The sequence below is a fragment of the Diadema antillarum genome, unplaced genomic scaffold (assembly GCF_040938485.1).
Source record: "Diadema antillarum isolate AM-2024a unplaced genomic scaffold, OU_Dant_1.0 seq00000597_RagTag, whole genome shotgun sequence".
NCBI lineage: Eukaryota > Metazoa > Echinodermata > Echinoidea > Diadematoida > Diadematidae > Diadema > Diadema antillarum.
Window position 1 is genome coordinate 2,019,572 of NW_027271528.1, and position 136,229 is coordinate 2,155,800.

Consider the following 136,229-nt stretch of genomic DNA (forward strand, 5'->3'; position numbering starts at 1 on the left):
TACGGGCAGCCAATAAACGCATACATACACACACACACACACACACACACACACACACACACAAGTTTCTCCTGATGGGTGGCTTGCGTGAATTGTGGTGGCGAAGATGAAGGATATATTAAAATATATTTGCGTATCTCATTGATGTGGCTAGCTAGTACAGTATATTGTAGTAGGATGTTCAAAAATGAAAGCTACTGACAATGTATCGCAGACTTCTTCACACTTTGCGCCATGACCATGGGTCCATGGCAATTTTCTGCGATGCAACTATGTCAATGTATAAAATGTAAAAGCGCGATAATCCTGCAGTGGACAGCAGACATGCGATATTGCGCAGTGTTCAATGTGTCAAAATCGGAGGGTGAGGAGGGCTTTTTAATATTTTACTTAGTGACGTTATCACTTGTAAGACGGCGTTCCATACAATGTAACAAGAGCAGCTACCCAGTTGCTCAGTGATCCTAGCTCTAGCTAGTGAGAGTGGGCTAGTGGTGGTTCATGGCATGCGGGGAATGAGGTACCGATAATATACGACCATAAAGTGCATAATTGCCCAGTACATGTTGGGGTCGCTGGTGCATGCGGTGAGATCTAGCCCAATTTCTGTCTACAGACTAACTAGAGTTGTCAGCTACAATTCAATTCCAAGCACAGACAGACAGACAGACAAACAAAGCAAACCAAAAAAAGGCAGGCATACCGGTATGATGGGGGGTTGTGTTTCCGGACACGTAACGTCTTAAATAAGTTCACGCGCGAAAACTTAAAATTTCCCTATTTTACATAGAATATGCACCCTTTTTTACCTCACAAAGACTTGATATAGACTCCTCATATACTTTACTAGACAACATACTCTGAAAATGGCGTGAGAATTCCTGGGTGCATCATTTTCATTACAGACGCACTTACAATAATACGCGTCCAGTCCCACAACCTGTCGAATGTCCGCACCCACCGGCCCACAACACTGCACTTGGACCCTTATGTGCTTGGTCATCAAATTTACTCCATACAGAAACATGCACACGTAATTACACTATGCACACACACACACACACACCTGCACACCACACTGAACTGCACATATACACACGCACAGAAGAGCTGTAAACTACATAGCGTAACGTAGTTATGAGTAATTAGGTCTACAATACACAATTTGATTAACATTCATAACAAATCAATGGACGCTTGTGAGATGGTGAATCCATCATGAGTCTTAGTATGTGGGACCGCACAACAAAGTCCGACGCCAACCCACGCTGAACACCTGTGTTTACATTTTGAAATACGAGGGCCTCAAGGCTCAACCGTCATAAAAATGTCAAACTATTAATATGGATATGAAAAATACATTCATACCTCTACGACTGTTCGAATTTTTCGTCGGGCGTTTCGGGGCAGAAAGTCATTCTAGCTGTTCGTTATCGGCGAAATCGCTGTTTGTTTTGGATCATGGAAGTATAAGAGATAACGATGGATCGAAGGGCTATCGATACCATGCAAAGAGCGCGATCGATCGATACCTAGCGATCGCGATCGATTCGCGCGAGCTACAAAATGATAACTGTCTCATACTGCACATATCGGGTTACACTTTGTCATCTTGTGTAGATGGCGCTTTTAATAACCGTGTTAATCTAGCAGTATCATTCTGTTTGGTGAGGGACAACATATATTTAATAGACACGAAAGAAAAAAGAAGAGGAACATGCCATTGATAGAATATTTAAACATTCTTGATTACTTAAATAAAACAGCTAAATGCGATAAACTTCATTGTATAACAGCATAATGACAATCATAATGATCCTCTTTTTTCATTCTATGATTTCGTTATGTTTGATTGTTCTTTTGATTCATTATGCTTTGTCGATTTCTCCTTCTTCTTTTTTTTTGGGGGGGGGGGGGGGAGGGGGAGGTCTAGGGTACCTTTTCACTTTTAATTGGGTTTGACCTCGCGTTGCCCCAACTTTATTAGTATCGCTTTGTTTCACCTTGTTTTTGGATATCTCAGCCTTTTTCGGTTTTATATGTCCAAAATATTTTAGTAGGGCCTACAATTTTACTACCGAAACTTTGCAATATTATTTGAAGCTGAAAACCAAAGTTTTGCATCTCTTTCAGGGGCGGATCCAGGAATTCCGTAAAGAAGGGGCGCGTTTACAAAATTAAAGGGGGGAGGGGGGGCGCACACACCCCTCCCCATTTTTTTCTTTTTATTTCTTTTGTTTCAACAAAAAATAAAGGGGGGGGGGGGAGGGGCGTGCGCCGGTTGCGGTCCTCCCTGGATCCGCCACTGTCTTTTGTATCCTTGACATATAGTTTCATTGTTTCTGTATATTGATTTGAAAAAAAAAAAGATAGAAAGTGGAAACTGGTAAACTCAACTCAACTCAATTAACTCAGATAAATGAATCCCAAATAATTCAGTTTGAATAGTGCCCTGCTGTGGAAGAATAGATTACATGTAGGCCAGTGAGGGACATGTATTTTTGCAAAGTCGTGTGTTTTTTATTCATAGTTTGCATGTTTCTGCCTTTGTTTTCTTTTGTGTGTGTGTGTTTTTTTTTTTTTTGTGGTGTATGTGCGTTGTGTTTTATGATCGAACAGAGAGCACAGACCTCCGCCAAGCACGTGCCAAGCATGCAGCTCATTTCCACCACTGATCTTGTTCTTCCATAGAGATACATGTATCAGTGATTTCCACCCATACGTACTTATAGCATTGTGTGCTGAAAGTCGCCCGATTTCCCAATATAGAAGCCTTTGTTACGTCATAAACCTTCAGCTGCACGGCGCGCCTCGCTCTAGCAGAAACTAGAGCACGCACTTTAGTGCGCGCATGCAAACCTCTACGCGCAGCCTGACTCCCAAGTTCATTGACCCTACCTGCCAAAATAATAATAATAATAATGATAATAATAATAATAATAATAATAATAGTGGCTACTTGTATAGCACACAGGTCCACTTTTCAGTGCTCATGGCGCTTCAAAAATGAAAAGATATCACATATTTACATGCATATACTCAAACATTTCAACAAAGAAAAAAATGGTAAACAAAAACAAATATATACCAAATAAAGAATACAACATATACCAATTAGAAATACAATATTGATCCAACATTAATGACAAACAGCAATTACAGTCCTCAGTATGAAAGCAACGGATAAGTTTTAAGTTTTGATTTGAATGACTCTGTAGATGACAGTTCCCTTAACTGAAGAGGTAACTGATTCCATAATTTTGGTCCCATAACGGAAAAAGCACGATCACCATACCCATGATTTACTCTGGATGTTTGGAGTAAGAATGTATCTGATGATGAACGTGGCCTTCGTGTCGGATTGTATTTTTGAACAGAATTACTTATGTATACAGGGGAAAAAGAGTGAACTGAATGATGTACTAATAATAGAATCTTGAAAGTAATCCTTTTTCTACAGGTAACCAATGTAAGGAACGGAGAACTGGTGACATGGAATCAAACTTATTAGTAAAAGTTAACAATCGGGCAGCAGAATTTTGCAACCGTTGAAGTTTTGTGACATCTTTGTTGGGAAGATTTCACAACAATGAATTCAAATAATCCAACCGAGAAGAAATCAAAGCACGAATAAGTACCTCAGCTGCAGATTTAGACAAATATTTCCTTAATATGAAACTTAAATTACGCAACTGATATCGAACATTTAGTTGTATATCATCCGCATAACAATGATAACTAATACAATGCTTGCGAAATACTTCACTAATTGGTTGCATATACCGAGAAAAAACAAACAAACAGCGGGCCTCCAACAGAACCTTGAGGTACACCAAACTTTGTCATAGTTTTACAAGAGGTAGAATCACCAATTCTGAAATAATGAGATCGATCACATAAGTAGGATATAAATCAATCTAGAACAGTTCCTTTGATGCCCAAATATCTCAATCTTTGAATCAGAATAGCATGATCGACTGCGTCAAAAGCTGAGCTCATATCAAGCATGATAAGAGCAGTGATGTTACCACTATCTAATTCACTGAACACAATATCTGTTAAGTTGACTAACAGTGTTTCTACACTATGACCAGGCTTGTATGATACGCAGATTGAAATGAATCAAACAATTCATTATCTTGCAGATATGTTGTCAGTTGTGAGAAAACAACCTTCTCAGGCAATTTACTCAAATAAGGTAAATTTGAAATTGGGCGATTATTTTTTAGATACTCCTGATCTAAGCCTGCTTTTTTCAAAGTTGGATGAATAACTGCTTTTTTACACACCTGTGGAACTACACCTAATCTCAGGCTAGCATTTTATGATTCTTGTGATAACGGGTGCTAAAACTCTGCCACATGACTTCTTAAACAAATCTGTTGGGATTGGATCAAGTTCACATGATTTGTTTGGTGAGTTCTTTATAAGCTTTTCTATCTCATTAACAGCGACAGACTGAAACTCACTCAATTATATATTTAAAAAGTCCTTCATAAATTCCCCAAAAATTCTCGGATCACTTCCAAAATTTAATCATCTGTTACTTGTATACCATTCTAAACCTTTCCTGCAAGTTTCATCCAAATCCGTTAACTACTTTAGTGAGTTATTTTGCACACGGACAAACTAACTAACTATAAAGCACTCTGAGAGCGCAGACCTCCGCCAAGCAGCTACTTTCCACCGATGATCTTGCTCTTCCCAAAGAGATTTTTCTTCTCTCCACCACCGGGGAAAAGTTCTTTGGGCTCTTCCATGATAGAGATCAGTGATTTCCACCCATAGATATAATATACATGCTGAAAAATTGCCCGATTTCCCAATATAGAAGCTTTTGTTACGTCATAAACCCTTAGCTGCGCCTCGCCCTAGCAGAAACTTTAGAGCACGCACTTTCTGTTTGTGATTGATAACCTCAAAAATGCGCAGCTTGAACTCCCAAGTTCATTGACCCTACCTGTCAAAATATCAAAAAATCCTTCATAAATTCAAAAAAAAATCGAATCACTCCCAAAATTTAATCAATTTAATCATTCGTTACTTGTGTAATTCTCAACCTTTCCTGTAAGTTTCATTCAAATCCGTTTACTACTTTTTGAGTTATTTTGCACACGGACACACAAACAAACGATATAACGAAAACATAACCTCCTCCCTTGGCGGAGGTATAACTGAGCCTCTTTTTCTTTATTTTCTTTGGATTCAAGTTGAATAAGTTTTCTCAAGGAAAAGATGAAGATGTGAAAACTGCATTGGATGCCTATTCCCCCCCCCCCCCCCCCCCCCCCCCCCAAGGGATACCCAGGGCCCCATTTCATAAAAGATGTTAGGATGGCATCTCTCGCTGGAATGGCAACTTCCAATGGCAACAGCCAATCAGGAAGCTGGATTTTTGTCATGTATGACAATTGTCATTCCAGCAAGAGTTGAACTACATTTGCTAATTACACATTAGGCCCTATTTTATTAATCATAGTGTTAACGGGCATACCTGGGGCCGTATTCTGAGGGCATTAGCGTTTGGTTAGCACTTAATTAGCGAATTCTTCGCGATCTTTTGTCGTGCGGTCACACTAGCAGCCAAACTTGGATCAAGAAGTTTCTGGTTATTGGTACGCGCGCGCAAGAAAGAAGAAAGAACACGCCGTCCGATGGCTAGTGATTGTGACGTAACAATGCGCATCTGTACATGACAATGGCGCTTCGGAGACACCGCCCGCAAGCAGGGGCCTGTCTTATAAAGACTTGTGATAGTTAGTTTATGAAGGTGAACTTGTCCTTTAAATCAATCACAAGTTTCTTGTGACCTGCAATGCAAGTTGCGATTGATTTGGGGACTTGCGATTGATTTGAAGGCTTTATAAGACGAGGCCCAGATCGAGAAGTTTGGCGGGGGTGAGGGAAATATACCTAGTTCGCTGGAGTGGGAAGTATCGCGAGAAGTTTTGCGAGAAGTTTCGCGGGAATTAAGTTATACAGGCTAAACTTCGAGATCTTATAGATCGCGAACTTATCTTCTCGATCTTTTGCCAGTCTGACCGCGCCTATAGTGGGGCAAAATATAATACTGAGTAACAAAAAAAAAAAAAAATGGTCGAGATGCTCATACTCATCAGCATCCGGCAGAGAGTATGAAATTTGAATTTGAAGTCATAACGGTGGCCGACCCAGTGGTCAGATCTCTTGGATCCGGCAATTTTTGAAATCAGCGCCCCAACAAAATTATAAAACAAAATTATAAAACAAAACCCCGTTTGCCATGGATTACAAAATCATCATTGAGGTCAATAAATAGGAAAAATCGGTTGTTTTATAAGTATAAAACAAATCAGACTTTTGAATCTAAACAAAAATATATTGTTTTATAGAAATATACTGACATCACTACTGCGCAGGGCAAAGAAAGATTACTATCTTTTTCAATTCAATTCTGTGTGCAATAATGTAAAGGGAACATGGAAAGTTATTCGGAATGTTTTGAATGTAAACCCCAAAACTTCGGGTATTCCAAAGCTTGTAGTGAATGAAGAAGAAATTGAAGACAAAAAGGTATATGCGAAGCTTTTAATGAATATTTTTCTAATATAGGTGTTAATTTATCACATGCCATTCCAGACATGCAGGACACATACAAAGATTTTCTGGATAATCCAAACCCCAAAACATTGTTCTTAATTCCTGTAGTAGAAACAGATGTGCTTGATATTGTAAGTAGCCTAAAGAGGAAAAAGAGTCCTGGGTATGATGGAATTAGCAATGATTTGTTAAAAGAAATTATACAATATATAGTAAGACCCCTTACTCACATTTATAATTTGTCCATCGTTTATGGTATTGTGCCCGATAAAATGAAAATCGCAAAAGTTGTTCCTATTTTTAAAAAAGGAAATCGTACAGAAATAGGTAACTATCGACCTATATCTTTACTTACAGTTTTTTCTTAAATTCTTGAAAAACTTGTATACTCTAGACTTATTGCATTTCTTAAATCATGTAATATTTTTTCTACTTCTCAATTTGGTTTTCGTGAAAGGCACACAACATCTCATGCTATCTTGTGTTTAGTAGAGAAAATAGCATCTGCCCTAGATAATCATCTTCATACTATTGGTATATATTTAGACTATTCCAAAGCGTTTGACACTGTCAATCATGATATCTTGTTGCATAAGCTCTAAGAGGATCAGCACCTGAATGGTTTAAAAGTTATCTTAGAAACAGACAACAGTTTGTACAACTAAATGGTATTGGTTCTAGAATGCAGTCTGTCACCTGTGGAGTACCCCAAGGGTCTCTCTATATGAGGACCGCTGTTATTTATTCTCTATGTAAATGACTTTCCAAAATCATCAAATGTCTTTTCTTTCTTGTTATTTGCAGATGACACTAGTATTTTTTTGCTCTAACAAAGATCTGCGTGTCCTGTTGGAGACAGTAAATATGGAATTACATGGATTAACTAATTGGATTCATGCCAATAAGTTATCCTTGAATCTGCTTAAAACAAAATACATATTATTCAGTAATAGAGACACCTTAATGCCTGGTCCTGTAATTTTTGATAATGTTCAGATTGAAAGAGTTATATCAACCAAATTTCTTGGCATCCATGATATTGATGACAAGTTGAATTGGAAAATGCATACAACTCACCTTTGTAATCTTCTCTCTAGAAATGTAGGTACGATGAACAAACTAAAGTCTTTTCTTCCAAATAGCATTTTGGCCATGCTATATTCATCTTTGATTTTGCCTTACTTAAACTATAGTGTATTAGCTTGGGGTGCTACAACCAAAACTCGCTTAGAAAAAATTTTGCTTCTTCAAAAAGAGAGCTGTTAGGATTATGTCAGCAGCAAATGCACATGCTCATACTGATAGGCTGTTTTGTGGGAATAATGTTTTAAAAATACAAGATTAATACAAGATATTTATCTATTGTATTTGGCATCCCTCATGTATCAGATCAATAATGGTAATGTGCCCCACGCAATAGCGTCCATGTTTGTTAAGAATGATAGAATACACAATTATTGTACAAGACAGGCTGCTTTATATCATTTCACATCAGTCAGAACCCAACTCAGAAATAATACTGTCGCATTGGCAGGCCCAAAATACTGGAACTCTCTGCAATCCTCTTTTAGACAGGCCATTAGCCTATATCTGGATTTAAACGTAAGATGAAATCTTATCTTCTTGACAGATACAATGAATCCTGATGTGTTTTTTTTTTTTGTATTACTGTACTTCAGATGAAATAACTTGCATAGTTATAAATATACATTTTTGTGCATAATGTGAGTCTGTTTTATGAATAGCAATTGGGACCCTTTTCAAATTGTTGTTTACTGAGGTCCTACTGTACAAAAGATTTGTGTGACATACAACTTGTGTCAAATATTTTGACCTTCTGTGTATTGAAATTTGAACCTGTATATTTTTTTTATTTTTTACACTCTGAAATTTGTCAGAGGGAATACATACATGTGTTTCCACTGCTGATAAAGTTCCATAAATTGTAATCTTTAAATAGGGCTGAGTGTTAAATTCACATCTTTATGAATAATTAGATATATGTAGGCTTTTTGATATAATCTGCTTTATTGGTTTTACATTTTTTTTCATTAATTAATGCTGAGCTACATCTTAGCACTGGATATCTTGTAAGTCATTGCCTTTATTTCACCCTCTTTACTCTTGTCCCTGTAACTGTGTGTCCAAGTCCAAGTTATTTTTTTCTTCCCATTATTCAATCCCGTATTCTGTTTTAAATACATTTTTTTCTTTTAACATCCGTTAGTGTACTTTCTCCCCCCCCCCCACAATTATCATTTCATTTTCGCATATTGTATGTATATATTGTACACAGTTTTCAGGCTGAATTTTCCAGTCTTGTGTATCTGGTGTTTTTTTTTTTTTTTTGTATCTGTAAATAGGAGTTTCTGCAATTTACAAGCTTTGCTTCTCAGCAGGACTCCTATCTTTTCCACCTCATGTACTAGTATATGTTAACTCTTTTTAGCTATCTGTCATGTTTGTGTAATCATTGATTTCTTGTCTTCACCCAATACCGAGGTACTACAATTTCTGTACTTTGTTTTCTTGGTGGAATTGAACAAATAAATTGAATTGAATTTAAATTGAAAATATCCATGTTTATCCAAAATGTCATACTCGCCGCCGGATGATGCATGTGATTCACGGTGAGCATCTTTTTCACTTTTATCTGCCCCACTGTAGGCCCTGTAGGTGGAAATCACAGCTGATCTCAACAGATCGAAGAACAAGAACAGTGGTGGAAATAGCTGCTTGACGTGCCCTCTCAGAGTGCTTCTCTAGTTTTATAATTATTATCATAGAAAAGATGAAACAGTGCAACAGTCAGTCAAACACGCGTTTGTTTCAAGATGACACATACATATTGTACTAGGAGTGTAGAACTTGATGTGAGCAGTACGTGAGCGAGCGCGAGCGCAACTCTCTGTACTGCGAGCTGCAGCGATGCATGCTGCTGCTGCACACAAGGCACAACGCAGCGCGCATGCAATACCTGTCACGTACGTCGGCCGTACGTACGCATGATGACGATATGGCGATCGCGGATAACAAAATAACGCATTCACATACTATTACACAGTAGTCTACACGCACGTACGTACGTACGCAGGGAATGTTTCTACGTAAAAGACTATGGCTGCCCGCCCGCCACTGAAACTGGGGGAACTGTACCAGCATGTCTTTATGGAATAAACCTCAAATATTAACGATGTATGAAGATGAGCTTTACTGAATGACATGACAGAAGATTTAAAACAAACCACTCTCAACTGTAAGGGGATAGAACACACGAAAGATAAGATTATTCAGCACATCTAAGAGGAAACAAATAGTGAACCGCAAAGGTTGTCCGTCTAAACTCGTTGAATGAAATTTCATAGCTGCCTATGACGTCATCGATTTTACAAGATGGCGGTAGAAAGGATAAGCCATGGCTAGTAGACATCCGACAGAACGGTAAGAAATTACACCCTCGTATCGAACTTGCACAGTGTTGAATTTGATAAATATCAATTCCTCGAAAACTGAAGAATTCGGTGGTGTGTCGTATGATGTGATTCATCCTTTCGCTTCGAAATAATAAGGAATTATAATGGAGTCCTGGTCTTTCGTTTTGCGTTCGTAGTGCGTGATTTTTTCCCCCCTTGATGCCAGGATAATAAAGATGCAAGGGAGTGAGCTGAGTGAGAGGGCTACCTTACCCACATTAGTTAGACTTTGGTATGTTTGGATTATGTATAACGATGATGTTTTCCCATGGATATAGTCTTGATGTGCTGACGATGCTGTATTGAAAAACCTAGAGTCAATACCATCAGTAGTCTCCAGTTGCTTTGACCAGATTGCTATGTTGAAGCACATGGCTGTGCGCATGGAAACTTGCCTATTTTACACAGAATATGCACCCTTCTTTACCTCAAAGACTTGATACTGTATGAGACTCCTCATATTACTAGACAACATACTCTGAAAATGGCGTGAGAATTCCTGGGTGCGTCATTTTCATTACAGACGCACTTGCAATACGCGTCCGGTCCCACAACGCTTGGTCATACAGTGTAACTTGCACTTGTAAGAGTAAAAACTAATTAAGCCAAGTCAAGTGGTCTTCTTTTTTTTTTTTTTTTTTTTTGGGGGGGGGGGGGGATGTATTTAAATATTTAAAGTTTTGACTTAATTTTACCCATCATTAATACGATCAATCTGAATTGGCTTCGCAGCTAACACTCAACACCCCTAGCTGGGTAGTATTCCAAGCAATGAACAGGCAAGTTCCTGAAATGTTAGGCAATTGCGCACTTTACGGCCATATCGGTACCTCATTCGCTGTATGCCAAGGTGATATCCCATGAACCACCACAAAATGAGCAGCTGGCGAGCTTCTCTTGCTGTATGGAATGCCGTTTGACAAATTATACAAGGTCACTAAAAGCCCGCCTCACTGCACTTCTGCGGAGCGGACACATCAAATACTGTGCGATCACGATTTCGTGTGCCTTCTTTTGCTCTCCGCTGCAGGATTATCTAGATCTTTTTTGTATATGGTAACCCTACTACATATCGACCACCCTTTTTAAAACCGACCGCGTAGTATTGGTGCACAGAACGCTTAGTACTTGGTATGCACTTCACTGCGCGCAGAGCACATAAAAATGGATTGACTTTGACCATTGATGAGGATGTGTGGGAAAACGCGAAAATCCACTGTTCATAAATGGTTTAAATCAAGGACAAAATTTCGAATGAACATTTTAACCGAATCGTGATGTAATGTCTATGGAAGTTTCTAAAAAGCTTCGTACAACACGGTGTTCAATACAACTCGGTTTGCGTGCATTGTCAATGCAAAAACAGCGGTCGATCTCAATAAAGGAGCGGCATCGTGGGGAGCTGAAACGAGGCCATGCAAGTTCGACGGCGATATTTTTGTACTGAAACTTCGAATTGAAAAGGGAACAATGGCATTTGATAGTGTTGGATTTTCTCAATCATTCATGTAGGTCAAGTTTTTACGTGAATTTCAGTGTTGAATATTCTTACCAAGCAAATAGAAATTAGGCGGTCGATGAGTAGTAGGCCCAACCATATAATGTTGCATCGCAGAAAATTGCCATGATCATGGCGCAGTGTGTGAGAAAGTTGGCATTAGTCTGCGATACAATAGAATCCATTTTTGAACTATTTTTATGCCTCCTTCATCCACCCCGATCTGACCCCATCACAAATTGCGCAAACCAACCACGCGGGTGGGGCTTGTGTGTGTGTGTGTGTGTGTGTGTGTGTCCATGTAGTGGCTGCCCGTAAAATAAATGCACACTTCGCACAGTGTCTGGTCAGGCTCATTAAATGGTAACTGTGCAGACGAAATAAACACCAACAGACTGACGAATCGGGAATAAGTTTTTTTGGTTTTTTAAAAATTATTATTTCACAGAATAATTTCGCCAAGGCCAGGAATCCCCTACTTAAGATATAACACAGAATTCATTCATTGGAAATCGTGATTGAAGCACGGAAGTTTACCACTCTTTACGTTCTGTTGTGTGCCAATGCACAGCACCCTGTTTGTTTAGGGTATGCTCGCGCTCGATCACGCCACGCCGGGCAATTAAGGGCGTTACAGCAACCATGTGGCGTACTGTAAATGCTTTCATCACACACACACACTGCATCCCAACGCGAAATCTCACACACATGCACACAGTACAGTGCCGGAAGACGCACTGTTGAACCCGCAGTGCCCGATAGGTACTTGAATTCACATGCACTGCTCGATTAGGGTAAAATTTCGCACCGATGATATAGGGCCATAGAGTGTACAATTGCCAGATAGGAGCTTGAATGTAGAACTCCAATAAATTTTACAATTTGTACAGTTTGATTTAGAACTAAATAGAAGCGTGCAAAGCTGCGAGCTAGATTTCTAGATCTATTCTTTTTTTTTCCAAGAGGATGCAGAGGAGCAAATAAGTTCTCTATCATATGCTCAACATCAAGGAACAAGGCAGAGTGAGCTTCCAAAAAAAATCAGACTGCCTGCCATAATGTAGCTATGTAGCTGCTGCTTGTATTACTAGTTATACTACATCACAAGCTAGCAAATTCTGTTGTCACAACACATGCAAATCACATCATTTCACACACTCGCATTGTCATTCACCTCAGGAAAGTCCCTTAGTCACCTTCAAAAATTCAACAGAAATCAAAAATGCAAAATCAGTGCCATGTTTCCAAAGCATGCGGGACTTGAGTCCAGTGTTAAGAATCGGGGTTTCCTAAAAATTGAGAAATATGCCGTTCTGTCAGAAGTTTTTTTTTGGTTTGTTTATTGCAAGCTCCGAGTATGATGGTATTGGCAAAAACGCAAAAGGGTCATTCTTCGCTAAGGGTATATTTTTGGCCTTACAAATTATTGAGAGAAAGAGTGTCTCAGAAATGGAAAATCTTTCATAAAATGGGAAAATCACAATGAATGTTGACTTCATTTAATACGGGTGCAATCTTTATGGGGTGTTTCCTCATTTAAAATACCTTTCAATTTTTAGTGTTGCAGTGATGAATAAATGCAAAATGTGACGTGACGGAGATGATGTGACGGAGATGATATTTTGTAATCTAATTTGGCACAAACAAATTTAAGGATACCGGTAGATATTTAATGCAACTGAACCCCCCAAAAATAGCAATGGTTAAAGGACTTCCAATATGATTAACACCATACATTTTTTATATCACTTTATTGTTATTTTGTACTAAAGAAAAAACTCCCTCAACGTCATCTCCGTCACTTTTTGTGACGGAGATGACGGGTCCAACAATTAATGGCCTCGTATCATCTTCCTAATCCACTCACCCACGGTAAGAACCGTGTGTACTGGTAGAGGGTATGATCTTCTCTCCCGTTATGCTACCAAAATTATAAATTGATTTGATTTGATGTGTAATCTTAAGCGTTCGGAAATGATGCTGAATAAAGGTACGACCTGGCTTTTGTCACAAATTTCCAAAAAATTATAACTTTATTGATTAAAATAGGGGAAAAACCAGGTGAGTTCTCCAACTTCAGCATGTATAATGTAACTGTCATGTAGCACTAAAATCGATACTTAGGGTACCCGTTATATTTCTTCGATGGCGCCCTAAATGTTTGTGACGGAGATGACGCAAAATGGCGGGACACACAATTTTGAATTATTTCATTTTTTTTAATTGTTTGATATTGGTATATCTTATGCTAATGATTAAATAGTATGCTCTGAAATGAAATAGATAAGCATTTAAAAACGTTTCAACATGCTCCCATCTTGAAATGCGACATACATGTAAGGATATTTATTTGTAGTATCACCTGGACATGGGGGTTTTCAGTGGTACAGATGCGGGAAAATTAAAATAATAGGTTTGGATGAACAATTCATCCCTTTTTTGTATGTTATCCTAATTATATGAATGTAAGTCATTGTAAACAGAACAGAAAGTAATGAAATGACCTTTTATTTTCGTACATATTACCTTTAATCTAGCAGGACACAGAAATATGTATACACTTAGCGAAGAATGACCCAAAACATCTGTACATGTCGATGCACAGGCTAAAAATGTGCAGGGGTTAAATGCAAATACCGACTTGCCATAATTCGACCACCAACGGGCGCTGCAATGTCCTGGATGAACAGTCTCAAAAAAGTTATGCTGCGCTGCTTTTCAGCAGCCTTGTACACGTATTGACGTTGAACATGCGTTGCGCCCTGTCACATTCTAGCCCCATTCTAGCCCCATGGTAGCGGGGGGGGGGGGGGGGGGGGGGGGGGTTGCATTCTGGCCCAGTATCTGTAGTCTGGGAGACACGCCCACCCACACGGCGTGCATAAATTATGTGGCTTATCTGCATAATTTGTGCACGCTACGCGGAAGGCGCGTTTTGCTGTGCAGACGCGCCTTCCTTCTCTTCACTCTTGTGCTGTGCAAAGTTTTACAATTGAATCGTATACGCGTACATGTCTCGTCCATGCCTTGTACCATTGTATTGCTGACCTCTGAATTGTATTAGTGTTGCACTCCACGGGAGCTTTGGCTTACATTAAACTTATGACAGTGAAGTTGTGTGTATGGGCGTGTCTCCTTTTGACGTAAGTTTCTCAAAACATAGCAATATACAATGTATTTTTGGATTTTTCAAATTCTGTGATCATGATGTGCATGTAACGAAATCAACCTTGCCAACCAAATCCAACCCCAAAACACTCAGACTTTGTGTGCAAAAGATACCACCCAGAAACACTGAACGTCAGTTCATTGATATACCATGGGATGTGTTTAACCATAACATCCTCTGTAACTTTTTTTTTTTTTTTACTCCTTTTTTCTGTAAGGTTGAGTGTACAGTTGTATGCATTCCGGGAAAATAGTATTGTCCACTTGTGTATGGATTAACATGTAAAATGGCAGCTAAATTTAACATCTACAGTGTAATATTATTGATACAGGAGTTTTGATCAAAGAACTTGCAAAGTATCCAGGCTACAGTTCATTCATTTCAGTGCTTTATATCTGTAAAATGTTATCTTTAGATCACCTTTAGATTCTAGTTGTGTTATACATGTATGTAAATGTGTTCACATGTGTTTACAAATGTACAGAGGTGTGTTGGTTTTAAGAGCTACAAAGAGCCTATAAGCTGCTTCCTAGTCACCCTGTAATGATTTCATTCGAATAAACGGTTTATTATTTTCTTCAAATATTTTACTTACAAGAAGTTTGTAACCAACTCTCATGTATTGTATTGAATACACTACGCATGATTATCACATGCTATGTGTAGGTGAAATACTGTACATGTACAGGTGTAGGGTAAGATGTTTTATCTTCAATCATTTAGAAAGCAAGGTCAAGAGTTACAAGAATTTTCTTTGTTTGCTTCTAATATACTACATGTGTATGGAGATGGATGGAGAGAATAAAGTGTATGCAGAAGTGTACATTGCATGAGTTGTCAGTTTTAGACCTGCTTTGAATACTGTACAGTAGATACAGGGTCAATTTCATGGTACATGTACACTGTGCAAACAAAATGTACAAATGTAATGCAGATGTACATGACACATACAGCATAGGTATTCTCATCGTGGAGCATTTGTGTGTGTGTATGTGTTTGTGTGTGTGTGTGTGTGTGTGTGAGAGAGAGAGAGAGAGAGAGAGAGAGAGAGAGAGAGTTATGTGTGTCCATATGTACACTTGAATTACCACAACAATGTAACAAGTTTAAATAAACATTACTATTTGTATCACTTCAGGTACTAGCATTGCCTGCCCTCAAAGTCAGATGGTAATGGTATGATTTATTATGTATGCGAGGCGCGTGAGCTGCCTGGTCTTAATGCATGTTCTACATGCCCTAAGTGTCATCGGGCTTTACTCACCCACATGTACTCGTGTTCCTGGAAATTCCATTTGACATTATCCAATGTCTGGCATGACCATGGCAAATTTAGTTATTCCCTGGTTGACATGCATAATGTATGCCCTCAGCGTGACATTCACTCAAAATCTATGACTTGTTGTTGGTTGCGCATAATTGTTCAACAGGCCGAACATGTCGTCATCATTCTACAGGACCTGTCTAGTAGTAACAAAGACAAGAAGAGACCAAAGGATTGTTGCATGGCAGTGTAAAGTGTGCAGTATATCAGCATCGCATATTGGAGAAGTACAAGATGAAATCCTTCAGATTTTGTTGTTGTTGTTGTTTTTCTTGTTAGGCAATGCCATTTTGAATTTTATCCAGAGGCTATGTCCAGTGTTAATATGAACACTATATCATTCCTCCCCACCCCCATCCCCCCTCAAAAAAAAAAAAAAAAAAAAAGAGAAAGAAAAGAAAAGAAAAAAAAAAGTCAGGCAGTGTTGGTGTTTGAAGGCAGCTTTCTCATCTCTAAAACTACAGTGCAGAACATGGAATGATGATTTGGTGCTGTAATGGTAAATATTTCACATACATCAGTAAATATAGGACAAAATGTATTCAAAAGTAAATATTGGAAATTGAGTGCATTGGCACATGTACTTTTTGTATCATAGTACAACTACAATGTATATTTGATATCTAAACAGGATCTGGTTGGCTAGACAGGGAGTAAAACTGGAGATGCTTCTCGAAAAAGTGATACCTGTGGGTCATGCAATGTGCAGCACTATTTTCATAGGCAGTATGGGTTACTTTATTCCCAGAATGGTGAAATCAATTACTTAGAGTGCCAGGGACGAACAGGATATGAAAGAGCCAGACTGTTTCAGAGATCTTTTGAACAAGAAATAGTGTACGAGTGATGAATGGCTCTGAGCAGACAATTTTTTTCTCTCTGTTTCTATTCTCCAACTGTCTGGGAAAACAAAACGAACAATTTTGCTTTAAAGGTACAGTCTGTGTTTACATTGTATGCATGCCAAAAAAAAAAAAAAAAAAAAAAATCTTTATGTATCTCAAGTAGACCTCTGTCTGAATTTTGGTCAGATGGATGCCTCAATTAAGATAATATTTTGAAACAATGATTTAATAATTACAATGTTATTACAATTTTGTGTATCCATCAGACTAGACAAGGTACAGTAGTAAGTATTCTAAAAGCATTGGAACCGCAGGAATCCTTTCTTTAAAAGTGCTGAACAGTTTTTTTTGCTCCCGTTGTTCAGATGCTGCAGCATGTGATCGAAATATTGAAATTACAGTGCACAGCTGTATATAATGCAAAGCCTTGTATTCAAACAGAAGTACAGTCTATAGCCAAAATTGTTTTCCATCAAGCATTCTGGTATGACTATATAACAGAATCGCCCATTTTTGTACAACATTGCTGTGAGTTATAGATGTTCTTTTTGTATGAAGGAAAAAGCTGGAAATGGCCCGTCTCGTACATGTTGCCATGCACAGCATGTATGGAAGGAGTGCAGTGCAGATGCAGTATGCAAGCGGACTGCGTAAGCCCCTGACGTGAAAGGCAGCTCCAATATATGTGAATAAAATATTCAGCCTTGCTTTTGTAAAGCTTAGGGAGCTAGCGGTAGCTGCCATGCCTGTTGCAGCTTGGCAGCTCTGGCACTGTGGCCGACAAACAATGGCTGCCAGGGCGGGGCTAAATAAGTGCTGCTTGCATCGATGTACAAATTGTATTATGTTAAAGTGGAGCTTTATGTCATCTAAACCTATGTGCAATGTAGGCAAATTATTGAAAAGCCAATCTTTCCTATCACTGAGCAAAAGAGAGGTGAACACATCACATGATCAACAGGCTGTGCTTCTATCATAAAGAATATGACAGAGGAGCTGTTTTTGTGTCGGCTAACATTGCCAGGAATTGGCAAATGTTCTTTCTGCAATGCCCTTGAGTTGTGGATATCATCTGCATGCTCAGATACATGCAGTTACTTGCAGGCGAGTTTGTGAGTGTGTTGAAGATTTAGTAAGAACTTGTGTTATTCATAAGATTTTGTCATTACAGTATACACATTGTAGTGCATAGTTTGACAGGTATGTGTTGAATGTGTATAGCATGGAAATAGCATGTGCTCTGCTGCATTTCTTGCAAAGGAATGTACTGTATTAACAGTATTTTTTTTTAAATTTGCTAGCATTGTAGTCTGAGATTATTATCATCAGTCAGTATTCAAGACTATAAACAACTCATTACCCATTCATAGAATTCCAATAAATGTGAGGAATATGTGCGACTAAAGAAATAATGACTGGATATCTAGAACGTTACGTACGTGCTGGCACTACTGCTAAAATTATTTACAGTACATTTGTGCTTGTCGTCAAATGAGCATTTCTAAAAGGAATTCTCATATACGTCAAATCTTCACGGAAAAAAACAAACAAACAGAAACAGTGTGATTAGGTATCAAACATGTCTGTATCATGTCCCTTTGACAATGAATAAATGAGTATTTGAAGTTGAGTTCAATTGATAAGCAGGACATACTCATTTATGAAGGTCATGAATTAGGGTCTTTGAATTGTAGACTAAAGGTGTATGTTTTCCCACCCCAGCAGGGATGCATACATTATGGGACTGTTCAATAAAACCCTGCACACAGGCTAGGCTCCATTGATCTGTGAGGTCACTATAGTTCATTGTCTGCATAACAGGCATGCTGAGTGTGATTCAGTGGTGTAGAATGGGGGACCAGAGCCGGGTTGAGCCTGAGGCAATATTTACTGTGGAGCTTACAAAATAAGAACAACTGCATATCTGGACTATTGAAGATGGATTGGTATCCATGACTGTTGTCCATATGATTCAGCCTACTTTGTAAGTTAAAAGTGCAGTCATCAGTATGTTTGTGTGATGTACAATTGTATGTGTTGTAACAGGTATAATATGGGATGCAGTACTTGTACAGTCTGCAGGCTACCACTGTGCAATGTGTATGGTACCAAATGTGACAATTTATAGTATTTTAAGTCAAGCTACAATACTATTTAGTAGATTATTAGGATGCCACATATTAAAACATGTTAAAAAGCTTTCTCATTGTTAAAAATATGTTATTGTTGTTGTCATGATTGGAAAGGAGACACTTTTGGGGCATATATGTAGGATTTTGTTTTTTGAATTGCCTTGTTGCAGAGTGTAGGCAGATAAGCTTCAGAAATGATGATTTTTTTATTTCTAGTGATTGCAGTCTTGTGCATATTTTAATTTCCTGGTAAAATGTAATTAAGTGCTGGAGCAGACTTTAATAATACTGTACATGTACATGTACAACGAGTCAGCTGACCTGCCAAGTCCTGTGTACAACTGTACTCTAATTATTTGTGTAGTTTATATTCACATTGCGCATTCTTTTACATTCGATTATAGAGTCAAATGCATGAGGTTGGTACAACTACAAATGTATGCTGCATGTAAAGATTGCTTCGAACTCTGAAGAATACCCTGCCCACTTGCTTACTCAGGCGAGGGAATGAAAGGGAAATTCTTCGCCACATGTACATTGTAGAAGTCATTTGCTGAGGGAATCAACAAATTTTGTTTAAAAAAAGAAGGGGACGACAAAATACAACTGTACTTTACTTTTCATTTGCCTAAAATGTTTTGTAAATGGCTCTCATCGTGGATGAAAGAATATGAAACTTGTATTTCCTTTGTCTGGATGGTTGGGTGATCTCTACGTGTTCTATTTTTTCCACACATTCTTTATTAAGGAAATAATGGTTTCCAGCTGGGCAAGTGTCCTGACATGTTTTGCGCTTGCTTGACATTGAATTTTATTTGCCTTGTCAAGTGGTAATGTGTGCTCATCCCGTGCTAGACGAAAATTGCAGCGGAGTGCGTTCTTGCAAGACCCTTTTTGCCACCGCTTCCATTTGATAGGGGCCCCCCGAATTAGATCTGGGATCAGATATGATTGTTTTTGTGCATAGTGGAAAGGAGCAAGTCCCATTGGTATTGATGGGGCCCCCATTTTATCAGTCTACAATTGTATGTACTGAAGAGTACAGTAATCACAGCCACCAAACCATGACTGTACCAATTAAAAGCAAAATGCATGTAGTGTGGATCATTGGATGTATGTCCAATTGTACGTGTGTATGTGTGTGCGTGTATGTGCGTGTGTTTTCATGTGTTGTTCATGAGTAGGCATTCAGAAAGCTCAAATGGCGAAATGCAGTCTCATAAGGGGTATGTCTATATTTAGATTGTGGTCATGTGACAGTGACTCATGGAAACTTTATCATGCGTTGGTTTACACTTTAAAAGAAGAATGCGTTGTTTCAATACTCGGCGCCCTTCTGTATTTCTGCTTGGACATTATGTTACTGAATAAAAAGGAGAGTAGGTTTGAACAGCTTACTCTTCTTTATCAGATATTGATGAGTAAAGAATACTAGGTACTGCATGTGTGATACTGAATGTTTTTTTTTTTATGATTTGTTAATTTCAATCCAGGAGAAAGGGAATATTATTGAAAATGTCAGTCATAAGGATAGATGTTGGAATTCTTATTACCAGCAACCTGTTGACATGTGTCATCCTTTCTTTAAAATTCATAGAGTTTGCAACAATAACGACATTGCATGAATAATTTGTAATTTAAGATGTAAACTTTAGCTGTCCAGATATTGAAGTACATTTGTACAGTGTAGGCCTACACGCTGTACATGACATCCATGTGGTCAAGCAATACTGTACTGTATATGATGCCATATATTTAGCGAGTCAAATTTTTTGTGAATCAGGACTTCCCTACAATTTTGCGAGTGGTTAGATTCACGATTGTGAAATAGGGTACTGAATGGAAATGATTGTACATCTCCTATGTGTGCACGTCACAATCATTTGGCAATTATTGGCATGTTTTGTAATTCGCGAGTAGCACCCGTCTCGCGAAATTCAGGAGCCTATTATAAAAACCTTGTTTATCCTTGCTTGAATAATGAATGGGGTTTGAAACATTGTAGACCTGAGTTTTTACAATAGTGCTCATTAGCAGTACCAGTACACTATAGAAGTCTCTCTGGTAAATGTGTGATGGTAATGTCTGTGAGACAGCATGCATCATTAGGTTCTGTAATTGGTGGAGGTTGTACCAACATGATGGACTGGTCATACATGTACAATAGTAAATGGTGCATGAGCTGGTGTGACCCAAGGGATTTATAGTACATGAACAGTGCAGTGACTACCTTACTGCATACAATGTGTATCTTGGCCAACCAGAAATTAGCAGTGCAGTATTCATCTGCTCTTCTATTCCCACATGTAGTTGATTGTGAGTTTTTGTTTCAAACTAATTCTCAAAGGCAAATTTCCTAAAGACTGAGATCTTCACATCCATCCCCTCCCAAACAAAGAACTTAAAAAATTATGAGAGATAAGGGTAAGGCTGCGTTCACATAGAAGTATTCGGTATTCGGTATTCGGTATTCGGGCACCGAGTACGCCATCACCCGCACTGTCAATTCACCATCCCATGCAGTGAGGATTTCTTCCTCCTACATCCCAGCAAATCTTATTAATGATTTCTAAACTGCATCAGAATGTCAGTCTACATGCTTATTTTTGCTAAAGGGCAAATCCAGACCAAAAGTGTCATTATTTCATAAACGAGAGACGGTATACGCTGCAAGAAAATCGAACAAGCTCGATTCCCACTTTGCTATACTTTTCGCAGCTATTCGGTACTTTCGAATAGTGCCCTCCTACGTATGTGAACTGGTGTGAGGAAATCCTATCTTTCGATTCAAGCTATTCGCGTGCCCTCGAAAAACGAGCCCGAATACCCAAATAGTATACTTCTATGTGAACGCAGCCTAGAGCAAACATAGCACATGCACTGTACATTATCGTGCTAAGTGGTGGAAGAATCCGTGATATGCTACGATATGTACAAAGCTAGCGGAAGGGGGATTGACTCATGAATGCACTCTGTTTGAAGAGTAGGAGAAAAGTGATCCTTTCTTAATCATACGCAACACATGTAACCTGGGAACATGCAAGTCATGCTTGGTCCAGGGAAAAGAGCATTCAGATGTCTTTTAATCACTTTATTTAATCATCATCTTTAACAGTGTAGCAATGATTGACAGGTGGTGTCATTGACATAATCTTGGTTTGGAAGTTTTTTTTTTTTTTTTTTTTTGGGGGGGGGGGGTTTGTGGGCATATCCAAGTAATGTAAAGAGAAGTACAGTAGAAATTTTTTATACAGTGTTTATCATGTGTACATTAGGTATTTATTTGGCCACATACTGTAGGCCCTACAGTGTACAGTGATCTTGAGGGTAAAAACTATTATGATTCAACACAAGTCAATGTGCCTTCAAAGTCATTTTCAGAGTGGACTTCTTGTTTTAATAGCTGAAGTATGCCAGATCTGAGATTTGTTTCCCTTTATGTATTTATGCGTGTGTGTGTGTGTGTGTGTGTGTGTATCTTGCCTGAAAGCAACAACTTGCCAGGGACCACTGGGCAAATGCCCTTGTGACAACCCTGCTCATAATCATACCTCTTCTCCACCTGCAATGATGGGCTACATTTAATTTGCAGGGCTAATAAGATAATTGGCAAATGCCAGTAAACTAGGTTTGTGACCCAAATGGCAGGTGCCGGAAGGTTGCCTTTTCGCGCCAAGCAGTCAACATCGACAGCTGTTGGCATGGGAGCAAAGGTGCACACGCACAGGGACCTCCCCTCACGATATCGTACGTCTTAACATCCGGCTACCGTATTTCGCTGTCTCCTGTCCTCCCTGGACATGTGTGCATAGACTGTGGGGATGGTGCTAGAGCAGGCAGCCAAATTGAAATATGTGACTCATTTACATGGCAACATTGTCTTCTTGTCACATGCCGACCCCTTGCCAAACTTCTCTAGGTCTAGTAGTCTTAGAGGTCCAGGCTCTTGAGAACATTTGAAGACTTTGATTTTCCAACATTTGAACGTAAGTCCACCATCAGATAAAGCAAGCTACCAACCTTTCCAGTGATGCCTCACTTGTTGCTTGACAGCCTGGGTGTATCCAGGATTTTTTTCTGAGGGGTTGTAATCAAAATTTTTGGACCTTTACCTTTACTGAGCGGGGGGAGGGTGGACGGTGTCGGATGGGGGTGTCCTCCCTCCCACGGTAGGGAGTTTTTGAATTTTATATCTTAAAATGGGGCCATTTGGTGCATACAAACGTGACTTTTTCGGCATGGCAGTGCGGCTAAGAAATAAGGTACATTTTGTATGGCATATTAAGACTAAGTTATGAAATTTACGAGGTTTTTGCCAATTTGCTGGAACACCACCTGGTCACTTTTTTTTTCCTGTTGTATTTAGGGTAAAAAGCCCTCGAAAAACAAAAATGTTTTTTACAAAAAGTGGACCTTTTGAAAATTTGGGGGGTCATACTACCCTCCTGACCCCCCCCCCCCCCTTGCATACACCCGTGCTTGACAAGGAATATTCATGAAGTTATGGTTTTACAAAATTACATATTTTCTTATTGTTTTCCTTGTCTTTTAGCGAGCATAATCACAAGTACATTGCTCAGCATTCAAGACAAGTACTGTAATGTAGCATTCATTGCCTACCCAAGCATGAACGTGTGATATCACGTAGACAATAGTGACAGTGACAAAAATTTCTGCAGGCATTAACGTTGTCACCCAATAACTTGCTGAAGGCTAATGGTTTGCTTTACGTATGATTCCAGGAACTTCACAGTTACCGTACATAAGTTGAGACTTGCACTAGTGGCATCTCAGCCACACGGCCAGGGCAGCTTTTGTATTAATGCCCCCCTCCCCCCCCCCCCCCCCCACCCTCCCCCAATTACGTTGCCATGTCACTTAAAGCTGATTCACTAATGTTCAAGTGGTTATTTGACAGATTTTGATGAAATTCTCCGCCATAAGATACTGCTGTGTCATCGCCCCTTGCTGTTCATCACTGGGATGCACACCATAGTGATGCTGCTGCAATACCTGTTCAGGTTCAGTTCCAACAAATAACACTGACAAATCTTATTTCAGAATTACATGGAGATATTGGCTTGTTTTTATGTTTTTTTAAAACTTTATTTACATTCAATACTCAACTAGTAGAAGTGTACAATGTACACAGTTGTAAATGAACCATGTATTATTTTTTCCTTTGCACAGGGACCTGTTAATGGCATCACATGCTCAATGAGCTTTGCATAAATTGTTATTAGCATATCTGAGAATGTAAGTCATCAAAGCATGAAAAGTTCTGTGCAGATCAAAGTCCTGTTTTATGTGAAATAAATAAAGCAGATTATATGATTACAAAATGGTCATAAATGGTGATGTAGGCCTACTGTAAAATGATTATCATCAGTATTACTACTTCTACAACAGTGAACTACAGTATTAAAACCATTTTTAGTGTCTATTGGTAATACCAATATGCTGTTATTTACCAGTATCACTTCTACTGTTTACATTTGAATAAAAGAGCTTTGACGAAGGGCAGGCAAGTGAGCATTATAAAGCTTAGGACCAGCAGACTGTATACTTTATGTATTTTGCATGTATATTGTATGTCACAAATTGTGATTCTAGCAAGAAAATTTCCTGAGTGGTTGACTTCACGAGCAAGAATCATGGAATAGGAAAGAACTTTTGATACATACAGTACTATCGAATCTCAAGACCCACCTGAGATGCAATAAACAATTCCAACCTTGTGTTACAGGAAGCATGCTTTTTTTTTTCTCTCTCTCTCTCTCTTAGTGGGGTAGCTTAGTGATAAATATACTGATAATCGTGACACGCCGGACAAAAGTGTAATTTTTTCCTCAGACCTTTGTATGTATATGAGGATCAAAATTAGGGGGTGCTCCAAGAAATCCGGCAACAGAAAAAATGAGAAAATACCCTTCATTTATACATAACAATAATGTCTGAATTCAAAGACTACACACAGGGCATTAGCTGGGTTTCTGTATAATGCAATTCAATGTTCAAGGTTGCTAGTCTTAAAATTCAGACCCATAACACGACATATTATTATGTACATGTTTACAATAATACACATTTTTTTACTGGTTTTCCTAAGGTAACAGATTATTAGTCTGTGTTGCAGACCTGATGGGGTTTTGTTGGAACAGTCCAATTTTCTTAGGCACCTTTTCATTAAATGATTTGATATTATTACTGGTAAAGGATTTTTACTACTGTCTACCTCCTGTAGAGAAATGGCAAAGAGTGACGTGTGACTCTGGCTCAGATACTGTGAATCTTGGGCAATGTGACTGAACCAGGTGTAGGACGTATGTCACAGCTCATTTTTCTCCCAGTACCACTAGTTTAGAAGAGCTGCATATTGCATTGAGAACTTAAGGTTTTGGGTATTGCCCTACATATTTCCAAACAAATTCAACCCGTTTCCTCCAAGATTGTGTAAATTCCATAGGTTTAGCACAGGGACCACCCGGTTCCCGTAAGCAATTTTTATAGTTCTCACTTCCGCTCTCTATGTGTTTCTTATTTCTTATGGAGGTTATTCAAATTTTTAAAAAGGGTAAAAGTTTGTTTTCACAGATGAAGTGAAATTTAGACAGTCTGAATATTATTAAAAATATATTTATATTTATAATTTCACTCATAAAGACTCCAAGTGGTTTGAATATTTTGGGTCTGATATCTATATATAGACATGTTATTCAAAAGTAAAAGCAATGTTTGATTGGTTCACATTATCCAAAGGGAGTGGGATGTAGTTTGCGGGTGTATAAAGTCAGGGAAGTTTACAAAGGCGATAGAAATAGGATAAAATTGGCATAGAGCAGAATCCTATAATAATTATGACTAAATTCCCGACCCCAAAGGCGGTTGATTCAAATATTTATGATGCCTTATGTCAGAATACATTCCACCCAATGTATGAGATTGATAGGAGGAAAAAGTATAGTACATTAAAAACAACAATAGTTCAACTAACCCCATTAGTCCAGCAGCATAATGAAATGATTGTTAAGTTTTATCGCCTTGTCAATTGAAGATGATGTTACATAATGACAATAATTAAAGTCAGCTAGATCTATAACGAGAAACCAAAAAGAAGGGGTGGAGAGAGAAGAATGAAGGAAGTTATCGGTATCTGTAGTTTTGATTTTCAGTATATTCATTTTGATTTCCTTAATTCCCGTTAGGTCACCATGGATAGGAGCATTTGTGTAATCTGCCCGGAACAAACACAAGAAAAGCTTAAAGTCTTATATATACTTTTGAGAGAGTGATTTGAAAAAAAAAATGTTCAGGATATCACATTTCATGCATATGTGTAGGTCTGTTGTATCACAAGACATCCTACCATATACAGTTATCGCAATCAAGGCAAACATAATATAAGGAGATATCAGCATTTTTCTCATTAAAGCATAACTGCGGATGGTTTAGTCTGGAAACATTTTTATAATAAAAATATTTTTGTTAACACACATTTTGTGTTATTAACAATACTTAACATTGATTATACAGATGTTAAGGGTAATATCATTCCCCCTGCCTTCTGAAAGAGAGAAGTCGAGTATCCTTTTGTTATGCGAGAAAAGTGAAATATGTTGAATTTTATTTATTCTTTCTTTAAAATCGTTGTACACATGTGACATCACAAGGTATAGTAGTCTTCTCATCCTGCCGTGACTGAGCAGAAACTTGAAAAATTCATAACTTTAGAACGGATTGTCAAATTTTCCTCAAACTCTCATTGATGTGTTCTACTATTGTTGCTGCATTCACTCAACCCACATGTCTATGAAGGTGAAAAATCTATGCCTGGCGACTTTTTGTTGATCAACCATACCAACCCTGATGGAAATCTCTTCAAATTCATGGAAGTTCTAATGTCTCCTTTAAAGTTTAACCCAAAATCTAAATATGTCGTTGCCATGGCAACATACCACTTAACATTAATCAAAAGTATTTTAAACCTCTATACATCCCGTCGATCAGTTTTATCTATTCAAATGGAATCTCTTCCAAACTGGAAAATAGCCTCCTGTAACTAACTTCAACTAAAAACCTTAGTTTTTGGTTGCCATGGCAACGTACAAATCAACAATTATATTTGACCCCTACTTTATACTCTTGGTACCTTCTATATAACTTCCATATAAAATTTTGTGAAAATTGAATCTTCCTACCTGGGAAAATAGAAAAAAACATGATTTTTAGAAAAAGTTCATTGACCTTTGACCTTTGACCTTTGGAAAATTCACTCCAAATGCAATCAAAATATTTTATTTGTTCTCAATATTCTTCCTGCCAATTTTTATCCAGATTGGATATTCCTGAGTTGAGAAATAGCCAAAAAACCTATTTCACAGACAAAGGTCATTGACCTTTGACCTCTGACTTCCTTCCCAGCATCAATTTTCTTGGAGCACCCTATTTTTTGAGAAGGCATATCATGAAGTAGCTTAGGTGAAAAAATCATGCTTTTGTCCACTGTGTCACGATAATTTCACTAAGCTACCCCACTATCTATTTTTGCGAGTTGTTTATTTCTGAAATACTGTTTAAATCGCAAAATTTGCAGAAAAACCCCTACCTGCAAAATATTTCATGCATACAGTACTCACTTTGTGAAGGGTGAATTAAGATTATGATAATGCAAACTATATTAGAGAAAACTGAGTATCAGAGAATAAGGCCACCAGTGATCAGTGACGTAAATTACAAACTGTATCTAATATACCTGTAATACGCAGGTCAGGGCTTCAGCTTGTATTTCCTATCACAAAGAGTACACTTGCTGTTCTGTAGATGGTGCATTATATCAGTATGACTCCCAGGGTAATATAAATTTAACACCAAACCAAGGTTTTTCTGTGTGTGTGTGTGTGTGTGTGTGTGTGTGTGTGTTTGTTTGTTTTTAAAGGGGCAAGTTTTCATTCTGCAGGTTTTATTTTTTGCATGTTGGATACCAGTACATTTTGTGTTTGTCATGCAAGAAGCTCAAACAAGGATTTCTTAAAGAATTAATTTATTTTATTTTATTTCATTTTATTTCATTTCATTTTTTTATTATTTCATTTTATTTATTTTTTATTTGTTTTTTTTTTCCAGGCATTTTTTTTATTTTTATTTTTATTTTTTACCTGTGAGGAAGCCACAACTGTATAGCTGATGCAGTGCTCTTTCTGGCCAGTGTTTTAAAACCTAGTGCAGATACATGTATGCCACAGACATACTGGGCATGACAAGCTGCAGCTGGAGACTACAAGGATAGGGGATTATGTGAATGTGATTTGATTGGATTCCTTGGATTATAATTCCAGGGGACATGCCTGGGCATCAGAACTATGTAGGGTGGGAGTGGGTGGGTGGGTGGGGGGGGGGTGGTGGGGGAGAGGGAGGGTTTGAAGCCCTTGACACAAAATGAAAGGAAAAGAAAAAGAAGAGAAGAAATGAAAAGGAGGGTCCGACAGAAATGTCACTAGAGTATGAGATTTCATAGCGAATCTCTTTTGCTGACTTTCTCCTGCTGGCAGAGAAAAAATATCAGCTCTTCGTTGTATCGGGCTGAGGTACACTTGAAATAAACAGTAGTAGGAGAGTGCTCTTTGTTTTATATGAATATTTGATGTGTTGGCAAGATATTGAGTGAAAAGTGGTCCATTGTATTATTTTGTATTTGTTGAACACCAGGCACAAAGTACCACTCAACAGTATACCAATGCCTGTCTCACTTGAATCTATAAGCATGTGTACTAGGTTCTTCAAGTACAGTTGAGCCTCTATTATCCGGCCTCCCTTTATCCGGATCTCTCTATTATCCGGACGCAATCTCGCCGTGATTTTTTAAAAAATAATTACGGGAAGAAAGGGGGATTCCGAACTCCTTGAGAACTCCTACCCAAACACACATGAATTACATATTACTTCCAATATGATTAACATACATTGCATCAAATTTCCTTCCAAATTGCTTACCTTCAGACATTTCAACATCCCGAAACATCCCCAAATGTAACAATGAAAAGGTTGCAGTATACACATTACTTCATGTGGTACTACAATGGGCTACATCAGTACATGTGTATGTATAATGTACACGTATAAAGCATTGAGTCTCCCGTATCCGGCCAAATCCCTTATCCGGATGAGCCCCGGTCCCGACTTGTCCGGATACGAGAGGTTCAACTGTACATGTATGTGCTTACAACTGTATTGATAGAGTGTTTACATTTGTGTTTCATGAGATTATCAATATACATTGTACAAGATGAAATGGTCAAAATAGTCTGTTGAAACAGATGGAATGCAAAGCCTTATTTAAGTTTTCTATATAAAATGATGCAGCATACAAAATGGTAAGATGTCACGTGTAGATGTGTGCACAGCCTGTAGCTACACTGTGTTATCAATGCACTGTTTTCATGCACAGTGTGTACACTAAGTGCAGGGCAATATATTTTGTCAGCACATTTCTACATGTTGCACATGAGCAGAAATGAATTGCTACAATTGTACCTTTCAGTGCATTGTGTGCATAATCAGCACAGCATACTTGAACTGCGGCATCACAGATCAGTGTATAAAACGTGCATCAAGCAATAAGAAGATCATAGACAACAATATCATCATGTACAACTGTAGACCACCCTTTTTGGGGTGTCACCTGAATATGTAATACGGGTATGCAGGAGGCTGCTACCATGTCTTTGTTACTTGTTGTCTCTTTCTGTTTTGCCCTATCCCCAAGAGGGCAGTCAGATGGGAAAACCGATTTCAAACCTTTTTAAAAGTATTCTCTAGCTCCCCCATCCTAGTGATGCATACACAACTGTATAGGTATTACCAGAGAGGTGGGAAGAGAAGAGCTGCTCTTTGATATTACATACAATGTAGCTCCCTATGCATAGTGACCTAAACATACTAGGGTATGTACAACGTTGTACGCGTGTACAGTACCAGTATGGTACATTTGTATGTGCACTGAGTACAAGTAGGCCCTGTACCTGGTGATGTATTCTGTGCCGTTGTCAACTGCGAAATTATGAAATGATACGGTCAATAATCTTTGCACTGATGCTAACATTTGAAACTCAATGTGAATACACATGGAGGGTTCTTGTAAGGCTTATTTTGAGGTTTGTCCACAGCAGTCCCTCTCAATTTAGCCCAATTTATTTTGAGTATTGCAGTAGACTACTAGCATCTCCTTGGGGGCAGACTGGATGAAGGATGAAGTACTGGGTCATCCGACCGTGACAGTTTGTGGTTGAGGAATCCTCCCATCCTAATACCAGCAATCCTCAGTGTTTATCTAAAGGACTTTATGGTTCATCAAAAATCTTTTTTATTGCAGCATCTGTGAGTGTGTGACAGATTTGTTTGGTGTATTTTTGGTAACCTCAAACACTTGATCTAATATTTTTTGATTTATGCCTGTTGTTTCTTCATGAAACATCCACAGTACTTAGTTTGGAAGCAATTTCAGATGATTTTCATATACGTGATTTTTTTTTTGCAGCAGTAACTCAAAAGATCTGTACAACTGTGATATAATTTTAAAGCATTAAAACAGTGGGTCTGTGTAATTCTATAATTTAGGCAATTTACATGTAGCACATTTTTATTGATAACTCCAAAAGTTCATGCACACATTTTTATAGATGCTTTATACTGCATATTGTACCATTCATTAGATTTCAGATGATTAGAGTGCTACAGTACAAATATGTCTACGAGTTTGTGATAAGAAGGTAGGCCTACTTCACATGCATAGATTATTAGCAGAAGAAAGAATTGATGGATAATGGTATGACATGAATAATTTCCATTGTAATAAAGACAGTGGCAATCCAACGTACAAGTGTAATGTGCCGATGTTTTTGAAAATGTTAATGTGATTGCTCTGACATGTACAGTACATTGTACACACCATTAGGCTGACATGCTGCATGTAGGTACCTACATAGGTACAACAGCTTGTATTTGTTTATGATGGCTTTACATTTGTTTTCTGCCTAATTGTGAGATACACTGTATTTACCTCGAAGCTTAAAGGCGCAAAGAGCGCCATGTCAATTCAAATCAGATCATTTCAGAGTGGATACCTTCTTTCTTTTTGAGACCGCCATACTTGTTGAATGTAAAATCGAGTTAGATATCTTCTGTTGTACAATTCTTTCAGCCATGTTTAATCAGATCGGGGGGTATGATTGTTTGCGTATACTGGTACTGTATAAGTACGGAAGGCTTACATGCATGCTTCCCAACGTTTTGGAGTAAAGACGACCGTATGAATCCAGGTGCACCATATGGATTATTGAGCTGTACATGGATGGCATATGGCCTCCACATTATTTTAGATTTCACCCGGTTTCCTGCAAATTTTCAATAATTATGTGTGCACTGCTGGTGGTGATTCACAGTTTAAAAGCCTCGCTTACCACATGGCATTCATTACTGTAGTCTTTACATCATATGAAAGCATTATATGTGAAGCTTTTGAATGGACAATTCGTGTTTGATGTAATGAAAATGTATAGGTCCTTGTTTTGTGTGCATACATTGCAGGTGCATGAATATGTTACTGTGTCTGCATAGTTGAGACATCCAGTTTATCTGAAGTTTCCAATATAACAGTAACTATAATAGGAATAAATACATGCCAGCTATTGAAAAATACTGACTTGAAAGTGAGTATGAAAAAATAGGGAAAAAAGTTCTGGTGTCAAACGATTGCTTTGTTAGCACTCTTACAAAGTAGGCCCTATTGACTAAAAACAAAACAATGTATCTAAACATTCATCTGCTGTACTTGTGCAAATAGAAAGTCATCATGAATGACAGAAGCAGAATTTATGCAAAAGATTGGCAGATATCATTTGCGATTTCAACTACCCTGTCGTAATTTTGATCAGCCACTGGCAGGCAGGCCTGTGCATTAAAACTGTCAGTATTACACATTGGGCTGAATGCTACCGAGTTGTAAAATGCACTCTGTTGGTACGGGTATTTGTTTTTTGTTGTGAGTGGAACCAAACATTTCTGTAGTCAACAAGTCAGTATATTCTCTTTATCTTGTGACCTTTGAAAACAACAAGATTAAAAAGGAAAGGCTGTGATACATGTATGTATTGTCCTACATATAGAAGAATGTAAAATGGCAGGAGTTTGTGTGTGCATGGTTTTTTGTTTTGTTTTGTGTGTGTATGTGTGTGTGTGTGCTTGTGAGACAAAAAGAGGTCAACCAAAAAAAAAAAAGATAAAAAAGATAACAGAGAGAAAGGAGGGCGCTTTTATCTATTGAGATATCTCATACTGCAGGTTTCTCATTCCGGGATGGGAATAAACACGCCTGTAGCAAAAGTGTATTTTATTTATCTTCATGGAAACACATGCTTTATTAAACCAACGTATACAGTTGTAGGTCAAATACAGTATGTGCACGTTGTGGAGATATTGCAGATTTGATAAAAGAAAGTGATTCCAGCTGACTTTGGAATCTGCAATAGCGGGCTTAATCAGTCGCGACAATGTACCCTGGTAGTCTTCCTGGGCAAATAAATGTCAGCGAGCATATAATTTTTCTTATTATGCGGCATTTTCTCCAGTGAGTTTGATTGAATGTGATGTGTGCTGTTCATTCCCTCCTCTAGAACTCAACGACACATATTCTGCAACAGCATTGCTTTCAACTAATCTATACAGCGCATATTCTTAGGCAATCAAACTGATACAGCTGTGCTATCATTTGCAATGTATGCTAATATAGGCCCAGTGGATTGTGTGAATTCAATACTAGTATGAAACTGATTGATTGCCACAAACTGCAGGAGTTTTATAGTTGTGGTTTATGCATCTCATTTTGTTCTTATTGCACAGAGTGATAAATGTTAAATTTATGAAAATATTATTCATCAAGGGACATTACAAACTGTGTGTGCGTCATGATGCACTTTAATAGATTGAAAATTCATTTTTTAAACAACTATGTTCAGTGAACATTGGCTGCTGCTGAGTGCTACTAAACATCCTGTCTGTAAAGCATATTGAGGGAAGCCACCATTACAGTGATCATACTTGTATGGTTGCCTCATTACTACAATTACTGTATGCTGTGCCAATGAAAAATTGATGGTGTTTCTGAAGTTAGGACGCCAAGGTTATCACAATCATGATGATGATGATACAGCCTCATATGTACCTTCAATCACCAAGTAAATCAAATTCTCACTCAAAGCATTTGCACAGGAATCTGGATGCTAACATACAATGTGTTCTTTGTAGGCAACTACAGCAAAACTAGAATGATTTATGAACAGGTATGTCCCAGAAAATTTCGGCTATGAAAATGTATCAAGAGCAATTGCCTGGGATGTAGGCCGACTGTATTCTGAATGGTTGATCATGCTGAAATATTATTCCCAGTGGAACTCTGCGGGCCAGCCGTATGTCAACAAAACTACAAATCACTGAAGGCCGTGTATTCTGGAAGCTACTGACGTTTGTGTGGGCTTGTAGATTTTATTGCATGGTCTGATGATTTGTTAGAAATAGAAAAAGTTCATATAATATGGTTTTCTCTGGGTGTGCATGTAAAATGTTGGTCTTTAAACAGTAGGCCTAGTCTTTTTTTTTTTTAAATCATAATGCACAGTTACGGTCACCTGTGTTCCTAAAATAGACTCTGATTTTTTTTTTTTTTTTATATGGGGGGGGGGGTGGCAGTGATCCCAAATTTTCCACAGGTATTAGTTATCCTCTATAGATGCTTTGACCTTTTACAGACCGTGGAGAGAGCTTTTAAGCGTTGCAGCATTTTGCCTTCTCCCTTCTCAGGAGCAAATGACAAATTTGTTTGATGTTTGTTTTGTATTAAACTCTTTCTACATGAGTAGAGTGCCTATTATTAAAACATTAAGTATTTTGTGAACCAGAAGAATTACAACCATAACAGATGGGACCTACACGTACATGTACATGTAGGCCTACATGTACCTCAGATTGCAGGAGAGAGTGCACGCTTGAGGATGCCCGCACAGATGCAAGTATGTGGGACCAAGGTGTTTTACATGTCTCGGTCAGAAAATGCCTGACATTTTATCACTGAAAATTTCTCCCCAAATTAGATCATGACATGTACAAGTGAAATCAATTAAATCAATGTGCATGCTTTCCTCCGCATATTTGCAGTTGTTTTTTCATATCTGTAGATTTGTGGAAAAAAGGTGTATTATGTTACAAAAATATGTTCTTGGTAATCTAGAGAGACTCCAGCTGGGCCTGAAAGGATTATTCCACTTCCTTCCTCTCAACCCCCCCCCCCCTTTCCGTGTACAAACTAGTTTCTGTTTTTAGTGCAGTTCCCCTCTTCCTCTCCTTGGTTCTTTTTACCCCCAGGATACGTAGGCAGACCTTGCCCCAACCTTCCAACTTTTCTCGTGCTGTGTAATGTTCCCTAGATCCTGTCTGTAAAGAGCTATATTGAAGTTATTATTAGAGCTTGTGTCCTAGGGTGACAGGAGGCATATAGTATGCATAATGATTCAGTGCACGACCAGCATACAAATTGTATATTTGATGTATCCTTTCATAACAGCGTAATGTGTTTTGCCCATTTTGTTTAAAAGGACTGTATAGTACTGGTTGAGGTGGGGATTCATGTTTTGAACATTGCTAAGTGAGATAATGAGAAACCTCTTATGAAATATGAAAAAGCATGTAATTTTAAGGAGGATTCAATGTTTAGGCCTATTTGATGAAAATTGGTTTTGAAATGGCTGAGATATCCAAAAAAGTGATGATAATAAAAGGCAACCGGCCACACCTTTTATTAGGATCTCTTTGTTTCAACTTGTTTTTGGATATCTCTGCCATTTCAAAACCGATTTTCATCAAATAAACTTTTGATACCCCTTCAATAGAATTGCATGCTCTTTGACATCTCATAGAGTGGTTTCTGAATATCTCGCAAAACGTTAAAAGCTACAAAAAATCCTCACCTCGACCAGGGGACTGTTTCATGAAAGTTGTCGGCCCTGACAAGTTGTCAGTCTCTGACAATCACCCTGGTAACAGTCAGTGACCAGAGCTTCTCAGCCAATCAAATCCACAGATTTTGCTGAAATTGTCAGAGACTGACAACTTGTCAGCGCTGACTAAATTGATGAAACACCCCCCTGAACTGTACACACCCTTTAAAGCATGCATTGTGCTCGTAAATATTAATGTGACTGTAGACAGTCAATTAATGCAGTGATATCAAGCTTTGTAAGGCTCAGATATGGCTCATTCCTTCCTCCCTCCTTTGAGTCTTCCATTCAATCTACACATGAAATGTGCCAATCTATCGACAAGTCTGTCAATCCTTCCATCCAACCCTGTGCATAGTCTTCCTTCATCCTTGGGAGATAATATACAAATACTACTGTATGTACATCCATTCAGGTACTAGTCTATGTGTAGGCCTATGATTAATTATTATTATTATTGTTATTATTTTATCAGGCAGAAAACATGCAATACATAATCAATTACAAAACTCAAAACAATCAATCAATACAATAACACAAAAATACCCAAACACTGAATGCACCTGACAGGGCTGCCAGGTCATTCATTTATAAGATCTGTTCTTCCAGCAACCTACTTCCCAGTCATCAAGCTCAAACCTGATGCATTTGTTGCACAGCATGACATTTATTGGAATCAGGTTGCCATGGAGCTGGATGGGGGGGGGGGGGGGGGGGCTTGCGATATAATTCCAAGTACGTATTATGCCCCAGTGAAAGCGCATTAAAGACAACTGCATATAATGTTGATAGGATGACGCCAAACATGACAGCCAGTCCATAATGCCAGGAGCTTTGCAGTGAAGTAGTGGCTGGTTGAATAGTTCATGCCGTAAATTCCCCGAAATCCTTGTAATGAGGTCAGTGTCCACCCGATAGTGCGCTTGTTTGCAGGCGATTAATCCGACATTAATCCGTCTCATGCAGTAGAGAGATATCTCCGGAGAATCAAATTACCAAATACCATCAAAATAACGGATTATGCCCCCGAAGTTTGCATTTATACACAACAAGTCACTGTGCCCTGTGAATTTATCCCCCCCCCCCCCCCTTCCCAGCTCTGGAAATGTTGCAGTGAAAGTTTTACGTGATATTTCAAGCAAGCTTCTGTTGGGAGCGTGACGCATTTATGAGGATGAATTGATGAGATGACATTTACGTGTACATGTGTAGCTACAGTCCATTAAAGACTGATATCCATGACATGCCTTTCAAAAGCTCAGCTTTGTAATAATGTTGAAAGGGAAACTTTACCTTTGGAAAGCATTTGAATAATAAAAATCTTTAGTGCCTGTGGTAATTGTACTGAATCAGACTTGAATGGTACATACGAAAGTTATTATCTTGTCGGGGTCAATGTACATACATGTACCTGATATGTGTGTGGGTGTGTGTGCAGGTGTGCATGCATGCCATCAAAATAGAATAGAAATTTGATTATATGAGAAAAAAAAATGTCAATACGCTGATGCTTGGAAATATTCAGAAAAGAATGCCAATATGTTGATGCTTGTTTGTGTTACATATACATAGAACCTGTGAAAGTTTTTTGTTTGTTTTTGTTTTTGTTTTATAGGACTCACAATTTTATGTGGTATAGGGGAGTCAGATTGAATATCGTTAAGTACGGTACTGAATTATACCCCTCTGCGGCCATTTGCTTATTGAAATAAGGCAGGATTATTTCTTAATCTTGTCTGTGGATAGATGTGTTGTGTGTACAATAGTTTATAAATTTGAAATGAAAATATATACAAACAATAGGTGTCAGTATGTATGTGATATGCTGGTATGTGTTGAGAGGTAAATACAGATCAATATATTGAGATATTTGTTTGTAGACAGAGAGAAATGGAGAGAGAGATAGACTGAGGGGGGGGGGGGAGGATGGGACAGTACTATACTTGAGCTGCCACTGAGGAAATTATGAGGTGAAGTTGGCCTTGACTTGGGCTGATTAATCATATGAAGCATATCGCATATCAGATTTGCTTCTGTATTCATAAAGCATGATGCATACTATCTATCTATTAAAGCGAGACATTTTCGTAGTGTATACAAATACCTGGTGCAGTGTATGTTTATGCATATATGTGTGTGTAAGTGTATGCATACACTTACGTGTACTGTGTTAAAGTGTGTATTTGTGTACAGCTATGTGTGCACAGTAATTGTAACCATGGATTTGTCCACAGTGGGCATTTGGAGTCTATTACTATCCAGGTCTCCAAATTACTGAAAATGGATACCGGGTATTAATTTTTTTGCATGTGTAATTTATCTTGCTCTGCCAAGTAAGATGAATTTTGCATGTTTTTAATTCTGTGCAATCAAGGCATGGCATATGTAGTGGTACATACAACGTGCACAAATATTTGTGTGCTTTTATCATCGCGCTACTCGTAGTTTGTCGTCGCACCAAATGCGCTAAAATTTTATCACTGCAAAAATTTCCACTTTTACAGCAGATGCATTTGTTGTCTGGTACAATGTATATTGCATATTTTATAAACCTTGTTCTGCATTATCACTGATCTTTGCAGATGATGCGGTAGCTTTCAATTTCTTAACAAGCTCTTTGCCAGTAAATCATGCCCTAAATCTTGTGGATCATATTTCTCTGCGTATGTGTGCACTTGCCTGTTGTGAATAATTCAGCTGTTTCAATGTACTGTAAAACCAGAAATTTTTGTGTGCATTTTAATTTTTGTGAATTTTGGGAGAGCCAAGATTCGCAAAATTAAAATGCATGCAAAAGTTCTTGTCTTCACTCTATGCATTGACTGCCAGTGACAATTTGCGAAAATTTCATGCTGCGAATATTTTTGGATTTACAGTATACTATGATCTTTGTTTTGAATGCAGCGAGCAGATCTGCTATCTGTAGTAGTGTGGATATTCCTTCTCTTGCACAATGATTAAATTTGAAGTAATTTCACTTTCGTTGTATGCTTTAATAAAATGGTGTTTGTTTGTAATTTCTCATGCTCTAATACTCAAGTGGTATTTTCTCTTGGTAGAAACTAACAAGGGCTCATGTGTTAGACTTACCATTAAGGGGCCTTGTTCTGTGGGTTAGGCAGTTATCCTATCCTTACTTGGACTGTGCCAGATGCACAGTGAGTCAGTCTGGAATAAGACTAATGCAGCTGATTACACCCTCTGCTGGGCCTCAGAGTATTTTGAAAGGAGATGAAAGAACGAGAGAATTGGAAGAGGATATTGATGGAGGATGAAGAGATGAAGGTAAAAGAGGAGGAAGAGAAGGACGAAAAAAAAAAACAAGGGAAAGGAAAATGGCAGGAGGAGGAAAGAGAAAACAGAGAGGAGGGAAGAGGGGGAAAAGGGGGGGGAGAGATGGGGAGCCTGGAGGGGAGGGGAGGGGTAAAGGAAATGAGGAAGATGGAAGAGAGAAATGTGATTTGCAAAATTTGTCTCAATCGTGACAAAAATGCAGACAGGTGTTTGTGTGTGTTGGGGGTCAGGAAACCTGAAAGTCAAACAACCTGAAAGTCAAGTCCACCAGAGTGGCTAGAAGGAAGGTGTTTTTTTTTAATTTTTTATTTTTTTACCCTTGCCAAGGCCTAGGCAGCAGACTCACAAGTTAAGATTTCTAAAAATGAAGGAAAAAATAAACCCCTAAATTTCACAGATGTTTCTTCAACAGCAGTTCTCCATGTGTTTCATACCACAGCACTGTCAGCAGTGACATGCATTATGTGTATTAACTATGTGTATGAAGGAGGTAACAAGTGTGCAATACTTACAGTGCAACCTCCTCTTGTTTGTTTCTTTGTTTATTTTTTGGTGATGACATTCTTACAGCGAGTTCAAGGTCTTGGTTCCGCAGATGAATGGACGCTGCCCCTGTCCTTCTTGATGTGGTTCTAGATTGATGCATTTTATGATTTATGGAGAAAGTCGCAACAGTGTCGGCCATCCTTTCTAGATTATGTCTGCCTTATGTGGCTCCTTTGCATGGCAAAAGATGCTGAACCCAAGTCATATTAAATGCACCATTAACTCTCTACGTGTGTGTGTATGTGAGATGAAATTGAATTTGTATTTTGTGCATCGCATGTGTACATATTTCAGATGTGATACCCGAGTCTGGTCGCAGTGCGGTGATGAGTATTTCAAATTGGTTTCTTTTCTCCAGAGGAAAGACTGCCTGCTCTTGAGTGGAGGTCGTCAAATTGCTTTTGTGTACCCCCCTTGCCCTGCCCCTCTTTCTAACTAACTCCATTGTACAGAGATGTCTTGGTCTGCCCGAATATCAAATTGAAGACTGTAGAGAAACAAACAAAGGAGTTCATTATGAAACTTACAGTCTGTATGCTTTGATATTCGGCAGAAATATTTGGTCGCACTGTGTATGAAAGTCAAGTTCGTTGAGTCAAATCTTCTTTTTTTTGTTTTTTTGATGTAGAACATGTATTTGAAGTCTGGGCCATATGGGAGTTCTTACATAGACGTTGAACTCTGATGACTTATATCTTGTATTGCATGCGAATCTCCTTATCAATATGCCAGTTTAGATTTGATTTGAACGCTCGCATCGAGCAGATTGTTTTGATTGGCTTTTGAATGTGCCTCGTCAGTCAGTCAGTCACTCAACCTCCATGCCTCGTACTGCTTCCATTCAGGTACACATGCGTGACAAATGGAAGCCAAATATTGTCTCATCAAATGGGCTTCTCATGCCACCGTTACCACTAATTATCACTAATTGGCAGTAGCTGAAAAGGGCTAGATGGATCATTTAGCAGTGGCCCAGATACTCTCCGTATTTGTATCTGTATAGATTTGTGTGTGTGTGTGTGTGTGTGTGTGTGTGTGTGTGTACATGGATGTAGTCGTTGACAGTCACACTGATATGTTGATAATGACAAGATGTACACTCTCTCCAACTCGTTCTGGTGTCAGCCATGACAGTCATGCAACAGTTTGTGGTAGCAAAGTGTATTGTGCTTCAGCCATCACATCTCTCACACAACAGTATCTTATTGGAGCCGACATAGTTTCGCTATGAGTACAATGTCTGAATTGTTCAAATTTCAGCAAAACTTTGATATAATAATCATAGTAATGATAATAAGGGTAAAGTATTATCTTGATGATGATGATGATGATGCTAATACTCATGCTTTTATAATGACAATTAAAAAAAAGAAGAAATGATTGATTATGACTACAGAAATCTGGATAAGCCTTTACCCCATGCTGGGATACTGTACCATTAAACATACAATATCACAATATGCTGATCAATGGTATGTGAAAACCCAGTTTGCATCTTAACCCTTTCTGTGCCAGGGACTTTTGGACAGTGTGTACAATGCTATGGGGTTTTCTGTGCCAAGCAGTACTCAAAGCATATAAAGGATTAAATACACACACATCACTCTGCCTACTTGTATCTTTCAACCAGGCCTCCCCTTTCTGGCATACATGTACTAATGCTATCAAACTGCAACACTAACTTATTATGAAGTACCTATTCTTATGTGGGTAGGGAGGAATGCTGCAGATGAGTGATGTGCCCAAAGACATACTAATAAACACCATGATGAGTCTTGAACTCTAGACCTTCTCATTTACAGTACAGCACTCTATGCAGCCTGGTAGACCACTGCACCTCCCACAATTTCTAATTTCTCTCCTCTGTCTCTTCTTATCTTCGTCTTTGCTCTTTTAGGTTGCCGGGAGGGCAGCAGCTCCCCGAGGCAATATCGCCTTACAAGCGCGCTCGCGAGATGAGCCCCCAGCACCGCGATGTGTCGGCAACGTTGTACACCACCCAGGGCTACACCATGAACCAGACTCATGTGGCTGGAATCTACCCGCAGAATCCCCGCAGCGTTGGACGCTATGTCGCGGTAAGTATACCTACCGTTCCTCCTCCCAATAGCTTGAAGAGCAAGCAAAAAGATTTTGTATTTTCTTATGAAGATTATGATAGCTGTTGAATTTGAAGCTTTTCATTTTTTCCCCCCAATTTTGTTGCTCCATCATACAATGTTATCTGCCATGTGGTCATGTCAGTTTGAGTGATGCAAACTGAAATTACCAGCAGTAAGAATCACATTGGAGAGACTACCTCAGTGAGCCTATGCAGGCGTGGATGGAGTGCTTGTGAATCTGTGAAAGTGTGAAGTTGTGGACAAAACTGCGGGTGAAGAAACAGTATGCCATGAGAATTTGTGTGAACTGTGTTCTAGTTGTTGATGCTTCATTAAAGTGAACCTCTGTGGGTAATGTTGGGATCAACGGAAAAGTTTACACAATTACATAATGGTCCAAAAAAGCAAGCATTATCAGTGTAGATACAGCATGTACATGTATTTATCTTTTGATTGAGTATCTAAATATGAAATAAAGCCAAGTCAAGTTCACTCTGTTTAGGAACAGTGCTCTCTTTCTCTTGTAATGAACAAACCAATATTCTTCTTGAGCGGGTCTTTTTCATAACCTTCTGTCTCATTAACACCAAATCATGCTAAAGCCCCTGAAGAAAACAAGGGAGAAAATAGCAATACTTGGATTTGTGACTATTGGAAATGCTGGTACAAAACAATTTTTGTAAGATATCGAGATGATCTAAGAATGTAGGGCATGTAAAACTAGACAATGGTACGTGCTATTTACTGGTACCTAATACAAGCGTAACAGTATGACCCCTCAAGACTAATTGCATGCTACCAGCACAATATGCCATTATTTTGAAATACCGAGGGTTTGTTATCATTTTCCCAGGCTGTGGAAACAACTGTTTGCATTTGGGTGCAATCTCAATGCCAAGTATTTTAGAGTCGGAGAGGAGTTGGAAATACAGGCGACTCCCGTTATAATGAGATCCTCTGGACCGGAAGTATCGAAATTTCGTTAAACTTTGTTGTATCAGAAATTTTGGTGATAACCATGTTCATTATAACGGGAGTGCCCTGTATATTTAGATCAGTGTCTGTAAAATTTAGTCACAAGAATTTCATTCATATCAAAGAAGCAGGGAAGAGACTTGCTTTATGAAGTGCAATGGGTCAGAGTACCAGTAACTGGCATAATGATGGAAGTAAAGGATAAACAAATCTTACCCAGGACAGTATTGTATTGTGGGTTACGAAATGAGAGTAAACATTTTGTTGTTTTTAGAAAGAGCAGTAACGAAAAAGCAGAGTGCACCATGGCTTGCTGCTTTTAGTACTGGTTAACAGACAAACGTACCAGCTCAATGAGCAACAACGACAAGAATTTGGGAGTGCTACACATCTTTGTCAGAATATGCGGCCCAGACAATAATATACCATCAGCTGCTACTTGTATACAAACCTCCACACACTAACCTGCAAAGGGTGATGTTTGCTTAGTTTTATTAAAATGTGTGATGCAAGGTAGCACATGTTGTCTACATTATCACTGTATGTCTCAAAGAATTTCACTTCTTATACTGTGTGTTGTCATAATACTGTACAAATGCTCTCTTCTCACATAGCACAGACACACACAAACACTTAAAACACAAATCCAGACACACAAATCCCCTTTGTATTATAAACAATGTTTACTATGAATTATGCCTGAAGCATGCCTGATTTCCTGCCAAGGTCCTTGTGGCAAAGAGGAAATAAATGACAAAGAAAAATAATGTTGATGAATGATGCACACATTTCTTCATAAATCATAAAAAGTTTTGCATTGGAAATTCATTTTAAAAAAAGGCCAAAAACTAACCAAAACCAAAACAACAACAAATTAGCCAGCGGAAGACTGTTCAGGATCTTTCCCTTTAAAGCTCTAGACTCCTGCCCCAGCCTCACCAGGGAACCTTCTGTCAGAGACAGATAAATAGATTACAGACCTGAATAGCGGCTGGATGCCGAGGAGTTCACCTTCTCGACCTGGCAGCGAGCCAAACCGCAGTAACAAGAGCAAGTTCCCCTCTTGCACTGCCAGGCCAAAAAAGCATAACAAGTAAATAGAAGGGGTTGCCTAGATCTGGTCGTTAAAGGGAAAATATGATGTTTACTGTACGGAAAGGTTTTGTTGTGATCACTGGGCCATTCTTTAGACAGCCTTAGTGTGTGTATGTGTGTGCATTCATATGAAATTGCTGTAAACCATTTTATTTCATCTTTGCCATTAATACCATAGAATTCTGTTAGTGTGATAGTTTCATGACAAACATGTGATTTTTGCTTGTATATGCTGTTTTGGTTTTGGTTTCAATTCAAGATTTTGTCATGTGCATTTGTATGTGAGCAATATATATTTTAAAGCTTTGTAATGTAATGCAATTGACTGCATGTTAGTAATTATCCATATTGACACTGAATTGTAAGGTTACAGTATAGGCCTATTTTTAAATCTGTGTTATGTCTGCAAAAATATGTCTGCAGTCCAAACTATATGTCTGTTAATTTTGTCTTGATATATCTGGAGGTATACCCAAAAACTGATATGAAGTCGTGCATATGAAATTGACATGTTATAATTTTGTTTCATTGCCAGTGGGTACTTGCACCTTGAAAACATGACATAATGTTACAATTTTGATATTAATATATGGGACACATGCTATGCTGTGGTATAAACATGCTTGTCTACTTTTTATGCCACTAATGGGAGTGCCTGCATTGTATGTCATGTAACTTCACATAGTGATTATGCAGTTTCTCTTTGAACACATTTTGTTAAAAATCATTCTACTCGTAAAGGTACTATTTACCATTGGGAGCAGTGATTTAAAAAATGTTTGAGATATCACATTTGACGCATGTGTGTAGGTCAGTTGTGTCATAAAACATCCTACCATATGTACACAATATTTGTAATAAAGCCTAAAATACATGGAGATATCACTATTTTGCCCACTAAGCCATAACTGTAGACAGTTTAGAGTAGAAACATTTTTATCATAACTATTGTTTACATTTTGCACAGACTTAAACTGTTCCATACGGGAACCTGGTGGCGTGTGTATTACAAAATCAATAGGGGTTTCAGAATTCAGTATGAAATGGGCTATTCAATATTGATTGTACTGAGTCAAATTTTTACATTGGTTTCTATCCCTAACTCATTTTGAAGCACTAAAGCTGGGTTTTTGTTTCATCTGCAAGTGGTAAATCATGCCTCCAAAGATCTGACTGCCATATGCTGAGCACTTATTGTGTGGCTACTAGTGTGGAAAACAACAACTTTATAATTCGTACTAGAGATGCCTGGTAACAATTTGTCTGGGTCTACCCAGTAGGGTATGTCCGAAGTGTCATTGGTTTATTTTAGAAACTTGTGTGTGTGTGCACGTGACTGTAATATAGCAATAGAAAGCAAACATAGAACCTACAGTACTGTAACAGTCAACATGGATGAGTGACTATGATCATGAATAACATTGTCTGAGTATATTGTGTGCATGCAGGGGTGAGGTTGTACACATTCATGTACAATGTATGTATGTAATGTATGTATATGTTTGTGTGCGTGTGTATGTGTATGTGTATGTATGTTGCAATAACATTATACAGTAAACAGAGTTGATTGATATTTGGATTTTAAAGGACAAGTTCACCTTCATAGACATGTGGATTGAGTGAATGCAGCAATATTAGAAGAACACATCTGTGAGAATTTGAGGAAAATTGGACAACCTGTTCAAAAGTTATGAATTTTTAAAGTTTCTACTCAGTCACTGCTGGATCAGAAGACTACTATAGCTTGTGATGTCATATGTGTACAATGATATGAAGAAAACATAAAGAAAATTCAACATATTTTCACTTTTCTCGCATAATAAAAGAACACTTGATTTGCCTCTTTCAGAAGGCAGGGGGAATAATATTACCCTTTTATCATTGACGGGTTGAGGAAACGTGCACTTTTTTCAAAAAATTAAATTTTGTCAAATTCTCTTTATATTTTCCTTATATCGTTGTACACATGTGACATCATACACTGTAGTAGTCTTCTCATCCAGCAGTGACTGCACAGATAATTTAGAAATTCATAACTTTTGAACGGATTGTCCGATTTTCCCCAAACTTTCACTAACGTGTTCTAATAATATTGCTGCATTCACATATTCTACATGTATATGAAGGTGAACTTGTCCTTTAAATCTACCAAAGTGATGGTCTGTACATGATCATACAAAGTGTAAGAAGAAATGTTGAGATAAAGCTGGAGAACCTTTTGTATAGCTTGCCCCACATGCGTTGATCAGATTGATGAGTCTGCAAAAAATGCACACATAAAGACTCTTATGATTTTATGATTTGTGGTTAAATCTATGCAGAAATCAGTGTCATATCTTGTTCTTTCCGTTCTTCCTGGATGCTGTTGAAGAGTTGGTGAATTTACAGTGTAGTCCTAAAATTTGGTTTCGTTTTTAATCTTCTTTGTTACCTAAGGGTCGTGGTGCGCCATGTATAACCCCACACAGGGAGGAAGACCCAAAATAACTCCCGGGTTGGAATTACATGGTATACTCAAGGCCAACATCGAATCGCACAGGAAGTCTGTTGTAAGGGCAAAGTCCCTGAGTAAACGAAAAACAATGCGTCTGTTTTTGAAGACAGGTCAAAGAGTATTGCAAAGTACATATATCTCACTCTAAAATATGTACCATGCCACCCTCTGATAACCCCCCCCCCCCCCCACAACAACAAACAATCACCTGCTCCCACCCCTTAGCAATATATTATGTTGAATGCAATTGTAGTACACAATATGCAGCCATTTATGACCTAAATTTGACTGAGAAATGTTCCTTTCAGTAAAAGCACTTGTAAGAAGAACAAAAACAAATAAACAAACAAACAAACAAACAAACAAACAAGAGAGAAGAAAACAGATCAGATGTGTTTGTGAGGCAGCATATTTGCTATAGATGAAAATGTCTGTCCAATCTCTTTGTGTGCTTTTTAGTAGTTTGCAGAACCCAGTTAAACTGTATGAGATTTGAACTATCCAGTTAATCATTGGGAAAACTCTTGGTGAAAAATTGCACATCCTCAAGTCCTCCAGTTCTCAGAGGAGAGGAGGATTCTACTCGGATCAACCCGACCATTTGGCATTTAGAATAATCATGGTCAAATGCATAATGGATGAATTGTCCAGCGTGGAAGCGACCGTGACAAATGGAGAATTTGTGTTCTTTCAGGTGTAAACAGGGAACCATAACCACTTCCCTTGAAATGGTGGGAAGATGTGTAGAAAAATTCAAAAGCTAAGATATAATTCAGTGAAGCATTGCCATGGTAACTAGAGCAATTAACCACACAAAAAAGACAAAATTCTTGTGCCAATACAGAAAAATATTTAAAGCTTCTGCTTGATATACATAAATTACTCTCCTTTATGCAACATACCTGTGGTTATTATGGACCTTGGCCTCAGTATTTCACCTTTTACAGGCTTTCCGAACAAATTCAAGTTTGTAGTAGTTTCTGATAGCATGCAGTTCAGCGAATCTGCACCTAATCACATGATGCGCTGAGGACCAATTAGAAAGCACTGGAACAATCAGTTGAATAATAAATGGAGCAGTTGTTCCCATGCTGCCTGAAAGCTTAACTTTACTGCATTATATTTTATTTTATTTATTTTTCTATTTCAATCATTTTTCTGCATCACTAATATGGAGAGTGCATGTCCATTGCCATGATTCAGTTGCCATGGTTACCAGGGGGAGGCTATTGTTCCAGCAAGCGGCGCACTTCAAGGGCACTTCCTCTTCCGTTCATCAGAGCCGGGTAGTGAGAGATGAGTGCGCTCACAGTCACGCGCAGTTTTGTCTGTAAGCTCGACACAGGTCAGGCTGTACGACATGCATCGTACATGCCTTATGCATCACTTTCTCCTTTAATTTGCTAGCTTTTTTATTCTTGTTTTTGTGTGGAACCAGCTGAACAAGTGTATAGCATTGAATTTATACTTCCCCTGATCAGTGTTTTGTTTTGTTTTGTTTTGTTTTGCTTTTCAATAGGAAATTTACAATGTGAAGGCTTTCACAAGGTAGCTCACTGGCAGTAACCTCAACCTTGCAGATAGAAGGGTGCAAAAAGCAAAACAAAACATAAACAGGGCTGCACACTGGCGCCGGTCCGACGGTCAAAGACCGGTAAAAGTCACTGTCGGACCGGTAACTTTTCAGGAAATCCACAAGTTACCGGTCCGACATGACCAGTAAAAAAAAAAGCATTGGTGGGGTCAGTAGAAAAGAAAAGAGCAGCCCCGATCAGGGAAAAACAGAATGCAAGATATCGCACTGTTCAACAAGTTTTACGCAAGTTTTCGTTTATGTCTACCGGTGCAATTTGTACAGTAAACATAGTTTTGAGCACTATACTAGCAGTCGACCAGTTACATTCGCGTTCGCTTGCGCATTTGGCGCTGCTCACGCACTGCCATGCAATGCAATACATGCAAAGCAAACGATGCAAAGCATGTACAGTGTAACTGCTTCTCGTTTGCTTGCGATCGGCGGTCATGCCAGACAAGAAGCATTGAAAGAAGCGCACGCATTTCTGGGTCATTTTACTTATGATTTCTTAACGCAAGATCGATCCGATCCAGGTTTCGCAGCAGCGTAGCAGTTATGTTAGAACTAATTTACTTGTGTCGATTTTTAGAAAAAGTAAAAACACATTCGATATTCAGCGATACAGTAAATGGGTCTGATTGCGTTTATTTTTATTTTGCACAGTCATTTCACAAATTGATATTTTCATTCGCTCAGAATGTTCTCATAACGAAGATAGGCGCAAAAAGGATCACGAAATCGGCCCTTCCGTGTACTTTTTAAGAACGCATGCACAAAATGTGAAGAGATAATACTAGGGAGAAAAAAAAAATCATGAAATCATGGCAGTCCCGCTTACATATTATTTCAGGTAGAAATCGTCCCAAAAAGGATCATGAATTCGACCGGCCGCGTCGTATCTTCCAAAAGATAATGTACGAAATGCGAAGAGATTATAGAGGAGAAATAGAAAAAAAAATAAAGGGCACATTTTGGTGAGTGCATCATAAACGATAACAGCCGAATAACAATTCATGAAATCAACGCAATCCCGTTGAAATTTGAGGAAATAATAGGCGCAAAAAAAAAGATCTTGAATTCAGTCCTGCATGCCGTCTTGGTTATCAAAAACGCATACACAAATGCGACGAGATTATCGGGAGAAAAATAAAAAAGACATTTCTACCCTTCTGGTGCGTGTATTACAAAAGATTACATCCGAAGTAATTCATGAAATCGCCACATTCCCGCTGATATTTGAGGTAGAAATAGGCGCAAAAAGGATCGTGAATTCGGCCATGTCGTATACCTTGTAGATAAGAACGCATGTACGAAATGGGAAAAGATTAGCGGGAGAAAAATAAAGGACACATTTTAACCCCTTTTGGCGCTTGCATCATATAAATTACAACCGAATAGTAAGTAATTCATGAAAATTTCGCAATCCCGTTGGAATTTGAGTAAACAATAATAGACGCAAAAAGAATATTGAATTCGGCCCTGCATGCAATGTATAATTTTGAAAACGCCAAATACGAAGAAATTATCGGGAGAAAAATAAAGAACGCATTTTCAACCCTTCTGGTGAATGTATCACAAAAGATTACAGCCGAAATAATTAATGACATATCGCAATCCCGCTGATATTTGATGTAGAAATAGGCGCCAAAAGGACCGTGAATTCGGCCGTGACGTATAGGCATGTACGCAATGCGAAGTGATTATTGGGTGAAAAATGCAGCACACATTTTCAACCCCTTTTGGCCCGTGCATCATAAAGATTATAGAGCCGAGTGATAATTCATAAAATCATCTCAATCCCGTTGAAGTTTGAGGAAACGATAGGCGCAAAAGAATCATGATTTTTGGCCGTGTCGTGTATCTTTTAAGAACGCATTTACAAAATGCGAAGAGTTTATCGGGGAAAAATAAAGGACACATTTTTAACCCCTTTTCGCGCGTGTATCATAAAATATTGCATCCGAAGTCATACATGAACTCATCGCAATCCCGCTGATATTTGAGGTAGAAATAGGCGCAAAAAGGATCGTGAATTCGGCCATGTCGTATACCTTTCAAGAACGCATGTACGGAATGCGAAGAGATTATGGGGAGAAAAATAAAGAACGCATTTTCAACCATTCTAGCTGCGGTGCGTGCATCACAAAAGATTACATCTGAAGTAATTCATGAAATTGTCACAATTCGTCTGATATTTAATGTAGAAATAGGCGATAAAAGGATCGTGAATTCGGCCGTGTCGTATACGCATGTACGAAATGCGAAGAGATTATTGGGAGAAAAATACAGGACACATTTTCAACCCCTTTTGGCCCGTGCATCACAAAGATTACGGCCGAATAATAATTCATGAAATCATCGCAATCCCGTTGAAGTTTGAGGAAACAATAGGCGCAAAAAGAATCATGATTTTTGGCCGTGTCGTATATCTGTTTAGAACGCATTACGAAATGCGAAGAGTTTATCCGGGAAAAATAAAGAACACATTTTCAACCCGTTTTGGCGCGTTTATCATAAAAAATTACTGCCGAAGTTATTCATGAAATCATCGCAATCCCGCTGATATTTGAAGTAGAAATACGCGCAAAAATGATCGTGAATTCGGCCGTGTCGTAGAACGCATGTACGGAATGCGAAGAGAATATGGGGAGAAAAATAAAGAACGCATTTTCAACCATTCTTGCCGATGCGTGCATCACAAAAAGTTACATCCGAAGTAATACGTGAAATCGCCACAATTCCGCTGATATTTGAGGTAGAAATAGGCGCAAAAAGTATCATGAATTCGGCTGTGTGGAACATCTGTAAGAACGCACTTACGAAATTCGAAGAGTTTATTGGGAAAAAATAAAGGGCACATTTTCAACCCCTTTTGGCGCGTGCATAATAAAAGATTACAGCCAAAATAATTTATGAAATCGTCACACTCCCGCTGATATTTGAGGTAGAAATAGGCGAAAAAAGTATCATGAATTCGGCCATGTGGTGCATCTTTTTAAGAACGCACTTACGAAATTCGAAGAGTTTGTCGGGAAAACATAAAGGACACATTTTCAACCTCTTTTGGCGCTTGCATCAGAAAATATTACAGCCGAAGTAATTTATGAAATCGTCACAATCCCGCTAATATTTGAGGTGGAAATGGGCGCAAAAAGGATCGCGAATTCGGCCCTGCATGTCGTGTACCTTTCAAGAACGCATGCACAAATGCGAATAGATTATCGGGAGAAAAATAAAGAACCCCTTGTAGCGCGTGCATCAGAAAATATCACAGCTAAAATAATTCATTAAATCGTCGCAATCCAACTGACCACCAAGAGCAGGTTACGCAGCAAGTTCGTGTGCCGATGTTTAGAAAAAGTCACAAACGCATTTGATACAATCTGATTTTGTTCATTATCATTTTACACTGTAAATCACAAACAAACATTCTATTTTTTCCCAACTTATTTTTATATTTTATTGTGCAATAAATAATGCAAGTTTTAAAAAAAATATTAATCTGTAAAATGTACATGGGTGGGGGGGGGGTACGTCCATAAAAAACAAGAAAATAAGTTTGCAAGTCATTTAACGCTTTTTTAGGTTGTTGTTGTTGACCGGCAAATTTTCTGTTCGGACCGGCAAAAAATGGTAAAACGGGGCATTTACCGGTCCGACAGAGACAGGTTGGTCCGGCAGAAAAAATGGGTTAGTGTGCAGCCCTGACATAAATACTGAAACACTAAAAAAGATTAGACAGATGAAGGATAAATCATGTGACAACAATAGAGAAGAGAGAGAGAGAGAGAGAGAGAGAGAGAGCATGCAAAGTAATATCTGTATTCAAATTAATGTCAAATACATTTGTATGCATGATGCTCCAGTTTTTATTAAGGGGAATGTCTTTATAGATTTTACCTCACAAGAGAGAACATAGGACCTATAACAAAGGATATTGATCTTATGAGTAGAATACAGTTTACTTCATTGCCACGCTCCAGTTTAAATATATTATAATTGTATGTTGTAATGGTTGTTCGCTCACTCCCGGACGGAATACAGTGCTCATGTCTGATTAAGTCTAATCCATACGCTGGTCCATAAATGTCAAACTGCTACTGGTATGCAGAAATAGCTAGCTTGCTGCCTCTTCCCACTGCTGAATGAACTGGAATGAAAAACAAGAAGAAGAAGAAGAAGAAGAAGAAGAAGAAGAAGAAGAAGAAGAAGAAGAGAAAAAAAGGGACAGCTCATTCGAAAGACAGAGATGAATGTGAATGCACCTTACAATTATGTATTCAGCCAAATTTATCAGTGCAGTTCAGGGGTTAAATGTCGTGTTTACCATTGGGAGCAGTAATATAAAAAAAAAATGTTCCATGATATCACATGTCACATTTGATGTATTTGTGTAGCTCAGCATTTATACAACAAAACTTCCTACATCTAAGAATTTTGCAATAAAACCTAACATATAAGGAGATATCACTATTTTTCTAAATAAACCATAACTGTAAACTGTTTAGTCTGGAAACATTTTATATTATAAGAATTGTTCACATTTTGTATATTTAACAATACTTAACATTGATTATACTCATTCAAATTTTTACATTGGTTGTTTCTATCCCTAACTCACATTTTAGAACTATTTTGAAGCTATATTGCTGGGTTTTTATTTCATCTGCAGATGGTAAATAATGTCTTTAATGTCCAATCCATCAGCCTGGTGTAGGGCCATTGTGAAAAAACAAGCATTTATGGCTTTAGGACTTGCATTAATTGCAGTGAAACCAGGCGCGGCCACCTACAGTTGTAGCTCTTCTCTTTTGCTTTTTTCAGTGCTGGGTATTGTTTTCTGATGTGATCTATTGTTTTACCCATCTGCCGTGGCAGTTATGCATTTTACATGAGGGGATTGGAGGAAGTCGTGCCCTTTGTGGAAGAGGTGGCAAGCCTTTTGGTGACAACTCAATTCTTTTTTTTCGGTTGTCTTGAGTAATGAAGAGACATCTTTTTCAGTGGTCAAAATCACAAGGTATTGAAATATATGGTAGTTAACATATACAGTGCTGGATTTGGGGGTAAAGACAGAATGCATTGTGTAATAGGTATCTGGAGTAGAGTCAATTTCACTTGAATCAAGAGAATCCGTGCAAATTTATGTGGATAGTGTCAAATGCTAGGTGACCTACTGTATCTATAGATAAAAACAATGAAACTCCATGTACAGTAGTTTATACACACTAGGAATCTCCACAGTATAGATTATAACTATTAAAATGTCAAACCTGTACTGATCAATTTGTTGAACTGTATTGCTGTCATTCAAAATCAACTACAGTTGAGACTGTTGTTCCCCTTTATAAAGATGTAATACAATATGCAGGTGTGCTACAACTGCAGTATGCACTTCACATAATTCATATTTGCAATACTAGTACTTACACAGGGCAAAGACACTGCACCAGACCACAAGCTACGCCCTGCTGGTACATTTGGCAGCATGTGTGCGAATGTCGCTTGCTCACACATGGTAACAATCTGCATTTATTTGCCATAACCGTAGATCGGAGGTGCGTTTCATGTTACCGAATATTGCCAAAGAAATGATAGCTTAAAAGTTGCCAGACTGATCAACAACAACAAACACAGTTTTTTTGTCTATCACCAAATTCTGTGCACATCTCCAAAGCTATTGATCTGCAACCACTCCCCCCCCCCAAAAAAAAAAGAAAGAAAGAAAGAAGAAGAAAAAAAAAGTGAAGATTACCAAGCCAAAAGTGGGTGATACAGCAATCTGCTTTCTATCTTTCTTCAGCATTTTCTCCAGCAAAGTGCTTTATGTCTTCAGATATCACATGTAGATGTAGGGCAGAAAACCATCTGGCCAAGCCGGAGAAGATAAAGTAACCTGCTTATCTTTCTTCTTGTGCCTGTCTTATGTGTGTGTGTGCGTGCATGTGTGTATATGTGAGAGAGAAATCGAGAGAAGTAGGTCTTATCTCATCATTCCTTCGAGATAAGTATGTCGGGGGTATCATCCCCCACGACATTAATAGATTCATGGGTGTACATAGTCGTTTGGCAAACGGGCTGTTATTAGCTGCCTAGAAACCAGATGTTGAATCGCACACATGAGCATCAAACAAAGTAAATATTATTTATGGTAGGAAATGTGGGCCATGGTTCAAGATGAGCGAACCTTATTTCAAGCCAATATGGTTTGCTGCAGTTTTGTGTTCCAAGTAGAGAAATACATGTATCATGTGGTGCAATGTATTACATACACACAGACAGGACTATAAACTGTGTGTCTGATAAAACAGGAAATGGAATGGGGAGGATAGATGATTTTGCCAGCTTTTTAGACTGTGATGGATATGGAATGTGCACTTGTACCCCTGCAATGATTTATCTTCATGCAAAAATGTCCTTCATTATAAGAAAGAGAAATATATAATATTGTTATCTCTCTCACTAGCAGGGCAGGATGATGAACATAACACCTGTGATGGAATGGTTCATGCTACGGTGTATGTGTAGTTTCATGACGCCATGCATTTATAAGCAGTGTCACGATGAGCCCTCATCCATGTGCTGTTTAGACAACATTAGCTGTAATGCGAGATTTTGTTAACAAAGTGGGATGGGGGGGGGGGGGGGGAGTGATGAGTGTATGCACAGGTAGGCTGCGGCCCTGCCTAGCAGCTACCTAGAGAGATTTTGCCGTAGTTCTCTCCCTACCCCCCCCCCCCCCCCAATCATATTAGGTATTTCCCCCAGGAATGATGTCATAGCCTGGCCCAGGTGTGTGCTGTGTGTGTACTTCGTCTGGGGGGAAAAGGAGGATTTGCAGCAGCTATTAGCCAGCGAGACATTTAGTAACGGGTTAACCCTTCCGTTGCTGTATGAGGCTGTAGACTGGATTCTTGGGAAATGAGCCAAGCAATGTTGTGTCTGCATTTTAGTCCAAACAGGGTGAGGTGCATATTGGAATGGCAAAGCTATGAAAGCACAATGGTAAAGGGTTTTGGATTGTGTGACTGGTTTCTATAACAAGTGTGTTTATATTATTTCCATGCCACATTCCATATGAGACAAATTTGTATGATTACCGTTCATGTTATCAGTGGACTTTATCTTTTTGGAGTATGAGTAGATTTATGATGACCGGTGTTTGTATTAGTAGCCCACTGCAGCAAAATTTGAAAAGCAGGTTAGTGAGTCACTTTAAAATAACTTGACGTGTTTATAGACACCTGAGCTAGCTTCAGATGATTTCTTTAAACCTATCCTTGGCCGACACACTGCAGTTTGCATGAATTCTCTTCTTCCTTATTAGATATTAGCCTTGGTTTCAGACTGTCACCCTCGTCTTCCTCTGCAGCAGTCTGATCAGAAAAGGGGACCCACCCCCCCCCCCCCACTACCCCCAGCATTAGGGATTCAATCCCCTTCCTTGGTTTCCCTATGATTGCAACCTCATGACAAAACTCTGAGAGCATGGTGTATATCTCTTTTGCTTTGTATAAGCAAGGATTTTCATTCAAATATTGCCATTAATTTTTGTTAAACAGTCTATTGCAAAGAGGAAATGCAGTGAATCTTAATCTCTTAGATTTTTCGAATGAACTGAGAATAGTCGTTACCATAGAAGCAACATGTGAAGAGCAGGCAAAAGATAGAAATAAGAAAGAAATAGCCAAGTGTTATACATTCTTTATTACATGTTACATGCTGGGACATTCTTGCCATAAATTCATTAATCCATCCTTTTTTTTTGTGTGTGTGGCTTTTTTTTTGGGGGGGGGGAGCGCAGTGGAGTCAATAAAAGATTTGTGTGACTGTCGGTATTGTCTTACCTGAGAACAGACCTGGAGACTCTTGTAGCATTGTGAAAGAGAAATGTAGTAGCAGTTGCTCTTGATAGCCTCCTGTTTCCTGAAGAAAGGGAAGAATGTGGGCAAGATATACATTTTTCCATGTACTCCAGCCATGGACTTTCATCAAGAAACATGCATAGCACTACCTCGCCTGTGGCATACATGTACATACACACACATATCCAATGTAGCTGCGGCAAGTGGAAATTTAAGTGGAAAAGTGAGTTAACCTGGCTTTACCCATTTCTTTGTAGCCGGATCTCTGATATAAATACTTGGGGGTGCCAGTCAATATCCCAGTGTGTTGGCATGCCATCAGGCTCCTTGGCACAGCATGCTGAATGACTCATGACTTGTGTTTTGGTAAGGTGCCTCCCGAGTCTCTCTGGCCGAAGTTCAAAGAGTTAAAAATCCTCCATCAAGTGTCAGCGTGTTTCTTCTTAAAGCCCCTTCTAACTGTTAATTTTTCTTAGCCTAGTACTCCTATTCTTAGCCAGTGATTTTTCCCCAGCCACATTTCTAACTTTTATTCATAGTTTGTACTGGTACTCTCTCTGAATCTGAGGCCTACATACAAACATATGTTAAATGGTTGGCTGTTTTCACTTGCGAAATCTTGACCTTGGCACAGACTCTCTCAAGTGTAATGAATATTCATGAGTCAGCCACTCTGCACAGGAGAGGTGATGCAGGATTAAAAAAAAAAAAAAAAAAAAAAAATCAAGTACCCACCCACATTGTGGAATAAGAAAGAGAGAAAACAAATATTCATAGAAACAGCTTGGTCTTTCGTCCCCTTTCAAACTGGGCCTTGTTACCTCCGCCAAGGGGGGAGGTTATGTTTTCGTTACCGTTGGTTTGTTTGTTAGTTAGTTAGTTAGTTCGTTCGTTTGTTTGTTCGTTCGTTCGTCCGTTCGTTTGTCCGTGTGCAAAATAACTCAAAAAGTAGTGAACGGATTGAGATGAAACTTGCAGGAAAGGTTTAGACACAAGTAACAAACGATTAACTTTTGGTAGTGATCTGAGAATTTTTGGGGAATTTATGAAGGATTTTTGATATTTTGGCAGGTAGGGTCAATGAACTTGGGAGTTCAGGCTGCGCGGATTTGAGGTTTGCATGCGCGCACTAAAGTGCGTGCTCTAGTTTCTGCTAGGGCGAGGCGCGCGGTGCAGCTGAGGGTTTATGACGTAACAAAGGCTTCTATATTGGGAAATCGGGCGGCTTTCAGCACACAATGCTATAAGTACGTATGGGTAGAAATCACTGATCTCTGTGGAAGAACAAGATCAGTGCGGGTGGAAATGGGCTGCATGCTTGGTGGAGGTCTGCGCTCTCAGAGTGCTTCTCTAGTTTTCTACTAGCCCTGGCATGCTCAGCCCTGTCAATTGCAATGGTAGCCCCGTCAAATTGTGGTTCTTGTACAAATGTACATGACAGTCCTGGACTATTGGTAGGGTCAGCCCTCTTTCTTAGAAGCTGGTGAGAACAACATTGCGATAAGTGTTACTCTTAAGTGTGGGGGTGGGGTGGGGGTAATGGGTTCTTGGCTCTAAAAATTTGTGAAGCTACAGCTGTACATTGTATTTTGCCAATGAGAGAGGCCCTTGTAACAATCTTTTCTATCTAATAGGACTACTACTGTTGTACTTTAAAGTAGGGGGTCCCCTATGTTATCATGCACCTTGATTGTGGAAGTGAATTTAAGTTTGATTAATAAATTGTATTCAACAACTCACCTGTCTTTAAAATGCATCGCTGGAGGTGATTCAAGGCATTCATATTTCAGGTGTGAAATACATCGTAGGATGGCCTGTAGTACTTCTGCTTTTAAAAAATACCTGATTGTTGATTTTCCCTACAGCTCTCATGCTGACAAATATCACTTTAAAGATTTATGTGATTATCTGTTGATTTTTTTTTTTTTTTTTTTTTTTTGCGAAACATCAGGAGATTTCGTATATTTTTTTTTTCTTTTTACCTGCGAAGCTAACAGGTACAGTCAAGATATTTCTGAAATACCTTTGCCCACCCCTCTGGGTACCTTTGCATTCTCTAGCCTCCATTTAACTTGACCAGCAGAACGAGGGGATATCCGTGGGTTCCTTCCGGGTGGGTTCAGGGGGATTGTTGGTGGTAGACACAAGAAAAAGTTCATTGCTACTACTCTATGATAAATGTGTGTGAGGTACATTGTAGTGTTTGTCTAGGGAGCATGTGCATGTAGTGCGTCTAGTGTGTGCATCTAGTGTGTATCTACCATATGTGTGTGTGTGTGTGTGTGTGTGTGTGTATCTAAATATGTGTGTTTGTGTGAGTGTGTATTTCTGTTGAATGCAGGCTACTCTAAATGGATACCAAACAAGATTAATGAGATCATTAGCTAGGCAGTCTGTATGACATCTTCTACATGAGTGTGTGTGTGTGTGTGTGTGTGTGTATGTATTTGATAGTATTGCTGACTACTTAAAGGTGTATTTTGTAGTATCGATATGACCACTTTTGTCGTGTTTTAGCAGTAATGAGAATAGAAAGTTGTCACAATTAATCTACATTACATCGTGTGTGTGTGTGTGTGTGTGTGTGTTTGTACATGTGTTATTGTAGATTTTGTGGTCACCACTCAGTAAGCACATACGAAAAGACATTTTATGGTCACATCTACCACTTGCCTTCTAAAAAAACAAAAAACAAAAACAAAGTAAAAAAAACACATTTATTGGAAGAAATACATATATTGCATTACTTGAAAATATGAAAGCTGTGCAATGTAACATAGCACAATCATATGTGGATATCACGAAGGAACCCTAATTAATATCCCATTGAGGATGAACTGATTTTGCTATAACATGCAGACACCCGCCCGAGTGTACTCGCGACTAGTCTTCAACGGGTTAAGGGCATCCTATTTCACTGACTAGCCCCACAAAGCAGCAGAATCACGCTCATGTTTAGTCATTCTTTGCCTATTTGTTGTATGTTGACCAGATGCTTCGCTTGTCGATACGTTGTGAAAGCTGAAATTGCGAGGGATTATTTGTCAGGGTTTTTGCAGTTAGGCAGAGAAGTACCTCTAGCAAGGTAGCTCATGGGTAGTCAATTCCTGTGCCCTGCTAAAAATGAAATTAATTTAGAGAAAATTTGAGAGGTCGAATGGGGGAAGAGAAGGTTATGTGTGTGGGTTGGTGTGGTGTGTGTGTGTGTCTTTGTGCATGTTCATTTCTCGTATGCTATTCGCAAATGCGTTGGAAGTGTGTGCAATGAATTCTAAACAGAGCAGCAAAGTGCTTTAAAAAAAATTTTTGATATGACATTGGTAGCTTTGAAGAGCTCTAAAAATAAAATACCCAAAATAAGACGAAAAGCTAGTAAGTGGGATACCAAACCAGTGATTGCTTTGTGCATAAGTGGTAATGGATGAAAAAGAGAAAAAAATGACATTAGATATACATGTATGTAGACAGAAGGCACGAATACAGATGCTGATTACTGTAAAAGTGGAAATTTTCATGCATTTCACGCAACAAGAAGCTAGCACGAAAATAAAAGCATGGTAATATTTTTGCATGCCATATGTTCTTGAATTGAATAAATGTCCTGATTCTGCGGAGTTAAAAACACGCAGAATTTATCTTACCAAGCCAAGCACAAAAAAATCACTAATGCAAAAATATCCACTTTTACAGTAAATGAGAAAGATGAAAAGTATGCAAGTTTATAATGCATTACATATTTTCACACATATATGCAGTGTACATCAGGAGATACCAAGTTCTTCTTTACCCCCAAATTAATCAACCTCTTTCATCCTTTTTTTGATCTCACTGTACATTCTACAGGATATGGGGCAGATGGAGTTTAGAGATCCCCGCGACCTTCACTACAGCAGTCAGGCCAGTATACGAAGGCGACCCTCCCTCCTCTCCGAGTTCCATGGACAGGTGGACAGAGACAGGTAGAGCAACGACTGACATTTTTGATGCCTTTTGCAGAGACTCCAGTTAACTTTTGCTCTCCCTCCCCCTCCCCTCCCTGCCCGGTTTATCATATAAGCCCTGAAAAATGCTTTCTTTCTGAAATCAAATGGATTGCGAATGATATAATATCATCCAGCCTATGCCAAACAGTGTATGTTGAAAACAAAGCAACACAGATGTAAGTATGAGGTACTATTACATTTTGCATTGTTGAGAAGAAAAAAAAGTTGCCAATGCTTTAGCATCTTAAAGTTGACCGTGAATTCATTTTCACATGAAAGCATAATTGTGACGGAAACATAAAGTCCTTGAATAGGTTTTTCTAATGGTTGCCTGCGTTTATACTCGGGCTGTGAGGAACGTTCTGTTCAGCTGAGCCACAAATCCTCTCATGATGTAATTACCACCAAAATCTCCTCTTCCTCTGCTTCCCTCCTCCACTACCCCTCCGCGTTTGTCCCCATGCCTATTTTCTTCCCTGTCCTTCTTGTCACGTCCCTCCTCTATTCCTATCCCTTTGATTGTCCTTCCGTGTCCCTCCCTTGTTCATACTCCTGTGTTCCTCTTGCCCTGTTGCTCCCTTGTTCTTACTCCTGTGTTCCTCATCCCCTGTTTTCCCTTGTTCATACTCTTGTGTTCCTCATCCCATCGCTCCCTTGTTGTTCATACTCCCGTGTTCCTCATCCCCTGTCGCTCCCTTGTTCATACTCCTGTGTTCCTCATCCCCTGTTTTCCCTTGTTCTTACTCCTGTGTTCCTCATCCCCTGTTTTCCCTTGTTCATACTCCTGTGTTCCTCATCCCCTGTCGCTCCCTTGTTGTTCATACTCCTGTGATTCTCCTTCCCTGTGGCATCATGTTCCTATTCCTTTGCTGCCACTCCTGTGTTCCTATCGCATCCCTCCTCTCTTCCTACTCCCCTATTTCTCCTTCCCTCTGTCTCCCTTGACCATACCCCTGTGTTCTTCTTCCCATGTCTCTTCCTTGTCCCTCCCTTGTCTTTTCTTCCCTTGTTCCTCCTTGTGTGTTCCTCCTTTTTTGTCCATCATGTGTTCCTGTGAATTCTTGTGTTCCCTTTCTGTCCCTTCCATGTTCTTTGTCATTACTCCTGGATTCCATCTCTCATGTCTGTATACTGTGTTCCTATTCCTGTCCCTCCCTTGTTCCATCTCCATTTTCCTTCTCTCCTTTCCCTCCCTTGATCATAGTCCATGGCCCTTCTTATTAAGAGTTAAGATTGATTATGAAGTTGATTTATATGATAAGTGTATGGCAGCCTGTGTGTTAAGGAAATTTAAAATTGATATTATCTTTTTATATTAAACAGAACCCATGTCCATTGTCTCCTTTCCTACCCTTATTCCTGTTCCTGTGATCCTCCTCCCCCCATCCCTCATCCTCTGTCAGTCAGTGTTTCTCTTCTGTCACTCCTCCCGGCTTCATCCTTCTCCTTCCTTTTCTTTTCCATCTTTCTCTTCCCCTTCCTTTTCTTCCACCACCTGTTGCATATCTTTGTCCTTTTTTCCCCCTTCTCCTTAATAATCTCTCTCTTCTCAAAGCTGAAATAACTCATTATGCAGATCTGCAATGTCATCCTCAGATAAAACTTGATGGATGCTTGGGAGGAGTTGGGTGTGTAAAGAGGGCTATTTCATGTTATAAGAACAACATTCCGATTATTCTTGGCACTGAGTATGTGGTTGTTTGTGAGCCTGAACGATAAGTCCTGTCTCCAGAGCTAGTCTGGTTTTTGCAGACCCTGTTCTCTTCTTGAAGATTATTGCACAAGCCATCAGATCAAAACAATTTGTGCCATGCACCGCCCATGCTTCTACAAACATGGGGAAAGAAGAAAGCGGAAGTGGGAGGCAGCACCATGGAAACAAAGACGTTAGCACCGACTGTCGCCAATGGAGGATAGGAGCAATGTAGGAATTAGGTCAAAGTTCTGGCTTATCACATAATCGCCCTGGAATATGCATTGAAATGCCATTTTTGGCAAGATCCTCACGTACTGTGAGAATGCACGAAAATGACTCTGTGTGTCAATTGTAAACATTAAAGGAGGATGTGTCCCCAATTGTGCACAAACTCGGTCATTTTTGTGCCCTTTGCTCTTCCGTGGTAGATGATGTACTTTTACAGTGTTTGCATTGGAGAGCGTCTGGAAGATAAAGTTCTTGTAGGAATGATCACAATAGACTGAAGCTCTTTTATATCTTTTGGGGAGCTCCCTGCTTGACAGGAAGAAATGACCCATGAAGATTTTAACAATTCCCCAAATAATTGTGAAATTGTGTTGAGCAGACATCCCAGCTGTAAAGTAGTTGATATGAAGAGGGCATGGTGTCCATGATAGCAACCATTACATTACAGTCCGATCTCTGTTATCCGGCCATGTTGGAACCGGCACCCGTCCATGTGAGGGATTTGGCCGGATGAGGGAGAAATAATGATTACGTACGTTTGAGTACATACAGGCCGCCGACCCAGTGGTAACTATGTACATGTAGGTAGTGTACAACACTGTGCAACAATATAATTCATGTTTGCGTACTTAAAATCACGGTTACAAAATTGAAACATTTTACTGCAAAATTCATAACATGTTTCTGTAGGGAATATCATGGGTAAATTTCTTGAGTTTTGTGTGAGGTATGATTGTAGTGGAAATCACTCTCTTGTTTGTCTTCACTGCTTGGAGGTGTTCGGATAATAGAGAAATCCGGATAAGAGAGCCAGATAATCAAGGTCGGACTGTAATGTTCATTTTCAGGTGATCAGAGTCATCTTGGATCACATAAGTGCAAGTCAAATGGTTTCTTTCTGTATTTGTACTGGGTTTTATTTATACATTAATTTTCTTTCAGGAAATATTGCTTACTTTTTAAGAATGATAAACAGCACTTGATATCTGTCACTTGTAATGCTTACTAGAGAGATTTGGGGTGGACACCAAAATGAAAGTAGCTGCAGAATCTCTGGGTGTCAAAATGTGTATTTTTTTTTTGCATTTTTTTTTTTTTTTAATGTGGGGGGGGGGGGGGTATTTTCATGGCTTTAATTGTTGATAAAAAAAATTCAGGATGCAGTCCAAGAAATAAAAACTTACACATTTCACACAGGAACACCAACTCTTAGTGCATTTTTAAAAAGCTTTGTTATTCACTCTAAAGTGCATGTATTTACAAAAAATAAAAAATAAATAAAAAAAGTGATATTTTTTCATTCAAACTACAGTCTGTATGCACAAAAGGGCTTTTTGTGTCTGCTTTCCATTTATCACTCATTTTCAGTGCCCTGGAATAGGCCATTTTCTCTTGTATGATGTTCTGAAGTGACAAGAGCAATTAAGGTTGTGACCTACTGTATTTTAGTAATTTCATGTATTTATTTATTATTTACCCTCTACATAATGTGAAAGACTTCTCGGAAAGAAAACACCACATCTATTTTTGAAATAATGAAAATATGGTATACTTCATTATTTGTGCTGAGATCTTTTCAGTGTCATAAAACTACACACAATATAAAATGACATAATGTCTAACGAGTTATTTCCAGCAACTCATTTCTGGAGTTCACCGGGCTATGTTGTAAACAGGAAACGTATGGCTTCGAAAACCTTTTCCATTGCCATCTGTGCATGGCAGAGTCCCAAGCTTTTTTTAAGACCAGACAGTGCAAATATTTGTCATGCTGCCTGTTATATGAACATGCAGGTTTTTACAATATATACAAGTCATATCATGAAGATTTAAAAAAAGAAATAAAAAAGCATATCTTTTTAAGGAAAAAAAAGAAGCTTGAGAGTATGCCATCCAGACATTGGCCAGTGCATGAGATCAAAGGGTACTTCTACAGTGAACCGACACAATAGCACACAGGCATGACACACAATTACCTGTTCACACCAAACGTGACACAGCCGAGGGGAAGACGACAGTGTGACGTTACTTTTTATTGAACTCTAGAAAACTTTTGTGTGCGGCTGTTTGCCATAGGAAGCTGAGAGTATCTTTTGGTTGGTTTCAAAGCGACGTCTTGCTGTAGATTTTCATTTTTTTATTTTTTGTCGGTTGTTCTTTCTTGAAAATGACTACGGGAGTGGTCCACATTCATAGAACATCTTTCATAAGAATGTCAAGGCTGTGAAACATAGCACGTATGATTGTTATTAATCTGTCTGTAACACATTCTTTTCAGAGGCTTTTTCTGAAAGACGAACTAAAATCTTGCAGAATTTCATGGTGATCAAGCTCATCATGTAATGTGGTTATTTTGACTAGGCAAGAGTTTGCTTTGATGTCTTATTAAAAAAAAAAAACACATACACACACACACAAAAAAAGAATAGCATGTGTTTGATTTGAAGGAGTCCTGTGCAAAAGCTTACTACATATCACAATCTAATCAGCATCAGTTTTGAGGTTTGCAAACCAGAAGTAACACTATCTACGTGTTTGTGTGTTTATATGTGTGTGTGTGTGTGAGTGAGAGAGGGAGAGAGGTGCTAAGACAATGTTTGATAATGTTGAGTCTATTTGTTTAACTGGCTGAAAAAAAAAAGAATAATCATGTTCTTTTGATAAAATGAAAATACAGAACAAAACAAGAATTTATTACACTGATGTAGGCTAACTTTGAAATTTGCAATGCATTGTCACATCCGTTTGTGAAGGAAACTCCCTGAAATTTCAATCATTTTGGGGGAAAATGCTGTAAAAGGATGTGGTTTTGCTTCAGGAAGATTCAAATGGAAAGGAATAAAATAAGATAAAACACTGGTTTTCATTTTGATGATGATTTATTGCAAGAATGAATATGTCTGAGAGGTTGAATCATTAACCAGCTTACCACAATAAAGAACAGCAGTGTTTCTGCCTTATGACTAAAAAGTCAATGACATCTACATGTAATACAGGTTGAATGCAAAACATGCCTAGACCTAGGCATCCAGTATGATGGGCCATCCATTAGGGTTTTGCTAAAAGCATGTGCTAATAACGAGCATAATTTGTCATGTGAAGGTAACTTCTAACCTCTCTTCAATTCTGCGATGAAATGTACGGTATTGGCGAGTGCCAGCTGTTCAGCTCCCAAATGAGCTCTTGATTATTTGACCTTTTTTCTTGGGGGGGGGGGGGGAGGGGCCCCAATGTCAGCAGCCATCTTTAAAGTTTCTCAAATCTGATATCACAAGAGATGTGTACAATTTACAGTAACAAACAGAAAAATAAACAAATATATATACATACATACAAACAAATGACCACCAGTGAAGAGTGAGCTGAAAAAAAAAATCATCAGATTGTATATCTTTCCAAAAAGTTTAAATTGCAGAGCTGCTGTTCAGGGTTCAATGATTTGAAAATGTCATTGATACTCTTTCAGAAATAAGAAAAAGGTAATATGAAATATCTAAATGGAAGTTTAAGTATGGGTTCATATTTCATATTCATGCAGATGTATTTTTATCTTGGGATGATGGGAGATGCTTACACGTGACAGTTACACTCCTGAATTTCCACCTGTGACAACGTTTGAAATTTGATCTTTGTAGAGAGATGGAATATTTTGGGATTGCAACTGGAAGTGTCTTAGATTTCAGGATGTAGGAAACAGTTATGAGGAAGGTGAATAAAATTGTCTGTATCTCGTTTCTTGTGATATTTTAGGGGAGAGAACATGACAGTTTTTCCCTTCTTTAAAAAAAAATACAAATGACTTGCATTTTTTGAGTGCCATCATCAAAGTTTCTTTAAGATGTTAACGCATCATGTACCATTGGTACATTCAATGCATGTGAGGTATTATTATGTAACAAGAAGATTACATTTGTACATCATTCCAAGAATTTGGAACCTGTGTGATTTTGGGTATGGATAGTGAACTAGCAAAAAAAAAATCAGCACATATTATCACTTAAGATCACCTATCCTCAAATGTAGAAGCATGTCCACCAGTATTTGTTACAATGATTTAAGATGGTACTTTTTGTGCGTGGGAGAAGGATAAGAAAAAAAAAATGTAATTCATTTTGATAGGACAACGTATGCACGGTACAGTAATCATGCAGGAATTGCTTTTTAAAAGCTTTTCAATTTTATGGCACATTATGAAATGTAGTAAAATGACATTTGATATTTGTGGAGCTCATATCCTGAGAACTAGTTAACCTTTGCACCAGATATTCACACATGTACATGCATTGCAGAATTTGCAGATCAGTCATATTTTGTATGAGGTAGCTTGTGTAATCCTTCGACTACACAGCTCACACAATATGGAACGTGATTATGCAAAACATCAAGAGGTAGCCAGTGCTATTAAATATCACAGTTACATACAATTTGCATAAACTACTGTATGGGGGGGGGGGGGGGGGGGACTAGGGTGGGGATGGAGGGAGATCAACAAACAGAGAGATTAGATGCTTATTTTCGACCAATCGTATGTATTCATATACACTGTATATGCTTGTATTTGTGTATACTTGTTTTATGTTTTTGATATTTGAAAAGATTTGAATATGGTGTCTCCAACCTCGTGACACAAATCTTTGCAGGGAACCATCTGTAATAGATAATGCAGGGTGATTCACATTTCTGAAAGTTATATCAGAAGAATTTATATAGCATGGAATACATATTTGAAAAGATAACAATGGAGAGGATGTTTACAGCCTTAGGTCAAAGCTACTTTTCAGTCTGTTTAGATCACATTCAAACTGAAATGACACCACTAAAAAAGAGAAGAAAATCTAAGAAAGTAATCTTTCTACTCCGTGCAGTTGAAGTATAGAGTTTATCCAGAATACAGTACAAGATTACAGCTGAGGTCACCACTCAGAAATTGCATTTTAAGTTGATGAATGACAAGTGTTATCTTGCAAATGCTTCAGTTCTTAAATCTCAACTTCTTGTAGTCATAATTTGTGAATACAAACCTATATGTCAGTCAGGAAATTCTTTCAGATGTCTTTATTTTAGAGTCCATTGAGAGTCGCGTAATTTTTGCCTATCGTTGCAGAAATGCATTGTTGATCCTCTCCAAGTTGGGAAATCTAGAGATCCTAATTCTTTCTCATTCCATTAGTGTGCTTCCCGATTGTGACTTCAACTTCAAGTAAGATTGTCTTTTTACAAGTCTTAATTTGCAAAGAAATATGTTCACAAAATGTTGCACATGATATGATAGCTCTCAAAGATGTGGTACAATGTAAGCCTGCAAACTTGCAGACTTACAACCTGTGCAGTAAATTTAGCAAGTCTTTGGTGTGTGATTTGCAGATGAAAGGTTTGTAGAATTTCCTGTGTGTGTGCTGCAGAATAATTCTTTACATGTTTATTCAGTTTTACTGCCTTGTTCATCTTTCACTGGGGCAGAAGCTATAAACAATCTATTTTCATCTGATACACCCCAATAATCTGTTGGTATGAGGGCTGTTACCTTCCCTTGAAACTTAAATCTTTTAAAATGGAATTTTGCTACCATGGAAGAAGTTGCATTTTGCTTGTGGTTGTATCTCTGTGACCTTTGACCTTCTGTTCTGATCACACTTTTTTTTTCTTTTTTTCTTTTTCAGGGGACTGGCGCAGTATCGGCAGTTTGAGCCCGTAAGGCCATCGGGCAGCCAGCAGGCCGTGGCAGCAGAGTCAGTAGCACCGAAGCGCCCTCGTCTGACGATGACTGAAATCGACCACAAGCCAGTACGACCTGTCCCAATGGGCAACAGTGCTCAGATGATGCTGGTTCCGCAGCATGAAATCAAGAAGGTAAAAGAAAGAACATGCTACAGACCCCCCCCCCCCCCCCCCCCCTCCGGACCATCCTTCATTTTAGTCTCTCAGAGAGCACTTTGGGCTATGCAAATAAGTTGTTGTGTAATCCCCCCATGGGCCCCAAATTTGTGCCAATTTTATATAAGTCAACTATTTGCCCTGTATGAAATTAGACAAATTTATTTTATGAATTGTTCAGAAAGTTCATTTAGTTTTTGTGTATTGTCTGTTCATGTTTTCATTACTCAGATTTAATCTTCCCATTGGTCATTCCTTGGCTAGAAGATCATGAACACTTTTTTTATGCATTTTGTATGCAACACTGGCCAGTCAGATTGTTATGTTTCATAGCCCTGCGTCACATAAGGAAATTTCTCACAAACTTTAAAATGGCTTCCATCAGAAAACCAAAAATCAATGCTTGTTAAATACAGTACATCACAAAATGGTAGTATTGGGGTACAACATCCCGGTGCCGGAATAAATGGAGCTGGATTTAGCTTGCTCGTGAGGGGCTCTGTGGACGCAACAGATGTAAATAGTGCTCCCACTTTGGCACACTAAATTGAGGAGGAAGTCATATTTTAATCACTGGTCATGCTTGCTCCTCTTCCCCCCTCCCCAACAGAGGGCCTCCTTTCTCTGTATTGATTTTTATAATTCTCTTTTTCCTGAAGTATTTAGTCAGTGTCTGAAATGCCATGCCTTGCTAGTCTGATTTTGTTCTGGTTTTTTTTTTTCATAAGAAACTGGACTTTCAGGTTATGCAAGAGAGTTTCTGAACAGACTGTCATACGATATGCAAATTTATGATCACCAGCTGCACGATTAACAATGTATGGGATTAATGTACTGATCATGTAATCTACCCAGGTGATCCTTGAGTCATCAAATTGATGGTGTGTAGCATTTTCCAAGATTGTTGTCATTGTTGTCAGTATAGGATTCAGTCTTTAGGTGCAGTGGTACAGTGTCCACTTTGGATTAAATTTCCACCATTGTGTTGATTCGATTTTCTTTCGGGATTAAAGCCAGGGTGAACTTTGTGTGGAAGTTCTCTGAAATTCAATGAAATGATCATTCGATGTACAAACAGCATATTGATTTATAGTACAAGAATACCACCAACAGAAACTTTGCATATAAAGAAAAATACATGGAGAATAGGGCTTGATGATTGAAAAGAAACTGTGTACTGGTATTTCCTGAAACCTGAGATCACAGTCTACACAGATTGGGAAAAAAGGGGAAGCATTAGCCTTTGATGTTTTCCCTCAAGGTGTATGTGCAATATCCTGTGGAGTAGAAGATGGCTTTTCCGTTTATAAAAATATGCATTTGCTAGATTTGCCGCACACACACGCACACACACACACGCACACACAAACTCACAAATAAAATAATGGCAAAGAACGCACATAAAAACTTGGCGTACCCTGGTGTTGTTAGAGAGTAGTCTTGTTCAGAAACCTTTTTTTGTTGTTTAGTCCTTGTAAAATGATGCCTCCTTCAAGGCAAATATTAGCATTAATCACACATCATGATTGGACAACGATGTCACAGATGACACCTTCTGATATTCTGTGCTCCGTCCTCCCTCGCCCCCCTTCTTCTTCTTCTCCAGGAGCCACCCTTCATGCCGAAGGTGGAGAACATCTCCCCGACCCCCTGCGACCAGGAGTCGTCTCCGACCAAGGTGTCCAAGGAGGGCCTGCTCCATTCGATGGATAGGGTGGACCGAGAGATAGCCAAGGTGGAGTCTCAGATCTCCAAGCTCAAGAAGAAACAGGTAAAGAGGATCACAACTTTGCAACAGATCATACTGTAAACAGGGCTGCACAATACTGTAAAACACTATTTTCACGGCATGAAATTTTCTCGAATTGGACCCCCACGGCCTTTTTTGCGGCATGAAATTTTTTTGGGAGTTGCCTCTAACATTCAATGCGTATAGTGTAGATAGGACCGTTCACATTCATTTTGATTTCGCAAATCTTGGCTCTCGTGAACTTCGCGAAATAAAGATGCACACGAACATTCCTCGTTTTACGGTAACCATCTTTTTCTACTGGTCCGACGATCTGTCTGTCGAACCAATATGTACCCAGTTTTTCCATGTTTTACTGGTCCATTCCTGAAAAAAGTTACTGGTCCGACAATAATTTTTCATGGTCCAGTTCATGGTCGGACCAGTGCCAGAGTGCAGTGTTGCTGTAAAACTAGACATTTGTGCATGAGTATTTTTTTTTTTTTGGGGGGGGGGGGGGGGGGGGCTCTGCCATGTAAGACAACTACCGCATGTATGTAATTCCATGGAATTGAAATATGCTAAAAATATGAGTGCCTTTGTATTCGTGCTCCTTTCATGTTGTGCGAAGTGTGCACAAATTTCTGCTTTTACAGCAATGGATTTAAGATCCCTACCCCCTTTTTTTGCATGTTAAAATTAGGACTAGTATTAATTTCTTTGTTCACTTTTAATGTTGTTTGCGATGTTTTTGTTTTTCGTGAGCAGCGGACTTCCGTGTGACATGAAAATTGAAGAGCGTGTTGTGGTTTTTGCAGGCTGAATGAAGTCTTTACAAGCCAGACAAATTGCTGCCCCATGTGATGTGTATGTATTATATGGTGCAAAATTGCAACTTTGGCAAGCGAAGAGTTTGACGCTGTGCAAGGACACCCCTCTCATTAGGAGAATGTGATGTGAACTTGGGTCTCTATTTAGCGAATATATGTAATCACATCCTGGACTTGAGCCAACCAATGGTAGTCAACTATCTAGCTCCTGATACCTTGTGAATGTTGTGCCAAACTTAGATACACTTGAGGGTAGGGAGAGAGAGAGAGATAAGAAAAAACAAACAAACAAAACAAATGATTAACAAATGTGTCTCAAAAGTTTATAAAGGAAAAAGTTGACTGTGGCTGGGAATTGGGACAAAACATGGAAATGATAGACCGTAAAAACATATTTCGAAAAACTAGCAGAGGAGTGAATATTTCATGAAAAATGTACATGGAATTCATTGTTTTTGTATCAAGTGTGATATTACAACTTTGATGTTGTATTATTTCTAAAAGGTGACAGGAATTTCTCCAACAGATTCTTTGATTTTTTTTTTGTGTCTGGCTGTCGCATCTGCATATGGTTGCAATGAAAGCCTCTTAAATATGTAATTTCTATTTTTCTGTGTATGTTTACGTGGCACATAAACCAGTGTATTCTGCCTTAAAACAGTTCTGGTTGAAGTGCATTGTAAATCCATCATTATCCACCGCCTTTCTGCCGGTAAATACCGCGTTGAGATAACTGATAGTTGATTTCCTGTAAAAATCAGTGCCAGTGGTAGAAGATGCAGTGTGAGGAAGTGAGTAGATAAGCACCTGTGTGACACAGTGATGCACTTTGAGCTTGACCCGTAGGCTTGCTCATGATACCAAGGCTGTCGGAATGGCAGCCTCGAAAAATTCCTTCTGATCGTTTGTCGTATACGATGTGGTCAAATTATGTAATAGCATGTAATGAATGGTTAGCAAAGCTGTGGTGAACAAGGCAGCAGAATAATGTGACTGTGAACGAGACTACCCATGTTAGGCTGAATATTGTGGTAACGCAGAATATCTCTCCCTCTGCTCAAAATTTTACGGCAAACAAAACATTTCAAGAGTGATTTTTCAGTTTAGCTGTCATAAAAAGCAAAATGTTTTGGGAGGCAGTGTTAACAGCATGTAGTGCTGCCATTGAACGTTTCTGGAGAAAGCAAACACAGAAACAAAAACAATACTGGCTGCATACATAATAGCTTTTGTTTAACTCCTCTTGTGTATTAAAGTGTGATTATTCTGTTCCATTTTTGTTTGTCAGCCATTCTGTAATGAATAGCCCGAGTGTCCTCTTTTGCTCAGAAATGAGAGCAGCCACAAACCCCAATAATGAGGCCTAGAACTTGCGAGAAATTGTAAACATGTTTTCGTGGTGTGGTAGAGGAGAAAGACCTTCTCCCATAGACAATAGACAAAAGTCATGAAGAGGAAAAAGATGCAGAATGCCTACTTGTTATGTTGAGAAAAGATGAGGGCATCGTTTTGTAATGAAAATTAAGAATTATACCTAGAGTGTCAAAGCCAGAAACTTTGACACTACACATACCTTTTAGGTCATATCAAATAGGGCTTGTATGTAGTCCCACAAATAGGTGTGTGTGTTTGCACATGAGGTCAGCTTGTTTGTTAATGAGGGGATTTAAAGGGGAGAAGTATCGTTTTCGATTGGAATGGTGGGTTTTTCTGGAATTTCATCGCACGCTGAGGGATTTTTTACTTCAATCATGTTGTGTGAGCCTCAGTTGGCTTTTAGTGATTGAAGTTGTTAAAAAAGAAGAAATGTCTTGAATGCCTGTAATTATTTCACTGTGCAGTAAATACCAGTAATACATTGTATCTTCATATGGAATTGGATGAATAGAACTTTCTTTTGACCTGTCAGGTCCTGGGGAAACTTTGCTGTAGAAATGATCATTTTGTCATCATGAAATTGGCAACACTGAATTTTACCGCTCGTCTGATTTCGAAAGTTATTTGTAGAACTGACTAAAGTCAGCAAATCTGCACGGAAGCAGAAAAAAATTTCGGAAGAAATTTGCTGGTTTGAGAGAGACGAAAAGAACTTGCATTTTCTAAAATGTGTAGCCAATTGAAGATTGACTTTTAAGTTCAGCAAAGAAGGAGGCTTGTAAAGAATTGTGCAAGTGAAACAAGAAATTCTATGTGAACAACAGAGTGCTCATTTGTATGAGGAGAGTTTACTCAAACTTCTGAAACAGTAACACCAAATAAACCTGAGATGTGTGATAAACAGATGTAATACTAACACCAAATAGTAAGAGTTATGATAATGGATGTAGCACTACTCCACATTATGTGGTCCCTTTGATGTAATGGCTTTAATAAAAACTTACATGTAACTGCAATGATATGCATGAGACTGTCTACTTCCAGTCCACCTCTGTAGAAATCACTGTTTTATTGTATATGAATTGCATCCTTTTTTTTTTAACCAAGAGAACTGTGATACTCAAACTTTGTATGAAGGAATTTTCTGCATTTTGTCTGCATGAACATGGGCCAGTTAAAGTGTGACTGGTACTTTGAAACTACATGTATAAACCTTTCCATTTTTTTTTTATTTGGAGAAAATCATGATTTTTTTTTTCTCAAAAGGAACATATTGTTTATCCATTGTGACCATGAATTAAAAGCATGATATCCTTTTTATGGAATTGCTTCTCTGAACTTTTGAAATATCCAGACCAAATTTGTTAAAATAGCAGCAGCAATGATGAAAAAAATACTCTATTATGTAAAGGGTACCAGCTTATGATGAAGCATAGTCCATATTTGCATGGCCTCAGGTGATGATTACTTTTCTTTGTGTTTGTTGTTTCGTGAATCACTGCAGCAAGAGATTGAGCAACGAGCGTTACGCCCTCTAGAGGCGGACAAACCACCCTCGCCAGAGTCCGGCGGCGAGCCAAAGCAGCAGAACATCATACAGATTATCTATGCCGAAAACAAGGTGAGCACCTCCCTGACCTTTGACCTCTACCCCATGCTGGGTTAGTCGAGATGATTGACGTGAATGGCACACCCAAACCGGAGACGGTGGAAACCAATTTATTATTTGGAAAAAAAAGAATAAGTGGATGTATTCATGCCTCTTTCTTAGATGTTGCAAACCCCAGGGATGAACCCTGTATTTGGCCCATCTTGTGTGATATGTTATGATAACATCCAGTGTAGATATATCATATTGACTGCAAGTATGTTGTGAATTATCTTTGCACTAAGGCATTTGCTATCTAGAGGAAAAGCAGGAGTGTGAATGCACCAGGAGATATGTGTTTTGTGGGTTTGGGATGGTTTGTAGCTGCAAGGCAAGATAGATCATATCTAGCAAGTATGTGATAATGGTTCATTTGATGAGATAATCACTGTGAAGTGTGCATAGTTTCCTACAGTGGTGGATTCCCCATAATGTTGTCAGGGCATGAGCGGTACAGTATGCAGCCATTGTTGAATGGGAGTGCAAATGAAGTTTGAAAACAGCAACCAAAAACAAACAAACAGTGACTTTGCTGGAAAATTGCAAAGTACACACAGATACAAGAATGTCAGTCTTCATAGCTGTAATATTGTATTTGGCTGTACGATGGATTCTCCAACGAGATGGTGATAAGGTGTTCAGCAAAGACAGATGATGTGAATTTTGTGCCAAGTACAAGAGGGGAGCATTTCATGACGCGTTTTGTCGGATGTGTTTTTCTGACAAATTTGCTGTCAGCCAATCAGATGCAAGGATTTCAGTAACTCATAACAGCTTGCCAGAAAAAAAAAATCTGACAAAATGCTTTATGAAATGCCCCCAGGTGTGTGATGCTCTTTATCTTTATTTTTACCAGTGTGTAAAATGTCAAACCAAATCTGTATCTTCACATCGTGTTAATCCATCATTCAAGCAATTAAGTCAAATTTAGTATGTATCATGATCTAGAAGTGTAGTTTTGCAAGACACCAATGTGTTAGTTTAAGGAAAATGTGTTGCCATGGTAACCACTCGTTTTTGTATCAAAATAAACCATTCAAGCTATGAAGGTCAAATTTGGTGTGTATGATGGACTTTAAGTGTAGTTATGCAAAATGTCCCTTGTGTTTGTATCAGACAATGCATTGCCATGGTAACCACACTTTTTACCCAAACCTTGTGGAACTCAGTGTCAACTCTGTAATTGCACAGTAAACTAAAATTATTCTGTTTCCAATTCAACAAGTGCACAAACTTGGATTGCCCTCATGACGTCACATCTATAAAGCAACACTAGGGGCGAGGGTATTAATCACCTTCAGTGATAATTCTAGTTTTGTATGTATTTCTTGTTTAATATGTATGTTCCACAGAGAAAAGCAGAGGCTTCTCATAAAGTTCTGAACAATCTTGGCCCCAAGAATGAGCTGGTATGTGCATTTTTTTCCTTTTTAATTGTATTTCTTCTTCTTCTATTTTTTTTTGTTGTTGTCACATGAGGTTCAATGTAATTTGTTTAGAAGGGGATAGCTCCTTTTTATTCAAAACAAATTAGATCATGAGTTGTCTGCAACCACTGTAATCAGTAATGATGGATGTTCATTGTAAAAGACTAGAGCCAATATGTTTGTGTCAATATCCTCCAAATGTACTCGGGAGGGCGTCGGTCCATCTGTGTTCTGCCCTCATGCAAGGAGGGAAAAAAAGATTTTCCATACAATGAATTCTCAAGTGAATTTGATTTCATGATAATGGTTGAATTCTGGGAAAATTTTCTGTGCAGATGTTAGGAGCATGCACAGAACTGATGGACAACTTCGTTGTGAGTAAAAAATTTGATTTCCGTCCGCAAGATAAAGATGTACGATTGCCCCATCCTCTGTCATGATTTGTCATTTTTATCACTTTTTTTTTTGCTTGCCTTAACCAGTCTGAGGAAATAAAGAAAATCATTATAGTATACAGTATATAAAAAGAATTGTAATATGATTTCTAGAAATTTGACTGTTTGTGTGATAAATTTATATCTCGAATGCACGGATACCAACCTTCCTTCTATGTAGTAATTTTCACAATTTTCAGTTTGTGTTTAGTTTATAAAAAAAGTTTGTGAGCTTGCCAGCTTGGCACGTTTTACCTCTGCACTGTGAGATCTCAACATACTTATGCTCGTTATCGTTTCTTCACCTTCCTTTTTTTCTTCTTCTTCTTTTTTTTTTTTAAACAGCCAATGTACAATCAACCATCAGATAGTACACAGTACCAGGAGAACCTCATCACGTAAGTTACCATGGCAACGGACGTTCGATGCCTTGCTCATGCTTTCTCTATTCCTTGTACCTGTGCAATCACAACTTAATGAATGCATTGAATGGGAAGGGAGTTATTGGTGTGTCTTTGTGTACACCAGTTCCATCATTCAATTTTCATGAGGGAATTGATAATCAACTTGCGGGGATGTTGCTTCCCGGTAGTGGTGAATTACTGAGGTCACTGACTGTACATCTTGAAAAGCTCTTTTAGTTTTTGCCGTGGGAATTGCACTAGACTGATAGTCAAATACAAAAAATTAAGGAGGCCTCTTCTTCAATGGGGTCTTGGGAAGGATTGCCCGCTGTGAATACAATGAAGCTATTAGTTGACTTTCCCTGAATCAAAGCCATGTTGATATGTATATATATATATATATATATATATATATATATATATATATATATATATATATAGATATAGATATAGATATATAGATATATATATACATACATACATATATATGTGTGTGTGTGTGTGTGTGTGTGTGTGTGTGTGTGTATGTGAATGTATATTTGTATGATACATATATATGTGTATGTATATATATGTATTATGGATCTAGCTTTAGGGAGACACTATATGCTCATAATTGCTTTACTAAGGAGACACATGACCCTAGAAAGACAATTTGTCTCTTCTTAATCTTTTCAACTATATTATATACCATTCAATGGCATGCTTTTCTGCTGACATGTCTTATCTACAGAATGTCTCCCTAAAGGTGGACCCTGAGTTCCGTATATGTTGCATTTTATATTCTTCTTTTTTTCTATAGTTTAGTTACATTGCACCTTGTGCATTTATACACATCTTTCAATCTTTTGTGTGACCAGGAACATGGAAATGAAGCGGAGATTGATACAGTTCTTCACCAAACGGAACGAGGACAGGAAACGGCGGGTGAGTGCATCAAACATCCCGGACATGAAAATGCAGAGTTCAGAGAGAAAAATCTCAGCAACAGAACTGCATATTTCTTTATTTTTTGCAATTTTTCGGCGACCCTGATTCTTAACACTGGACTTGATTTGTGCACGCTTTGAAAAATTTGCGCCGATTCTGCATTTTTGATGGTGAAGTTTAGGATTTTGGATGGATTTTTGGGGTGACTATTAAAGGGACTTTTCTATTGTGAACAACAGTGCCAGTATATGAAATGATGTGATATGCTTGTGTTGTGACAATAGATCTGCTGGCTTGTGATGAGAGATAAGAGACTGAATTCTGGTCGGTGCTGGTGTTTTACTCTAATACTAATACTGGTGGTTTTACTCTAATTTTAGGTTTATTTTCCACATCCTCCTTTTTTCTTCATAATTCATACATCGTCATTTTCAGATATTTTTCAGCATACTTTTTGATGATACTATTTATTTGGTTGATACCTCAGGGTGTATTTCGCTCATAGAGAAAGTTGCTTTGAATGAGAAAATACGTAGCAAAGTGAACGCAAGTGGTCAGGAAAAAAAACAAAAACAGTTAGAGCAGCCTGTATACCAGTAAATTTTGTGATAGGTCAAAAGGGTACCTCAAAATGATAATCTTGTGAACTTTATGGCACTTGTATGGAATTTTTTTTCTTTTCTTTTCTTTTTTTTTTTGCATGATGAACCACTGCATGATTATTTGTTCTTGTGATTTGAGTAAAAGCTCAACTTTCTTTCCTTAAGAGGATGTTAGATATGACATTTATGATATGTTTTGAGAGAGAAAAAAATGACCAAAATGTCCTATGAGAAAATATGAAATTACTGACAATCCTGAAAAAACAGAAAAGAAAAATGAATGAAAAGAAAGATGGAGGTTTGGGCATGTACATCACAACCACTGTCTGAACCGAGGAGGTGCCCACTGAATTGAATTGAGATGTGGTACAACTACAAGATATCATCTCTGTAGTTTACCCTCAAGCCCCTGCTCTGCTCATTCCTGTTTCTCGTGAAGATCACTGAGCCTCCTATGACCACCCCTACAGGTGTCTGATCTTATTGTACGTGTGTTTGTGTGTGTGTGTGTGTGTGGGATGGGGGTGCTGTGAGTGAAGATATGCCTGTTCTTTTTATCTGTGGTTATGTATCTGTTTCACTCTTCTCTGATGCATTATAACATCAATGGACACACAATCCATTAATTCAAATCCATGCAAGAATTGTGCAATTTACTGCTTCTCTGAGTATTTAAAGCAAAAGTTGAATTTGCCAGAAACATGTTTGGGGAAACTGATCTAACGGGCAGAGCAATGTGATATTTTTTTTTCAAAGCAATATCTCAAAAGGGGGAACTACCATGTATCAAATGTAGTTGTGATTAAAAATCAGTCAGCAGAGATAAAAAGAAAGAGAAAGAAAAGAGTGAATGGAATACATCTAGAAGGAGTCAAGAGAAGTTAATGCAATATGCAATACATGTTTCCTTTTTGCAGGAACTCTTCATGTGTCAGCGGTACGGCAAGCTTATGGTGGCCTGGGAGAAGAAGATGGAGAGGCTGGAAAATAACCCCAAGAGGAGGTACGTCCCTTTTGCCCTCACGGGCCAGCATTCTAACAGTAAGAGATTTTGTGACCCTCCGACCCCTGTGAACATCTTCCTGATGGTGATATTTTGAAACGTGGAAAATAAAAGGTCATTGGAGGTGGGATCACTTGTCTTTGATGCTGATGATGGCTTGTGATTACATGTTCGTGGTGTCGCAGAGCTAAGTATGGAATGAAAAGTTAGAAATTACCAAGGTTTTTTTTATGATCTTTTCAAAAGCAGAAGTATGTGTGATGCAAGGGATGTACTTTAAAAGTGCAAATTTTTGTGCATTTCATTAGACATGAAACTAATGCGATAATAAAAGCATGCAAATGATTGTTTTGCTGTTCTGTTGTGTGTAGTTTTCTTCACATTTGTTAGTCCCGTAGCGTGTAATGACCAGCTACCTTTTACCGTAGTCTTTTGGAGCAGCTAAAGCCCCTATCCACCATAGAAGCAGTCACCTGTTTGAAGTGCCCACTGAATTGTTGTTACCGTCCGTGAAATTGAACACACAAGAAAATTCAACTTGCCAGGCCGAGCACGAAAAATTTCCGCTTTTACAGTATTGGCCTTGCCCTGAATCGTATTCATAGTGTACTTGCTTGTTTATGGTTATTAACCGTGTATGGTTCAGTCCATTCTATCATTAAGTTCTATTATCAAGCAGGTTGTTAAAAATCCATACCCCCACTTGTCCGGGGCATCAAAAATTGATTTGCCTGGCCAGTAGCAACAGAAGAGGGCATTTGCATGTTAAGTATGGTTTATTGCAAATGATTGTCTGCTGGTCTAATATGGCAGGCAGGCAGAATGGTTTGTTATACTGTGTTAACCCCATCATAGCCCAAGGGCAATTTATTCTGTGTTTTAGCATTGTCGTCTTTGAGACCACGGCCTGAAGGAGGTTAATAACATTCTTTCTCAAAACGTGTTGCAGGGCCAAGGATGCCAAGGCGAGGGAGTTCTTTGAGAAGCAGTTTCCAGAAATCCGGAAACAGAGGGAACAGCAGGAAAGGTTTTCACGGTAATGCACGAAACGCAGTAGATCTCCTCCCACAAATCTGCATCCTAGGAGCTGCCCTCGTTCTAACTCTAATAACTCTAATACATTTCGACGTTACAAGTAACCGATATCATTAAAAGGCTGGAATTTTGGTATGAAGAAATGAATAAAGGATCAGCCAGATTTTCTCAAACTGTGTTTCTTGGTCACAGGAAATAAACAGTCAACCTTGCCTAAGTCAGATCTATTTGGACTGAAGAAATAGAGAAAATTTGACATATGAGGGATGAAAATCAATAGGATGTAAAGAGCAGAGAACTTGGAAGGACCTTGTACTTATTTGATTATTCGACTTAAGCAAGGTTGACTGTACTTTGCTGTAGTACATAAGTGCAGGTGTTTGAAACCACTCTAGAGAGGAAAAAATTGTTCTGAAACTTGCACTTTCTGCCATGCTTTCATCAGAACATAACCTCTATACCATATTTTAGATTAAAGCTGTTGAAAAAAAAAGAGTGAAAATGATAAAAGATATAACTGAGAATTTTGACATCTACAAAAATGATTATTGATATGTAACAAGTACATGATAATTGAAAAGGTTATTTTTTTTATATTTGATGATGAACCCATTAAAAAATAAAATTGGAAATGGCATTTATTTGTTTTTGCATTCAAACTCTCCACATTTATGTACTTATGTGTGTATTTGTGTGTATGTCTTGATGCATTGAAATGGTATGCGTTTAGACTTCTGCACTTGCATGTTTTTCATTGTCCCTGTGAACTTTTGCCCATTATTTTCCTGGTGGCTTCTGTCTTTCCTTTAGCAGAGCAGGGACGCGGAGCAGCTGGGGCAACATCGCCCGGAGCGACGCGGAGCTGGCCGAAATCGTGGACGGCCTCAACGAGCAGGAGGCCAACGAGAAGCACATACGCAGCCTGGCCGTCATTCCTCCCATGCTGTACAACAGCGAGCAGCGCAAGGTCAAATTCTTCAACAAGAACGGTCAGTAGATGTGCTTCCTCTCCATCTTCTTCCTCTCTATCATTCCCCTTTTCACCCCCTCCCCCTCCCCCTTTAGGAAAATGAAGCCCTAGATTTGTACTGCCCTTCAAGGGGGGCATTTTGTCAAGCATTCTGTTAGATATTTTAGTTTTGTCAAATTTGCTCTCAGCCAATCAGATGCAGGGATTACAGTAGCTTAAAATAGTTCATCAGAAACAAGGGCTTATGTTATATGTAGCTAATGGTAGTTTAATCTCCCTTGTGAATCGGTGCAATGGGAGTTGAAGTTGATATGAGAAGAGAAATTGCAACATATCGATTTTGGTCATTGTGCAGCACTTGTCTCGTAATATTCACTATCTTAACTCCAGAAATCATGAGAAATGGTGATGAGAGCATGCAAGGTAAATTGTTATATATCAGAAGTGATTGTTTTTTTGTCTGCTTTCTCTTTCGATTGCTTTTTTCAGCAAGTAATTTAGACTGAAACTCGAACTTGTAATCATTTCATCAAATGTCTGTGGTCTAGGGCAATTACCCTGGGCAATTACCACAGACCCTTCCCCTGACTCTAACCCTAACCCTAATCCTGAACCTAATCCTAACCCCAACCCAAACTCTAACCTTAAACCTAACCCTAATCTTTATTCTAACCTTGTCACTAACCAATATTTAGCCGGGGGGGGGGGGTAATTGCCCTAATACGGTCTGGCAGTTTGAACACCAAACTTCACACTCCTTCATTCTTTATGCATCCTCCTCATGTATTTTTTCCTCCCTCCACATCTTGCCCCGCCCTGTCTCCAGGCCTGGTGGAGGACCCACTGAAGGAGCACAAGGACCGGCTGCGGATGAACCTGTGGACGGACGAGGAGAAGGAGATCTTCCGGGAGAAGTACCTCCAGCACCCGAAGAACTTCCTCCTCATCGCCTCCTTCCTGGAGCGCAAGGATATCTCCGACTGCGTGCTCTACTACTACCAGACCAAGAAGAACGAGAACTACAAGCAGCTGCTCCGCAAGTCGCAGGCCAAGCGCCGGCGAGGCTTCCCGCCGAAGAACGCCGGCAGCAGCGTCAACCGTAACCAGGACGATGATGACAAGGACAATGATAAGGATGAAGACTCCAGTAACAGGTGAGAACACCTGGGTACCTTTCAGAAACTGGGGGTTAAAGGGAAAAATATTTATGTAATGAAAACCTGTCTTTCATTCCCTGTCAAACTGAGACTTTGTCATGTACCAAACCATTTATATTATGCTTTCCAAAAAATGCATCTGATAAGGAACCTCTTTGGGGCATGTGGTAGATTTTGTTGTTATCCAATAACTCACCGGGACTCTGTTGCATCAAACATTTTCCAAAGAAAAACACAAGTTACTTTTTAACAGAGTTTTTCTTGTGTTAAAATCAAAGGCAGAATCATTTCAATTGAGTTTTCAGTTCTTACCAGAGTTTTTCCTCGGGTAAAAAGGTTTACGCAACGGGCGCCAGAAGTATATTATCTGAAGACTTGAAGATTTTGATGGTGTAATGTCTGGGAGTTTCGTTATCCCGGATTCAGTGCAAGTACTTAGCACTGTCTTGCCATCTGATGCCGACCTTCAATACTCACTTGTCCTTATTTTGTGTCATACCCAGTCGGTCTGGTGACAAAGGGGGCGGCGAGGATAAAGATGGCGGAAGTTCGCAGAATGGAAGTGCTGCTGCTGGATCAGAATGTGAGTTTTTCTCTTTTTTTTTGTACGTCTTAAACTGGAATCTCAATGATTTTCATCTTGTCAAATTTGGTATTATAACACAGTAAATTTCAAAATTTATGCAAATATCCCCCATTTTTTGGTTACTGATTGATCCTGAGCTAGAAATTATGAATAAGATTCATTGCAAATGTGAGTTGTGGAGTGATCTACTTTGCCAAGAATGTCGGCCTGATTTTGATGACGTAACAAGTGGCCTGTGCTCTCTGCCAGCCAGCCGCGCGCTTCAAAGACCAGCAGGCGCGCTCCGTGCCAGATCCCAAACTGTTGCTTGAAGGGCAATGGAAGACAACGTTCTTGATCTGAGTTTCGAGGTGGAAACCAACAAAGAGATGGAAGGAGACAGTGATACTGAGTCATGATCCTCGAAGTCAAACAGTGATAACGGATATTTAGATGAGCTTGACCCTTGAAGCAGATGCTAAACAACCTAAACGCTGCTGCTGGTGCCGTTGCTGCGGCGAGAGTGCCGATTGCATGCTTGTAGTTACATGAACAGGAGTGGGCTGAGACAACTGGATGATGTTCGTGATGATAAAGAGGAACAGTTTGGAGGAGAAATGAAGACTTCTCATGACGTTACCCTAGTGACACTTGGAATTGATGTGCATGGTATTCATTTTGCTGTTAGTTGCTATTATTATTTTCTGATGCTTTTAATACACCCATCTCACTGACCACATGCGAAACCCAGACTGTGCACTGCAGGCTGCGTGATGTACATTGCATGCATCAATGTGACACGCTACATGTTTCCTCTGCTTACTGCTTGAATTGCTGCTGCGAGGTTGAACTGCTGGACAATACACGCACTCGTGTACACACATACACATACGACACTGCACCCACACGTCTGTAATTTGAGCAGGAGCTTGACTCTCTGTTATCATCGACCATCAGTAATTACCTCTGCCAAGGGAGGAGGTTATGTTTTCATTACCATTGGTTTGTTGGTTTGATTGGCCTTGTGCAAAATAACTCAAAATATTGTGCACGGATTTGGATGAAACTTGCAGGAAAGGTTGAGAATGACATAAGGAACATATGATTAGATTTTGGTAGTGATCCAGAAATTTTTATGGATTCTATGAAGGATTTTCGACATTTTGGCAGGTAGGGTCAGTGAACTTGGAAGTTCAAGCTGCGCATGTTTGAGATTTTCATATGCGCACTAAAGTGGGTGCTCTAGTTTATGCTAGGGCAAGGCGCGCCATTTAGCTGAGGGTGTATAACGTAACAAAGGCTTCTATATCGGGAAATCAGGCGATTTTTCATTGGGTGGAAATCACTGATCTCTGTGGAAGAGCAAGGTCATCAGTGGAAAGTAGCTGCTTGGTGGAGGTCTGCGCTCTCAGAGTACTTTTCTAGTTTTAGAATGGAGTTTAAAGCTGTTTCACAAAAGCAAAGAGTTGAACATGTTGAGGACAATGAGTAACAATTTCTGATTTAGATTTTTTTTTTCTGATTTCAGATTGTGCAAGCAGCGTATGGCGCAAAGCTCGCGAACTGTGACAGTGAGTTGTTTTGAGTGATGACATGCAATCATCATTGATATCAATTCTGTGAGGCAACTGATTGGGTTCAAATTTACGTGAGTGTGTCGAAATAAGCTGTTCAGTATTTCCTGGGATTTTGGTGTAATATGGTTGTCCAGAAGTTGAGATATCCACATGGATATACCAAATTATATTAGTGCCGTTTCATGTACGCATACTGGAAGACGGCTGTGAAAATATGCAGGCCACTTGTCACGTCATCAAATCATAGGACAGTATTCCCCCACATAGGCATTTAGACAGGTATGTAGAATGACGGTTAACATTCTTTGTTACTCATTTTCTGTGCTGGAATATGCCTGCAAAAGTACAATATTCATGTATTGTTAGTATGTTCCCAGCTTTCACCGTTTCTGTTTCAGCAAGAGTGAGCTCTCAACATGTGTTGAAGTCAGCAGTTGACATGAAATCAACAATCTACCTTGAAGTTAGATTTCCATAGAATTGGAAATGCAAATAATTCTGTTTCATATTCCTAATGCACGTCTCAAAAGGATTATTTGAACCAGTTTGTGTCACGAGTTCAAAGGTTCCATAATATACATATTTTTTATATTCCCTGTCACCCATATACTGTCTGACTTGTGCCCTTCTGTGAATGACAGCATCTCCAAACAACTGCTCCCTGTGCAAAGACCCGCTGGACACCTACAGCCTGAGCCGGCCGGTCAACCGGACAAACTGCGATCTGTTCGGCATGAATGAGACGGACCTCAAACCGGACATGAGGGTCTGCAGCCGGTGTAGATTTCGCTCCATCAGGAGAAGGTGAGATCGTCATCGTCTTGGCACAACAATCGACTACAGGCCGATTGCAATGTTTTATGCACAGAGTGATGTGAGAAGTTTGGCCATATCTGGCATCAATGGTGTTGTGGCTGTAGCTGGTTTTTCAGCTGTATTGGATTCACAATGTCGTCAAAAGTCTGGAGGAAGCTACAGAATGGTTACTTATGTCAAATGGTGGTATTCATTGCGAGACGTTTATATGTGATATTGCATATTCTGACTGCATGATGAATTGCCTCGCTTCTGTTGGACAAGTGTAATTCAGACTGATGTTTGTCACATGGTATTCAGTACTGAAATATTCCAGCAACCGTAGTTTTGTTCAGGAGGGTTGATGCTAGGATCATTCAGCCTAGCCAGTTTGATGTGGTAGCTTGAATGTCTTCCAGCTTTGGTGGGATGAGTAGATTAAAGGGATGGTACAGTATTGGTGGAGATGAGAATCGGGCTTATAACTTTTTGCAAGATACCAAGAAAACACTTATGATATAGTACAGAGCATACCATTTTAAGAGGAATTCAAAGTTTATTTGATGAAAATCGGGTTTGGAATGACTGAAACATCCAAAAACAAAGTAAAACAAAGCGATCGTAATAAAGTGTGGGTCCCACACTTTAGTAGAATAGCTCTTTTGGATATCTCAGCCATTTCAAAACCAATTTTCGTCAAATAAACGTTGAATTCCTCATAGAATTACATGCTCTTTCATATTTTATAAGAGGTTTCTCATTATCTCACCAAAAAATGTTAGAAACCTGAAATTAGCTCTCAACCAAAACTATAGTATACGATCCCTTTAAACTGTAGAATTACAGCACTATCCAGTTACAGAATGTTTTAACGAGAGTATGCAGGATATCTTGAACCAAAAGGGCAACGGCATTAATTCATCTTTGCGAATGCTTATCTTCTACCATTCTCCTACCAGTCGATGTCCGGTCCTGACCTGTAAGACGCCAAGGAAGCGAGTACGGCGCTTAAAACCGCTCCCAAACAAGTGGTTTGACATCTCGGACGAGCAGCGGCGGTCCCTGTCGGAGGAGCTGGGCGTGGCGGTGGAGGTTACAAAGTGCTGCGCGGCGTGCTTCAACCGCATCGCCCGGAGACTTGGCTCGGAGGGCTCCGAACCCGAGCCACCGTTACCTCCGCCCCCTCCCGAAGACACCGAACCAGGTACGCCTGAACCCCCTTGAAAGAGAGAACATTGAAGAGTCACAGAAGATTGTTCTAGAAAATGATGCTGCTCGCCGGACAACACCATGTGTCATTACATATTTGAAAATTGATCTTGCTGGCTCATTGATGTTAGTCTGCATATAGCGTAACCTCTGACAGACCCAAAGAGATTTTATGTATGGAGTAAGTAGTCGCCATACGCGTGCGTACAAATGACGCGTCCAAAATTGAAGAGGGAGCGCACCCTCACATCCAGGCATATGTAATTCAGCCTACGTTCAAGTCATATCTTCTCATTTCATATCTGGAGTGATTTTCTATTCTTCATAACACATTTTATTTCTCAGAAACGCAATGTGGTTGATTGTTTAGATATCAGTTTCTACACTGATATCATATCATTTGAACCATTTCGTGGAGCCCAGACCTTTTTGCTATTCTCAAAATAAACAATGGGAACTTGAGTGTAGACTAGAAAGTAGTTGAAGCATTAAGACGTCTGTTTCGTGTACATATCCACTTATGTCATAACATCAAACAACATCAGCAACATTATGTTTAGACATTATGATTACTTGAGCATTGTGACGTATCTATAAAACTGCGTAAGGCTGACTGCGTCCAATATTCAAGTCAAGCGCATTTAACAGTATACTGCCATCTACTGTTCAATAAATGTACAGGATCAGAGCAGTGGCAGCTCCCACAACGCGAAATTGTAGCTCTCTTGCGCAACCGCCTCCCCTACTGGACTACGCCCTCTTGTGGTATAATCTCTTTTGACAAACCATGTACCTGTGGCTACATGTATTAAGATATCAATTTCTAATGAAATTGATCGATTTGATGCATATCCCATTCAGCTATGTCATTCTAAATTTCAGTCTTGATTGCTCTTATCAGTAAACTTTTGCTAAATATATCTAGAATATTACAGAGTGCCTTTGTTCTGGATTATGCGCAGAGATTATGTTCTGTGTACTAAAGAATGATTGTACGTGTGGGATAAGAGATTGTAACTCTTTGACCTCGACTTTTGCATGATCTTTCAGCCCTAACAGGTCCGGAAACATCCAGATGGACTGAGGAAGAAATGGACAGAGCAAAGACTGGTTAGTAGGGTGGAATCATTACATAATATCTAAGTTGTTTCAGGTATATGTTTGTGATGTATCTAGTAGACATCTTTTTTCTTTTTTTTAAACATTTTGTTCCTTTTGTTCCTTTGTTCCTTTTTGTTTCTTTTTTTTCAGTGTATGACCCTTTCATTGTCAGTGAACAAAGATCGAGAAGAGAAATCAACAAAAGAGACCCCATAAATGAGTGCTTAACTGCCACTGAGTAAAGATTACAGTAGTCTTGGTAGAAGACTGAAACAGCCTGATCTCAATCTTTAATTTTCCAGCATATAATGCCTCGATTATTGAACAAAAACTATCAAAAACAATAAAACCAGAGCAGCAAATGATCAAGCAAAGTCTTTTTAAAAGGGAAACTCCCCTCCATCTCTCAAATTGACTTAGACGAAATAGCAGAGTCAATCAAACAAGGAAAAGTTGTGTAGAGTTACACATGTCCATGTGGTGCAGGGATGCAGGTCACAATCTGTTTTTGTTTTTTTCCCGTATTTTTTTCTTTCATGCCTCTGTGTAATGAAATAACCTGCTTTTTTTGCTTTGACTTCAACTGTTGAAAGCATTTTGAGCATGGATTGTGATTTCCCTTTAAGCCAGGATCAAGTTTTGTGGTGATAAGGAGTTGGCCTGCATCTTTTTCTATTCATCTACCTCACTCAGGTTTGCTGCATCATGGCCGCGACTGGCCGGCCATCGCCAAGATGGTGGGCACCAAAACGGAGGCTCAATGCAAGAATTTCTACTTCAACTACAAGAGGCGCTTTCACCTGGAACATCTCTTGGAGGAGCACCACAAGGTCAAGAAGGAAGTAAGTCCCCGCAGTTCAAAAAAAGAAAAAAAAAATCCCCAGGTGTCTCCAAGTTTCATTATAGTGTTACCTTTCTTTTTTAAACATTTCTGGGAGAGCACAGATTATTTAATGATTTGTAGTCACTTGATTACCAACCTGTCATTCGCTTCATGAAGAACTGAAGCTGTGTCTTCCATGATTGCTACTCATATACGGTGTATGTACTCTGTGTGGGATTTTTCAGCATTGAAAATCTTCATCCATCTCTGTTGTGTCCCCTCAGGGAGATCGAGAGCACCGTGTGTCGACAACGGAAAGTATGGCCTCGACTGTCACGGCTGGGTCAGAGGATGACTTCAATCCATCGAGTGATGACGATAACGAGGAGAGTTCGGACACTGCTAGTGCCAGCGAAAATGATGAGACCCATTCAAAGAAGGTCAAAGTAAAAACGGAAAAGATGGAAATAGATGAATTTAAGAATCCCTCCAGTTCATGCTCAGACCCAGCGACCTCAAATGCTGCCTCTGCGGCAGCATCCAGCTCTGCTGGGACCTCGACGTCGACTTTAGCGTCGGTTATAACACCAGTTTCCGTCTCAACATCGATCGGTGGAACAGGTGATATGGATCAGTCATTGAGAGACAAGGTGAAGGTGGAGAAGCCTGAAATTAAAACAGAGCCAGACTCGCTGAGCATTGACAAAATGGAGGTTAAAAGTGAGGCCAATGAGCCTTCGACGTCGTCTGGCGTCAGCGCAGTGGCAGGAGCCTCGGCAGCATCGTCAACGTCGCTATTTGGTGCAGCAGAGGGTGCGAATCCGGCCCTGACGGCTGCCCCATCCTCCTCGTTGCTGCCATCGCGCGTGTTAGCACCACCTCAGGGATACAAGCAGGAGCCAGAAACCCACGTCATCGAGGACGACGACTCGAGCGCCACCTGCAGTGCCGACGAGAGCACAACGCAGGACGACATCTCGTTCCCTCCGGGCCCGGGGCCACGTCTGCAGCAGAGCAAGGGGCCCGGAAGCGAGGTGGTCTCGAAGTTCGGCACGGGGGATAAGGTGACGTCGAGTGATGACAAGACATTCTTTCATGCCGCAGAGCTGCAAATGAACAATAAGATGGCAGACTCCTCATCCAAGATAGATCCACCAGATGAAGATGAGGAGGGTCATGGGAGCCGGACCATCCGGAGAGTGATTGCGGAGTACCTCGGACGAGACTCGTCAAGAGGAGTTAACAACATTAGAGACCTGATTGATTCTGCCATTGATAAGCATTTAGGTGAGTGCAGTTGCACTGTCAAACCAGAATGTTTTGCATGCGCGTAATTTTCACAGTTTTCAAGAGCAGCCAAGATTCACTAAAATTGAATGCACGCAAAAGTTTTCATGTACATACAATGCGTTGAATGCCAGTCGCCAATTTGCAAAAGCTTCATGCCCCGAAAAAGGCCGTTGGCTCCAATTCGCAAAGTTCCATGCTACAAATGTTACTGGTTTTACAGTTGGTGTGTTCGGTTGAATGGCCATGTATCTACCTAGCAAGATGAGAATTTTAAGTGATGCAACTTACAAGTTTGTCTCATTCATGTGCATAATTAGATAGGTGATGACCAAATAGGTTGATTTGCCCATTCCATCAACTTTAGACTAATGCCACACCATTGATTATCACAAAACCACTAAAAAGTCACCAAACATGGATTTTTGGTAAAGAGCACATTTTGAAAGAACAGACTCTAAGCTTTAAAGTGATGTCAAATGTATAACTCAATACAAACAGCTTTTTTTCTTAACCCTTTGTAAATGAGGAAAAGAAAATATACATTCTGGAAAAGCATTTGCTGAGAAACAAGGTGTGAAGTTGATTAATAGAGTCTGTTCAAGTGCTTAATCTTATCGTGCTGTGCTCTGTGCAATGAATGGGACAAAAAGCGGGATGTAAAACTCTGTAAAAACCACAATGAAGGGATCATCAATTGAAGCTGAAACTTAGCACACTCTATGAGCACATTCTCTTATGACTGATACCAATTTTGAATACACTAGCACTACCCTTTGAAAAGTTAACAGAGTTGAAAGTGAGTAGTGTTTAGAGGGTTTTAAAGAAATTAATCAGGCCCTGCAAGATTTACCAAATCACACTATCCTACATAAATGTGTCCTAGAAAAACCTAAAAAATACATTTTCATGATCCCAAACTTAAGAACTGTGTAGAAGAAAAGTCACACTCTTTAAGAAGAAAAAAGAAAAAGAAAGTTAACTAGGCTATCACCTATTTCGAGTCATCACGTTAAATCAGGGCATGCAAATTTTTGTTCGTTTTGTAATGCACGATCACAAATTGTAGTAAGAGGAAGCCCAGTGTGTGGATAAATGGCTTTAAGAAATGAATTGATGGAGTATCAATGGTACAGTTGAGTTACAAACATACATGTTGGTGATGGTCAGATTATGCCTGCATGCTGAGTTTCTCTTATGTGTCCTAATGCAGGTAATGATGTAAGTCCAGCTGCAATGCCCCCGTCCAGTCAGGGTGGATCCGGGGATGCCAAGCCTTCACCAATGGAGATCAAGTCCTACGATGCGTTGCAGAAGGGGTTGCATGCTGACTCCAGTGACAGCACCTCGCGGCAGGGACAGCAGCGGCCTGCCACTGCCTCACCATACCTCTCCCCTCACATCTCTCACACCTCGCAGCATCAGCAGATGGAGAGGGAGATGCCGGAGATTGGCAGCAGCCATGCGGAGATGCTCCGTTACCATGGACACGGACACGGGCATCTTCACGCTGCTTACCGGCATGGCAAGGACTTCGCCAAGGACTTCGCCAAGGACTTCCTGCACAGGCAACAGCAGGAGAGGGAGAGGGAGCGGGAACGTGAGCGTGAGCGAGAGAGGGATAGGGAGCGCGACCGTCACCATATACATTCACCAGGAGCAGCTGCAACGTCACCGCGGCAACCCTACCCGCCCCGCTCCAACTCGCCCTACGCCCTGGTCCCAGCCCCGGACCGTCATGCCCAACCCCACCCGGGCACTTCTCAGGCCGGCCGTAACCCCCTCCAACACAGGGCCCTCCAGCACAAGGCTGGTATTCCCCCTGGCCCTCCGCCGCCGCTCATCAACAGCCCGGCGGGCAAGCCACTGAAAGCTGAGAAGGCCTCTGTGCTTAGTCAGGTTGCCATGGTGACAGGAGCAGGCTCAATTACCCAGGGCACGCCCGTCAACTTTGCAGTGTCCTCATCACCATCAAAGTAAGTTTTTCTGGTAGTCTTGTCTCAGAGTGGGGAAAGGAAAGAAACCTGAATTTTCCAATACAGTTAGACAATGTTTACATATCTACTACTTTTTTGTAGCATTGTGAAGAAACATGTCTGGTGTAGATCTCTGGTGTAATGAGCTGTCTACCGAAAGGACGACCCTCTCATTCAAAATGTTTTTGCCTTTGATTTGGTCATGAAAACATTGACAACTTGCCACCTAGCTGTGTATTATGATGATTTAAGAAGTATCCTGTGGTAGAAGTATGTCTTGTGAGAGAAAGTGTAATCCATTATTTACTATTTTTAGTTTTCAATAGATTGTTGGGATTGTCTTGTTAATGTGAAACAAAGTAAAATGGAAAGTAACATCAGGTGGGAAAAAAAACACAATATGTCTGTCTCCTTCCCCCCCCCCCCCCTCCCCACCCTCCAGGTATGAGCACAAGCCCGCAGTGTCCAGCTATGGTGGTCTGGTGAAGGGTTATCCTTCCCAGGCTACTTCTCCGAGGCACCAGGAGTCGGCCAGCGGGGGCGTCGGCTCCATCACGCAGGGCACTCCGGTCCTGAGACGCGGGGGAGGAGGTGGAGGAGGAGAGCGAGAGCGAGAGCGTGAGCAGCACCTCCAATCCCAGCCTGGATCCATCTCGCGGGGCACGCCCATGTCTGCAGCGCACCACGAGAGAGAGGGATCCATAATGAAAGGTGAGGGGGAGTACCCATTCTGTAGATTCCATCCTCTTGGAATGTGACGGGATAATCACTCAGGGGGTCCGTTTCGTGAAAATCTTAGAAGAGACTGTTCACTGGTAAGACACTTATCGCTCATAAGACACTTCTGAGAGACTTCATGAAGTGGATTTGGAAGTCTCATATAGCTACATAGGAGGAACTTTGGCCATTCTGAGATGTATGCAAAGACTTTTATGTGATGACTTTATGAAATGGACCCCTCCTCTATTTGTTCCTATCCGCATGCTTTTTAAGCCCTCTTACACATGTCACTGCCATCTCCATCCTATTATGGGCAACATATTTTTCAGTCGCTGTCGCTGATAAACACATGCATTCTCTTCAGTGCAAGTAGGCATTGCCTTGGCTCTTGGTACCTATCCATTGTGTGGCTCAGTTTGTTTGTTCAAAATGAATTCATCATGCAAAGTTATGAGATATTTTTGTCTTCCAGACCAAGCTGATCAATCACAAGGAGTATGGAATTAATCTGGAGAGTTCGTTCACTTTTCAAGTGTGAATATTTTGGTGAAGCAGAGTAGTTATGGTGTACAATTTAATTTCTTCCAGTAGCTCCTTGTGAATTCGGTGTTACTCCTTTGTCGTATGCTATGATAAATGTAAGGACTCACCTCTCAGAAAGTTGAATGAGATGGGCAAACTTGAAGACAAGTGAAGAAATGAATTGATAAGAGATATGAGTGGTGGGTGTGGTCATCCAATCATGTGCAGGCACTGCGGTTTCCCAGGAGGCTCAAAGGGCCAAGAGTCTAGCCAGCTACGAGAACGACACAGCAGCCGCCATCAGGTTCCAGCATCAGAGCAGGCAGGAGGCAGCAGCAAGGGGTTACGAGGCTCTACCACGGGGAGCTCATCTCTATGACCCCCAGGCGTCACGTGGTACGTATGAACCATTCCACCCCCACCTTGCCTCCACCAACCAGACCTGCCCTCCACCAACCACACCCTTCCCCCACCACACCCTTCACCAACCACACCCTCCACCAACCACACCCTTCACCAACCACACCCTTCCCCCACCACACCCTCATCCCAAGCACACATACCATACTTCATTTCACAATAGTCAAATTCTTTTAGGGTGGTCACTTCTGCATACCTAAAGCAGATAGAATGGTGACACACTCTATAAAGTTGGTTGATAGCTCCTTTTTATACCACTTGACAGGGGACTGAGAGGCCAAAATTTTTTCACAAGAAACATGAAAACAGTTATACCACAGGCAGATGGACCACTAGTACCCAACCACCCCACCAACCATACCCCTACAGGCAGAGACTCCCTACACCCGTATGAACGTTAACTGCCCATACTGCTTCCAAACACTGGACAATTAAAACTCCTGCAGATGTTGACCACTTGTACCACAGCAAATGTGGACTCACATCAAAAATATAATTTGACTTACGATCCATAGCCACTGATCAAGAACTGAGACATTCGTAGTAATTGTGCGTCCATGGGTTAGTGGTTGACCAATTGAGGAATATTCCATTTTTTGGGCGTATATGGAAACTGTCTACCCTACCTTCCACGCTAGTAGCTGCCATTATATTATGATGGCATATTTTGTTTACTGAGCCCTGCAATCCATGGGTTTCCAGAGAGATATTGTGTGTGGATCTACAGAGTATCTCCCCCTCCCTTCTCCCCTCCCCTCCCCTCCCTCCCCCCCATCCTCCCCCTCCCTCTTCCCCCATCCTAACCATAATAATATGCAGTGATGAGCATACACACACTGCCAAACACACATAGATATATATTCCACACAACACACAAAAGAAAAAAAAAAGTACACATACTCCCCCCACCCCCCCCACATTCAAATTTAGAGAGTTGGTAACATCTTTTAGGAAATCTTTATGTAAAATGTGCCATAGCGTATCGTTTGCCTGACCTTATTTTGTTTGTAAGTCTGTTTCATGAAATTTGCTGTGATCTGTTTCAATTTGGAGATTGTGTTGCATGTAAGCCAGTCCATACAATGCTACTGTAAAAGTGGATATTTTCCCGCTGGGTTGGGTGCGATGAATTTAACATGTTTTTAAATTTGCGGAATCAAGATGTTTCTGTTATTAGTGGAACATGCGATGTGCAAAAATATTCATACGTTTTTGTTTTCGTGCTAGTTTCTGGTCGTGCAGTTTTCACACTGCAAAAATTTCCACATTTACAGTATGCACTATGCCGGAGTGGCACCTCTCAAAAAAAAATGTTCAATGCTCTGTTCCGTTGTTGAATAGCGTGCATGTCGAGGCCTTAATCTTCGGTCTGCCTGGGCGTAGTCTGTGCATGAAAAAGTAGTCAGTTTGCATGAGTTTTAACTGCGATGAATGTGTGAATGACAGAAAAATGATGTTACTCCAGGGGCCCGTTTCATAAAACTTGTCATCAGTGACAATTGCCACATTTCTATGACAAATTTGCTCTCAGCCAATCAGATGCAAGGATTTCAGTAGCTTGTCACATCTATGACAACTTGTCACTGATGACAAGTTTTATGAAACGGGCCCCAGGTCAGATTTCAGAGCATGACAAGCTGTACACTGTTCCTTTGTCATTTTCTGGTATCCATTTAGAAAGGATAGGTAGGGAATCTCTTTTAAAGGGATGGTGTAGTTTTGGGTGAGATGGAGATACAGGTTTTAACTGTTTGTGAGATACAATACATACCACTTATATGTGATGTTAAAGAGCATACAATTCTAAGAGGATTTTTGTTTGATGAAAATTGATTCTGAAATGGCTGAGATACTTTACAAAAAGAGAGTGGTCCTAATAAAAGTGGGACCCACCTTTCATTAGGACCACTTCGCTTTGCTTCATTTGTTTCTGTTGTTGATATCTAAGCCATTTGATAACTGATTTTTGTCAAATTAACTTTTAATTCCTCTCATAATTATATGCTCTTTAATATTTCATATAAGTGGCTTGTGATTATCTCGAAAAAAGTGAAAACCTGGATCCCCATCTCAACTAAAGCTATATCCATCCTTTTAAGGCTAAGGTTCAAATGTCTCTGGGTGAAACAGAATCGTCATCTAGTGGATACATCACCAGAATCTGGTGTGCAGTCAGTATGCCATGTGCCTCAGATTATAGATTTTACTGATTTGAAGTTAAATTGCAAAACATTTCAAAGCATTCAGTTGAACGGAGTTGAAGGGAACATGTATCATTTTTAGTACTGAGGAGGGGTGCGGCTTGATGTATTTTGACATAATTCAATGCCATTCACAATTTTCAAAGGAATTTTTTGGTAAAGCTGAGGTGGTCTTTTAAAGATTGCTACTTGTGTTAGGGCATCCCTGAATAGGCGTTTTACTCTCCATATTGGAGTCTTCTGTTGAAACTTTATCGGTTTTTGCAGCCACGAGGAAAAAATAGTTTGTTGTTGTATCGTTTCATTCAAACTGTGAAATGCGATTTGTATAGTAGTGCTGTAGTTTAGTGTCTCTAAAGTTGAGTATGTTTATGAATATGTAATGACATACAAGTAGCATGCCAGCTATATGCATGTACAGCCAGACTTACCCACATCTTCACTTTGGCCAAATGTAGAGACCGTAGCTGCCATCTTTTCTGAGGTTGGTTCTAATGCTGTATGGAAAGAGAATGTATCTCTTCAAGTAATACACTGACTTACATTGTAACAAATGTACATGGTTGGGAAAAAATTTAGCAAAATTATGCTGGTATACATAAAGTTATGACCACTTCAAATGCACACGTGACTGCACATTGAATGCTATGTATGTTACCAATAGATTTGACAATATCGTGCATTGATATTTCCTTTCGATTGTTAGTGTATGTTTTCATGAAATATCATTTTGTTAAAAATTCACATTCCCCCATTCCCTACCCCCTGCTTTTCATTGTCCCCAAAGAATACCCTTTGTTATGTTGACTGATTTTTGTTTCCATTTTGCTTGTTTTTCCCCTCCTTCCCTTCTGCTTCCATCTCCTATTTGACCCATTTTTGCTCGTATCTGCATCGTTCTGCTGCAATACAACACAGAGTGGTTCAAATTTTTTCCCCACGCAGGGGCGCACTTTCCATCAGTCATAGATCCCCAGCTGCTTATGGCCCGCAATATGCCCCATTACGGCGAGAACAGTGCGGGGCTGATCCGCGGCCAGTACGAGTCGGGAGCCTACAGCAGCTCCAAGGAGACGATCGCTGGGGACTTCGTCACGGCCAAGCAGATGGGGTCCCGCCCACCTTTCCCGCCGGCCACGCCCACCAGCGGCAAGGACATGAGGGTCTCCCCCCACCAGCAGGAGCCCCCTGGGGTGGGGAAGCGATTCTCGCCAGCAGCCCTGGCCCACCCAACGGCTGGACCAGTGGAGCTCTTTCCTCCCATGGCCATGGTGCCATATGGGCAGGTATGTGTGGCTGCAATGTTGCCGCAACAAGAAACATTCAACTTTCTCATTGTGCTGCAGGCTTGAGGGAGTGTATAACCCAAACAGAGTTAGTTCAGACAAAGTGAACTCTTCTTTTCCTCAGATACTACGGTGTAACCTCTGTGGTTTCACCAATTTCAATGAAACTAGGAAGGCCCTGCTTATGGTTTCATGTTTGGTAGCATCTTATGATCAAATAAGCTTTGAAGGGCATGAGGAAGCTTGCAACTGAATATATCATTTCATTTCCCTTTGAGGAACTAGTATGAAGGTTGATCTGTTTGCTTATTGCACGCTGTAAGGCCGTGACAGGCAAAGTTCGGACGATTAGTTCAAGAGCAGCCATAGAAATTTTGGCCAGAGAAGAAGGAAATCCTTCAATCATGAAAACTCGACCCAGTTTTGAGGGTTTTCTTCTAATAGTGGTACAATGGCTTCATTTTAGTGACAATTCATAGAACAGAGGGCTCAGATGATTGTTATATTTCTTTTTCTTTTCAGAAATGGAACACATAGCTTTAGATTGTTATGTTGATAAATGATTGAGGGAACTTGAAAGTTGCATGTTCTTTGGAAATGCACTGGGCTGATACATGTTATTCCAAGGAGGTTCGAGAGCTTGAGTTGCGATTGGCCATAATTATTCAAACAGCTTTCACTTTTCTAGAGATATACAAAAGAATTCCACAGGCGTATTTGTGCCTTTGATCTCAGGATTTGATGCCGCCACCTTCTTGAGCAATTTGGAGATCATTTCGGGTATACTTTGCTTGTTGATTCATTAAATGAGGTGAAACTTCCCTGAATGTTAAAACACGTTAAACAAAAGTCAATTCTGTCCCGGAAATATGTGCAGAAAAATGTGAATCAAAGATGTATGTGGTGAAAGTGTTTGAAAGTTTAGCCTCCTGGAAACCAATGTTATCATTTCTCTGCTTAGTTCCAACAAATAAGACTCACATGTAATAATCTTCAAGTATAATTCATTATGAATTACAAGTACTTTATCAGAGTAGTGTGATGCACCCAGTCCAGTAATTAATGATAACTTGACTCCTTGTCATTAACATTATGTGCCACTCATCCTTTGCAAGTAGGGATGGCAAAAAGTACCACCTTTAGAGGTATAACTTCCTTAGAGAGTGACTGGTCATATGCAGGGAGACATGAATCAGTCGTCTTCCTATCTGTTGGGCAGATCCAGTTTAGCACATACTTCAAACATTTTAGTGTGGCAAAGGGAATCAGACTTGTTACTCCAACTCTTGAACCTCCTGGGTAATTCCATGCATTAATGTCACAACACTTGTCATCAACTTCTGTCGATGTCGTCAATGTTGACGACTTCTCCTGGTTTTACTTCTTTTAATTCAGGGAGGTGTGATGTATTTGACGGCTCAAGGCACACCCATCTGCGTGCCCCATGGCACCCCGCTGCCAGCTACCACCTTCCTGGCAAGTCACCCTGGTCCCTTCCCAGTCTCAACCAGTGGACACAGTATCTCGTCATCCCAACACTCCTCCCCAAAGAGCCCTCATCCCTCCCCACTCACCCCTGAAGCCGAATCCAGGCACCGACGTACCAAGTCCGCCTCGCCCCTGGTCCAGCCCGAACGGATGTCGCCCAGCGACTACCACCCGCACCCCCATTCCAACCCTCATCACCACCCGCGGGACCCAGGGCGGTCCTGGCCCTCCATTCGGGAGCAGGGCGGGAGCCAGAAGTACCGACCCCCATCAGGGCGTGGCAGCAGCCCCGGGGCAAGTACCAGCCACAGCCAGCACCCGTCTCACTCTGGGGCCAGCATCTCATCGGTGGCGGGCATGGCTGGGGGGAGCATCATGAGGGGCACACCGGTCCGGCAGGCGCCAAGCATCATGTCGGGCACGCCCAATCCAGAATTGAGGGACCAGAGGCACAGACCAGAAACATCACAGGGTATATACATCCTCTCTGTCTCTCTGTAAAGAGATTGTTGTATGTGGACCAATATAGTAGACTTGTTTGGGATATCCATCAAGCCTTTTTGTAGTTTTTTTTTTCTATGTGTGTGTGTGTGTGCGCACTAATTTGTGTGTCTATGTGTGTTGCTATGTGAATATCCACCAATGTTAACTATTCCAGAAATGCAAACAAGCCTATAAACTACAAAACACCTGCCAGCAGTCAACAACTTTTGATGCTAACTTTGTGAAGTAGGCTGCAGATCACACATACACTAATGTTTGGTCCACACACTGGATAGCTACACAGTGTGCTTGCTCAAACTTGGATGCATGGATACGAAGTCCATTGTTCGTGTAAAACAGTTGAGATTTCAGGTTCATTTAGATGGTAACAGAAGCCCTACCAAGTGTACAGATTCACATTTTTGAGGGTCTTAACAAATAATTGTTTGCGTGTATGTCTGTTGCTTTTGAGATACAGTATAGGATTGTAGAGTAAATCAGGCAATCATGCAATCAAGTCAGCATCACATCTAACAACCTGTTGATGAAAACCATTTGCATTTAGAGTTTTACTTGTTCAAAGATTGTCCCTGTACATCAGAATATGGAAGAAGCTGTTATGTGTTCTGAATGATTGAAATGGACCAGTTTGATAAACACTTAAAAAAAAATAATAATAATTTTTTTAAAAAATGCTATTATCCAACCCATTGAGATTTTCTTTACCAATTTTTTATTTCATCTTCCCTTCCTGCTCAGCATCTAATAGTCGACTTCTGCCTTCGGGAAGAGGGGAACCATACATCGTAGATGGACCAGAGAACCTCTCCCTTTCAGCGCATAAAGGTCAGTATTGACAAACCTGTTCCCATGCTGCAAATACTGGGATTTTGCTAAAAGATGCTGTATAACTTTAAAGCTGATTCATGGTCCATGTAGTTTGCAAGTATGCTTTCTGACTGCACAAAAGAATTGTCTCACAGATGTGTATGAATAACCCTGAAAGTTGTTTTTGTTTGATGGTGTGGCAACTTTCTAATGATGGAGTGATGTTTCATGAATGTTTGTGAATGTTTTACTTGTGTATTGGGAATATTAAAGCCACCCGGCCCTCTTTTTCTATGAATGCTCCCAAGAAGTTGGTGCTTTTGTAATTTAATGATAGGGGTGATGCAGATGATGGGAATGTGGGGAAGAGTGTTTGGAATGAATTATTTCAAACACACTACAGACAGGACCCCAAGCAGAGGCCCCATGGTGCAGCTGAATTGTACAGAAACAAGCCCTCATGATAATTGAGCTCAACATGCATCATATATCTTCACCTCAAAAAAAGTGAATGCAATATTCTTGGCTGGAACGTATAGAGTGGTAAAAGTTGAGAGTTGAAGAATATCTACATAAAATCTCTCTTTTTATTCCATGCAGATTCAAGGAAACTGAGCACAGAAATGAGACATCCAGATAGACATCCAGATAGACACCCGGACAGACACCCAGACAGACATCCAGAGAGGCAACCAGATAGACACCCAGATAGACATCCAGAAAGGCACCTAGACAGACATCCAGAGAGACAACCAGACAGGCACCCAGACCGTTATCCAGAGAGACAACCCGATCGGCCCTCGTCCATGACCTCTGACAGCAGACGACCCTCCTTCAGCAACCCAAGTCCTAGCCCAGGACCTGGTCCCAGACCTGGCCAGAGCCACAGTCCTGCAGCCAGTGGGGCAGGTGGCAGCAGGCAGCACCACCAGCCAGAGGAGGGGAAGACGACGCCCCGCCTCTCCAGCAGTCGGGAAGCCCAGCCAAAGGATGCACAGCAGGAGGTGCGTTACCATGGTGATGCAGACAAGAGGAGGGAGGAGCCCCTGAAGGAGCTACCTGTGGACTCGCAGGATGCTTCAAAGTTGTTCGCCTCCCTCTTCCAGCCCCAGAAGAAGGTTGCCAAAGAGACAGAAGACACTGGCCAGGGTAGCACATTCACGGCAGCCACTCTTATCGACGCCATCATCACCCGATCCATCAACCAGCCTAGTAACAGTGGCCCCGAGGGCAGTGATTCTGTAAAGGAAGCATCACCACGCGGCAGTGGAAGCAGCTCGGAGAAGCTGGCCAGCAGCCAAGGTGCAGAAAACTCCAACTTGAGAGGGGATGGCTCCCCAGTTCCTTCATCATCCACAAATGAAGAGCAGGGTGCTCTTAAGAACGCTGCTGAACCTACGATTGTTGCAGACTCACCCGCAGGTGCTGTTCAAAATGCAGAGCCCCGTCAGCTGGCTGATCAGTCGTCCAATCCTAGCAACAGTTCTGCAGATGTGAAGGGGGGCAAAAGATCAATGACCTTAGCAGAACATATCCATTCCATTGTGTCCCTTGGCTACATGCCAGCCCAAGGTCGGAAGGGCAGCAGTTCTAGTGCTGGCAGGCCAGAAGGCGGAGTTGACACGACGGAGGGTTCCGAACCACGTGAGTCAGCAAATGCAGTGAGTTCTCAAGGCCGCCCAAGCATCGAGGACAATGAGGTCGGGTCTACCAATGACACCAGGAGTAAAAGTCCGGGGTCTTCCAGCAGACCCGGGAGTGACAGTAGAGCAAAGCACAGTGAGTGGCGGCCCGGTACAGTAGGTTCTTCTGTGGCCCAAGCCATTGAGGCTAGCGTTCGAGGCCTGCCATTGCCAGATCACTCCAACCAGTGCTCACCTCGTTCACGACTGAACTCTTCGGAGGCTGTACAACAGTCTGGGATGTCGGAGGCGAGACCAGATAGCTACAGGAGCACCAACCCAACTTCCAACAGACTCTCACCGGTTGCCTCCTTGTCTCAGAAATACCGTCATGAGGCAAATGGAGCGGACAGTAGTATGAGTGCAGTCAATGCCGTTAGCCAAATGAGGGAAAGGGTTCATAGTTCCCAGACATCTGCCTCACCCCAAAGTTCAGACTCTAGCTCCGGCAGAGGTCACCTGCTGGGACCTAGAAGACAGTCCCCAGAGACCAGCAGTGACCCGAGACCTAGTTCCGTGTCTCTACCAGACCCAGGTAGCTCAGTAGTAGATAGGAAAGCCCTCTATGCCTCCAACCAGCCTGACTCCAGGAGCACACCAGGCACCAGCTCTCAGGACAAGATAGGGAGCTCATCACGAGAGGCACAGCCAAATGTACATAATAGCGTAGGATCCCTTAGCAGTAGTTCATCATTAGAGCAACCTTCCCAAAGTGCTGACAGTGTAACTCACGTGAGATCTGCCTCTCACATGGAGGTGAGAAACCGCTCACCTGGAGCCAGCACTGGCTCCCTGGCCAGCCTGGGCTCGCGGCCCTACCCTGGGACCGTCACGTTTTTGAAGAAGAGCATCAATCAGATGATAGACTCTCAGGTGCGCATGGACGACTACCTCACACACTTGGTGGAAGCAGAGATGAACTCACGCTCACCGCCTCCCCGGAACCCCAGCAGGGAGAGTGGCTCTGTGTCAGAGCCGGTATTGCATGTTGACGAGTCGCGTTCCTATGAAGTGGAAAGCAGCCATGAGGCGGATTCCCGGCCCATGCCAGGAATGGTACGCAGTCGAGAAAAGAGTCCAGCGAAAGCAGCTAGTGGGGAGGCTGAGCTCAGTTCCACCAATGTAGGCCTGCAGGGAAGCAGGGGATCTGTAGGTAGTAGTAGTAGCAGCAGTGTCGGCACAGGCAGTCACGACAAGGCACCACCGAGCCAGTCGTCCAACCCTCAGACAAACTCCCAGCAACCTGTTCAGTCCATCATGGCGTCGTCATCGTCCCAGCAGGGCTACAGTGCCCCACCACCACCGGCCAGCAACTCGTACGCCTACTCCGCCCTCTCCATTAGTATGACCCCTCACAGACTGACCAGCCCCCAACTTCGGGTACCATCCCCTCGTCCCAGTGGGCACAGGGTTTCCCCTGTCCCTGCATCCCCCATGCCCTCAACAATGCCAGGCTCGTCCATTCCGAGGGAGCGTGAGCCCAAGCCCATCCTGTCGGAACAGTACGAAACCCTCTCGGACAGTGATTGAGGGAAGCTAACGTTGCTTTGTGACAAATGCCAAGTCTATCTCATTGTGTTTCAGCAGGATGAAAACCGGGGGCCGTACATCCCTAATGAATTAGACTGTATTTTGTGTTCCTCTAGCCTTTTGTATTAATCCTCCGCATCCATCATTGCTCTTGTGAGGCTAGGTGTGTTGTCGCAGAGAGTTCATAATGTTCAGGAGACCAACTGTGATCTAAGGGGTTAGTGTTGTATTCATCCAGTCGATGAGGTATCCATGAGTGTGTTGTGTACCAAGTTCAGGTCTCTTTCGATGAATATTCATTTTCTTTTAAAAAATTGCAGCACTTCTGTTTGAGGTTTTTCAGATTAAGTAAGGGAATCAAATCCATGCGGGGTCAACACGAGAAAGGCAAATCATAACGGCCAATATTGTCGGTTATTCATCTCTATAATTTCCATGATTAGATTTAAATGAGTTTTGTTTCATGTGTCCTTGAGAGAGATGGAATGTTCACGAATGTACCATTCAAGTTCAAAACAACACCTTTACTTATACATTTATGCCTTTGTTTATGCCTGATGAGAATGTATGTGTAATTGACAATGTAAAGTGTGTATGAACTAAAAAGATTCATTTTGATGATTTACAACCATTTTGGTAATAATGCTTTAAACAATTTGAAGTTTACTCCTGTGTCGTTGTAATTTTTTTGTGACTCCGCCTAGAAGTGTTGCCGGAGGCATTATGTTTTTGGGTTGTCTGCCCACCCATCCTTCCGTCTGTCCATCTTTCCGTCTGTAATCGATTTTGTGGATGGTGTAACTTAAGCACTGTTTAAGGTATCCAAATGAAACTTGGCATATGTATGTATGAGTGGACAAAGCTGTAAAGGTGCACATGCTGAATGTCAAAGGTCATAGTCAAGGTCAAATTCTAAAATTTCACTATTTCCCTCCATATCTCTGCAATGTCTGAGGGTATTTTGATAAAACTTTGTCTGTGTATAATTACCAGGTAAAGATTATTTACCAGTCATGTGAAATCACATTGGCAAGATGTTCTGTAGACCTATTGGGAGAATAATGCGCTATAGCGGAGGCATACCAGTTATTTCGACATTTCTAGTTTTTTCCTGAAGAAGCTGTCCCTTCTGTGCACCATATGCAGCCATCCGCTGCTCCCTGGCAAAACAAAGTCCAACATAGGCAAACCTAATGTGGCCACAGGGCCCACCAAAATATGCTTGTTATATCCAGTAAATCTGTTTGCCTGACCACTGGTCAGTGTACTTAGAGCACATTTCACTGTGCAGTGACTTGTTAGAGTAGTCTATATTCCCGTGAGCAGCAGAGGTCAAAGTAAATCACAGGACTTCACCAAAAAATAAAAAATAAAAAATAAAAAAATTATTGATTAACAGATCAACCAATGTTAAGTATCAGGTTGTAATAGTGGTAATGGCATTTTCCAAATTTATGATGACTGGTATCTGAACTTGATGTGCAGAACACATTGTCCGTAAATTAAGCTTTTCAGACATGATGATTTCCTTTGGATTTTGGGACCAGCAGCGGAAAACTGACTGCGTGGACTAACATTGGAATGATCGGCGGTGCCTAAATAACAACTATGCACAGTGTGGAGACTTACGGGTATTGCTCATTGTTGTGAGCATGCAGTTCTGTGGTTTAGGCTACGAGCAGTATCGCTTCAGGAGTAAGTCCCAGTATGACATCAAAACAGAAGAAGAATCTAATGTAAACCTGCTGTAGGTTGATTTTTGTTTAGGGCGCATTCACAACAGTATGTGACTCATGAAATCACAAATCTTTCACACTTTTTATTGTAGTGGTTTGTATTAAGAAAAGCTAGTGAATTGCTATTGACCCTTTTGTTCTCACCAAATGGCTTTCTACTCCTTCATTATTTTGCATCGCACTTGTCAAAACAATCGGGGCTAAATCAGGGAATGGTTAATTGTTTCATTTCAAACAGGAATAAATGTTATTTTCTGAATTCAAGCCAGCAGCAACAGACACTATATTTTAACAGATCCAGGTGGAGCATAAAAGAACAGAATGGTGAAAGCATTATTGCTATTGATACTTGAAGCACTATGATTTCATTATTTATTAAGATGCTACTGTTTCTATAGTCGTTGCTCTGGTCCGAAGCTGATGTAATTTTTCATCGATGGTTTGTGGTCTTGCTTGATCTTGTGATTCATTTGGCTTCCTTAATTGTCTATTTCTCTCTCTCTCATTTTTTTTTTTTGTTGTTGTCATAAATTTGACACCAGTGTAGGTGACTTTCCCCCCATGAGTTGCTGTGTAAAGGGAAAGTGTAATAACCCCCTATGTTCTCTGTGATGGATTTTAAATAGAAGTGCAATGCCATTTTTTTTTTCTCCCATACCATAACCCCATGTTTTCTCTGTCTCTATTCCAATAAAGATAGATTGAATGAAATATGTTATGGGTTTGTTGAAATAGGGTATAGTAGATATGGATTTTTAGCTGTTTCTCATTGGATTTCTTGGTAAGGGTAAGACAAAACTCACCCAAAGAAAACTTCACTTTAAAGTTTTGATGCCACTGAGTTTCGCTTCTTCTCCCACTTGAAGTGATGGTGAGTTTTGAATATTTGTTGTATATTTTCTACTCTGTTGAACTGAAGTCTCCTCTTATTTGACAATTTTTTAAAACTTTTTTTTTTTTGTGCAAAGTACAGAAGTTGTTGATTAGTGTTTGTAGATATTTTACTTCCTGTTTTGTTATAGTTCTATATGGGTTTGTAGATCTATTCGTAGGTACAGCTAGTGAGAGAAATACTATTGATAACTGAAGTGACCAACTGAATGTGGAGTTATGATATTGTTTTCGAAGAGTTTTTTGTTTTGTTGTGTAGTGTGCAGTCATGTTGAACTAGCCCTTTACACATAGATATTTGCGGATATATAATTTTATTTTTCCCTACGACGAAGATACGCGAAGGGAAAGTGTGAGGATGAAATAATTTTGTAGAGGAAGAGAAGGTTGACTGGCTTCTGCAGGACCTCTGCAAGAGTAGCACTGAAAGGAACAGTAAAGTTGTTCAAATATTAACATGTATGTCATGCTATGTCACAAAGGAGTCTCTACGTTCTTGTGTTTTACAGAGACAAGAGAGGAGAGTAATGGGACATCGTTTCGATGAGTTGTTGTTGTTTTTCTTTAAATAGGGGCTATCCCATTAACAGACTGATATAGGCTTTAAGCAAGTGAGTCTTTGCCAGAAACAGTTTTGTCTCTTCTTTTTTTCTGTTACTAGGGCTTTTCAAAAAAAGTCTTTTTCTTCTTCTTTTTTTTTTTTTTGAACACCTCATTCATATCAAAGTACATGTTTCAGGAGTTGAACTTCAAAGATGAAGTGATGGAACTGTGCGATGACCATACGAGAAAAAAAAAAAGATAAGGGGAAAAAATATGTAAGTTGAGAGGCATGTATGCTCATGTGGATGTGGTTTGAAATGTGTGTGTGTGAGTGTGTGTGTGTGTGTGTGTGTGTGTGTGTTGGTGTGCTTCCTCCCACGATACATGGGAAGGCGCATTGCAAGACATAACGTATGTCTCGCTAAGATTTGTATGAGTTACCAGGCACCGCCTCAAACATCTGAATATTGATAGTATTGTTTGTTATTGGACACATGTAGTATGTGTTGTATATGTCCAAAAATGAGAAACAAAAGCATTAAAAAAAATATGATTATGAAAAGTGTACAGTTTTCTTTTCTTGGTCAAAATACTAGTAAAAGACGATCGATGATGGATTTGTGGAAAATGCAGACGGCGTCTTGACTTTGTTCTGATTCCTTGTCTTGTTCCGTGTGAAGTGGAAATGCATGTGAAAATGAAAAACCACTCTCAAAACCTGGAAAAAATCAAACAAGAAGAACAGTTCAACATTTCTTTAAAATTGGAGCAGAAGTGAGGTAGTCATGGTATTGTTCACTTTCACACGTTTTCGGGAAAAAGTTGTTGGTTGTATCCATGTAGGCAAATGAATGCGATGATGCCATTGCTCTACAACACTCAATGTAGCAAATATTCACACACACACAAAAATATTTATAAACATTTCTGCTGTTCATGAGTTTCAATTATTCGGCTAAGACAACTTTGTAATGAGTTGATATTAATAATGAATGATATGATATAGTTAAATGTAGGCCTAATGTAATGTGATGTTATATGAAATTGCTATACGATACAATCGTATGAGGGCAACTACCCCCCAAGGGTAATTGCTCCCTGGCTAAATACTGGTTAGTGACAAGGTTAGAGTAAAGATTAGGGTTAGGGTTAGGTTTAGGGTTAGTGTTTGGGTTAGGGTTAGGATTGAGTTCAGGATCAGACTTGGGTTAGGGTCACTACCCCGTCAGGGGAAGGGTTCGGGGTAATTGCCCTAGACCAGATACAATATTAATTTATGAGGCCAACAGAAATACAGATACAAGTGTATGGGGATATAAGCACTGACAAATAAACTTCCATAGAGCAAGGTCAAAATTCATTACTGGTACCAGAAGTAGCCTAGCCCCAACCACCCTAGAATGTCAAGGCAATGGTTGACAACATTTTGATTCAAAGCTTGTGCAAGAAGCAGAGCTGTCCTTATGCTTTGTATCTTCTTGATAACATACATGTTTTTAGGTCTGGATGGGGACTTTCCTAAATATATACAGGTACATATACACACTCGGCAAAAAAAAAAAAGAAAGTAAATGCTTTTTCAAGTTTAGAAAGCTAATGTATTATATACCATATTGAAGGTAATTTAATTGGCTATCAATCTGGTAGGTCAACCAAAAGGGATACTTCACGCATGAGTGAACACCATTGTTTCTTTCTGCCAGGGCACAGAAGTAAAAATTGCAAAACTGAACAAGTTGTCATCTATGTGTATGTGCTCTTCCATGGAACAATAAGAACAAACAACAAATTTCACACAAAAAGAAACATGAATTAAGTTGCAAAAATAAACCTTTGATCTCTACAATATCTTTAAAGCCCAAAAGATCAATGAAGGCCAAAAATAATGGAGGAAAATAAAGCATCTTGTGTCAAATCTAAATTTCAATGAAATAAGGGAAGAAGTAATAATTATTAAGAATGGTACAAATTTGAGCTTTTTTTCAAATTAGGAAATTGCAAATAATGTTTGGTTCTTGGAATTGTCACATGGATTCTTAAATCACTATAGATTAAAAGAAACAAATAAAGAAATTCTGCACATTTAATCATCTTTATGATTATTATTCCCTTTGTCATTTGAAGTTTGACTCGACAGAAAATTCTCATTTTCCCCTTTAGTTTCCCACTTTGTTTTTCTTAGAGGTTATAAAGAGATAAAGAGAACAAAAACTTATTTTTCCTTTTTCATTCATGTCTCTCGTGTAGAGGTAAACTGGTCTTTTGTTGTCAATGTTATCGTGAAGGGCATTTGCAAATGAAAGAGAACATGTCACTTTTTGCAATTTTTGATTTTGTGCCTTGGAGGACAAAAACGAATGTGCTTGCTCATGTGTAAAGTTTTCTATTTTAATCAACCTATTAGCTTAATAGCCAATTAAATTACCTTTAGTATGGTACATAATACATTGATTTTCATAAAAATCTTCTCTGAAAAATATGACCTCGAAAAAGTGTTTGCTTTCTTTCTTTCTTTTTTGCTGAGTGTATTTTCTTTCTGAAAAAGTTCTTTCTGAAGTCCATTCTTTTCCAAGTCAGAAATTAACATATCTTCCCAGAATTTGTCCTCATTTGCATTTTCTTAATATTATTATAATGTTACTACTACTTGTACATGATTATTTATTTGACATTTCAGACATCTCTGCATAAACAGACAGAAACAAATTTGATTCAACATGACAAAGAATAAAATAATCATAACAGCAACAAAGTAGAAATGGACAACGAGGCCTAGGTGGTACATAAACAGGGCTCCCGGGAGCAAGAAAAAGTTAATCTCATTTCATAACTTTCTTTCTAACTATAGGGGAAAAAAGAGTGGAAGACAGTTTGGAAGAAAGTCGGGAAGAATTTCAGAATTCAGGTGTACCACTTAGGGAGAAATCCTGATTTAGGGAAACAAAACCTTTCTAGGAATACATTTTAAAATACCACCCTAACGCTCTTCTCATCACAAACTCTAGATAAGAATGATCCAACATGTCCAAGTGAGGTATCAAGTATGGGTACGGTAATAGCTTGTTTAAAGTGAGAATATAGGCAGAGGAATCCTATTCATAATTCTAATGTAGATTTTTGAGCTGATTTCGGTAGAAGAATCCATACATGTATGCAAAATATCGTACATGCTTTTGCTGTCTGAGACAAAGTACACTGTCATTATTGAAAATCAATTTTACTCTGCTCCCATGTGTTCGCAACATAAAGGAATCATGAATACCGATGCGGCAAAGGAATTGAAGATGAAAAGATTTTTATAGACTTAAGGCCGATGCTTACAACTTTCAGAATTAAGCCAAGCTCTTGATCCATCTGTCTTTGACTACGTAGTTTTAAAAAACGTGTTGCAAATGAAAATCTTGAATTCTGAAGTAAATGAAAGACTAGTGTTCATGTAATAATGGGATGGTGGAGAGAGATTTTTGAATGGAAGATATTTTGTAAGCCTGTAACGAACATGATATGTTTCTGCTGTGATCCACAGGCTTTTATAGTGCCCCTACATAATTACTCTATGAGCATACAATCGCTTGGGTTGTACAACATGCCACTGATCCCTAGCCATAGGTCTGCACCATCCTTTTGATCTTTATAGGAGGTACGACCTACAGAGATTTTTTTTTGCAGTACCAGGTATACTGCACCCCCATAGATTAAGTAGGGGTGCATGGTATATGATGTACCGGTACCAGGTATAGTTTTGATTGAGATGGGGTTTCAGGTTTACAACGTCTTTTTTATCAGAAAATTAGAAGCCTCTTAGAAAACTTCGAAGAGTATACAATGTTAAGAGGATTTCAAAGTTTATTTGCTGAAAATAGGTTTTGAAATGGCTGAGATATCCAAAAACAAAGAGGTCCTAACTGAAGTTGATGGGACCCACATTTTATTATCACCACTTTGTTTCACTGTGTTTGGGATATCTTAGCCATTTTAAAACTGATTTTCATCAAATAAACTTTGAATTCCTCGTAGAATTGTATGTTCAGTGATATTTCATAAATTTGGCTTGTAATTATCCTGCAAAAAAGTTAAAATCTGAACCCCCATCTCAACCAAAACTTCCCCTTCCTTGTGCATTCAAACCACTGATTCAAACACGTCACCAATGGTAGACCCCGTAGGGGATCCCCGGGAGTCGAGTCGGGGTAGTGATTGTCTGCTTATGATCGCCAGCTGGCGCTTTGGCGAGAGCAAGAAGTCAATGTCAGCGTGATCAGAATTCTATCTGTCTTCCTCATCAATGTACAATTGTAAGTATAGAATACTGATTCTTGACTTTTTTATTGCTGTGTATTAACAATTATGTTTCCTTTCCTGGATGCAGTAGTTACTTGCATCTATCTTCACTTCAGGTCAATCCAGGAACTCGCCATTCCCAAGCTCCGAGGTTCTCATCGAGCGTAGATTGAATAGTCCCATGTATTGATAAGAATGGAAGCTGGGGTCTGACGTCTGGTGACTGGAGAATTGCTAGAAGAAATGAACTTTTTATTGGCTAGCTTCCTAACGTATTACCCACATACTCACTGTACTGAACACTTGATTCTATGTCAAATATCAATTGCCAATTTTGCCGAATACAGAGAGGGTTCATCTTGCCTTGCCTTGCTATGTAAACTGTACAAGTAGGGTCTATCTAGACCTAGACAGAGTGAGAAAGATCCGTCTGTCCAACATGCTGTCCGGAGGAGTCTTTTTATTTTTTATTTTGTCGACATTATTGCTCTCCTCCATATACACTAAACAGCTGGTATAGGAGGGGATCTGTGAAGCCAGACGCAGTCTCCGCGGAACATTTCCCCCACGACCAAATACAGACCGATCTTTCGGTCAATGACTAATGTAAACTGGAAAAGCAAGCAAGCACTGAAGCAGTTTTAACAGTTTGTCTGGTTTTAATGCTCTAATGTTAGATCTTTAATCAGTTAATCTATCCGACACATGACATGGTCATCATTCATCTAATGAATGCAGGCCGCTCATAAGTTGTTCACAACGCCGTCCAAAATTAGACCACCTACTACATGTAGAAATCCATAAGATTCTAGAACCATATACTTTTGCGAACCTTGGCAAGCTAAGGGAGCTCGGAGGTCGAACCTTGCATTATGCAGCCATGCGGGTGCAGAAGATTAATTGGGTTTGTATCATTTGCATTGTTTTGATATAGTGTGAAATAAAGTAGACATCTTCTTAAGTGTCAAGTGATCGACCTATGCATAAATCAAGTTATTAAAGGCAATCTTGAAATGCTGGTACATTTGTACTGTGGTTGTATCAGTTTGATATGATGTAAGGTACCGGTACTCAGGATACAAAATGCTATGGAATCATTAATTTCACTTTTGTCGGAAACAAATTCCTGCATCCTGGTACTTTTTAAAATTTGCTGAAAACAGTTACACTCACACATTCTGACTTGGAAAAAAAATAGTTTAAGGAATGACATGTTCACAAAGAAGAGACATATAATACAGGCATGAGACTATAATTACATGTTCTACGCATTGTCTTCTGAGTGGTGAACAAAAAACTTTTTATTAAAATGTCCGATTGTTGCATTTTCAATGTCTGTCAGTGTGTTTAGCACACATATAGGATGAATCATTTCATTACCAATGCATATATGGCATACTTCCTTGTGGATTATAAACAGATCGATGGGAAATATCTGAGAAAATTTCTCATTCCTTATCTTAGTACCAATACTACACAAGATCTGGAATTTGATGTTGAATGACTCGAGCCTTTGCACAATTTTTCTTTGTTTCACACACACAAAAAGGAAGGTAGCGATGAACTATGAGTAAATTTGGAATCTATAGAATCACCTTAAAGTGAAATTTATTATAAAAACTTCCTATGTAAAGTTCTGATGAATATCATTGAAATGAACAAAGAGTAAGCTTCATAATGTTATTATGCCATTTGCTTTATGATTCTTAGATATGCCTTCTTGTATGTGTTTGCTTTTATCTCATTTGTTACTATTGGTGCTATGACAGTCTTAAACTCCTCTGACTTTGGATTATCTTCGTTCTTTTTTCCTTAGGTAGATATATGGAGGACCTGATTAGAGAAGTGGAGAAATACCCCTCCCTCTATGACAAACAATCCCCGTCATACAATGACACCAATGCTAGGTCCAGGATCTGGAAAAAGATTTCCAGAACACTGGATATGAAAGGTGAGCAAATGGATTTTGAGATTGACGATTCACATTTGTCTAGACATAGTTTATTGGAAGAACCGTGCAGTATGGCAGAGGCATACCAGTCACCATAGCACCATATATATATATATATATATATATATATATATATATATATGTATATATATTGAAACAATTAGAGAGGGAAAACTGACCAGAAACAAATAATATTAAGTTCTCACTTATATATATGTATACATATGTGTATCCTCAGTATATATATCTTTTTTTTTTCTTCCTTTTGTTTTTCAGTTAAGGGCAGATTCTGAAAGAGCAGGGTGTATGCCTTAAAATGACATATGAATTAATTCATGTGGACGCTCTTTACGTATCCAAATATTGGAAAGAAAGCAAACACTGAAAAGTGTGAACTGTAAAAAGAGGTTCTTAAGTATCGTACAGGGTCTTTTCAAGTGCTTTTAAATCTTCACCGGGCCGTGCTAGCTGTGCGATGAATGGGGGAAAAAACAAACAGAAACAAAACAAAACAGGATGTAATGCACTGTAGCAGCAACAATGAAGGGATTATCAGATTAAAGGGTGTGTACAGTTCTGGTCGAGTTGAAGATTTAGCTTTTAACGTTTTGTGAGATATTCAGAAACCACTCTATGAGATGTCAAAGAGCATGCGGTTCTAAGGGGTATCAAAAGTTTATTCGGTGAAAATCGGTTTTGAAATGGCTGAGATATCAAAAAACAAGGTGAAACAAAGAGATACTAATAAAGTTGGGGCATGTCGCCTTTTATTATTAGCACTTTTTTGGATATCTCAGCCATTTGAAAACCAATTTTCATCAAATAAACGTTGAATCCTTCTTAAAATTACATGCTCTTTCATATTTCATAAGAGGCTTTTCATTATCTCACTTAGGAATGTTCAAAACATGAATCCCTACCTCAACCAGTACTGTACAGTCCCTTTAAACTGAAATTGAGCTTGCTCTATGAACACCCTCTGTTCATGTTAATGCCGACTTGTCAGTAGCATTATCTTTTCAAAAGTTGAAAGTGAAAAGTGTGCAAAGGATTTTGAAGAGATGAAAAGTCGCCTCTAAGACATAACTGATCACACTCCTTAAAATAAAAAAAAAAAAAAAAAAAAAACAGTTGTAGAAAAACAGCTGAAACACACCGTTCCATTCGTTTTATGATCCCAGACTTAAAGATAGTGTAGAAAAAGTATAGCTCTTTCAGAAAATATGAAAAATTAAAGATTCACTTGGTTGGCCCATTTCACTTTTTTTTTAGTCTTCATGTAAAATCAAGGGGTGTGACATTTTTTTTTTTTTTGGTTTTGTGATGCACGTTTTGTAGTAAGAATTATGAACGAGATTTCTTTGTTTATAATAAAAAGAAACAATATAATTTGTTTTATCTATATTGAGTATCAATTTATTTGCCTGAAGTATCATTTTGGTACCGTAATTCAGCATACAGATTAAAAAAAATTATCAAGATTATTGTCAGTATACAAGAGGGAAAAATGTAATGTAAGATAAATTGTGGGGGAGGCATGTAGCTTTCATGTCAGTGTTGTGGGCGGCGCAATCTTTCTCTGGAATGTGTGCCATTTAGCTGCTGGAATGCCAAGAAGTGTTTTCCTTATTCCTAAGGGCATGTGAAAGCCGATAATTGTACAGTCTCATTTCCATTGCCTTTGCTTTTGTCGTAAGATATTCCCCAGGAAAAGGCCTTTCTGAGGTGTCATATTGAGTGGGAATGCCTAATTGTCAAAAAGGACGTAAGACACTCTTCTGAGCAGAGGTGCTCCAGGAAGGATGGCATTGTGTATGAAGTAGTTAGAATCATCTACATGTATTTTGTAGGGACTTCCCAAGCTGACTTGCTGCAAATATGCCCCCATCACTCTGAGAGCCTAATGCACCAGAATGGATGACTGTGTAACAGTAATCAGCATCATCTACTTGAGCAAGAATGGCATCGCCGAAAGTCCCAATTTAATTATAGAACACTCACCCTGAGTTGTCCAGAGCCCCTAGTAGAATATGTTTTCCATTGATTGGGCCGACACAGTAAGTTTGGAAACTTCTGTTTCCTTGAGTTTACTCTGTCACTAAGTCCTTCCATGATATCTCAGTTGGTTTTGGCATGTAGACAGGTTGCGGGATCCCCCACAATGTGTCACAAACAGTATAACAGCAGAATGAAACATACATTGCCTGATATGTGTACATATTTTACTATTGCTTCATTGCAGAAACAAAAGCACGGCAGCGTTGGATCAACCTGAGGGGGGACTACACCAAGCACGTGAGGAGGCAAAAAGAATTCAGGAATGGTCCTAATTTGGACGGTGCAAAAAAATTTAGATATGCAGAGCAGATGGAATTTTTGAGGCCCCATTTACGAAAGTAAGTGACTAAAAACTCTTTGGAGTATCATATATATATATTTTTTTTTTTTTTTCTAAAAAATTGTCAAATCTTAAGTTAGTACAGTGGACTACCATTGTATCGAAGTCCTTTCAGCAGTTTTCTTTCGTAATATTTAAATTTTGTTATAACTGTGAAAAAATAAACAATAGAAATACATAGAGTGGAAAAAATTGCAGGTAGGGCCTATGTCTAAAATTTGGGGGAAAAAAGCAAGAACAAAACAACATAAAACAGGACAGAACAACAATTAATGATATACGTGTACGTATACTGGTATCAGTGATTATTACATAACTGGAAGGCAGGATTACATGTACATGAATTCGCAGTGCAGAGTACATGTACATGTATATCCTTTATTGTCTCTCCTCAGTGTAGACATAGAAGCACACTGCTTGATAACATTCCTCACATTTTGTGGCTGAAATATCTTACTGTGTATCGCAACCCCCACCCACTGACTGGGGGATTGATTTCACCTTCCTACATATATATCTGTTATCCTTCCGCACTCATTTATCACCCTCCATCTCATTCTTACTTCATGCTTTTGAGTCATTTTGATTTTACAAATTACATGTAGTAATTTTGTTTGTTTGTATTCTTTCACTGTCATTCGCATTGATTTAGGACAACCGCTAAGATGGCAAGTGAGGCAGACGGCAGTTTTCAAGAGCATGATTACCTGGCACAAGGTGATTCTGGTAAAGAGGAAATACTAGGAGAAGAACAACCGGACATTCTTCCACGCGAGAGTGAAGAAGCAGGGACCTCCTCCAGTGGACCCCAGTCACGCCCTCTTCCTCGGAAAAGACTCATGAAGAAGAGAAAATTGGAATTGCAGGACGCGATGCTTGACTTCTTTCGATCCAGAAGAGAATTGTCTGAAGTGAGCCCATTTTTTGTTCACATCTCCCAAACGGTCGAAAGGCTGCCACGCCTCGTTCAGCTCCAATTACGATCCCAGATCTATAATTTAGTTAGTCAAGCTGAAATTGAAAACCAAACTGAAATTGAAAACCTCGCTGAAAGCGATGGATATTTTTAAACAAAAATACAAAATTACAGTGCACAACACTGGCCATGTTTCTTGTCAGATTTTTATGCCTCCACCCGAAGGGTGCCAGAGGCATTACGTTTTCGGGTTGTCCGTCCGTACGTATGTCCGTATGTCCTTACGTCCCTATGTCCATTCCCATTTGTTTACGTGATAACTTGGGTAATATTGAGTGGAATTTTACCAAACTTGGTCCAGGTGTAAAGTATGATGAGGCAATTACTTGATTAGATTTTGGGTAAAATTAGGTGTGGTCAAAGGTTAAAAGTGGAAGGTCAAATCATGAAATTGTATCCGTTTACGCGATAACTCGAAAGAAGCAAATTTCTCCAAATGTTGTCCAAGGATGACATACGATAGGGCAATTACTTGATTAGTTTTTTAGTGAAATCGGCCAGAGGTCAAAGGTCAAAAGTCAAGGTCAAATCCTAAAATTTATCTGTTTATGCAATAATTCAAGACTGGCTGAAGTGAATTTCACCAAACTTGGTCCAAGGATGACATTTGATAAGCAATTAATTATGTAGTCTTATGAAACTATAGGGGCTTAGAGTATACTATGAACATGGACCTAATACACAAGGACATTCTTCATTGTATCGTTAATTAATGCACCTGTACATCTTAAAAGTGCCACATAGACATTTTTAGCAGACATGGCGCAGATAATCAGACAGATTGAAAAGCACCAATAAACACGAACAACAACACACTACAATGTAGGATGCATCTGTTCATCACCACATTTGAAAAATTTTAATCTGCCACCTGAAATCCATTCGAAATCAAAAACATCCTCGCATTAAAAATGTTTTTGTCACCTGTTACATATATGGTAAAATAGAATAGGCCTAAGCCCTATGTGGATTACAATTATTTGTGTTTTTATGGAGGAAAAGGGTGAATTACGGATGTATTTTAAGAGCGATGAAAATCTGTCGCCCCAGCTGATTTCCGATCCTTCTTCCTTTCTACTCATTCTTTGTAACTGTATTCCATTTTAGATAGATACCTGCGATTACATTCTGAAAATGGATCACAATAAAAGTACAGATAGTGGGTAATGTTGCGGCCTGAATTTTAAGTTTGTTGTAACCGGAATTAGGGAACGGCTTCGGTGAAAGTAATGCTGTTTCTTCAATACCTTGTGTGTAGACTGTAATATGATTATATATATTTGTGTATTGCATAATATATGTTTTCCCTCTGTGTTCATTGCATCTTGCAAATGCAATTGCATGGCCTGTTTCTCAGTGATTTTAAATAGGACAGTCTGATACATATCACAGTAATGCATTCATTGAAGGTTATATTTTTGTGCATTTTGTAAATTGAACTTGCAGACTCGTATTGTGGAAGACAAATCTAAAAGACAGTGGCAGTTGTATTCTTCTATAGGTGAATTACCTGCATTTTATGTACAGTTTGACCTCGATTATCCGGCCATGTCGGAACCAGCGCTCATCCGGATAAGCGAATTGGCCGGATATGGGAGACACTATGTTAATGTGATAGCTGCCGTCCAAGCTGCCGTCCCAGTGCACTGGCTGCTAGGCAGGCAGCGTACCCCGCAACTTTCCTGTTAGCTTCTTCAATAAACGATCGCGATATGGCCTCGACTGCACCATGATTTACTGACAAGTTTTCCATCTATGTTCTTATGGTGAATTTATAGATCATGACTGCTTACTTTTACGATGACAATGTGGTGTGAATTTATGTTAGTTCTGTCGGGTATATTGTAGGTAAATCATGTGTGTTTTGTAGAAATTTTAATTGAATTTAAAGTCATTGTTTTTTCTCAATTTTTGGATGAAAAAAAAAAGTCCTTTTCTGTGTGAATGCGTCCGGATAATGATTTCCGGATAAAAGGAGGCCGGATAATGGAAGTCAAACTGTATGTGAAAAACATGCTACTTCATGATGACAGAATTATTACATATTTGTTGTTTTGTTTTTACTCACTGTGAAGCTAACTATGGCTTGAAGCATTTTAATGTGCTTGAGTAACCATTATGTTACTTTATTAGACGATCATTTGACTTCGTGTAGAGTACAATTTATGGTTAGGGTTAGATTCAGTCAGTAACTATATTGAGAGTGTATAATGATGTCAAAAAGCTGGTCAATATCCGGTGTGTGGCGTATGAGTGCGCTGTCAGCTGACGATATTAGGTGTAGACACAAGTGTCAAATCTAGACCTCTTATTTTTGTTGTTGTGCTGCCCTCAGTAATTCAATTTATCACAGAGTGAGGACTTAATTGTATAGTGTAAAGTTTCTTTATCTTGGCCTTATTCTTCAAAATAAAGAAATGTGTAAATATGCTCAATGTTTTGGGGGTTTTGATGAACTTATCATTGCCAAAAATCAGTCCATGTGTATTTGACTGGGTGCGTGAGCATGCTTGCAGTTGAAAATATGTTTATGCCTGCACATGAAGTGCGTAACTAATTATACAGTGTGCATGACTTCTGACACAATAAATGTAAATACTCATGTACAGTATGTATGTATGAATATTCATGCTATTCATGCTACCATACCGTTAAAGCAAAGCCAAGCACATGCATGTTCATCGGTAGTATATGATATAAATATATATATATATCCGTTGGGTATATATCCGTCGGGATAGTTTGTTGAGGACTGAAAAGTGCTCAATGCTGTAAAGCAGAGCAGAGCAGAGAAGAGAAGATTGCGACAGCGTGAAACCGCCGGTAGCAGACAAGGCACCAAAACACAGGTACGCCTATATATGAATATATATATGTATATATACATATATATGTATATATGTATATAGGTGTGTGTACATGTATTATATGTGTATTATATAATGTTTATCTATATAATGCATACACACATACACACACACACACAATTACACACACACGCGTGGAGAGATAACAACGATCAAATGAAAATCCATCTAGATATCCCCAAAGCAATTAATAAACAATAAATCGTCTAGATGTAAAGATGCCATGTACCGTCGCCATGTTTTGATCTGATACAGTCAGTAGGTCTTCTTGTAAGACTTGGACATGCGTACAGTGCACTCCCGTTATAACGGATACGATTATAACGAAATTCCGGTTACAACGAGTTAAAATTCAGGCCGCAATATATACACTCTGTAATTTTACTTATTTGTTCAACGAAATTTCGATATAACAAAAGAAAACTACTGGTCCCGAGGATTTCGTTATAACGAGAGTCCAGTACTTGAATTCATATTCATGACTTAATACAAGGGGGTGTGGGTGGGGGTCGCATATATAATGATAGAAGAACGGAAAAAGGAGATGTATGGGTCTAAATAAAATATAATGGCCGATATGGCGGTACATGTATATCATCCTCTCTGCGAAATTATGTACAAGTAGCACTGCCAACCTGGCCCTCGCAACATAACAGAGGGAGTCGAGCGAGGACCAAAGCCCAAGCTTGACATTTACTGCCAGGGAGGTGAGAGACGTCACCTCCCCGTCATGACTAAAGGCAAATAATTCATATGGACGCCACTGAAATCGGCTGTTACAACCCCTATATTTGCGACAGCAATTTTCCTTAGAGACGCTTGCTAGTTTCTTTTTGTTTTTTTTTTTTTTGGCTGAGTTGCTATCAAACAGACACACTAACAAACAGAAAACAAAATGAAGCAAGCGACACAACGTATTCCAAGCTCTTTTGAGTGCGTGACGGATTAAATGAAATAGATATTCGGTATAAACTTATCTGTATAATGATCCGCCTGTGCTAAAATTATGCGCTATGCATTTTATTCACGGTCATAGCGAACACATTATTGTGTCGATGCAGGCCTAGATACTGCGACTGTACGCATGAGAAGAATTCTCTTCCCATTGTCACACCGAGGTCTCGAAGTTTAAAGCTTTCCTATTGGCAGATTGGTGTGAAGATCGAGGTTAATCGATAATTTTACATCTCGGGGTTAAGTTCGCATCACACAGGCAATATTTGTCAATAAACCACAAACCTTCAGTATAGCACAATGCTCAAGATAACATCCCATTGATTTTCTCACGTTATCTTCTTATTCTATGTCACGTATGATAAAAGGGAGAAGTTTTTTTTTCTTCAATAGAGGACAGGGTGTATATTTTTCTTCATATTTGGGATATGATTCACGGCGTGTACGTGTCTGCTGCGATCTGTAAGCCTATGACTGCTTTTCTATTTGTTGGCAACATAAAATTTGAATGGATTTTGACGAAATATTCGAGGAATCGCAGAAATAGGCCAGTTGAGTATGATTACTCTTCGATAGTGATCCGGTCATCGTCTGATTCTAAGAAGTTGAACAAGCACTATCACGAACATTTTGTAAACCTCCAAATAATCCTCACAACGTCATATAATTGGATCCGTTATACACGTACAGTGGAATATCTTGGATCCAGCGATTTTAGGAATGATTAATAATTCAGGCTTGTGGAACCCCGCAAACATTCATTGTTGCTAAACAACAATAATGAGCTTCCCTACTGACGGAGGTTATCGTACCGCTCATCAAGCATCAAGTATAACAGCATCCCATATGAACATTCAAGCTTTCCTTGTAATAAGCGCCGGCTTTCTGTAAGCTCTAACAGTTACTACACGCTGGCTTTTTGTGATTCGAGTGCCTATAAGACTCTGAAAAATCCAATCGTCTTTCCTCGCAGCCACTGCAATCAAGATTCACAGAGACCACATGCTAGTTTTGCTTTGAATTGAGCTCCGAAATGAGGCTGTAATTCTGTGGGAGTTTATAAGAACTATACCAATCACTAAAAATCACTCATATAAGATACACAAAAAATAAAAAAGCCAGCGTGCATGCAGTAGTTATGGAAAGCGAGGTTATTATTAGGAAAGTTCGATGAACAAAAGGAAGTGTCTTATACAAAAAAGTGCGTGTTATGTGTTAAGGGTTTGGATTATTTCAAACCCTGAATGCAAATCTTCTACATGAATTCAAGCTTTCTGGATCGCTAGATCCAAGACATTGGGAGGTGCATGCTCTGTCATTCTCGACAAGATACAGAATCTTGATAATTGTTCGTTACGTTGTACTAAATTATTAGAATCAGACCTCGAGACGGATGGTGATTGAAAAGTATTACTAAAGTAACTGGTCCATTTCTGACATTCCTCGACAATTTTGTCAAAATCTGTTCCAATTATTTTGGGGTAAAGCATGAATGACAGCAAAAACAGACGGACAGTCAGACAGACGTACGTCGTAAATCAGATGCCCATTATGAAGACCAAGAAATCATCATCAACAATGGCCAATAAACTTCCCTTTTTTTCAATTCACGTGATGTAGAATCAGAAGATACTGAAAAAAATCCATGGCATCTTATTTTGCGCATTGTGCGATTATCAAGTCACTAAAGGTTTGAGGTTTATTGACAACTATTGTCTGTATAATGCGCACTTAACCCCGAGATGTAACTATTGATTAACCTCAATCTTTTACACCAATATGAAAGCTTTAAACCTTGAGACCTTGGCGTGACAATGGAAACGGAATTCTTTTCATATCCAACAGTCGCAGTATAGGCCTTCATCGACATACGAATTGTTCGCTGCATGGGAAGTGACCGTGGATAAAATACACATAACGTGTAGTACGTTTCAGCAAAGTTGATCATCATACAGGATACATGAGTGTAGTTAGAGAACAGAGTTTCAATTTTATATAATGAAAAGAACAGGGAATAAACGCTGTTTTGGTTTGCTTTATCTTAATTTTGTTCGTTTGTATGTTTGTTTGATAGTAAAAAAAAAAATCCCAAGTGACAGAAAGATAAGCTATCAAATACCTTTCAACTGGTTTTAGTGGCGTCCGCATCAACTAACTGTGCTACTGTTATCCTTCAGTTATGGCACCCTGGGCTCTAAAGTCGTCTCACACAACTCCCTCTTACTTGTCTTTCTGAATGCGAGGGCGCGGTGTCGGGAAATTTAGAAAAAAAAGGAGGTAATAGCCGTTAGCGCCAAGAGCAAAGGCTATACATCCTAACATTATGTAGAATCAAAATTAATTATTAAACAAAGATTTGGTATCAATATTATTTAGGAATGATAAACGCAAAATAATCAACAACGACCCATTTTTTTTTGCGTTATGGAATAAATCATCACCACTTGCTGTAGTCATTCTATGGGGGGCAGTTAAGTAGCTCACGACTTAATTGTGCGAGGATTAGTGCCCTTATAAGGCCAATGGAGATGCCTTGGCTGGGGAAATTGTATTTTGACTTCTTGGAGATATAGGAGTCTGAGCTTGGCCGTCTTGAAGAAAAGACCTGAATTAGAATGTTGTTGCAGCAACCGAAGTAATCCTATGTCTGAGTGACTATATTATTCCTGTCTCCATATTCTAAGAATGCAACAATATATATATATATATATATATATATATATATATATATACATATATATCATATATATATATATATATATATATATATCATATATATATATATATATATATATATATATATATATATAACTCCCTGAAAAAATCGAGTGAAAATGTTTATTTTCACTCATTTTGGAGTGACCTCAGGGATCACTCGAAGATTTTGGAGTGATCCCTGAGGTCACTCTAAAACGAGCGAAAATGAATATTTTCACTCAAAATTCATTTTAATTTCACTCTAAATTCACTCTTTTTTTGTATTCCCTCCTTCAAGAGTGAATATTTTCATTAGATTTTTTTTTTTTTGGAGAGTATATAACGTTCATATATTGTACATAATCATACAGTGGGTGTGATTTGTAGATATAGAATCATCACATACACTGTACTATTTACACACCTCAATCATCAACATAACCATAGTTTCAATAATCCGGTTCAGACTTAAATCAAGTGCAGATTGGTAGAAATGACTTTTTTCCCCCTGTTGATTAGGTATCTCACTTTTTTCCAAAGTGACGTAATGCATAAGCTTGCAGACATAAAAATTTTCGGAATTCGTCCAATGTGTTCAAACAAAGAATGAAGATGACTAGAATAGGCGACCATAACAACAACGGTCATTTCATCATTTTGTATTGAATTAACAACCTTTTACATTAATATTGAACAATATTAGGTTTGCAGTCAGTGTATGTTCTGCCAAGCATATATGATTATTACGTGAATAATCATATATCACAGATGCCTATCTTAGAGAATTTAAAATCCAACATGACTGTTGGTACAAAGACCTTTATTTGGTCATGCACAGAGTGGAACCCATTGTATGCACTCATACAGTGAAACCCCGTTGTACACTACAGATGGGATTTCACTGAACACCCAATCAAACACACATGGACAGATTTTTGACAATACAGTACTTAAGTCACACAATGTAAATTTATGATTTTTATAAAAGAAGACAAATTTCTTTATTTTGAGAGCATAAAACCACGATGAAGAAAATATACACTGTACAAGTTTAAGCTTTGACTCTGATGAATTGAATCACCGTGGGCAGCACCAATAAAAATAACACATCTAACTTTGACACTCATACCTCTGATATCAGTGGGTAACCCACAAACGCACACTCACACACATGCGCACACACGCACACACACACCAGTGGCAGATCCAGAGGGCACAACCGACACATGCCCCCATTTATTTTTCATTAAAATCAAAAGAAATAAAAAGAAAAAAATGAAATGAAACCCGGAAGGGGCACCAGAAATTTAAGTTGCACCCCCCTTTACAGAATTCCTGGATCTGCGCGCCCCTGCACACACACACACACACACAAGCACGTGCGCACACACGTACATAAACACACACATAAGCAGGAATGTCAACCAGCTTCTTCCAATCAACGTCTCCTCTCATTTAGTGCTGATTACATGAAAACCTAACCTTTGACATCTGCATGTGGCTTTGCATCATTGTAGTCTACATGAAGTCAAAAGTCTAATACACTGTACATGTAAAATCCTGTTATGTTTACCAAGTACTTACAGGTGTATTTACCATTTGCAGATGAAACAAAAACCCAGCATTAAATGAGTGCTTTAAAATAGTTCCAAAATGTAAGTTTGAGATAGAAAAAAAAAACACTGTGAAAATCAAAATGATCAATGTTAAGAATAGTTAAATAGTGTTGAGTTATGGTTTAAGAAAAAAGTGATAAAATTTCAGGCCTGAAAATGTTATATGGTAGGATGTCTTGTGATAACCGACCTCCATATGCATCAAATGTAATATCTGGAACATTTTTTAAATCACTGTCCTAAGGTAAACAGAACCTTTAACAAATGCTTAAGCCATAGTTATCAAAGACATAAAAACAAAAAAGTAGTTACGCGGTGCGTAATATATGGCGGAAGTAGCATTTTGCAGCAAAATGTATACAGGACAAAAATCAGGTCAAAGGTATGGTCAAAATTCTGTGTACAAGTTTTGCAGCCCTCACCTAGTGCCATCACATAAAGCAAATGAATTGAAATCGGGTTAGAAATGGCGAAGGAGTAGCATTTTGTAGCAAAATGTACAATACAGGTCAAAAATCAAGGTCAAAGGTCAAAATTCTGTGTAGAAGTTTTGAAACCTAGTGCCATCACATGAAGCAAACGGAATCGAAATCGGGTTAGAAATGAGTAGCATTTTGTAGCAAAATGTCAATATAGGTCAAAAATCAAGGTCAAAGGTACAAAGGTCAAAATTCTGTGTAGAAGTTTTGAAGCCCTCACCTAGTGCCATCACATATCGAAATCGGGTTAGAAATGGCGGAGTAATTTTGTAGCCAATGTCTGGTCAAAAATCAAGGTCAAAGGTCAAAATTCTGTGTAGAAGTTTTGAAGCCCTCACTAGTGCCATCACATAAAGCAACAGAATCGAAATCTAGAAAAAGAGTAGCATTTTGTACAAAATGTACAATATACAAATGTCAAGGTCAAAGGTCGCAACTGAAATTCAAAGTTTCAAAGCTCCCATGTAGTGCTATCATATAAAGCAAACATCAAAATTGGCTCATAAATGACAGAGAAGTAGCAAATTGAAGATTTTTCACACACGGACGCACACACGGACGCACACACGGACGCACACACGGACGCACACACGGACACACAAGAGCCCGTTTCATAGTCCCCTGCTCGAACTCGTTCGGCGGGGACAACAATGCAACGACAAGGTGCAATCATCTAGATTATGATCATGTAGTCACATGCTGTTCATATAGACGAACTGCAAAATACTTCACCACTTCACCAAGGTCTTGGAGAATTAGGATTGCTACTGTAAATTGTCTAACGTAACAGGAGTCTGCAATTTCAATTTACAAACTGCACACACACACACACACACACACACACAAATAACACTTCAAGAAATGCATTACTGTAACATATCAGGCTGCCTCACTTAAAATCACTCAGAAACAGGCTACATTGCTGGATGCACTGAACACAGAGGTAAAGTACATAATGTACACTGTATATGGGATAAAAATGTAATTACAGTGTACATTATACAAAAGGCATTTACGAAATAGCATTACTTTCACCTTCATTTAAGATTTTGAACCCTACGAAAAATGGAATGTTGAGGGTAGTATCATCCCAAAAAGCAAATAGAGTGTGGATTTGGCTTTCATACACACTAGTTCAATATTTCAACAACACTCATGGCAACACACCATCTGCATGGTGAACAGAATATATCCATGAAACCATGACCTTTGAGTTTATAAAAGAAAGAACATACATTTTTGGAAAAGATCTTGAGGCATTACATGGGTATAGGGGGGGGGGGGGATTTGAGAATTTGACCATGAACTTTTACCCCATGACCCAAAGTGTCCCACAATAATCACCGACAGGCAGTACATGCCTATGAACTAAGTTTCATGAAGATTCCTTCACCCGGTCTAAGGCAATTACTCCCTGGGCAATTACCCCGTATCCTTTCCTTGACCCTAACCCTAATCCTAATCCTGAACCTAATCCTAGCCCTAACCCAATCTCTATACCCTAAACCTAATAATAACCCTAATCTTCACTCTAACCTTATCACTAACCTGTATTAAGCAGGGGGGGGGGGGGGCAATTGCCCCCAGTGGGTAACTATCCTGATAAGATATAGCCATTTCGGAGGTATGGAGAAAATAAGTGCAATTTTAGCATTTTCACTTGACCCTTGACCAAATGGTCCAAACTTTCCCTGTTGAGTCTTTATTGGATAATACATGTATACACTCACTTTCAAGAAAATATTGTCAAGCATTGCATAGATATGGGGGCAAATAATTGTGACACCCTAAGCAAACAGACTCCTTCCCCCTCCCGTTTTTTTAGAAGTTCTGGACAATTGTATTAATTCAAATGAGAGAACATAGTCTCACACATTTGATCCATCCACCCCTAAAAGCCAGAGTTAACAAAACTTTTTTCAAATTCAGAGAAAAATGACATCGCTCAGATGGATGTGGTTTTGAGCACACTTTCATCCCTGCATCTTGACCGGACATGTTATCTTTCTCTGCTCACAGATAAAAAAATGATATGGGATTTTCAATTCAACCCAGTTACACGAGGCCTGGGTAACATTTCTGGCGACCCTGCCAAGACCCAATGGGGCTGGAGATCTGATTTTGCTTGTAGCAGAGTGCACTGTGATGCAAGTGAAATAGACGAAGTACCAGCTGAGAACATGGAGTGTGCTGATGACAAGCAGCCTTTGACCCAGTCTAAGAAGACCAGCAACACCAAGAGCCACGTGACGGTGAACACTGGCCGATTGGCCCAGGCCCTATAAAAGTAGAAATTCCATATATTGGCCAGTTGGTAATCCTGGACGTGAGATCTCATCACAGAACCCAGGGACTACCACCGACAGTCATGAGGCACCTGCATCAGGACCAACACCACCACCCCAGAAGGGCAATAGAGGATCAACCTTCAGTCTGCTCGAAGACTGCACCTGAGGGAGATGAAACAGAGACTCAAGACAACAACTGGTCCAGCCACCACTATCACCCTACCCACCACCTGAAGTAACAACGTCACTGACCCTATGAGATGTTCTTCTAAGAAGGAATGACAACAGGGAGATTGAAAATGCTGGACTGCTAAGTGTTGATACTCTCTCGAGAGAATACATTCATTTCTTCTGACAAATAATGCTGGCCAAGCTAGCAACCCATTTAAGTGGGTTACTTGGCTTGATAATTATTTTTTTTCAGATCGTTAGCCAGTAGTGCATACTGCAACAGGAAGAAAAACCTACCACCACTACCAAGAGAGCTGGTCTATCTACAGCTTGTGGCACCTTGGAGTCAGACAGCCACAGGTGACCAGTTTGTGCTGTTTGACCAAACCCTGCCAGACAACAGAAACAGGATCATCTGCTTTTGCTCAGAGGAGGACGTGCATAAACTCTGTGCCATCAAGACGCTCTACATGGATGGAACTTTTGGAACGGCTCCTCCCCTATTTATGCAGCTGTACACGATCCATGGATTTGTCTGTGGGAAACAGCTGCCCCTGGTCTACACTCAAGGTCACTGGCAGGGTGACATGGGAAGAAGTGGTAATTCCAGTAGCTAAAACTTAGTACTCCTGTAACAAAATCTGTTGATCTTGCCAGGATGGCAAATCAATAGGTTTAAACGATGACTTGCTGTTCTAGGATACTGAACCTGGTGTAACCAGTTAACCTCATGATGTGACGACCAATCAGTTATAAAGCTACATATTGAGACTCCACAGCAAAAGGCTTGGGTGGACAAAGAAGTGAAGGAAGAAAAACCATTCTGCAGGGCCAGATAAGGGGCAGAATGTCAGCACAATGGCTGCCGGAGAATCTGACCTTGCAGATCTGAGAATCCTATGCTTTAGTCATGGAAGCCTTCAAGGAGGTTGTTAAGCTTGGCGACAGGTGTCTAGTTAAATGCTCTATAAATGGGATCCCCTCATCAACTCTGTGGGACACAAGACCGCAGGTCTCAGTTATGCCACAGAAAGTTTATCGAGAGGTGCTACCACAAGTCCAACTGAGGGCAGTCCATGAGATACTAGATGCTGCTCTCTGACTCAAGGCCGCAAACGACACTGCCATACTCTACAAAGGCTGGACAGAAGTCTGGTTTAGCCTTGACCCTGACACCGACAAGGCATCAACCATATCAGTGCCCTTTCTAATGACACCTGAGGAGCCGCATGAGACCATCATTGGTTACTGATCAGTGATCAGTGAGCTGGTCCACGCAACACCAACTGGAGGCCTCCCTGGAATTACATGATAACTTGAAAGTTCCTTACAAGTGCTACCTAGGCAGCTGAATGAGTAATTTCCCTACTGAGGTCAGAAGAATTGTGCACCCTAAGAACTGGTTGTTCCCCGACAGTCTTATGTCATGAATAAAAAAAAAGACCAAAGGTGACAGTAATGGTGAAACTTGGGAACATGAGGGACGAGGCACTACTGTTCTAGCCAGGGATCAACAACTCAACAACCTGCCTGAAGATCCCTGCTATGTTGTACAAGTCTCTCAAGGTCAGTCTCCTCGTCTAGATATTCTGGTGTACAACTATTCCAAAGAGACGATTGTAGTCCCCCAGTACACACAATTGGGAAGACTACAGGCACTGCACTCAATACTTCCTGACCACCCACAACAAGACCAACAAGCCACAAGCCACCGACCTGGAACCATAAATGACAGTTACGTTGCCTCAATCTCGGGTACAGACAAGAAAACAGAATGACCCTCCTTCAAGCTTGACCACTTAGCCGCAAGAGAGAAGAGGGCTGTGGAAGGACTCCTTCACCAGGAAATGCAGAGCTTCTCATCGAGGTGACCAGGATATGAGACGTATCCCAGACCTGAAAATGACTATCCAACTCACCCACAATGTACCAGTACAGAAAACCTACCAGTCTATACCCCGACCACTCTATCAAGAAGTGAAGTTGTATCTACAGGACCTCCTTGACAGTGGGTGAATCAGAAAGTCCAAGTCACCCTACACCTCTACCATCGTGTGTGTTTGGAAGTACGGAAGCATTCGTCTCTGCATTGACTACAGGGGACTGAACAAGAAAACAACACCCGACCGACAACTGATACCAAGAATGCAGGACCTGATCAATAGACTGGGAGGAAATCGGTGGTCCACTACCCTAGATCAGGGTAAGGCATACCACCAAGGCTTCATTGCAGAGAAATGCCGACCAATGACTGCATTCATCACCCCATGGGGTCTCCACAAGTGGAATAGAATCCCATTTGGGTTATAGAATGCACCAGCCACTTACCAAAGCTGCCTGGAGAAGGGTACAACGCTGACCCCAGTGAAACAGAGGCCCTTACATCACTGAAAAGCCACACCCCAAAGACAGTAGGAGACCTGCAGAAGATTCTTGGACTGACTGGGTATTATCAAAGGTACCTCAAGGACTATGCCAAGCGTGCCAAACCACTGTAAGACCTCCTGAAAACACCAGTGACCCCAAGGGACACAAAACAACGGACACACAGACCTACCAAAAGGAAAAACAAAATAAAACACCATGGACAAGCTCCCTCAAACACTCCAATTACCTGGACACCCACACATCAGGAGATCATGAAGTCCTTCATAGATGACCTCATACAGACGCCTGTGATGATGTATGCAAACTTCAGTGAACCATACATCCTTCACACTGATGCTTCACAGAAGGGACTAGGAGAAGTACTCTACCAGGAGAGCAATGGGAAGCTCAGGGTAATCGCCTACGTATTGCAAATGCTGACACCAGCGGAGAAAAACTATCATCTCCACTCAGGGAGACTTGAGTTCCTGTCCTCCTAGTAGGAGATTGCTGAGCAATTCAGAAGCTATCTGTTGTAAGCCCAGTCATTCACAGTGTATACAGATAATAATCTGTTGACATACATCCTCTGCACGCCAAAGCTCAACGCCACCGGGCATCGATGGGTTGGAGAGCTCGCTGACTTCAATTTCTCAATCAAATACAGACCAGGAAAGAAGAATGGCGATACCGTAGCCCTATCGAGATTGCCCCTGACCCCCACCCAACAACAGGAAACCTGTATGGAAGAGATTACGATAACTACCAAAGCAGCACTGAGAGGCTCCCTTCACCAGATTTAGGATGAGATGGTGCTGGTCCAGGCACTATTTGTACAGCCCCCAGACACCCAGACAGACATGGTCCCAGAATCTAAAACCTCTTTCTCCCCAAATGACAACACAACAGCACAACAGGCAGATCCAGACATTGCACGAGTGCTCCATTACAAGGAAAAGGGAAGGTGGCCACGTGCAGATGAACGTACAGATAAGAGTCAGGGTACCAGAGCAATGAAGTTGGACAGGATGGGATTCTAAGACGGAAAACAAAAACCAGAACACAACTTATTCTCCCATCAAAACCCTATGAAAAGTTGTCGGACGAGCTCTCCAAGACACAATTACTGAATGATCTGAAAAGGATGTCACGCCTTGACCAGACCAGTTCTGTGGAATCTTTCCATAGCGTGCTACTCTACTAAAGCAAAGAATGATAACTCTGCAGCAACTATCTGATCAAATACAAAGTCAAGAGTAGAATTCATGAATGTTAGATTTGAAGTGATATTCTAACACCTTACTCTTGGTGCATTAAGATATACATGTATTAAGGGAAAGAGTGATATTAAATAAAGTTAAATATGGAGTCAAAAGATCATGGATGAGACATCTGAGAATGACACCCTTTAAAATTTGTTGTTTTACAGGAGTGATTAAGAAATTGCGGGCCTTATCCAAGCTCAAGGATTGCGAGGTTATCTTGTTGTGGAAGATGTCTATCATCAACCACCTCTACTGGGCTGCGGCATCGACAACTGATGGTAACGGCGACATGATGGTAGCCAAGTTCAAGTCCATAAACCATATACAGGACATCCATGTTCATGAGAGCATCTACCCAATATGTGCTCATGATGAAAACTACCCTGCTCATGAGTGGTTGAGAGAAGGTAAATGATATGTATCTATTGATGTTTGATTTTTTCTTCTATGCCAAAGAAATTCTATAAAAGGCTAAAAATAAACAATCACGTTTAGATCACTCTTCATCTTAGTAACTTATTAGACTTCAATTTAAACATGAAAAGTTATTAATTTAACATTTTCTATATGCTCTTCAGATTTGGGAAATGATGTCAACATATCAGCTACTTCATGTTTACAATGTCACTACAAGGTTACATTGTCACACGTAAATTATTTCTGACAGAACCACAACTGTTGCATTATTTTTCCTTTTAACTTCTCCATACCCCCAACCCCCCACACAAACATACACAAAGAAAGAAAAATTACTAGATTTTATGCAGGAACAAAACCCTATGAAAAGTTGTCGGACAAGCTCTCCAAGACACTACTGAATGATCTGAAAAGGATGTCGCACCTTGACCAGACCAGTTCTGTGGAATCTTTCCATAGCGTGCTACTCTACTGGTGCCCCATGATGCTTGCATTTTCATATGCAGGAATGAAATGTAGGTGAGGAAACATTTCTGCTCAAATCCTATACTTCACTATTTTTGTGACCCTGTAGTTTTTGGATAGTTTAGTTTTGTTTTTAACCTTTTTTCCTCTTTCCCATTCTATAGTGTTTTTCCTAATCATATCTGTTTGCAATCTGTTCACTAAATTCAACATCCAAGTTCAGTTACTCGACTTCATTGTCTACTCCGTCCGACATTTTGATAACAAAACCAAGGCCCTGTTTCATAAAGCTATTCATAAAGTTACGAACAACTTACGAGCGACTGGTGATCAATTCTTGCGCTGACTTATGAAAATTCTGATAAGTATAGCACATAAAAACTGATCACCAGTCGCTCGTAACTTGTTCGTAAAGTTACGAACAGCTTTATGAAACACCCCCCAGACCTGATACAGGGATTGTGTGCACATGTGTGATACAGTTACGAAAGCCGGCAAGAGAAATATGGTCTCGGATGTGATGTCACAGATATTACGCTCAGCTGTGATCAATTTCCCCACTGCTGATCAGCGGGCTAATAATTACCTGGACAAAAATCAATATTACCGAGGGGCATGAGTATATTTTGAAGGAAAAAAAGGTGCTCAAATTAATCTGTGAACCTTCCCCTCAACAGTGATATAATCTTTAAGTCAATTGAACCCATTTTTTGACTCTTCGTGATGCTTCTTTGATAAAAGAAATAAAAAGAAAAAATGAAAGGGGGCACATGCCCCCCGCCCCTTTCAGCTGATTAACCCTGGAAGTGGTACGAAAAATACCTGTTAAGATCTGTTACTTTTTTTTTCGCTTGTCAGCTGATTAAACCTGGAAACGGCACTAGAAATATGAACTGCACCCCCCTCACGAAATTCCTGGATCTGCCCCTGGTAAAATGCACAATACCTGGCGCGATCAGACTGGCAAAAGACTGTGATCTTTAATCCTGAAGTTTTGCAGTGTGACCACAATCTTCTCACAAAACTTCCCACTCAAACAAGGATATTTTCCTCAGCCCCAACAAACCTCTCGATCTGTTTGCGTACGGTGTCTCTGAAGCGCGAGGCCATTGTCATGTACAGATGTGCATTGTTACGTCACAATCACTAGCCATCGGACAGCACGCCCTTTCTTCTTTCTTGTGTGTGCCTACCAATGGCCCAAACTACAATAGACAACTGTACAAATTGAAAAAAAGAAGAAGATATTACCAAGAAACATTGCTCGTAGAGTCCACAAATGCACAGCCTTAAAAATCGAACATTTTGTAAAGCTAGGACTCTTCTACCATAAAGGTCAAGGTGGGCAGATGTGTTTTTTAATGATACAGCTCCATACGAATATTATTTATAAAACTTGTCTAGAAACATGGCAAGTGCTGCTTACTCAAATTTGTTAGGATTTCAGGGCTCAACATTAGTGGTGGTGTAGTGGCCCGGGGCCATTAGAAATTTGTGCCGGGCCAGCCAATGTATCTTTTGGTGGCCAAGTTGGGCAACTATGATTCAACATGGTTAATTATTTTTGCTTTTATTTTTCGGTCCACAGAATTTCAGACTGGGTCACCCAACAATACAGTTAGTGTCAAGCCCTGACTTTGTTTATGAACATCCATTATTATGAGAGAGGTTTTCAATTTCAGCTCGACTGACTAATTCAAAAATCTGGGCTCGTAGTTGGGATTGAACGAGGGGCGGCAGCTTTTCGACCACTTGCGAGATGTGAACGAAAAATGGAGTCGCTTCGGACAACACTCTTCTGGATTGAACGTAGTCCAGCATCGCATCCTGTATGTCACATCTTCTCTTCTTCTCATGACTGTTCAGACGAAAAGGGAATGACTGGAGTTCACTGGAGGAGGTTCCTACGCCTTCGCTCTCACGTGGAAAAATGCCAGATTGTTCTTCTATTATTATTTCCTCTCTGTCAGAATTGTCTTGCGCCTGGTCATCATGCTCTTCAAAACTGCGCTCTGCCTCACTTGCAAAGTTAGTAGTTCTCCTAGGTCAAAACAAATGATAGTGAAAAAACAAATGCAAGACATTACACAAATCTGTAGTGACATATTTGCAAAATCAAAATGACTGAAATCTACGTATTATACCATAAACTTACCATTTTATAGACCCTTATCAAAGACTTTTAGTTGAACGTAATGAAATTAACATATCTCTTTTTCAAGTACTTTTTTTGTTTTGTTTTTGACGTCCTAAACGTGATATCAATAAGTGAATACCATTTTTTACGTTGTAAATGCACATGCTGTACAGGTCGCTGTACAAATGGACATCACCCTTCCTCTCCCACCCCCCCCCCCCCCACAGAAAGTCAAACAAACAAATCTATGGATAAAAAAAAAACAACATTAAAAAAGCAGAAATAATCCTAAGTTTTCAAGGAATTATATTCATTTACTGTATACGCAGAATATTTTGTGAGTTTTTTTTTTCTTTTGCGAATTTCGCGGGTCAGGTTCTATTCACTAAATTAAAGACACACAAAAATAATAACTCTGATCCCGTATGAATGTGATGCACACGTATACAGTTCTCCATTCAGTACAGTACTTCATGATCGCGAACTCAATCACTCATGAAATCGTCAGGAAGGGTTCCCGATTCGCAAAAATTTACATTTGCTAAACATATGGCGTATACAGTTTAATCATTTCTTCCTATAGTTGATAATTCCATTGACACCTTTAATATTTCAAAAGGTCTATCACATTTGTTTTTCTAACAATTTGGAAGTAAACAGATGAAACAGAATCCTCCTGGTCAGAATAAGTTTGATGTGAAAGTTGATTTGTGATTACCATTTTTATAACTTGAGCAAAAAAGGAGGTGAAACAAAATTTCCACAATTTGTGGGATACTTTAAAGCTTCATTTTCGATAAAATTTGATCTTCACAGCTCCTGACCTCCTGAGGAAACAACACATGAAAGAACTAATAGCACACCTCCAATACTTTGGATGGAACCATGCTAGTAAAAATCAATGGCTGGCCCATCCATTGATATCAACTATCCTTCCAATGGGAGAATAGGCAGACATTACGCTTGATGGACAGAAAGATATACAGAATATCAGTATGTGCTAGCTAATCCTCATATTTCTTTGGTGACATAAGACAAGAGGCAGCTAGCCCTGCAGCCCATCATTGGTGCAAGTGTTCTGTACTTTAATATTTCATCGCAGTTTGGGGATCTCGACTTCAAACATACTGGCCCTTCACTTGTTTTCTTGCTGTCAACAGGGCAAGTGCATCTGTTGTTGTTTTTTTTGTGCTCCTGTATGCACCTGTCACAAATCATGGACCAACAAATCTTCTGTACATACAATTGTACCAACACAAAATTTTACAATTTGTAATAAATCATGATATTCCCAAGGGTTTGTTGGTAACTTACTTTCGTGTTTGTATATGGGGCCTCAAAAATTCCAACTGCTTTGCATATCGATAATTCGGTGGACCCTCCTCATCCAAACCATTCCTAAAGTCTCGTAGCTTTTTTTCGAACTTGACAAAGCTATCCCTAAGGTTGATCCAACGCTTCCTCACTTTTGCTTCTGCAATGAAAAGAAAGTGAAAGATATATGTACATATAGTCAGTATGTCAATGCTGCACACTGGCATTGGTCCAGGAACCAATAAATCACTGTCGGACCAGTAACTTTTTCAAGAATGGACAAGTAAAGAATGGAAAAATTGGGTACCTACTGGCCCGACAGACAGGTAGGCAGAGTAGGAAAAATGGGTTAGTGTGCATCCCTGCATATCTACACATGTTAACAGGGCGGGGGCCAAGAGGCCTAGGTCTACCAGAAGTGGATGTCATGCTACCCAACACTTCACATTTTTGGTGGCCCAATTTGGCCGACAAACATTGAGAGTGTGTTAGCCTGCTTTTTTCTTTAAATGTGTTTTTCTCATCCAGAAAATGGGAGAACTTATAGCTCAGTACTTAACAATTGCATGCATTCCATCTAGCTGCCTCAAACAAGGTTGCAAATTAGTATTTATGGCCAAACCCAGTCTATTCTATAAACTCTTTTTTTTTTTTAAACTTCCCTCTAAATCTGATCCATCCAACAACAGAAGTAGGTATACCCTAGATGATGAATATAACAATTTCATGAATATGAATATGTGGTGTCAAGAAGGATCATGTTTATGCTTCCATTCAATATTGGATGTGTACGACTTAGTTTAGTTACAGGAAGCCTATGTACTTGGCATTTGAGACCCTTTAACAAACTTGTAACATGATATACATGTACAATGTATAAAACTATTCGTGGAATGAAATTTTTGTGAATTGGAGTCGACGGCCTTTTTCGCGGCATGAAATTTTTCGCGTATTGCCACTGGCATTCAATGCATATAGTGTAGACAAGAGAGCGAGCATTTTAATTTTGCAAATCTTGGCGAAATTAAAATGCACATGAACATTTCTCGTTTTACAATAGTACCTGCCAGTTTTTCAAATAGCTATCAAGGTCTGTAATCATTTTAACATACTAAATTCATATCATTTCTTTCTAATTTTTTTTTACTTCTAAGTCACAGAATGCGGTATTTGACACTTTATCATACCTATCATCGTTTGTTTTACACTGTCTTTTTAATGTTTTATCCATTTGTTGCATTTTTTATGCTTTTCTTTATTTTTTTGGGCCACCAAAGTCACTGTCAGGCAAAAAAAAAAAGAAAGAAAAAAATATGACCGTTTCATTCAGGCCACCAAAAAGCATACTACTTAACATCACTAAAACTACAAGGTCACTTTGATTCTGTTTTTTAGTCTTATCAGGCAACTTGCTATGGGAGACCTCGTACACCACCATCTCTTACAGATTTCGTTTAGGATGGTAAACGGTGACCTTCACTGCAGCTGATGTTTGTCACATACTGTGGGAGATCCAAAGTTATTTATTGGGATTAAGGTCTTTGTATGTGGATCTTATTCATTCATTCATTTATCTCTTTATTTATCTGTCTATATTCTGCTGGAATCTGATATAAAATCAATGAATCAATGACTTTCCCATGCCAGTTAGAGCAATGGAGAAATACTGTGGTCCTATACACAAACCATGATGATGACATTTAATAACACTCATGCACTTGTTTAACACACAACACTTAATGTATGCACTTAACAGGGAAACCTACAAGATAGTGTAAATGCAATTGTAACTTACATTAAAGAAAACCCCAACCCAAAGAGCAATGTGGATTGAGTGAAAGCACAAACATTCGTAGGACACATAAGTGAAAATTTGAGGAAAAACGGACAATCGATGCAAAAGTTATGAATTTTTAAAGTTTTGGTGTTGGTACCACTGGATGAGGAGACTACTAGAGGTTTGATGTCATGTGTGGACAACAACATAAAGAAAATATGAAGAAAATTCCGCAAAAATTCACTTTTCTGACATAATGAAAGAGCACTTCACTAACCATGTTCAGAAAGCAGCAGGATTAATTGCTACCCTTGACATATGTCAGTATCAAGTTGATGGAATGTGTAATTTTCATGAAAAATGAATTTCTGTGGAATTGGTTAATGCCAAGTTTCATGTTTGTTCACTCGTAAAAAGCTGCATTTTCGAGTCAAATTTGAACATCTTGACATTGCCTCCACACGATTCCTCCAACACCTTTGAGGCATAGACACGTAATTGCCAATAAATGAAAATGGGCCTGCTACATTAAAAACCAAAAAATCGAGGTTGAAGGGGAGGGGAAGTTTTCGGATATCTTGTTATGTACTGTACGAGCTGAAATTTTCACGTACAGATATTTTCGCGAATTGCTACTTTGAGGACAATTTCGCGGTTGCGAGGGTCTAAATGAACTAAGTCATTAGCGTGTTTTTATTTTTGCGGTTCAAAGGCGATTTGCGAAATTCTCAAAAATAAAACCACTGCGAAAATTTCAGCTTGTACAGTAAGCACTTTCAAAATCCATAAGTTTGCTTACCTGGTTCACCCAGTTTCATGGAAATCTTTGCCCAGATCTCACTCTTCAAATCATAGTTAGTGTATGACTTGCACTTTTTGTTGTAGAGGCACGGGTGTCTTTCCACCTCCGTAATTAAGACATCCATGTCTACCTAATGAAAAGAGAAGATAATGAAAAGAAGTGCTCAAGACTGTCATAGTAACAAGTGAAATAATATTTCACACAAACATGAGCACTTATCTAATACCTAATTGCTTAAAGGGATCGTATAGTTTTGGTTGAGACCTAATTTCAGGTTTCGAACATTTTTGGGTCAGATAATGAGAAATCTCTTATGAAACATGAAAGAGCATGCAATTCTATGAGGAATTCAACGTTTATTTGATGAAAATTGGTTTTGAAATGGCTGGGATATAAAAAAAGAGCAATTCTAATAAAGTGTGGGACCCACACTTTATTACAATCACTTTGTTTTACTTTGTTTTTGGATGTTTCAGTCATTCCAAACCCGATTTTCATCGAATAAACTTTGAATTCCTCTTAAAATGGTATGCTCTGTACTATATCATAAGTGTTTTCTTGGTACTGGTATCTCGCAAAAAGTTACAAGCCCAATTCTCATCTCCACCAATACTGTACCATCCCTTTAATGTGAAGCTTATCTTTTTTCATAAAATTAGAGATGTCTTTATCCGAACTTTGTAGAAAGTTCCAATGATCACAATTTTTACTTTTCCTGTTAGCCGTAGGTTACTTTATATGCAGGGCCTTCCTGCAAAACCAGAAATATTTGCGCATGCAACTTTCGCAAGTTGCCACTTCCATAGTACTAGTACCTTACATGCATTATCTATGTAAAAAACAAAAACAAAACAAAAACAAAAAAAACAAAACAAAACAAAAAGTTTGTGTGCATTTTTCTGCCGTGAATCTTGGTTTCTTGCAAAATTTGCAAACATTTCATGTACATGAAAATTTATGGTTTTACAGTAGATCTAGTAACTACACAATTTAACCTAGCTCACAAC

The 136,229-nt window shown here is 39.5% G+C and overlaps 3 protein-coding genes across 3 annotated transcripts in view; 2 read left to right on the forward strand and 1 right to left on the reverse strand.

Moving 5' to 3' along the window:
- The window catches only part of LOC139735799 (tectonic-like complex member MKS1), an 18,013-nt gene extending 16,556 nt beyond the window's left edge, over positions 1–1,457 (reverse strand). The window contains exon 1 of the mRNA XM_071646549.1: positions 1,369–1,457. The gene's annotated coding sequence lies outside the window, so the exon portion shown is untranslated. The remainder of the gene's footprint in view (positions 1–1,368) is intronic.
- Positions 1,458–9,712: 8,255 nt separating this feature from the next.
- LOC139735773 (uncharacterized) lies at positions 9,713–104,716 on the forward strand. Its single transcript, XM_071646524.1, has 27 exons — positions 9,713–10,020; positions 40,801–40,981; positions 58,854–58,969; positions 66,578–66,767; positions 68,398–68,562; positions 72,232–72,348; positions 73,728–73,784; positions 74,138–74,176; positions 74,582–74,634; positions 75,501–75,567; positions 77,090–77,175; positions 78,125–78,211; positions 79,021–79,199; positions 80,007–80,334; positions 80,841–80,920; positions 83,121–83,283; positions 84,234–84,478; positions 85,534–85,593; positions 86,278–86,426; positions 86,692–87,694; positions 88,908–89,670; positions 90,113–90,381; positions 91,141–91,308; positions 94,452–94,819; positions 96,215–96,779; positions 97,550–97,636; positions 98,219–104,716. Exons 1-27 carry the CDS (start codon positions 9,995–9,997, stop codon positions 100,828–100,830), a joined length of 8,223 nt encoding a protein of 2,740 aa, XP_071502625.1. The 5' UTR covers positions 9,713–9,994; the 3' UTR covers positions 100,831–104,716.
- Positions 104,717–108,236: 3,520 nt separating this feature from the next.
- LOC139735800 (uncharacterized) lies at positions 108,237–115,976 on the forward strand. The gene is made up of 4 exons (XM_071646550.1): positions 108,237–108,295; positions 110,098–110,232; positions 112,475–112,628; positions 113,283–115,976. Exons 1-4 carry the CDS (start codon positions 108,286–108,288, stop codon positions 113,698–113,700), a joined length of 717 nt encoding a protein of 238 aa, XP_071502651.1. The 5' UTR covers positions 108,237–108,285; the 3' UTR covers positions 113,701–115,976.
- Positions 115,977–136,229: the final 20,253 nt, after the last annotated feature.

Bases quoted from the DNA above. Each gene is read 5' to 3' on its own strand.
- LOC139735773 (XM_071646524.1), top strand. From the start codon at position 9,995: ATGGCTAGTAGACATCCGACAGAACG. The intron at 80,335-80,840 runs GTGAGAACACCT...TGTCATACCCAG, and splicing joins GATGAAGACTCCAGTAACAG to TCGGTCTGGTGACAAAGGGG. The intron at 83,284-84,233 runs GTGAGATCGTCA...TTCTCCTACCAG, and splicing joins TTTCGCTCCATCAGGAGAAG to TCGATGTCCGGTCCTGACCT.
- LOC139735800 (XM_071646550.1), top strand. The intron at 110,233-112,474 runs GTGAGCAAATGG...GCTTCATTGCAG, and splicing joins CAGAACACTGGATATGAAAG to AAACAAAAGCACGGCAGCGT. The intron at 112,629-113,282 runs GTAAGTGACTAA...GCATTGATTTAG, and splicing joins TTGAGGCCCCATTTACGAAA to GACAACCGCTAAGATGGCAA.